The 136,900-nt window shown below is 36.7% G+C and overlaps 4 protein-coding genes and 2 long non-coding RNA genes across 9 annotated transcripts; 2 read left to right on the top strand and 4 right to left on the bottom strand.

Moving 5' to 3' along the window:
• Window positions 1-8,817: 8,817 nt before the first annotated feature.
• LOC110463731 (asparagine synthetase [glutamine-hydrolyzing]-like) lies at window positions 8,818-24,334 on the bottom strand. The gene is made up of 9 exons (XM_021518552.1): window positions 24,082-24,334; window positions 23,251-23,488; window positions 18,987-19,145; window positions 14,454-14,546; window positions 13,655-13,782; window positions 12,133-12,259; window positions 10,882-11,089; window positions 10,366-10,603; window positions 8,818-9,176 (listed from the first exon to the last, which is right to left on the bottom strand). The coding sequence occupies exons 1-9, from the start codon at window positions 24,328-24,330 to the stop codon at window positions 8,979-8,981; spliced, it is 1,638 nt and encodes a 545-aa protein (XP_021374227.1). The 5' UTR covers window positions 24,331-24,334; the 3' UTR covers window positions 8,818-8,978.
• A 13,511-nt stretch (window positions 24,335-37,845) lies between these two features.
• On the top strand, window positions 37,846-40,602 carry LOC110463677. Its single transcript, XM_021518475.1, has 4 exons — window positions 37,846-37,939; window positions 38,588-38,704; window positions 38,933-39,523; window positions 40,271-40,602. Exons 1-4 carry the CDS (start codon window positions 37,846-37,848, stop codon window positions 40,600-40,602), a joined length of 1,134 nt encoding a protein of 377 aa, XP_021374150.1.
• A 14,192-nt stretch (window positions 40,603-54,794) lies between these two features.
• Window positions 54,795-65,679, bottom strand: LOC110463724 (asparagine synthetase [glutamine-hydrolyzing]-like). Of its 2 annotated transcripts, none has more exons than XM_021518545.1 (10): window positions 65,523-65,679; window positions 62,148-62,413; window positions 61,188-61,425; window positions 60,466-60,636; window positions 59,545-59,637; window positions 58,178-58,305; window positions 57,267-57,393; window positions 56,652-56,859; window positions 55,825-56,062; window positions 54,795-55,014 (listed from the first exon to the last, which is right to left on the bottom strand). In XM_021518545.1, exons 2-10 carry the CDS (start codon window positions 62,394-62,396, stop codon window positions 54,817-54,819), a joined length of 1,650 nt encoding a protein of 549 aa, XP_021374220.1. In that variant the 5' UTR covers window positions 62,397-62,413; window positions 65,523-65,679; the 3' UTR covers window positions 54,795-54,816. The 2 variants fall into 2 exon arrangements, with proteins under 2 accessions (XP_021374220.1, XP_021374219.1); XM_021518544.1 differs by having other exon boundaries at window positions 62,148-62,415; window positions 65,529-65,678.
• Window positions 65,680-71,115: 5,436 nt separating this feature from the next.
• LOC110463700 (lysosomal acid phosphatase-like) lies at window positions 71,116-101,057 on the top strand. 2 transcript variants are annotated; one of them, XM_021518505.1, is made up of 11 exons: window positions 71,116-71,296; window positions 74,269-74,364; window positions 76,373-76,459; window positions 84,887-85,039; window positions 86,750-86,845; window positions 87,677-87,766; window positions 89,510-89,651; window positions 90,509-90,591; window positions 90,991-91,180; window positions 99,167-99,295; window positions 100,002-101,057. In XM_021518505.1, exons 1-11 carry the CDS (start codon window positions 71,198-71,200, stop codon window positions 100,124-100,126), a joined length of 1,290 nt encoding a protein of 429 aa, XP_021374180.1. In that variant the 5' UTR covers window positions 71,116-71,197; the 3' UTR covers window positions 100,127-101,057. The 2 variants fall into 2 exon arrangements, with proteins under 2 accessions (XP_021374180.1, XP_021374179.1); XM_021518504.1 differs by lacking the exon at window positions 71,116-71,296 and adding an exon at window positions 71,612-71,717.
• Window positions 101,058-108,907: 7,850 nt separating this feature from the next.
• On the bottom strand, window positions 108,908-128,102 carry LOC110463706. Its single transcript, XR_002464416.1, has 9 exons — window positions 128,058-128,102; window positions 125,239-125,259; window positions 119,859-119,879; window positions 119,515-119,535; window positions 117,414-117,434; window positions 115,068-115,088; window positions 113,389-113,409; window positions 112,425-112,460; window positions 108,908-111,374 (listed from the first exon to the last, which is right to left on the bottom strand). It is a non-coding gene; the product is annotated as an uncharacterized LOC110463706 (long non-coding RNA).
• A 657-nt stretch (window positions 128,103-128,759) lies between these two features.
• LOC110463707 lies at window positions 128,760-136,240 on the bottom strand. Of its 2 annotated transcripts, none has more exons than XR_002464417.1 (7): window positions 136,199-136,240; window positions 134,780-134,800; window positions 132,560-132,580; window positions 131,631-131,651; window positions 131,334-131,357; window positions 130,170-130,190; window positions 128,760-128,781 (listed from the first exon to the last, which is right to left on the bottom strand). It is a non-coding gene; the product is annotated as an uncharacterized LOC110463707 (long non-coding RNA). The 2 variants fall into 2 exon arrangements; XR_002464418.1 differs by lacking the exon at window positions 136,199-136,240 and adding an exon at window positions 135,898-136,163.
• Between the last annotated feature and the right edge of the window lie 660 nt (window positions 136,241-136,900).

Here is a 136,900-nt window from a genome sequence, read left to right as displayed (position 1 = left end):
GCACATTAATACTAAATATATCTTAACAACCAATCTGTTCAACTTTGTTTCAATTCAAACAAGCATGTGCCTGTAATACCTTCTTGTTGCTTAGAATACATTGTAGTAATTTAAAATCAATACTCATTGTGCAGGAACATCAAAGTAAGGTCAGGTAAAACATAGACCAGGTGATAATTGACCATAGACCTGACTTTATTTGAAATAAGCGCATTCAATCATGAAATGTTTGATTGTAAATGGCTGATGTCATGGATGACAACAAGGCATAGAATGTTACTATATGTATATGTGACGTAGATACGGCATATGCGCAGTCGGGAGAGGACAACTTCCTCTCTGTTATCATGTTAAGTACATACAGGAAATTACCCTCTATGATAAAATTTAAGTTTGCATTAATTATGTAATATATACGTGAATATTAATATTCTTTGTACCAATTTCAACATTTTAGTTTCTTTCTGCGTGAAGTCTTCTTTTAGTTTTCTTTTGAGTTTTTAGGACAAAAATGATCATTACGGATCAACAAACGAATCCTGACCGAGAGGTGACTGACGTAAACACGCGAGAAAATTCTGAGAGAGGATTGAAAATGAAAAATGTGTTCCTATTAAGTACGACTGTGATGTGTTTTTGCAGATAGCCGGGAGATTGAGAAATAAGTATCTTTTACAATCCTATAATTATTACTCTATAACAAGAACGATACATCAGAGAACAAAATATTTAAAAAGGTATAACACTGAATCGAAATGAGATTGTGTTTTACCAATATTTTGAAGTAACTGAAAGATCGGATTGTTCATAGCGAGCGCTTTTTGTATCGTACGCGTGGTATATATATAGTTCAAGCAAAAAGCTGTATATAGTAACAAAAACGAAACTACAATACTATGCGATCTTTTTTCTTTACATCGTCCAGAACGGACTTTAAAAATTGCGACGCTATGATTGGTTATTAATAGATCAGAAGCTGAACAATCGCCGTTTAACATCTCTGTGGGAATAAACAAATATGTTTCAAATCGTATTTACGTGAACTTTGCAAACGTATTCGTTATGGTTTCTATCTTAAAACGGGTTTAAAAATTAAAGTTGTCGACGTTTTTGACAAATCAGGTCTCACAATAAAAATATTTGCGGTTTGAAAATGGCGGGCTCCAAAATTTGCCACATTCTGATTGGTTAATAAAAAACGGAACAGAAAAGCTTCACCGGGAAGCCTGCAATACCTAACGCAAGAGTATATATCCGATATCAAATGATCAACAACAGTTTGGAGTAACTTTTACCAGTTTTGACCACATCACAGACAAGTTTCATGTTTGACTCAAAGGTCAACCAATTTCAATATGTGTTTGTCACTCTTTCAACAAGAACACAACCGTCGGCTTCACGAAAGCTAGGCTTGTGCAAGTCTAATCACTTCAGTGCAAAGAATGTTCATCAACGACAATGCCGATGAGCCACCTAATATACATGTATGTACGCGCATGTGTGGGTTAAAAGCATAGGAGTCTGGCGTTCAATCAATATAACTATAATATTCGATATATAAAAAAATATCCCGTATACTATAAAATAACTTCAGGAATGAAATGAGTCGCGGGCACAAAATGTAACCACCTTCGATAACAAAAACTGCAAACATCGTTCCGAGCTATGTCTCATTATCTCCAATCGCTTATCAAACAATGATAACCTAATCTTCACATTTATCAACACAAACCTGCCGAAATCTGCATCCAACTATTTATATCCCTCGCGTACTTTTGAAGAACTCGGTTTTCGCGGCCAAGTTTGTATTCTTCCTGAAGCCATGGCGTGACGTCACATGTTTGACAGTTCCGCACAGAAAGTGAAAGTATTTAATATTTATTTAATAAAGGAGAAAAAATACGAAGTAATGAGAAATGGATTGTATTCATTATATGTAAAACAACTGCATAACACATGCATAGTTTAATGAGTTACAATAAATAGTGTGGTAGTAATAGAAGAGACTTGTACACAAAGAGGAGGTAACTCTACCTGTTATCGTTGCGGGAAATTCAAATTTTAAGAAAAAACGCAATGAGAAAAAAAATGACTTCATCATGTCGCACTTCTCCGAAACTGCAGTTTAATAAGCAGTCTTTTGATGAGAAACATAACATATAGTTATATTTTACATATATGATTATCTATTTATAAGGCAAACGTTCAGGATTTTTTTAAATCTGGAAAGCCTTTACTGATTAAGGCTGTTTTGTCTGTAGCAGGATATCAGTGCTTTTTTAAGGAAGTACTATTAAGATCTAGCTCAGCATTTGTTTCAAATATTTATATTTAACAGTAGGGATACAAGTTTTATATTAATATTTAATTGCTGGAGCGATAAATAGAGATTAAAATAAAATCATAACAATTTTTTGGTCATGGCAGGTTATGGATAGGGAATTCAATTTTAGACTAAAATCTGTCATTTTAAAATGACTTATCAGAAAATTCTAAATAGGTAGGGGGTTGGTATTTGGCTACTGGCTGAAAGATATTTAGATTGTCTGACTTGACCTCAGTTCATTACATATTAGGGTTTTTAAGAGATACAACCTTCAAAGAGGTTATTAAAGTGCAAACATCTAGAGAAACACAGATAAATAAATCGCCAATCACAGTCCATGCCACACAGAAAAAAACATGTGATTGACTGTGATAACTGAAGCAGCAGATAAAGGAAGCCATCTGGATACGCCACAGTGGGCCAGTTCTAAATCGAGACGAGGGGGCTCAAAGACTCTCGCACATCTATGACCAAGTGTTAACAAAGCGTAGCTGAATTGAGTCATTTCGGTACATACAGTTGTGTGACCGCACAACGCACCAAAAATACCGTGCGCACACGGTGCATACATCGTTTACACACCGTCAGCACATCATTCACACATGGTGCGCACAACTGTGCGATTCAACAATCGTTCGCCCCGTTGTGCGCTTTTCTCTGCACAACTGTGCGGTTTAGTACAATTTGTTGATCAATATTACAGAATGTAAAAAATACGAAGACTCCTATGCAATAATGTACACTATATATATATATACTGTAATTTCTCTTCACAACAATTAAGATTATGTACAATTTTACAATGCGTGTTACACAGTGTTACAGTGACCGTTAGACTGTCAAGAATGGGTTTAATTCCTAGGTAATAGAACAGGTAAATAACAATTTGATGCGTGACCGGAGTTATACCTGGCCTGTGCCTGACACAAAGAGCTGATATGTGATACCGTATGACCGTTATGAAAACATAACTGGACGTTACATATTTGTTATTTGCATTCGATTTGGTCTATAGCTCCCTTTCACCTGGTTTGCACACCTTGGCGAGTTACATAAGTACCGATAACTACGGTCCAGGTACAGGTACAAAGTGGCTATGTTTACCTGTATCGTCGAGACTGTGTTGTAATTTACATGTGTCGATTTAGATTGAATTAAGATAAGCTTATAGATGTAGCTTGGATATAGAAACATGCTAAATAATCAAGTGTATATGTTTAAACACATGCACGAAACCGTATATATTGTCAATTCTCAATTTACACCAACCAAGATTGTAAACGCACAACGTTCGTCCATCGTCGCATAAATGTGCGCAATCAATGATTGTCTAATTTTTTTATCGTTCGCACTTCGTGCACACACCGTGCATACATCGTGCGCACACCACACACCGAGTAATGTTGTGTGATCCCACAACTGTATATAACAACTATTGTACAAACGTTTCCAGCTTAGCCGAAATCGACATTGATTTTATGGACAACTCGTACACATTTTCACACCTCTGTGTGTATACGCTTTATTGGTTATTTGTCTGACAAAGGTGACAGTGTACATATCGTACTAGTCATCGAGGCGTCACATAGAAAATGTTATTGGTGGTGTAAAAAGAACTTCTCATTATCCATACTTACCAACCTGAACAAAAATGTTTAGAAATATCTCGTGAAACACACTTAGTCAGTACATATGGATATATATATGGATAATACTCTTTATCCAAGTCAGTAATGCATATATCACACTACCGGTATTAAGTTTTTAAAAAGTATAGTGTGTTTACATACATTTAAATGTTCAACAGGGTCCAATAAATATTCCTTTCCTTAAATCCATAATTAGAAATAAAGAATTTCGTGTCAAATACATAAATAATGAGTTTTTCCTCGTTCGAAGTGAAGCAGACAACATTTGCCATGCTTTTCCGGTTAATACAAAAATGGATTATATCTAATGTTCTACAAGCGAAATACAAACAAACTGAAACACATTTCGTTCCGTCGAAAATCTCTCTGCTATTTTGTATCAACCCAGGAAGCCATGACAGAGAAGTGCTACAAAAACATGGACATGTATTTTGGGTGTTATATTCCGTAATATACTATATATTTGTGTCTGTGGCATACATTTGAGATCTATATTATATGAACCGTGAGTAGACATCGTTGTCATGAACTGTTAACCACTTAAGTGAGTTTTTCTTTATAAGCAGCCAGCCTCTTGGAGTACAGCGTGGGATTCTGCAGGAGAAAGTCAATGATGAGCTCCTTCTCATTTTCCGAAAAGTTGGTGACGACCCGTGTGGCTGCCCTATGGTATTGTGTAGCATGGTTATACAGTATGTAATAGGGTATATATTGTGTATTGTAATGAATAATTACTTAATTATTACTTACATATATATATTGTAGATATAAGTTTTGTTATACATGATTTGTATCTGCATATATTGTCTAATGTGAAAGATGGTGTAAGGACCTTTAATTAATCTTCCTGTGTATGTGACATATACTTACCTCTGTGTGAAAATGAGTGAGTGAGTGAGTGAGTGAGTTGTTATGACACCTGACTAAGGACGGGACATATGATTGGTCAGAACGGATGCCTCAGTTTACTTGTATAAAGGTTTTGGCCAACTTGGGCATTCCTCTTCTGATCAGCTGACATGAACCAAGTTTTTACTATATTTGTTTAATAGTTTTTTGTACATCTAATATAACAGAAAATGAAGGGAATACACCATTTTTGGTATTTCAATTGTGGCTTTTTAATTTAATCTTTTTTCTATCTAAAAGTAATTGACAGTTGATCATTGAACAATTTCAAGGTCAAAAGGAAATTGAGAATGTAAAAATATTCCCTTTGTTATTAAATTTTCTATGAATTGTCATTAAATTCATAATGGTCAAATTTGAATTTATATTATTTTAAGGTAAAGCTCCTGGTTGGACTTCAAATTGTACTTGTCATTGGAAGAAATCGATTGGTTTGGTTTAGTATTGTTTAACGTTCTACCAACAGCTATGGTCATTTAAGGACGGCCTCCCATGTGTGCAATATGCATGCGTGTAGTGTATGCGTGTGTGTTTTGGGAGGCTGCGATATGTTCGTGTGTCTCCTTGTAATAGCGCGAAACTGATATCGACTTGATAGTGCTAACTCACTGAAACATACTGCAGAAGACACCCAGCAAGACACCCCATCCGGTCACATTATACTGGCAACGGGCGAACCAGTCGTCCCACTCCTAAATTACTGAGCGTTAAGCAGGAGTAGAAACTATCGTTTTTGCAGACTCTTGTTTGTCTCGGCCAGGGGCAGAACCCAAAGCCTTCCTCACAGGGGCGAACGTTCAACTAAAGACCAAAAGTAAGGCCTTGTCAAGGGAGACATCAGGAAGAAGAAAGTTGTTTAGAAAGAAAAGATGAGATCCAAAATTGACTATTCTCTGTATGTAATTATAGATAATAACCCAGCACAGGCCGCACAATCTCTCAACACTGATCTTACAAACATAGGTGAATGGGCAACAACATGGGACATTAAATTCAATCCAAGTAAAACAAAATCACTCATATCTTCCAGAAAACAAGACACCCATCACATCCCACTATTTTTCTAAAAGAGCCAAATCATAGACACATCATCACATCAACACTTAGGACTTACACTTCAAGATGATGCAACATGGAAATAGCACATACAGAATATATACAAAAAACTTACAATAGACTTAATATTCTTCGCCATGTCAAAACTAAAGTCAATAGAAAATCATTAATTAAAATATCTTTGGGATTTATTCGGCCAATTTCGGAATATGCAGATATTATTTGGGATAATTGTACACATCAGGCAAAAGATGTTCTTGAATCTGTACAATTAGAAGCAGCTAGGATAATTACAGGTCTTCGTTCTGGGGTATCACATGACAAACTATACAATGAGCTAGGTTGGGAAACACTATCTTTAAGACGAAATAACCACAAACATGTAATGATGTACAAAATTATGCATTGGCAGACACCTCAATACTTCCAAAATGTTTTAAATCCCTTTATTAATAATCAAAATGATAACCCCTCCCCTCTCAGACAAACTAGGCTTTTCAACCCACCGTTATGTAGAACTAATAACTATTTCGACAGTTTTTTTCCTCAAGTGTTCCGCACAATTAACACTGCAAATTCTAATCTTCTTAATTCTCCCTCTCCTGCAGCATTAAAAAAATATTTGAATAAAGATATTATTTCTGATAGTGAATCTGTTTCAATTTTCAAAACAGAAGGTAACCGAAGAGCAAGTATTATTCTATGTCGACTACAAAACTCTTGCAGTAATTTAAATTATGATTTACACCATGACCATCTTACTTATAGTCCTGCTTGTACCTGCTCTGCTGAACATGAAATAGTATCTCATTACTTTTTGGAATGTCCTATTTTTAATAATCAAAGAACAACTTTGTTCACTTCTCTTAATAGTTATGGAAACCACAACCACATTGATAAAAACATTCTTCTTCAGGGCTGTCCTGATTGTGATGGGCTTACAACTAAAAGAATACTTGATGATGTGCAAATTGTTATTGGAAAATCCCGTCGTTTTAATATTTATGTGACTTAAAGCCATGATGTTAAACAAAAATATACTATATATTCTATATTACATCCAGGAGATTCTAGTTGAGCATGACTACTATCTCTTACGTGTACTTATCTTGACATTGTAAATGATTACACTCTATATGTATTAAATGAATTTATTATTTTTAATTGTTACAGTTGTTGGTAGCAGTGACCTGTGCAATATATGCACATGGACTTTTGGTCTAAGCCTGCCAATATCTGTCTATGATAGTGTATATATAAGCTGAAATAAATGTATTTGTACATGTACTTGTATGTGTGTGTAAGTGTGTATGAGGTGTGTGAGATGTTTCCTTCATGAGTTACCCCTTAGCCTTGTGTTAATATGAATTATTTTGTGTTATTTTTTTCATTTGGAACATGTCTAAAATATTATGTCTCCTTGTTTATTCCACTTTGGCCATTTGATGGAGAGAATTTATATAGGCTTTGCCTGTTATTCAATCCAATTGATTAAGACATCTTGTCAATAAAATTTGATGAAATGAAAAATGAAATGATCCAAAATTAAGTTGCCTCCTACGATCATGCAATAGGGCCAGTAGGAACAATAGTTACGCCCTACCTGCAGGGACGGTGAGGAATTGAGGGAAACCTCCGCACCATAGCTGTGGGGCAAGTGTTCAGAAGGTCTAGAATGTTTTAATGTGTATGTTATTATATTTTTATCTATAGAATTACCTGGAAATTTTAAAAGTGTGTATGAGTAATTTGCAATAGTAAAAGTATAGGATTGATAATAATGATATTCATGTAATTACATGTATGTAAAGAATGAATTAATAACCTTTTGGAAAAGATAACTGAATACATTAATTCAAGTTGAAGATTTACAAATGAGTATATTAATAAATATCATTGTATATGTACAATAATTGTACATTTGATAGGGTAAAAAGGATATGTTATATAAAAGCATTTGTCGATAGAGTTGATTCCCTTTTACTATGTTATGTATGCAAGTATGTTGCGTGTAACATTTATATGTTGTATTTGTTTTGTCAACAGTGTTTTTATAAGGGATTAATAAATGCATCCAAAGGTTAAACCGGATCTGATTTGTGATTGTGAACCCCAGCCACGGTGTTTATCGAACATACTGTTATACTGGACAACCCCCTCATGCCCGATGGCTATCGATATTGCTTACTAGGGAAAGCCTGAGGAACCCTTTATTCTTAATGAAGAAGATTTTGAACACTTATCCCTATGTTCCACCTAATATGTCACACGCCTCTGTTGTGTTGTGTTGTTTTACGACTAATCAACAATTGAGGTCATACAGAGCCAAAAAACAATTTTAACCTTACTTTCTTTTGATATGTGTGATGGCATTTTGATTTTCTTTTTGACATTTTAGACCTAAAATGGCCATTTCGGAATAAACATTCTAATTGCACGAACAGTATTATAAATAATATAGCATATGTGAATCGTATTTTATATTTTCAAATCCTGACAAAGAGGTGACTGACGTAAATATGTGAGAAAAATCTGATAGGGGCATAAACATTAAATACATGTCCTAATAAGAACGTCTGTGATGTATTTTTGCAGGTAGCATGGAGAGTGAGACACAATCATAGGAATACAATTCTATCATTATCATTATTAACCTATAACAAGAACAATGCATGAGAGAACAAAATAAAAAAGGCTAATAGTTGAATCGAAAATGAGATCGTTTTTCACCCATATTTTGAACTGATATGAAAGTCCATATATTACTAAGGAATTGGTTACTCCATATGTTTCAAATTCAAATAACCATTCTTTTACTGAAAAGAAATCTAAAGTGATATAGGAGTTTAACGCATGTACAAAATAATATTGCGATTACTTGGACAGTGAGTTGCCAATAGTCAAAATTATAGCAAAGAGCTAAATGTTGTACTCACAAAAAAAACACCAAATTATTCAATCGGAAAAAACGACTTTGCACTTTATGCTTAATATATATATATGTATATTTTATATAATCAAGACAGTGGTTGATGACGTCACTGTTTGTAGTGTTTGAGTGTCCTGGCGGAGGGATCTGAAGATGTTGACCACTTGGGCATCCAGTAGTACGGTAATAAATGACCCTGTCCTGTATAGAACTTCTCAAATACTCGTCTGTAGTATAGAGCTTCCTTACTGCGTGGAAGGTTGTGTGGAAAACGGTGACTACTCTCCTCCAATTCAGTGTCGTCTATCTGCCAAATGTGAGGAAAACATATTTTGTTTATCAATAGGATGTAATAGATTGTTACAGCCAAATCATTGCAGTATGGATGTTTCTTTATAACTTTAAGGAATGACCGTTGTTTCACCTAGGTATTTGCATTTACACACTCATCATTGTTGCTTATAGATTGTCATTCTGTGTTGTCACGGTTTGTCGTGAGAACACTTTTCTGATTGCGAACACGGGAATAAGATCGAAAGGTCACCGCAGAGTCGCAGGTGGACTCGCGATATTATCCATGTACGAGCGATAAGAAAATTGTTCGAGCCACAAAGCCTGAAAACATTGTTTGATAAACTGTTTATCACCTTTGTACTACCTTATATAATTCTCCATTCATAGAGGTCACAAAATCATGGGATTGTCCACATGCCGTTTAGTTGTAAGCTCAATGATCGATCCTCGGTCTGTGACAAACGTAAACAAACAGAAGATGTGCGCGGAAGAATACCATGCTCATTGAAAACTATTTTGAAAACCATCCATTGTTTTGTAACGTTATATTGATTTGTTTATTACAGAGTATGTTCTCACGCGGATCATTTTCATGCGGATATTATTTCCGGTTCAGGACGTCACCAGTCGCGAGAAAATGTTCCTTTTTTGAATTCATTACGCTACGCACCATTAATGTGAAATCATTAATAGACTGATTCTATAGAGGAGAAATAATTCGCGGCCCTCATTTGAGAATAAGACAATGGTTGCAACAAATAACCTTACACAATTCAATTAAAATATTAAATAAAAAACGATTGATCTAAATTAATGTCGCTCATCAAGAATGTGATGCATTCATCATTTAACATGAAAGTCAGTGTTTCTGCTGTTAATCAAATTCGTACAAATCATAGTATCAACTTATAATGTTAAAATACTGAAAGAGGAAACCAAGATAATACATTTACCGAACGTTTTGCTTAAACGTTTTGTTTGAAAAAACACTGACCCATACAAAAAGTGTCAGCAAAACCATTGGTCCAAAATGTTCAGGGTTCCACATCTGTCATTTCCTTTGGTCATACCATATCAAATCAGGACACTTTGTTTTTCATGCACGTGAATCATGAAATACTAATACATATTTCCGAAATATAACAAGCTTGAGTGATCCGTCTTCTATTGAATTATATATACTGATTCAGTAAAACGCTTACTTGCTCATCAACAAAGTCTTGTATATACTCGTACCACGACCTTGTCTGAGAGGACAAGCCGTCACTAAAGTTCTCCTTTGGCCGCCATAGAATCTCTGCCGGAAGTAACCCCGTTTTGTCAAAAGCAGACCGCAGCAAATGTTTCTCTATGCCGTACTTGGGCGCCTTCATTTCAGGTTCTAATGAGAGGTAGTAACTGCTGAATTGATGATCAAGAAAGGGAACTCGTATCTCAAGTCTGTAACATTAATTTTGAAACTTATTGCCAGACTTTTTTAATAAACATATTCATACTCTTCATGTAGCATCGAATCTCAGAAATGTATCTAGACCTGAAAATCACGTCCAGAACGCATTTCTTGTGTAAATTTACCTTGACTCCAAATTTTATAAAAGAAGTGCCTTTGCTGACCCCCCCCCCCCCCCCTCTCCCTCCCCACAATCTTTTTCCATCTAATTATCATCTTATCTTGATGGGAAGTTATTTATTGCTTATTTATGAATGTAATTCCTTACCCCCAAGCCGACGTGGACCTGTCACCTCTGAGTACGTCATACATATATAGGTCTTTACAGAGTCGGCTGCTCTCCTCATTCCCGTCCACAACAGAGGGCGCGTTGTGAAAGTATATGTAGCCTTGTGCGATCTCGTCTGCTCCCTCTCCAGACAAAATGATTGTTGTATCCGTCTTCTGCTTGATGTATTTACTTACTAGGTATAACCCTGTGTACAACAATATACAACATTTGTCGACGATATTTATAGATTATTTAAATCGCACGTACAGGTATAAGCTCGACTCCACCTGCGGTGGCCTCTTGATTTTATCCAATGAGAAAATTGTATTCACGACAAACCCTCAAAATACCGTTTGATAAAATGTTATTCATCTATATACTAGTATACATGTACTACCTTTTATATTTCTCCTTTTGAAAAAGTCAACTTAGCACCTCGTTTTTTCAAATGACTTCTAAGCTTAATGGTCAATGATCGCAAATCCTCGGTCTGTGACAAACGTCAATAAATAGAAGATTTGCGCGGAGAAATATAATGAACCTTAAAACTGTGTAGAAAATATGTTTAAAACAACCATTTTCGCCATTAGCTTTTCTATATGCACATTTAAGCTCGAAACGGTATAATTATCCTCACAATATTTGTTAATGACTTTATATTTATTTGTTTATTTTCTTTCGCGAATCACTTTTGTGTGGTTATCACTTCAGGTTTAGGACGTCACCTGGCGCGAGCAGACGTTTGTTTTTGAGAAAATACGTTCCCAAATGCCAGGAAATAGGAAAATCCGTTTTCAAGTTCTTCGGAAGTCATTTTCAACTTCTTGAGTAATGTCATACTAACAACTAATGATTATGGATTTATCATGCTACCGGTGGGTGGTATAAAGTAGTATATAGATGAAAGTTCATTCTGCACTACTGAACCTCTTTTTTAAACTTTTGCGAATATGCCCTATTAGTATGGCTAATCACCGTATAACTTTAATATTCCTACAATTAACCGTTACAAAAAGAAGTTATTTGATGAAATTAAATAGAACCCCGTTTATATAGCCACCACAACAGCGACTGCACAACTGCTTAGCCTGTTTGTAAAATAAAATAATGTCTCTTGTAGTCATTCTATTGACCAACAAACGAACTGTTTCCATTTAGAACACAGATACTGAAGTATCGCGGATTCACCGGCACTTTGCGTGTGCTACGTTCATCATTTTTGGAGGAACCTCACAAAGAAATACCCACCGACAGATGACCTAACGGTGGTGATGTCATAACTCTCCAGGTGGTATATGACACTTTCAATGGCGGCGATCCCTTCCTCAGGTTTAAAAACTATCTCGTGGTGCTCCGTTTCCAGGTGTTTAGCAACCTAATGGGAAAGAAAAAAGAAAAATAAGAGCATGGATGTAAGAACGAAAATCGTGCTTTTTTCCAATGAACAATTGCGGTTACAGTATCGTAATTGCTTGCGTATTACCGGCACCGTTATATTGTTCGCAAAACCTCAAATTATGATGTTTTGTAAACAAAGTCTGTAGAGTGCCTTCTGGTTTACCTAAAAAAACTATTATAAACCAGGTACACTTCCAAAGTCAGTTACATGTAGTTCTCATGTACTTTACTGGATATGCAACAATGTTAGTAATGATGTTTTCTTTTAATTACATATCTTATAGTTTGTTTTGCTTTATGTTTTTGATACACCAAAAGCACCATTCATTATACTGATGTCAACAGCAACGGCGACCCCTCGCTCTTCACTAAGTACTCGATAGAGGCGATGCTTAATAGTTTCGTTAATATAAATTTCAAAAATTAGTTTTGATTTTTTAATGATTGAAGAATTTTTCGAAGTTATGGATCTCGAAAATATCGCATTTCCCGCATTTTTAAAAGTTTTCTTAAAAAAAAAGTAAAATTGCCCTGTTCATCAGATAGCCTGCAGAGTACATTTAAGAATAATGTATTGCCTGCAGTCAATACACGGGAAGTTACGGTATGAAATTCATTATAAACACAAAGCACTTTAATATGCCTATTAAAATAAGTTTGGTAATAATGTTTACCAACATGAACAAAATGGTGAATCACATCTGATCAAATATGTCCGAATTAAGATTTCGAGACAGATGGATATAGTTTACAATTGGCCGGATATTTATTTATTTATTTCATTTGCTTTGACCTGAAAAAATGATACAGAAAACTAGAAACCATGTAAATTTGTGATCATTCTGACAGGCGATAAGGTGGAACTATTAACTATGGTAATGTGAGAAAAAATAAATGTATTCATGATTAATCAACATGGCACAGTAGAGTCGATATTTTATGAATAACTTGTCATACCTCGGAAACCAGGCAACACAAATGTGTGAAATTATAAGAATACATAAAATTTAGAATATATTTGGAGACTCCACAAATACTTTTGGCGTGATGCTGTATCTGGTCTCTTTGCCGTCTGTATTATTTACAGTTCTCTTTGTTAATGTTATCTTTCATGGTTGGCCTGAAAGTGACAGTTACATCCATGACGGGATATCCCGCATTTTTTTAAATACCGCAAATCTATATTTTCACGTTATCTTATAAAGAGGATTTATCGTGATTCAAAGTATATCGCGAATATTTAATAAGACAGATCTGATCTATTAACATAGTAGTACTACTGCTACGTATCGCAAATCAAAACTTCACAGTTCTCAGAAAGTAAGTTTTCACGAATATTACAGTGATCTACCGTAGAATTATGGGCTTGTACCTTTCTGGCCGCCACCAGATCGGGACTGTCCTTCATTCCGATAGAAAACGTCTGTACAGGGTATGGTAGGTTCTGTTCTTTAGCTAATTTCACCAACGTGGCCGCAGTCAAACTCGAGTCAAGACCACCTGTAACGTAAAATATATGTTTTGAAAATAGGAGTTTAGAATACTAGTCGGGTAAACAATCAAATTTGGAGCTGGAATTTATCTCCATGTTAATACTATCACAGAAGTGTTTTTTCTGTTTGTGATCCAAGTTGTCTTTTTTTTTTTAGTGATTTCATCATAATATATACTATATACGTAACCATACCCTTTGGTAAATTATTTGCTTTTGCTTTTTTATTTATCACACCATGCCTGTTACATGTTTTTTTTAATAATGTCTCTATGATTTTGAGTCTGAGTGAATGTATATTTCAAAATGGTTTAAACATCATAAAACACAAATAATTGAACTTAAACAACATATACTGCTATCTTATGAACTGTCAATGTATCGGAGAATGATGAAACTTGAATGGAAATTAAATATCAGCCGATCTATTGGATTAAACATACAAATGTTTCTACTGCTTTTCCAAACAGCTGTTGCACTAAATATAACAAATCATTGCTTTTAACGTTTAACGTATTCGAATCGCTACATTTTGATAGCCACTGAAATATTTACTATATAAAAGAGGAATCGATTGCCAATTTATTATTTTAATTTTAATATCACGTAAATATTGACAAACAATGACAAAAAAATAGGAATTAATTTATACAAAACATTCATTGTATACGAAACTTACCTGACAGTAGACATCCAATACGACGATCTGCCATCATTCTCTTCTTTACAGCAGCCTCAAACAGGGTCCTGATGCTGGATTTAATATTTTTATCTGTGATTAAATAAATAGTCGTTAACGTGTCGTATTATTAAAACAGATCAATGCAAGAGTACGAAATGATTTTTCGATATTGCATTTCTTATTATGATACTTAACATTTATAAAATTCATGAGATTAGATTTTAAATAATATTGGGAAAGGACACAGGAATCGGCAATCATAATTTTGTAGTTTTCTTTTTCTTTGTATTTTAAATGAAAACATAGAAACTAGTATAATTATTCAAAGGGCCGGTTTCCAAAACGGCCCCTTCTCTGATTCAAATTTCCTGTTGATGGTGCATTGCCCATGCCGTTGTGGTCACAAATCTATAAAGTATAAAGATTTAGGTCACTTAGTTTGTTTTTTTATGGCTCCTCAAAGTTGTACCTTTCAGAAGCTGTCTAAGTGTTGATAAAATGTGCATATTATGTAAAATATTAATGAAAATCTAATCAAATGATAGTCATCGTAAAGAATACATTCATGGCATGATTGTGACAAAAAATCATGTTTCCATCGCGCCATTTGGCTGTTTTATGGAAGAAACAATCTCAAAAATGCCATTTTTGATGATAACATTTTAGACACAAAAACTGTGTTTTTTAGAGAATACACCCTTTTATGGGCGTTGGATGCAAACCAATTTTTATCCTATTAAACAGTACGTAATATGCTATTGATGAGAGGAAAAATCATCAAAATGTAAGTGGTGGAACATTTTCAAATGTTGGGTTGAATTAGCCTATGGTTGAATTGCCGATTTTCGACTTTCTTTAGATAATTAACAAAAAAACGAGAGTATTTGCTCGGTATGTTGAGAATATGTACACAGATATGAAAAAAAGTGAGAGAAACACTTTTTCATAAAAAAAATCCAAGATGGCTACTTCACAAGTCCCCGTGGTTGAAGACATTGGCTGACAAATAGACAGAACAACAAACAAAACGTGTTCCTTATGATTTTGGTTGGTTTTCGCATTTACGGGAGTGTTCATAGCTACGGGCGATTGTATAATACCTATATTTATAAGTTTGGTTAGTCACATGGTAACGGGGATCTTTCATATCGAGCCCCAAACATACTTTCGACATATGCACTCCGTTGCCGCATGGAAAACTATTTCAAGTTTTGTCGGAATTTCTTTACCTGTGGTTGTAATGGTCGAGGGTTTTCCAGCGTCCTGTAATACCCAAGGTAGTACAAGATACTGGAGATGTGCGCACACATTCCCATCGTTCTCTCTCCAACTGGGCACTGGCAGTAGTAGTCCTTTATTGGGGCCTCAACATCGGGTGAAACGGTGAACCGTATCCAAACGTTATATTTCGTTTGGCTTTTGTGTCGAGAATGTATTTGACATCGGAGAAGGTCTGGGGAGTGCTGGTAAAGCCACACCTCATAGTCTCCGTCATCACTTAAATGTTCGGCGATGTAACCAGGAGCCAGAGATATCTGATACGTTCCACACGTAATGGTTCTCAAGTAATCAAGATCGAGACGGGGAAACAGTACGGAAGATGCATCCATCTTGACAAACTCGGACCTTGCCCGTCTAGATAGATCCGGATCTGTCTTGACTCTCTGAGCTAAACCATTCGGTGTTGTCAAACGGTCCTTCATACGTTCAGCCATTAGCCTATCTTTGGCATCTCTCTCTGGAGATCTCTGGTAGATCGGTCCTCTAATACCATTCAGACAGGCTGTGACGGTTCGAAGCAAAGCCTCGATGACATTGATAAAGCTGTTAGACACCAATTGCGTTCGGAAGAACGTCCAGTGTTTCAGACGACCATGATAGGATTCCACAATCCACCTCGATTTGGTGATAGTTCTGTCAAGATTTGCTTGGACGTCAGAATGTTGACTTTGACCGGGTTTCAGGTATGACGGCATGCTAGCATTGAGGCCAGAGGCTTCGAGAACTGGTAGGACATCTCTAAAACCTCGGTCAACGACAACGTTGTCGTCTGGTTGTAGCCAAGTAACTAGCTTGTCCATGACTTTTTTTGTAATTGTAGCATCATTTTCGCTGCCAGTGAATGGTCCTACTGTGTCCAGAATGTAGCCATCTGGTAAGGCGATGCTCATGAATTTGAGATAGTTTCTCTTCTTCTGGCCACAGTAGGACATTCTCTGGAGCTTGTGGTCGGAGCTTTTCTGGATATAAATATAGGTGCCATCTAATATGGCAGTGGCTTTATCTCCAAAAAATGCTTCTGAAAAGACAGTATTGTGCCCGAGCAACTGTTCTCTTGTCAAGTGATCCGGACCTAGAAATTGTGGGACTATCGATGTGTCTAATGCCTGTACTATGGAGTGGAAAGTTTTGGACACACTTGACTTGGAAATTCCAAAAAGAGAAGAACACTGACTCCAGGAAATGTCGGTTTTCAGTTTTACCCAGAACAGTAATAGAGCATCGTGTGTAGTCTTGGTATATATACCAGATGAAAGATATGGGGAACAGTGCGAGTGGATTTCGAGGAACTGATCTTTGGACCAACCTGTCCAGGCCATGCATGCCGAGTCATCAAGAGAAGAAAAGCTTATTGTAAACGCAGACTGGTTCTGTGAAAGGACGTGCGACACCTCTAGGAGGTCATTAATGATTTCGGACGATTTTGATGGTAACTGAGATTCCAAGGAACCTCTACCATCAAGGACAACCTCTGTAGACGGATCTAAGTCGTTACCAATAAGGTGAATGGAGCAGACGCGGGATGAGGTGGGACACCACAGTTTGTGTGAATAGATCAGGTGATGTCTTGCACGTTTTGGTAAGACTGATGATTTTGTTCCATTTCTTGCAAAGGTAACAAGACAGAGACAGCATTTTTTGTGTGAAGATGATCCATTCAAAAGATCATGAAGGGTCAGCAACGGCAGGATATGGGACGGGGAGTCGTCTTCTTCCTCTATTTCCTGGTTCTGCTCGGGTTCAGGTTCAGGCTGATTTTTGTTCCGAAGATACTTCATGTAGCACTTCTGGCAAATAAGTGCTTGTTCCTTTGCTGACATCAATCCTTGTTGCACCAGCGTATCTAGGAGCCATTTATATTGTGGACTATTTACATTGCGTGCACTTCTGTTCTTATTGCCACTACGTTTCTTGAAGTATACTTGACACCCTTCTCCAACACATTTACCCTCCATCTTGAAACAATAACGATTGGTTTATGAAGCGTCGATAAAGTAACAAAATAGCAAGCCACCGATGATTGCTGTAAACAGCTAATACTTAGTAGTTTGGTACAATTATGCGAAAATGTGTGATAAATAACGAACAACTAATTACACAAAATAACAAGACAATATAATAAATCACATTCAATACCTCCAAGAAGCGCAGAATTGATTGATTACTTAGAACAAAATAAAGTATTTCATATGGATAATCTATCTATTCGATGTGGCGTGGTCGGCAGGCACAAAGAAAGTGAGACAAGTCAGGGTCCCAACCCTGACAGAGCCACAACGCTTTGGAGATGGGACAATAAAACAAGGAAAGTGAGACAAGAATAGCTAGCGTCGAGTCAATGATTCCGTAAACGTATAGACAAAGACAAGAAGATACGGATAAATGTACAAGGCCACACGATCAGAAAATTCAGAAGAGGACAACTTGAGATAGAACAGTATTCATGTATCAGGGTGTCCTCAGTGTAAATCTTTATATCGATACTGTTTATTTAGTCGTTACACATCATAAAACTGTCATGAAAATATCCGCTCTGATATTCAATATAAAAGTTTGTATATAATAAGCTATATAATAGGGTTTCAGACAAGGTTGTTACTCATTTCCCCTTTTCTTTCAATTTACAACCACATTCAGGCGGCGATATGAGAACGTTCCACCACATGGAATTAGCTGATTTTTGGTACACATATGAAACAAGTAAAGCTCTATCCGATTTTCTGATGGAAATTTGCATCCAAAACTATATAACGGGAGAAAATTGCAATTTTATGGCATTTTTCTTCATAATTGTGTCTCTGCAAGTGCATTTTCATCCGAGAATATTTTTTTTTATGTTTTATGAATAAACACGATGTTTTGGAAATATTTATCAAAAGAAATTTATACTATGTTGCGAATTACAATTTCGAGATAACCTTCTTTTATTTACGAACTTATGTCTTTGATGCTGAAATTGACAACTTTATAAAAATACATTTTCACTGAAATTATGAAATCTGGGTGTCGGAAAGGTGTAAAATTATTCTTCGGAAAAGAAAAAAACAGTAGTTGAGCTAGATAAGAAATTATACGGGGGCAGGTTCCTATGGAGAATTAACATTACTGGAAACAGGCCCTTTCAAAAGTCTATGATCAATCATATCAATAATACTGAACCATATACTATAAATTATACAAAATACAAGAGTGATTTTCTTCCGACAATGTGAGCTAAGTAATAGGTTAATGACATGTAATTAGTCCTACCTGTAGGGTTTACCACTGTTTTGTATGCCGGGGCGTCCCCTATTTTATGGAACCTTGTCCGCTCAACAAATGTAGCTCGTCCTATGGAGTCGAGATTATACGTCTCTACGTGTCCGGGTAGGAATTGTTCGACGGTTGCAGTTGGGTTATCTCCCAACCCTAGAATTACAATGATTTTGAGAGCTTCTTTTCACTATTCAATACAAAATAACAAACATAAATCATCATGATATATATCAGTTGCATTTATAACCAATTCGTGCCATCAACAATGCAAAAACAGCTTTAAAATGATCTACGTTATACTTCTACCTTTCAATTTCTTTTCAAGCTGGCTTTAATGAATATAAGATAAGATTGTCTGTTTCATTTGTGTTAGGATGTGCCTCATGTTTGTTGTGTGTGCGTGCTTGCATGTGTGTGCGCAGGAGTGGGAGTATGTCGGTGTATTTGTTTCCTTATAATAGCGCAGATCTGATGACGACTTTATAGTTCTATCGCGCTGAAATACCATGCCGAAGACACCGAGCACAGCATTCTGCCAGGTCACATTATACTGACGACGGGTGAACCAGTTGTTTCCATTACCCTAAAAGCAGGTACATTGTAACAACAACTACTATGTTTAAGGACTTTGGTATGTCCCGACCTGGGGACAGAAACACATTGCCTTCCTCACCTGGGCGAACGCTCAACATTAAAGCCAGCCAAAAATGAGGTGTTTCAAAGCAAGGCGCTAGGAAATATAAGGAAGAAGAAGAAAGAAATATAAATATTCAAAATATTGCAATGGTTGAGCAGATTTATTTTTGTATATATATAGTGAGCTGATGCCATACCGCAGCGTCCCTCATCCGTCCGTCAACTCTTCCTTTAAAACGCTACTAGTCCTGAAAAGCTCAGTAGATTTTGACTAAATTTGGCCTGAAACATCTTTAGGCTAAGAGTTCTCAATTTTTTTATAAATGGTGGGTGTGGCACCTTCTTTTACCATAGGGACGGAGGGATTTTATTCTAATTTAGTCTTGAGCATCATTTGGCCAAAGGGACTCCATTTGGTGTAAATGGTGGGTGTGGCGCCCCTTCGGTCAGGAGCATCCTTAGGCCAAGGAGACTCAATTTTGTGTCAATGATGGATGTGGCCCCCCTTGGGGCAGAAGAGTGGGCCCAATAAAGGAAATAGAGGATTCTTTTTTTAAATCCATCTCTTACCGTAGGGTTAAGGGATTTTATCCAAATTTTGCCCGGATCTTTGGCCAAGGGGACTTAATTTTGTATAAATGGTGGATGTGGTCCCTTTAGGTGGGGAGGATGAGGGATCAAAAGGAGATTTGCAGATTTAAATCTTCAAACCCTTCTTCTTCTGTAACATTGGTAAAATTTTATCCAAACTTATCTTATCTATGGACGGGTATTTCAAAGAACGGGGAAAGCATGCATCGTATATATATGAGCTTCAAGATTATGTTCTCAGCTTTCCATTGGTATACGATATGCGCATCTGCGATACCGATGTAGTGTTTTGCATTGATTGAAATTTGAACACAAATCGCCTCACAGAACAAACAGTTTCCAGATCGTCTCATGTCACATGAATTGATGACGTCATGGACATGGCCGAGCGTGACATCAAAGTTCGTTAAAAGCGGATTGGCCTAGGAATCAGATCGGCCCATATCATCCATGTGGCAGTCTAAGGGTTAATAGAAATATTATGTAGAAACTAGAATTATGTCAGTCTGACATTAAAGCCGCTCACCACTTTAAATTTAATTGCTTCAGTAACACGTTGAGCATCAATATCTACTATAATACCTCAGATATGTGTTATGTATTCTGCTAATTGAAAATCAGGTCATGTAATGATGTTGCCTTTGGAATTTCCAAAATAAATCACCTCTTAAATGATGCATTAAAACATTTCTCCCTCTCCTCTTTTTCCCCCCTCTTTTGTGACGCATTGTTACAATAGTCATTAATTAGCATCCTCCAATGATGTGACATGAGCATGTACGTGCAAAATGGCAATCGGTGAATGGGTAATAAAGAATAGGTGCATTTTGTGCTTGTGAAATGAAGGATACTTAACAGTAGTGGGAAAACATGCATGGAGAAAAGAGACATTGTACTCCTTTTATTTTTATTTATTTTTTATTCATAATAATAATTATTATTAATAAATGTAGTGACTTTATTTACTGTCATTGAATATACAATTCATCACAAAATCTCACAAATGTTCTTGGAATATATTTGTATTATATTTCTCAATGCGACTTTACCAACGTAAGAGTTATTTCCCTTACACAGGATTGGATAATATTTTGACACAGCGCGAATTATTGTCACACAGCCATTTCATAAACAAATACACCAGAAATAGCATGCTGTGTAACAGAAATGTTTGATAAGCATACAAAGTTCACATATCGTCTCGTCTCAGAGCCACGTCCGTGGTAGCAACGATGGTTTATTACCGTTATCAACCTAAGCACGATATGTCATATTACGTTATACTTCATCACTCATACGGTTTATATGTATTTACTTCTTCCTTGAACTTACAAAATATAAAAAGCTAGACCATACAGACAGCGTTAATGCTTGACAGTCTTCATCTGGGCTACATTCGCGTATCCCGGTTGAAACGGTACGTGTGACGCAAGAAATTTTCGACGATAAACGAACGCACTTGGACCGTTCTATAAGCAGAGCTAAAAATGCACCGCTTCGGAGAATGAAAAACAGTGTTTCAAGAACATTAAGTGTGAACTTCTTTCATCCGTCCACTGAATTACATAACGTATCTTAAAAACTACATGTGACTTGACATTGTTTTAGAAAGAAATAACGCAAACTGGCAATAGTCAGCAATTTAGTTTCGGCCAGGTACGTCTGGACCCTAAATCAACACGTGCCAAATTTTCCTGAGGTCAGCCTCGGTCCAGATCTGTGACTGTCGGTTTCTTTACAGGTTCAACCGGTTCAACCGTTTCAACCGGATACGCTAATGTACTCATGTGCTCTCTCGAATCAGAGTCACGAAAACACTTGAATCCTTACGCGTGTGAAACAAACACTCCTCAGACCTCAATCCGAGTTGCTAAAACGCTCAAACCCAGACCGTTTTTGTTTAAACGGTCAAACCGGTCGGACCAAAGTTGTTTATTTATTAAATAAGGTCGGACCTAGTAATCTGATACTGCTTTCAGGCGAGCCATGACAAAGCCATGCAAGGCCTGCAAATACATTTGCAGGTCCGCCAGGATTTATACCCGAAATTCTTACATTTATAAATTGTCAAACCGGTTGTTCCGCATAAACGAACAGGCCCCCAGTGCACAAATCTCACCACCACAGCACAGGTCAAAATTAACATTCTTTTTTACAGGTGTGTGAGATGACATTCTTCAGAATGAGGGCAAGTGAACTAGTGTGGATAACCCCATTTAACTAGGACAGTGGTAAACGTTAACACTATCGTCTATGGAAAATCATTCGGTTCTGCGGTCCCTGAAAGCGCTAGGGAGGTACTAAGAAACTCTTGTCATTTGTTTATATATAAATTTACTAAAAAATGTCCTGAAAATGTTAATCGTAACGAATTATTTTCATCTGTAACACATGGTTAATTAGCATGCTCTCTTAGCACTTATCCACTTATTGTAACTAATAAGTACCTAAGAACCCCGTTTATTGATGTTAATCTTTATAATACGACATTAATTGCAAGATAAGCAGAATGTTCATAGAAATAAGCATTTATTTAAACATAGAGTGATTTCAGTATATTACATGTATCTGGTTAAAGCGAACATTAACATGTATTTGTACGAAAATGAATAAAGTTACAATATTACATGTATTTTAAACCAATGTTGCATTCCAAATTCATAAAATCATGGAGGTAGGAAAATAACACACTAGGAGCTGTACAGTGTTCGGGAGATGATTACTCTCAACGAAGTTATCGGGGAATTCAAATCACAGCCATTAAGGTAAAAACATACTCAATTGGTAATGGAGTATGGACAGACATCAAATATGACGAAACCAGCCCTATTGCAATAGCGTTCGTGTTATCCGAAACCCATGGAATTCTCAAGTCAATAAACATATTCATGTGAATAACATATGTTAACGATCACTAAATCGAAATTATCGTTCCCCCTTGTGTCCTGGTGAATACTTACTAAAATAGGATAATTAAATCTTAATTACGTAACCGATTAATTATCGTATCTATGCAGGTATAGTTACACACCTTTGACTTCAGAGCACGCTGATAAAAAGCCGTCCTCCTTCAGAATACGAAATAGCGGTTTGACCCCGAATGTGTCCCGGCCGAGGTACACTTTTCTGTTGGCCGTGTCAAGGAGGCAGAAAGCGAACACTCCGTCCAAATGTTTGGCCGCGAACTCTATCCCGCCCTGGGCGTAGAGGTGAATAATGGACTCTCCGTCACATTTAGTGGCGTAATGGAAATTAAACTCCTGCTGTAGCTGTGTAAAGAAGATTTAAAGAAAGAAATGAAACTATAGACCTAAACTGTTCAATCCATAACATATTGCCCAAAGCATCACCGATGAGTCAAATAAGAACGAAATAGCTCTATTGGTGTATTCATGTCGATCATTGAACTGCTTTTAGTTGGCATTCATATGGCATATGAGTGCCAACTAACAGCAGTTCGTTCTTTTCAGGTATATTCACCATTTTCGGAATAGGTTTATGTAATAGAAACATCATTTATTGTTATTCAGAAGTAAGTTCTTATAATGTACTTATCGTATAAACTTGTTAAAACAATACGACAGCCATTAGTCCAGGAGGATCAGGTGTATCCAACGTAACCATTATGACGTCAACAATCATCTTGTGGTTTTCATAGACTAAATGAGTGCTATATAATGGTAGGATTATATAATGCCAATGCAATACGATGGTAAATATCAGACATCAACAGTATACTTGTCTTTCGTTCATCTTTAACATGATTGCCCAAAACATTTTTTGAAACAACGCTTGTATATGCATGGAAAATAAGATTTAATTATACAGTATAAATACTCATTTAGTCGACAATTAAACTTACATTTGCGTGATTATAAATCTCTCCGTTGTAGATAAGCCAAACGTGAGGATACTGAGGCACTCGCATTGGCTGCATCCCATGTTGAGCGTCAAGTATAGCAAGACGATGAAATCCAAGGCAACATGACGGGAATTGGTAAATGCTTTCTAATCGAAAGGCATCGGGTCCACGATGAGCTATTTTGAATGCCGCCTTGCAATGTGTGAAAATATCACCACTGCTACCAAATACTGCCCATATACCACACATGTTTGCTTGAAAGTCAGCTGGAACAAGAATGGCCCATTAACATTTGATCGGTATAATTTGGAGTTCGCGCACTGATATCACTCACATCGACCTGGATAGTACGTGGTGGTATGGCAGGATTAGCTGGTTATCACTGAATATCCATGATACACCACTTATAATGTATTTCACGTAGCTCGCAATGTTAGGGTGAGGTAACTGTCCGTTCCAGTGAGAAGATTTATGTCTGCTTTATAGTACGTTACACATGAAGGACTTTGAACTGCAATCAAAGATATCACACGATGTATTAAAGGACGTAAGTAAACATTTCGCGCTCAGGAAATGACATGAAACCTATTTTCTGTCATCATAATATTGAATTTTGTTAGAGGTTATATATCACCGGTTTTAAATAGAAACTAGTTGATCTAATCAGTACATACAGTCGGTAATCATGTTGTATTGACTGTCGCATCAATTTGGAGCTCCTGGAAGACGATGTACTCTCGATTAAAGAGACATGTCGTTAAAAACAACATTTCCTTTAATCAATCGTTTGTGCCCGTTCTGTTTTCTTGCTATCCCCATATTTATAGCCAAATCCGAATGTCAAGTGTGACCAGTTGATTGTTACGGGAAGCTCAAATTAAATATAGATCCGATAACGCCAGGTGACGATTTCAAAACGATGCAGTTTCATTTATAAACACAACAATGTGGCAAAGGGGGGCCAAGAGAGGGGAGGAATTCGAACAATCTCTAAGTACTTGTTGCAACTGATAAAATAACCTTAGCTATACTTATTCATGTTCAAATGTACAGGACTAGGAAATATGTATTACCGAAATGAGACCAGGTCAAATCGACATTATTTTTTAATTCTATTACACGACCACAGAACAAACTTTCTTTTCAAAAGACATATTTATGGGATTGAACACTTTTTCTTATGTTTTATAAAGAGCATGCATGCAGAGATAAGTTGTTATTAAGACAAAATTATTAAATTTATTATTAAAATCTATTACTTGCTTTTTTATGTTTATTCAAGACCACGCAGTTAATGTCCCTGGATACTAACCCTTTCTACCTTTTCCAAACGTTTCTCACACTAAGTAAGTCAAGGTTAGTCATCACACACAATAAACATTTCTGGCAAATGCAATACATGTACAGGTAGCCCAATCATAGATGATATAGAGTACGTATGCATACGATGTTAACTCTAATTTACTAGGAGATGTAAGCATATTTGTAAACAAACTTTTTTATGATAACATATTTTTGCAAGTATCTATTCTCTTATTACAAAACTGTAAGCATGGGACATATTTTTTCATGGCGAAAGAGCATGCACACTTTTGTTTTAGTAATTTACCGGACATATTCCGGTAATAAATAATGCCTTGTCCCAAGTCTCTGAAATTTGTATGAATAAAAGTATTTCCATAATCGTGTTGTCCTAAAGAGAAGACATACATGTATAACCTCGCCTGCTCGCGCAATGTTTACAACGCGAATAAATGACCTTTTCAGTTTTCACTTTGTCCATAATGTCCATAAACTATGTTTACAAAACAATATACATGTAACCTCATTCGTGTTCCAAATACAAACATACTAGTAGCGTAAATGCTTTTCGATACTTATTTATATGTTCATTTACAAAAAATAAATATCACTTCATTTGTGTTCCAAAAACAAACAAACTTGTCACGTAAATGCTTTTAAATACCTATTCATAGCATTGACAACACTGCGCTTGATTTCACGTCAGCTTTATTCTCTTTCCTACTGGCCCTTGTACCAGGTAGAGTACGTGCAGCGTTCTTACTACTCCGGGTACTTTATAATACTTTCGACCTTATATAATGCTTCCCTAACGTAGTTCTGACAGTATATTTGGACCATTTGGCAACTCTAACCATGGCAAGCCATTCTCGTTCACAACGAAAAGGGGGGTAATCAGAATGACTCAAACCGTCATTTTCCATGATGAGAGACAATTGATATATTTATGTAGTATTTGAAATAAAAGGTATTAAGAATAACCTCACCGTCACTTTTTGTGTTGACATTCATCATCTGAGTGTATATGTATACACAGATATACGCCTAAATGATTTTGAAACAAATTCATAATATTACACAAAATAGTACATTATTACTAAATATATCTGTACAACCAATCTATTCAACTTTGTTTCAATTCAAAGCATGTGCCCGTTATACCATCTTGTTGCTTAAAATACATTGTAGTAATCTAAAATCAAAACTTTAGTTACAAGAATACATTTCATATTTAAGAAAGAACAGAACACATTGCGCAGGAACACTCAGGTAAGATCGGGTAAAACATAGTCAAGGTGACACTTGACCATAGACAAGATGGGCACTATCTGTAATGTTTAGGGTTGTTAAATAATGTAGTGGTGTTAAGAAAAACCGGTTTAAAGGCGTACACATGTAAAAAACAAACAACAACAGAGAACGAATTGATTGCAAAAAATATCATTTTTTATTATAATGATTGATGGAGCGTAAGTAATCATTGCTGATTGCACAGAAACGGTATCAAATAACTTTTCATATACGGTACATTATAGAATCCTGTCATTTTTTTAAATTTGAAATTAGGGCATTCAATCATAAAATGTTTAACTGTAAATGGCTGATCACATAGATGACAACAAGGCATAAAATGTAACTACATGTATGTGTGACGTAGGAACGGCCTATGCGCAGTCGGGAGAGGACAACTTCCTCTCTGTTATCATGTTTAGTAAATACAGGAAATTACCCTCTATGATAAAATTTTAAGTTTGCATTAATTATGTAATATATACATGAGTATTAATATTCTTTGTACCAATTTTAACATTTTAGTTTCTTTCTGCGTGAAGTCTTTTTTTAGTTTTCTTTTGAAATTTTAGGACAAAAAGGATCATTACGGATTAACAAACGAATAACTATTTGAACGAACAGTATGATATATGTAAAAATAAAACACCATATTTACGAACACGCGAGAAAATTCTGAGAGAGGATTGAAAATGGAAAATGTGTCCCTAATACGTACGACTGTGATGTGTTGTTGCAGATAGCCGGGAGAGTGAGAAATTAATATCTTTTACAATCCTATAATTATTACTCTATAGGGACCGCGGAACCAAATGATTTTCCATAGACGATAGTGTTAACGTTTACCACTGTCCTGGTTAAATGGGGTTATCCACACTGGTTTACCTGACCTCATTTTGAAGAATGGCATCTCACACAACTGTAAAAAAAATATTTCAAAATTCTGCCAATTTGAACTTTTTTTATATGGGGGCTGCCATCTTGTATTAAATTCGGCACCAAAAATCGAACAAAATTTATAATAAATTACACACTTAATAAACTCACCCAGACAAAACCAGACTTGATTTTTTTAATTTATTTTTTATACATATTACATCTATATATATTTCTCAACCCACACATAAAACTTTGAAACTTCTGCCACCTTAGTATCCAACCAGCAGGCCCCGAGGCATTCACCTTTCTATTAAATCTTCAGCCCAAAAGGGAAAAACCCACAATCTATTTTTGATTTGGTTCCGTGGTCCCTATAACAAGAACGATGCATCAGAGAACAAAATATTTAAAAAGTATAAAATTGAATCGAAATGAGATTGTGTTTTACCAATATGTTGAACTAACTGAAAGATCGGATTGTTCATAGCGTTTTTTATATCGTACGCGTGGTATATATATAGTTCAAGTAAAAAGCTATATATAGTAACAAAAACGAAACTACAATACTATGCGATCTTTTTTCTTTACATCGTCCAGAACGCACTTTAAAATTTGCGACGCTCTGATTGGTTATTATTGATAAGAAGCTGAACAATCGCCGTTTTAAACATCTCTTCGGGAATAAACAAATATGTTTCAAATCGTATCTTATTTACGTGAACTTTGCAAACGTATTCTTTATGGTTTGAAGTGTTTTTATCTTAAAACGGGTTTCTATCTTAAAATTCTGATTGGTTGAAAAAGACCGGAACAGAAAAACGTCACCGGTAAGCCTGCAATACCAAACGCAAGAGGATGTATCCGATATCAAATGACCAACAAGAGTTTGGATTAAATTTTACCAGTTTTGACCTTTTTTTTATTGGTTTTGTGCATCCAATAAAGTGTGTTATAGTCATATGATTACATATCTTCTGATGTCGATAACGTTTTAGATTAATTTAAGATATAGTTTGAAGACGCTTCATGATCTGTAGATTTCTTTACACACGTGTGCCACGCCACCAGTCGTAAAAATTCAATTTATCATAACTCGGTCAATTTTTAAAATATCTAGCAGAAGTTAGGTACATAGTTGTATCATATTCATATGAATAACACATAGGGGCTCGGTTTTCGGATACATTCAGTTAGTCCTAAACCTATACACACCAGTAAATAAAAGCAACACTTTTTATCTGGTGTTTATGCACACTCTAAAACCTTATGAAAACTGAGGGAGGGTACCGAGCTTTTTTATACCCTCAATATTTTTTATAAGGTTTTAGAATGTGTATAAACACCGGATTCGATAAAAAGTGTTGCTTTTATTTACTGGTGTGTTTAGGTTTATTATTAATCGAAAGTATCCTGAAACCGAGCCCCTGTGGAATAACATTTTCTGATGTCGCCTACTACAGGTTCATTTTAGAGGTAATATCTGAAGACGCTTCACGAACTCTTCGAGTTCTACTCTCACACGTGTGCCACGCCGACGATCGTAAAACTTCGATTCGTCAGAACTCGGTCATTTTTCTATGCTATATCATCTGGAGTAACTAGATTTAGTGAACAAGGATATCTTTCTTTTACCTCATGCAAATATCTAAAGTGAGAAAGCAGTTAAAAGCGTGTATATAAATACAAAATAAAATTGCGATAACATGGACAGTGTGTTTCTAAAAGTCTATATTATAGCAAAGAGCTAAATGTTGAATTCACCAAAAGAAATATAGTATATTATATTATCAGAACGGTCATAGATGACGTCACTGTTTGTAATGTTTGAGTGTCCTGGCGGAGGGATCTAAAGAGTACGTTATCAAATGACCCTGTCCTGTATAGAAATTCTCAAATACTCGTCTGTAGTATAGAGCTTCCTTACTGCGTGGAGGGTTGTGTGAAAAATGGTGACTCCTCTCCTCCAATTCAGTGTCGTCAATCTCGCAAAAGTTAAAAACAAGTGATTGAATTGAAGATTATAAAGGATTGTTACAACCAAACCATTGCAGTATATGTTTCCTTATTAATTAAAAGAATGGCTGTTGTTTCACCTAGGTATTTGTGTCTACGAACACATCATCGTTGTATGATATCGTGCGTCTTTTATGATAAGTATAAAGTTCACACTGTGTTTTCAAGGTTTGTCGTGAGAACATTTGTCTCATTGCAAGCACGGGAATAAAATCGAGAAACTACCGCAGGTGGACACGAGATATTAACCATGTGCGAGCGATGAGAAAATCGTTCGAGCGACAAAGCGTGAAAACATTGTGTGATCAACTGTTTACTATCTATGTACTACTACATGTACCTTATGTATTTCTCCATTTATAAAAAGTCAACAAAACATGGAAATTTCCAAATGACTTTTAACTATAGACTCAATGATCGTTCCTCGGTCTGTGACAAACGTAAACAAATAGAAGATTTGCACGAAGAATACCATGATCCTTAAAACTATGTAGAAAACAATCTTTTAAAACAAGTCTATCGTCATTGGCTTCTCTACATGCCCATTTACGCTTGGTGTAGATTTCATCGCAATATTGTTTTGTAACTTTATATTGAATTGTTGATGACAGAGTATGTTCTTACGCAGATCACTTTCATGTGGATACTATTTCCGGTTCAGGACGTCACCAGGCGCGAGAAGATGTTCTTTTTGTAATTCATTACGCTTCGTTTCATTAATGTGAAAGCACGCAAAAAGGAACTGATTATATAGAGGAGAAATAATCCGCGGCCCTCATTGGAGAAAAGCACGATGGTTGCGGCATATAACCTTACACATTCATCAAGGTGAATAGTCAAAATTAAATTACATTAGTAATTAAACAACGATTGATCGGAATGTATGTCCCTTATCAAGAAATACTAAGAGTGAATAATTCATCATTTAACATATGATACTCGTACAAATCATAATGTAAAGCATCAACATACAATATTAAAATCGATATCCATATGCTAAAAGACGAATCAAGATAATACATTTACCAAATACGATAAAAAAAACGTTATCAAATCAGCACACTTGTTTCCATTCACATGACACATGAAATACTAACACATACATGTATTTTCGAAACATAAACAGCTTGAGAAATCAGTCTTTTTATATTAACTTAGTAAAACGTCTACCTTCTCATCAAAACGTCTTGTAGGACCTCGTACCACGACCTGGTTCGAGAGGACACGCCGTCACTGAAGCCCTCCTTTAGCCGCCATATAATATTAGCCGGAAGTAACTCCGTTTTGTCAATGTAGTAAATGTTCCTCTATGCCGTTATTGGGCGCTTTCATTTTATGTTCCAATGCGAGGTAGTAACTGCAGAATTGATGGTCAAGGAAGGGTACTCGTATATCAAGTCTGTAACATTAATTTTGTATATTATTGCCAGACTTTTTAAATATTCATACTTCTCAAGTAGCATTGAATCTCAGGAATGTATCTAGAGCTGGTACATTGTATTTACGTTTATATTTTAAAGAGTAATAAGACCTTAAATAATGGTCTCTTGTGTAAATGTAAATTAACCTTGACTCCAAAATGTTTGAAGGAAGTGCCTCAGCTGTAAAAAAAACCCCACTTCATTCCCATTTAATTCTAATCTTATAATGAAAATTATTTATCGATTATTGAGGAATTGAATTCCTTACCCTCAAGCCGACGTGGACATGTCTCCTCTGAGTACGTCATACATAATACAGGTCTTTACAGAGTCGTCTGCTCTCCTCGTGCCTGTTCTCGACAGAGGGCGCTTTGTTGAAGTATATGCATCCTTGTGCGATCTCGTCTGCTCCCTCTCGAGACAATATGACTGTTGTATCAGTCTTTTATTTGATATATTTACTTACAAGGTACATCCCTGTGTAATAGGAGAAGACGACAACATTTAATGCAACATTGTCTACGATGTCAAACAATTCAAAACAAATTTCAAAAAATTATTAAAGTGCTTAAGTTTCATAGCTTCTTACTGGAGAACTGTAAGATTGCCTGATAAATCTTAATACAAAGCCTTCATGATGAAATTCAATAAATCCCTGTTATTCTAGCAACCACAACCTCGGCTGCCCAACTGCAAAGCCTGTTTGTTTTAGAGCGGTAGTCATTCTGTTGACCAAAAAACGAACTTCTTCTGGTTAGAACAAGGATGCTGGATTATTGTGGATTCACCGAAATTGTACGTGTGCTACGTTCATCTTTCTTAGTGGAAATACTTCAAAATACAGAGAAATACCCAGCAACAGATGACCTAACGGTGGTGATGTCATAACTCTCCAAGTGGTAAATGACACCTTCAATAGCGGCGATTCCTTCCTCAGGTTAACAAACTATCTCATGGTGTTCTGTGCCAAGTTGTTAAGCCACCTTATGAGAAAGAAGATAAATAGGGGAAGGGATGTAAGAACTAAAATCGTGTTTATTCCATTGAACAATTGCAGATACAGTATCGTAATATTTCCTGCGTATTGCCGACTCCGTTATATTGCTCAACCAATCTCAAAATATTATGTGTTGTTAACAAAGCCTGCAGATTGCCCGCGGGCTACATAAAAACTTGTAAAAGCAATGCATTTGGTACTCTTCCAAAGTCAGTTACATGTAGTTCTCGCGTGTACCTTTCTGGATTTGCAACAATGTTAGTAATGATGTTTTTTGGAAGTATATTTCTTATAGAATGTTTTGTTCTATATATTTTTGATACACAAAAAGCCTAATTAATAATGCTGATGTCAACAGCAATTACGGCTCCTTGCTCTATACTAGGTATTCAACAGAGGCGATGCTATACAGGTTTTAAGAATATAAATATAAATTAAGTTTTTATGAACTTTTAGGATCTGAAAGATATCACATTGCACAAACGTTGTTTTTTTTAGTTTTCGGGGAAAATATCGTTAAATTGCCCGCTTCGTCATATAGCCCGCAAAGGACATTCAAAAATAATAGCCTGCAGAAAATACACAAAAAGTTACGATATGTAGTTCATTATCAACTAAAAGCACTTTAATATGCCTATATAAATATTTTTGGTAATAAGAATTTTCCCAACATACAAAACATTTGTGCATCACATCTCACATCAAGTATGCATGAATTAAGATTTCGAGACGCATGGATATTGTTTACAACTGGCCGGATATTTATTTATTTATTTCATTTGCTTTGATATGGAAAAAAGATACAGAAAACTATAAACCAGGTAAATTTGTGACCATTCTGACAGAAGATTAAGTAGAACTATTAACTATTTATGGTGTTGTGCAAAACAAAAGCTATTGAAATTACGAGTATCCTCCCGTTGCACAATGAACACGAATAGTTTTTATGGTGCAAATTAATAAAATGTGAATTTTATGGATTGTCATACCTCGAAAATCATGCAACACAAATGTATGAAATTATTCGAAGAGTCCCTTCAGGTAGGGCGTAAGAATTGTATCTGCTGCCCATATTGCATGATCGTAAGAGGCAACTAAATTTGGCATCTTATGTTTTCTCTTCTTTCTAAACAACTTTCTTCTTCCTAATGTCTCCCTCGACACTGCCTCACTTTTGGCCTTTAGTTCAGCGTTCGCCCCTGTGAGGAAGGCTTTGAATTCTGTTCCCTGGCCAAGACATACAAAAGTCTGTAAAAATGGTAGTTGCTACTCCTGCTTAACGACCAGCAATTTAGGAGTAGGACGACTGAACCAGTGTAATGTGACCGGGTTGGGTGTCCTGCTGGGTGTCTTCGGCAGTATGTTTCAGTTAGGTAGCACTATAACGTCGGTATCAGTTCCGCGCTATCACAAGGAACCAAACACGAATATTTCGCAGCCTCCCAAAACACACATACATACACTACACGCACGCACCTTGCACACGGGGGAGGCCATCCTTAAATGACTTTAGCTGTTGATAGGACGTTAAACAGGCTAAAACCCGAACCAAACCAATTATTCGAAGATTATTATATAAAAACATATTTTTTGTATGTTCATTTTTTTCCAAAGTATTGAAATACGCCCAAGAAAAATTCATTTAGTTTTCACGAATATTTTAGTGAAATACAGTAGAATTATGGTATTGTACCTTTCTGGCCGCCACCAGATCGGGACTGCCCTCCATCCGGATAGATTTGATTTTTCGATATTGCATTTTTTATTTTGATACTTAACATTTATGTACAGTGATGGGAACTATTTTCAAATTTAAAACAAAGGGCCTTGTTGATCCAAATTATTGACAACAACCCTAGAAGTACAATAATTTTAATAAAATGTACAATATAACGACCGAAAAACACAGTGTCAGTGAACCCGCTTGCACACATAACACTTTCTTGTCGCGTTTAATGTAATGCAAGTGAATATTTTTACAAACCACACCGCAAGTAAGAATTATAAATATCAGAACTAAAACTCGTATGAGATATTTCTGTTCACAGCTGGATATGAATAAAAAGGAAGAGGTTGAATTAGAGTATAAACACACTGAGAGTGTATACCGCAGCGAGAATTTCAAACCGCACTATGAACGATATCATAAGGTTTCAACGTAAAATTCCGCACATTTAAACGATGATTGAGATGTTGATTTGTAGATGCTATTGATATAGAATAAATGCGCCTGTACTTGTAGTCTAAAGAAGTCAGGTGAATAGGTCGAGATTTAACCTTCTTTCTTCTGCTTGACAGATATTTTTGTTAGCTGAAAGTTCATCGACAGCTGCTGCTAAGACGTAGGGTTGTAGGTGCGTACACATACGTGTATATGTGACTATTTCTGAGCAAGTTTGGTACGAGCTTAAAATGGACACGTCTCAGCTCCAGACGCCTTCCCAAAAACGAAAGTCGCCAGAAGACACAACACCAAGTCCTAGCGTCCCTACTCAACCAAGGCACAGGAGAAGAAATTCGTTTAGTGACCTGACTCTAGAACCGACGCCATCTTTGAAAATGGACGTCGGCAAAAGTAAAGTGATTGACTTTAATTCACTCATCCATGCCACCGTATCTAAACCTACCTTTGCCTCTACGGTTGCACCAGTATGGGTAGATGCTTTGCTCCCACATTTCAAAAGCATGATGAAAACAGTTGTGTCGGAAATGATGGAAGAAATTATAAAAACCCTCAACAAGCCGATCGTATAAATGACCAGTGTATCCAAATTAACAATCTCACAAAGAGCAACACCAGTCTTACCAATACCCGCCATACTCTACAGGAAAAAGTTGAGTCCCTAGAGACCGGTCTAGAAGAACGAGAACAATACGGTAGGATAGTATATATAATTATTCTTTTGTTTGTAAAAGTAAATTGTTGACACTATTTCAATCTTCTGGTTGTACTTTCGAACGTGTCCCGCCAGCATTGCAAAAGAACATGGCAGTGGATGCGAAAACATATAACATCATAAAAACACAACGCGAAGTACAATACCACTATACATGGAAGCACCACCCATTCGCTAGGCCTACCTTCCTGCTACATTTTTGTGCCGTGACCAAGATGCCGGTTGTGTAGTCACTTGGAAAGGAAAACAACAAATACCTAGTAGTAAAATCCCTTTATTCAAGTTTGTCTAGTGAGGGCACAATTCTAATTATGTCTCTTTTGTTTTTCTTGTTTTAGAAACCTAGAATTGCTCTCAAACCTGTTCCGAGTTGCCATACTAAGGTATATATAGTGCAAACATGAGTTATAACTTTTCTGAGTCAGAGTCAGAATTTGAGGGTGAGGTGGATATAAAGTAGGTCTGGTTTGATACTAGATCATGACACTATCGATTTGGACTTCGATAGGGATTTACTGGGCCCAGAAAGTAGGGGTAATCTGCATATTCTTACAGGGAGTCCGAGTAGGGTTCCAGAAACACCTTTATGGGATATGGGGGATTCTGGTATTGGGCAGTCCTTCGTGATCAGAGGCAGTGCAGGAATGCGGCCGAGCGTACATGATACACTGTACACTGAAGGTAATTTTACTTGACTTGCCTCATGTAGACTTTGATCTGGTTAGGGGGTGGCTAGTGATCTGGATGGTATCTCTGTATCCTGCGAGGGAAACAGGGGCTCGCTACAGGGATTATGGACAATGGGGGCTACTTATCAGGGGTCCGTAGGTTTGGGGCGGGACAGTGGTAGTCATTCGGCGTGTATAGGGGGTAGGACGGGTAGGAAAGCTCATTTGTCATATGGGAATGTCTTGAAAGGAGGGGAAAAGGTAGTGTGTCAGTCACGAATCTGTCAGTCGAAGGGGAGGTATGTTTGGGACCAGTCGTCTACCTGCTCATATACATACGGGACGGGAGGAGTATATCAAGAGGTTTGATCCTGCAAAGAGGGCGGGACGCCGACCTGTCTTAGGGCACCTGGATTCCGACACCGAGGGCAATGCTGTACCACAGTGGATAAAGGTACCTAGGGGGACCAGACAGCGGAATGGATACGATTTCGACCTGGATGAATGGTGCGACAGGCATAGTACACCACGCCCAGATTTTGATAAGCAATGGGGACCATATGAAACAGGGTTGATGAGGCCATATTTGTCAAGCTTCATCCCGTTACATTCCCCGCAACATAGTTTTAGCAGGTAGTACTTGGAGAAACACCCATCGACAGTCTAACCTGAGACCAATGGAAACCAATGGATCCGCCTCGCAGGACGCCTGCCATGTTTAATGCTGCTAACCCACAACTGCCTAGAAGAGTATCAATAACTAGACGTGAGAAGAACCTGACAATTATGATAGGAAGTCCACAGACTGGAATGGTTGGGGCCAGGATGAAAAGGTTGCACAGCTGGTCATGAGTCTGAGAGGACAAGCACAAGAACTACTAGGGACACTTACGTTGAAGCAGACGACCGACTATGGGGCATTGAAGGCCGCCATTGAACAACGCTTCAACCCAAAAGAGTTGGAGGTAGCTCACCGGTGCGAGTACCGTAATAGGCGTAGGGCAAAAGATGAGAGCGTATCCGACAGGAGATTGGATCAGAATACCCATTAACCCCGCTCAATAGCTTTGAAGCTCAAGTAGTGGACCAGTACATTGACGGGTTAAACAACATGGAAATAAGGAAATATGTAGCCCTCAACATGCCAACTAGCCTGGATAGGGCCATTGCTCTAGCTACTGAATACGTTGCCATAGATAAAGCAGAATGCGGGTCTAGAAAGCCTAAACAAGATAGCAATGTGTATGCAGTACAGAGGGGGAAAGGCAGAGCTATTGGTCGCCAGGAGGACAACCAACAGGAGATAGACGATCAATTCCAGCTCTGGATTGCTGAAAATGGCCTCTCAGAGGGAGATTTACCACGTGTCTGGGGGTATGTTGTCAGGTTCAACGAAGGTGTTTCCTTTTTGTTAGTCAACAGCATAGACAACTAGCATGTCCGAAGCGCCAAGATAAGGTTCAATCTGAAGGTAAAGAAAAACAGGTGTTAAACTAGAGTGGGCTGGGAACGAGGCCACGTACTCAGCCGGTAGGGGTGACACTGAGAGAGAAGTCATGTCACATAAGGCCAAACAAAATAAAATAAACGGCACCTACGCCTATGATGAAAGCGGATCTGATTTGGTAACTACCAAATCTAAGTTACTTTCTGAGGTAGAAGGGTTGTATACAGAGAATGGCCAGGAACCACCAGGCAGTAGTAAGGGAGGCAGGGGCATTGGTGACAGGGCACACGAGGAGATACACTAGAACAGTGCATATATGCCAAAGCAAAGATCGATGGAGCAGATTATCTACTGCTGGTTGACTCGGATTCCTCCGTCTCAATAATTTCTCACAGGCTATTTGAACGGTTAGGCCTAGACGATAAAAGTTTAACAAGAACAAGACTCGTCCTACTGGCAGCAAACAGGAAAAATCTGGGAATCAAGGGAGAAGTGAAATTGGATTTCACACTCAACACTAAACAGTTTCACTATAGGTTTGTGGTAGCTGACATCAGGGGGAATTACAGGGTTTGTTAGGAACAGATTTCCTCTAGCATTACAGTGGTATACTACATGTAGCAATAAAAAGTTACAGACCAGTATGAGACAGATGCCATTAATGAAATTTAATGATGTCAAGGGGTGTGCATGTATTAGAGTAAAAGAAACTGTTAGGATACCCCCATAATCAGAGATAGTCATAGAAGCCAGGTTAAAAGGGGAAACTGACAGCGTACTGGCATGCATTTTACCTGGGAAATTCAGTAAGGAACACCAACTATTGGTGGCCCATAGCCTGTTAGTCAATATGGGAAAAGAATTTGTGCGGATTCCACAGCATACTCAGACGGGTAGGGTGGAGGCGGTACAGCAGGTTCATGAACAAGAAATAGCAGACCAAGGTACGGCAGAGCTACCCAAGCAATTGGAACCACTAGTCGAGAGATCATCAGTTGGACTGAATCAAGAACAGACTGAGATATGAACTAAGTTGATAGTTAAATTCCAGGACATATTTGTTGATTCATCCGGGAAGGTAGGACAAACAAATCGCACAGCTTACCGTATCGACACCGAAGGAGCAAAGCCAATTAAAATCCAACCTAGACGAGTACCTTTAACAAAAAAAATAGGTCATTGAGGCAGAAATTGAGAAAATGCTGTGAGCTGGGGTAATATAACCAAGTGATAGTCCTTGGTCAGCGCATATATGCCTGGTGACAAAGAAAGACGGGTCGTGCAGGTTTTGTATAGACTTTAGAGGGATCAATTCAGTCACTAGGAAGGCGCCTATCCTCTCCCGAGAATAGATGACACATTAGACACTTTGGCAGGTGCAAAATTGTTTTGTACTCTTGACATGGCAAGTGGATATTGGCAAATCAAGATGGACGAAACAGACAAGCATAAAACAGCTTTCGCCACACATCTAGGCTTATTTGAATTTAATGTCATGCCGTTTGGATTGGCGAATGCGGCGGCAACATTAGAAAGGCTTATGGAGATGGTACTGAAAGGTTTGAATTGGAAAAAATGGCTGTGTTATTTAGACGACGTAGTGGTATTCGGCCCAGATTTCGAGACCACTCTGCGAAATTTGGAGCTTGTATTCCCACAATTCAGTCAGGCCAACCTGAAGTTGAAACCAAAGAAGTGCGAGCTTTTTCGTAAAGAAATAGTTTATCTGGGGCATATCGTTTCAAAAGAAGGCATCAGTTGTGATCCCGCTTAAACCTCTGCAGTCAGGGAATGGAACAGACCGCACAATTTGTCCGAGGTACGAAGCTTTTTGGGCTTAGTAGGTGACTACTGAAATTTGAAGATAATTTTGAACAGATCCCAAATCCACTTGTGAAGCTGCTTAAGAAGGGCAACACATTTCGTTGGGACTCCAGTTGTGAGGAAGCATTCATCAAGATTAAGAAGAGCTCCAGTACTGGCTTTTCCTACCAAGAATAACAGGTTCATCCTAGATACAGATGCAAGCGCATCAGGGATTGGGGCTGTATTGTCACAACTCCAAGATGGCGAAGAAAGAGTGATCTGCTATGCAACTAAAACCCTCAACGGAGCACAGCGGAATTACTGTACGACGAGGAGAGAATTGGTTACCTTCGTCCGGCAATACCTGACTGGGAGAAAAATTACCATCAGGACAGACCATGCCCCTTTTGTCTGGCTCAAGAATTTCAATGAACCCGAAGGCATACTAGCACGCTGGATCAGTATACTGGAAACCTTTTATTTTGAGATCACTTACAGAGCTGGTACCCAGCATATCAACATCGATGCAATGTCGAGGCAGGTTGTCAGAAAATGTAAAAGAGTGGATTGCCCAGACTGCTATGGTAAAGAAGAAATATCAAAACCGGAAGTAGAATCCAAACCGGAAGTGGTACCAAAACTGGAAGCAACACCTGAGCAAGGGTTAGCACAAAAGGTTGGAGTGATACAAACAACAGGGCAAGTATTGGAGCAGGGAACAAGTAAACCGGAAGTGGGATGTGAACCGAAATTACCTGTTAAACAACCAGTATACATCCAGTTTTGACACATTAACAAGGAAACCTGCTAGAGGAAGATACAGGTGCAAACTGGTTGGGAACCTGGACTAAAACTCAGTTAACTTGCATGCAAGAACAAGATACTTCTATATCCAAAGTTAGAGAGATCCTCAGTAGCAACTCAGCAAAGAGTAACGCAAAAACTAGTAAATTAAGCAATGAGGTTAAGACCTTGCGAGATTCACTGGAAGTAATAGACGGTTTGTTGCACAGAAAAAAAAGCAGTAGCCTCAAAATCACCGAATAAACAGCTAATAGCTCCTCTGGAGATACGCAAACATATCTTCCAATAATTACACATAAAAAGAACCGCCGGACACTGCGGAAGAGATAGGTCATTAGCAGCCATAAGGAAAATATTTTACTGGGTAGGGATGTCGGAGGATATTGCCAGAAGGTGTAAACAATGCGACTTATGCGCAAAAGGTAAACCAGGACCTACATCAGACAATTCAGCCCTTAAACAGTTTCGTCCCACTAGACCTATGCAGTATGCGGCTGTAGACATTCTTGGTGGTCTACCAGTATCCAACAGTGGAAATGCATAAATCATAGTGGTTGGGGATTACTTCCCCAAATGGAAGGAAGCCTTCGATGTGCCGAACCATACTGCACTCACTGTGGCTGATAAGTTGGTGACTGAGATGTTCTGTCGATTCGGTTGTCCAGAATTCATATACTCGGAACAAGGAGCAGAATTTGAGTCAGAACTGTTTCAGGCGGTTTGTAGGAAACTGGAAGTAAACAAAACTAGAACATCTCCTTACAACCCACAATCAGACGGTTTAGTGGAGAGATTCAACAGGACTATGAAGAGAATGATGGCAACATTTGCCCATGAAAAAAAGGAGGACTGGGACGACCATCTACCTTACCTCATGCTAGCCTATAGGTCAGCAGTACATAGCAGCACAGGATATTCCCCCCTGTTGTGTAAAGTACGCCTAGTGCGATTAGAGTTGCCTCCCTTCTTTAATGATGTTGCACATGCGCACTTATAATAAATGAAGCTTGACCGGCAGCCATGTTCTTGTTGTCACTGAGCCTAACATGGTGTCAGACTAAATCGGGATAATGGACAAGTTACCGCCGCCACCGCCCCTGAATCTCTCCGGCAATTTAGCGGAAAACTGGCGTAGATTCAAGCAGCAATATGAAATCTACGAGGCAGCGTCGGGGGTGGACCAGAAAGAGGGAAAAGTCAGGGCGATGACCCTACTCCACGTGGTCGGAGCTTAGTGCCTGGAAATTTACAACACGTTTACCTGGGCGAATGATGAAGATAAATACAAAATCGTTGAAATCTATCAACAGTTTGCAAATTACTGCAATCCTAGGAAAAATATAACGTATGAAAGGCGTAATCAGCGAGAGGGAGAGAAATTTGAGAAATTTGTAACTGATTTGAGAAACAAGGCTTCGACATGTGAGTTTGATACACTAAAAGAAGGCCTTATTCGTGACAGAATAGTTTGTGGGGTTAGAAGCGATGCTGTTCGTTCTAGGCTGTTACGAGAGAAGGACTTGACATTACAGAAATGTATTGACATTTGTCGAGCAGCGGAAGCAAGTGAGGTTCAGCTTAAAGAGTTGAATGATGAAAAAGTCGTCCATGCAGTTAAGCCTAATAAGCGTGATAAGCATAAGTCTCAGCTGGCTACTCAGAGTAGACCGCAGAAGTTCAGCAACACACCGAGGAAGCCACCGCCTTTTAAACAATCTAACGCTCGTAATAACTGTAGATTTTGCGGTAAATCACATCCTAGAGGTCCAAAATACTGTCGGGCTTACGGAAAACAGTGTGACAAGTGTAAAAAGTGCGTCGGATTCGTTTTTCATCGGTACGGTACATGATCGCAGTACAAAGGCTACAGATACTACGGATGAGTGGTTCGTCAACACCAAGATCAACAGAACGCGTGTACGGTTCAAAATCGACAGCGGTGCACAGTGTAATGTGCTGCCTAAACACCTTTGTGAAAGGCCGGGGTTACTCATGTGNTTCAAAATCGACAGCGGTGCACAGTGTAATGTGCTGCCTAAACACCGGGGGTACTCATGTGCATAAATCGAGGGCTAACCTGGTATCGTACACAGGACACCGTATCAAGACCATAGGTAAAGCTGACATTGTCTTAGATTACCATGGAACGTACTACATGATTGAGGTACAAGTTGTTGATGATAATGCCGTCCCAGTTCTCGGACTTAACAGTTGTGTTCAAATAGGGTTAATTAAGCGTGTATGTACAGCTGACCGGAAACTTACACTTGATGAGATCAAGGCCAAGCATAGCAAATTATTCAAGGGTATTGGATGCATACCTGGCGAGCACAAGATTGAGATCGATAACAGCGTGCCCCCCGTCGTGCAACCTCCGAGAAAGATTCCTCATTCGCTCCGTGACAAAGTTAAGGCTCAACTTAAGAAAATGGAGGAAGCTAAAATCATCACCAAGGTTCAGCAACCTACGAAATGGGTCAATCCTATTGTAATAGTACGGAAACCCAACGGGAACGTCAGGATATGTCTAGATCCACGTAACTTAAATAAAGCCATAAAGCGGGAGCACTATCCCTTGAAAACAGCTGAAGATGTTGCTGCAAATCTCAAAATATTTACAAAACTTGATGCTTCATCCAGATTTCACCAGATTAAGCTTGCTGAAGAAAGCACATGGCTTACAACTTTTAATACGCCATTCGGAAGATACAAGTATGAAAGACTTCCTTTCGGTATCACATCGGCTCCGGAAGTGTTCTAGAGAACTCTTACCCAAATATTTGAGAATGTGGAAGGTTGTGAGGTCATTATGGATGATATTCTGGTGTGGGGCTCAGACATGGATGAGCACAATAGAAGAGTAGAAATTGTACTCAACAAATGTGAAGAGGTTGATCTACGTTTGAATTCTGACAAGTGCAAGTTTGGAAAAACTGAGGTAGAATATGTTGGTCATATTTTTGGAGACCAGGGTCTCAAACCAAGTGACAATGGATTTCCAGTGAAGAGACATTCTTAACATTTCATACCTATATGAGAACTGTGCTAAAATAGTTTGAATTAAGTTCAATTTTACATTTCATTGCAATTAATTGATATCTGGTAAAAACATCTAATTTGCAATTGCATTTGAAATAATTATATTTCTAATTGTTTTATCATCATTGAATGATATACATGTATTTCATTTCATATATATAATTCAAAGCTAAAAGGGGAGATGTTGTGTAAAGTACGCCTAGTGCGATTAGAGTTGCCTCCCTTCTTTAATGTTGCACATGTTGCACATGTTGCACATGCGCACTTATAATAAATGAAGCTTGACCGGCAGCCATGTTCTTGTTGTCACTGAGCCTAACACCCCCAACCTACTGATGCTGGGGAGAGAAGTGATGCTGCCTATAGATCTCATAGTGGGATTGCCGCCTGGTGATGAGGGGAACCCCTGTGCAGTGAAATACGTTGATGGATGCAGCATGCCATGAACACAGCATTTGAGACCGCAAATAAAAATTGAGGCATATCTGCTAAAAGACAAAAGAAATATTATGACATAGGCACAAAAGACAAACAACTTGAAATAGGGGCTTGGGTATGGAGGTGGTATCCTCCAGCAGCGGGACAAAAACTAGAATTAGGTTGGACAGGACCTTACTTAGTGATAGCTAGGTTGTCAGATGTAACATACACCGTCCAGAGGGATCCAAGGGCTAAGCTAATAAATATCCATATAGATCAGCTGAAACCATACTTAGGTAGTAATCCTCCACAAAATTGGGTCAAAGGGGAGGCAGTCAATAACATTTTGGTTGGAAGACTCAGCACATGGGTCTCAAGGTGCAAGGGATGGCCATCAAACAGTTAGGTTACCAGTTGATAGTAATGGGCAGGGCAGTCAGCGGGGGCGAGAAAATAGTCAGACCGAACAAAGAAGGACAAGGGGCGGTAGGGCAGTGAAACCACCTCAAGTTTATTCACCATAATCAGGGGTACACGGTCTTGTGACGCTGGTGTTATGAATACAAATCAGGAACATAATACATCTAGGTTGGTGACCTACCTGTGGTCGCAATAGTTTTTCTCTGCCCTGGATAATGTATATTAGTACGGGCAAATAGTAAAAACATCTTTCAGTAAATGATGCAAGCATATGATTTGGTACATGCAGTCTTTAAACACTACTTAACTCAAAAAGCACGTTAGCCATTTGAAATTCCAAAATGGCGGCCACCTTTTTCAAGATGGCCGCCATAATGGAGTTTTTTGATAAAATCTCCTTACCTTTTTTGGTAAAGAAACGAAACTAACCGTACTGATTCATCTCAAAGTAATTTTTAAATCTCATGACATTTAACAATAAAACAAAAAGAAAAGATCATATAAGATTTTATTAAGCCTTCCTTTTGCAAAATTAAAATCATAATATCTACAAATAAAGCGAAAGAAAATAAACAAAAATATTTACACATTTTTTGTCTTACTCATTTTTAATTGTGAGCTCCTGTCACTAATCTAATATAAACAAAGTATCTAAGTGTCATAGCTGCAACACAGCTGTATATCTATGTTTCACAGTTACAACTACACAATGCCGTGCAATGAAGAGTTAATCTGTAACATTTGCATCGACAACAACATTCCGTCTTGCATCCACATTTTGTCAGTTGTTGACAACTCTGGGCAATTGGAGCAAGTTTTGTCCACACGATTTGCCAAATATCCCCTTTTTATTCCAGCCCATTCCCCAGGACATTTAGTTTCCATGTTGGATATGATAGACTGACCCCAGATGCAACTTGCTTGGTAGGCAGCTCGCCTAGTATGCTCGATTGGAGCTCCACGTGTTGGAGGGATTGACTCATAGGATCTTTGCTTTCGAGCAAAGATATCAAGTCTTGCATTGTTGATATGTGCAGTAGGGCTTGATTTGTCATACATAGCAATGACATACATTTCCAAAATATTTTGATCTAAATCACTAATTACAGGGGGATACTTACTGAGTTATGCAAAGACAGACGTAACTTCAGGACACACATTCCAAATTTGCCATGCAGTCTTCTTCCCTTTACCCCGAAAAGCTGATACAATATCACAACCGGTAAAGGCATGGGAAAACGATGTTCCCTCAGATTTACCATAGCCAATCGAGCTACTGATATCAAGGATAAGAATCCATCTTTGATTTTTGCCTTGACCAAAATCAATCCAAAGTGTCTGTAGGCCTTACTTTTGAAAAGATGACAACAAACGGACACTTATAACAAGAATATCCGTGTCATTTGCCTTTATCATTGTAGATCGAGATCCCTCTGCAACAGCATGTTTGGCTATTGCACACAACACCTTCCAGCCTTGTAACTATGACATTATTAGTGCTAAAAAGTTCGACAATCTTGTCTGCAAGAAAGCTGAAGAGCTCAGTTTTGTTTGTATTGTCCTGCAGGAAGCTCTGCTAGTTTTGTGGGATCATTTCTTTGTCAGTTACCCTTCTTCTTGCTCCAAACCCCCGTCGTGATCTTGTCTCAGGTTTTAAACTACCTGTTCTGTAAACATCGAACACAATATCCGTCATCTGGTACTTTGAACTGAAAGACTCGACTTTTGGTATTATCTCCAGCGTTGCATACAAAAGCGAGCCGTCAACTATAATGGCTTCAACATTAGGCTCAGTGTCTGGAAGTGGTACCTGATATTCTAGAATCGAAGCGAGCTGAGACTTCTGACAGGAATACAAGTTGCCACTTGCCACTGAGTGCAGCTGGAAAGGACTGATTTTCATGCTGAAAGAATTCCTGCAGATCACATTTTCGGGACTGACACGAGATGAATAGTTTGGAAAACAAAAGACAATCATCTTTTATGTCTTTTATGTCTTTTATGCTTCAAGTCTTTTGATGACGCTTCTGGTTGTTGCCGGAAAAGGTCCGTTTTGTTCTTCTTGATTGGCTCGTAAAATCTGCCTTTTTCTCCATTTTTAAAACTTTCGAAGCTGTTTTTCCCTTCTCGTGATGCTGGGCAACCATCTCATCCGAAGTAGGATGAGCAACATTCTTTGTGTCCAGTGTCACAAGTTCTTTACTTTCATCCATGAATGGATTTCCAATTTCCAACATTACTGAATGGAGCTTATTTACTCTATCCAAAAATGTTTTCTGGAATCGTCTTGTCTGCTCGTGGTGCTGTTTTGGTTCGTTAGCATCTTGTACCTCAGACAATGCTTCGTATTGATCCTTTAGATGGCTAACTTCCGGACCTGCAACCATCCATCTTCTCAGTGCAGATGGATCTTCGGTTATACCGATAGCACCACCATCGCCTTTGATGATTGCATTAGTTTGTTCGTGGGCTTGGTCAATGGCCAAGGCAGGAAACTTGCGAACTGATTTATGAACGACAAACTTGCCATTTTGAAATTCTGTTGCAATTGCTGGGTGCTTCTGCTCAAGAAACAACATATCTTTGAGGTGAATTGGGAGCCATCTTGCGTAGTTGACATTGTTATTGGCAAAAAAAGTAAGGAAGTAACTATTGAAGAGCTTGACAGTATAAGCGAAGATTTGCCTCTCGGAAGGAACGTATTAATGAAAATATTGTAAGTTCCATGCGTAGATTAGGTTCCAGATCTGAAATTTGATTAGCCCCTGACACATTATTATAATTTTAAACATAACGTTATATGAGTACGGATTTCGGAAAGACCAATCTTTCAATAAATTTTTGACTGATTTTAATTTTTCATTGTAATTTTCTTCAAATATATTTGTTTTTTGAAAATTGTATTTTTGTCTTTAAAAGAGTTTAAAAATTCCCTGGTGATTCCATAATAAATTTCTTTCTGGTAGAAAATCCAACCCACAACCCCGTCTCGCCCCAATCCATACTGCTTGTGTTTTTTCAATATTTATTTTGAGACCTGATGCTTTCGCAAAATTATCGAAATGTCTAAAGTTGCTGCAAGGAAAACTGGATCATCAGATAATGTGAAAGATGTGTCATCCGCAAATTGGTTATTTAAATATTCTGATTTATTGATAGTAATGCCATTTATATTTGGGTTAAATTTTAGAGCTGAAGTAAGTAGTTCTTCACATAAAATGAATATATAGGGACTTACAGGGTCCCCCTGTCGTACTCCACGTTGTACATCAAAAAAATCAGAATAGTGTCTATTATTCATAATACAACATAAACTATTTTTGATCGCACTGGACTTAATTGTCACTGGATGAACGATCGGACTAGGTGTAGGATAGTATTATAGTTCGAACCTAGTTGTATCCCATACTACAAAGTGCTTTTTGACAATTTAAGATGGTAAAAGGATAACCCTCGGCCTTAAATTTTGTCGGTTATATTAATCAGACAGTAATTTGCTAAGTTAACAGCAACAACTTTGGAGACTGACTGGAATAGATGTTGTCTCTGTCAAACAGAGAAAGATGAGGAATTGAAATGTCCACCATCTCGCTACGACAGAAACAAGAATGGCGAAGGGTATGCTATGATAGCTAGAAATGTCCCTTTCTTTAAAACCATCAATCACATGCAATCATTATGGACCCTGCTAGATTGGATCATGGCGAGGGCATATAGGAAACACTCAGAGAAAACAAAGCAAAATACCATCAAAGTTGCAGGCTTTTGTTTAATAACAGTAAACTTGAGAGAGCGAGGAAAAGATCTGCCAATTCAAAGGATTTAAACGAGGGTCCAGTACCAGCTAAAAGTAGACGAACAAGCCTTTAGAATCGTGTGTGTTTCCTTTGCGAACAAGAGGCACCACAATCTGAGCTAAGGAATGCCTTGTCATTGGATCTTGATAAAAGATTAAACGAATGTGCTAGAAACCTGAATGACGGGAAACTATTAGCAATACTAAGTGGCGGTGATATTGTTGCACAAGAACTGAAGTATCACCGCTCTTGCTTGACGACACTTTACAATAGAGAGAGGGCATACTTGGCAAGTACAGAAAACCAGGACTTTCATTCTCCAAAAGAAAGAGAATTCAACCCAAAAGTGTTTTCTGAGCTTCTTGTATACGTAGTCGAGACAAAAACAAATGCTGATTGGGCTGTAGTATTCCGACTTGCAGATATTGTCGGTCTTTACAACCAACGACTACAACAATAAGGAGTAGAAACACCAAATGTTAATTCTACAAGATTAAAGGACAAATTCCTGATTTGGGTGCCACAAGAAGGGAAGAGATATTCTGTTGGCATTTAAGCAGGATATTGGTGAAGCCCTGTCACAGGCAATTGACTATTCGGAGGCTCTCATGGTTACCAAAAGAGCTGAAATATTACGAAGGCATATTATGATCAAGCACGACGCTGCATTCAATGGAACGTTCCATGATAATTGCATAGAAGATGCCGTACCATCTATTCTTCTTCAGTTTGTTTGCTCCAGTACCATTGCTATGCAATATACAAGGAGTGTGCTAAAACCTTCAGACATTCCAAAGATCGAGAAATCCCATTTCCAGTCTTCATTGGCATGTCCACATATACAAAAAACGGGATTCGAACCCTGGACTTCAGATTGTCATACTATTGCTCTAACCGATTGAGCAATCTGGTCAACGGAGGTGACTTGACCAAACTCAGTTATACCGAATCGGAAGTTAAGGGAAGGTTACTGTATATACTGAAAACCACAGTGTTGTGGGACAGGCATCCCTTAACTTATTTTATTTGCAAAATACGAATGGGAATATACACAATTAAGATAACTTAAAATCCGTCTTCTCCCTTATGTAAGTTATGATGATGTATGCATTTGGCTGGAAAGTAGGGATAATAATGACTGTAAAAACAATTCAAATTAGATAGAAGTTACAGAATGTTTTAACAATCTGTATATAACCTAGCATACGTCGTTACATTACTCTAGGATATTAAACAAAATATATTTTCAAACAACTGAAACTGGTATAAATGATTCATTTATTATAGTCACTTCAATAATAATGAACTTCAAAATCAACCTACGTGCGTCAACAAAGTAGCAATTTGATAACGCTGCAGACCGTATCACGATATCTTCACATCAGTGTAATTTCTATATTCATGTAACGCACCGAGCCATAATGTCTGCTTTCAACAAGAATAAATTACGCGCACCCTTGGCTTCCTTATGAATTCCGAGCTGAAAAGTCTCCCTGCTATTCCGGATGCGATCCACTGCGTGCAGGTGAAATATTTACTTTGGTTTTAATATATTTTAAACGAAATCGTTTTGAAAAGTTAATATATTCTTGTACTGATATGAATAGAAAACAATTTACATTATCAGTAAACTTGTGTGAACCATACAAAAGGAAATTATTGGCTATAATATATAAATTCATAATCCCTAAAAGCTTTCTCCTGAGTATATTGCAGGCTTCTACATACAATGGACATTCTAAAACAATAATGCTCATTTTTATTATGTCATTGTGCGGCGTCCGTCGTCCGTCAACTTTTCCTTTAAACAACTTCTTCTGAAGAACGGACAGGCCTAGAATCATGATATTTGACTGAAAGCTTTGTTGGTAGGAGCCCGACAAAGTTAGAAAACGAAAATGACCTTGACCTTCTTTCAAGGTCACAGTGGTCAAATATGTCAAAAACTTCAAACGACTTCTTCTGAAGAACTAAAAGGTATAAAATCTTCATATTTGGCTGATGGATTCCTGGAATGGAACTCAACAAAGTTTGAGAATGAAAATGACCTTGACCTACTTTCAAGGTCACAGGGGTCAAATGTGTCAAATGCTTCAAACGACTCCTTCTGAAGAACTGAACAGTATAGCCTTTTTATATTTGAGTGATGGCTTTCTGGGATAAAGCTTGGCAAAGATTGAGAATGAAAATGACCTTGACCTTCTTTCAAGGTCACAGGGGTCAAATATGTCAAAAACTTCAAACGACTTCTTCTGAAGAACTAAAAGGTATAAAATCTTCATATTTGGCTGATGGATTCCTGGGATGGAACTCAACAAAGTTTGAGAATGAAAATGACCTTGACCTACTTGCAAGGTCACAGGGGGCAAATGTGTCAAATGCTTCAAACGACTTCTTCTGAAGAACTGAACAGTATAGCCTTTTTATATTTGAGTGATGGCTTTCTGGGATTAGAGCTTGGCAAAGTTTGAGGATGAAAACGACCTTGACCTTCTTTCAAGGTCACAGGGGTCAAATGTGTCAAACACTTCAAACGACTTCTTCTGAAGAACTGAAAGGTATAGAATCTTTATATTTAGCTATTGGCTTCCTGGGATAGAGCCCGACAAAGTTTGAAAACGAAAATGACCTTGACCTACTTTCAAGGTCACAGGAGTCAGATATGTCTAACGCTTAGAACAACTTCTTCTGAAGAACTGGAAGGTATAGAACCTTGATATTTGGCTGGTTATGTACTTGGAAAGAGCCAAACAAAGTTTGCGAATGCAAATGACCTTGACTTACTTTCAAGTTCACGGCGTTCCAATATATCAAACGGTTCAAACTACTTTTTCTGAAGAATTAAAATTATAATATTTGGCTGGTGACTTACTGGGATAGAGCTTACCAGAGTTTGCGAATGAAAATGACCTCAACCTACTTTAGAGGTCACAGAAGTCAACAACATTTTAAAGGATTTGTTCTCAAGAACTAAAAGGAATGGATTCTTAAGATTTGGCTGGTAGCATTTTGGAATAGAGCTAACCAATTTGAGAAGGAAAATGACATTGACCTACTTACAAGGTCACAGGGAAAAATATGTCAAGCAACTTCTGAAGAAGAATCAAAAAGCATAGAATCTTATAATAGTATTTTGCTGGTAGTTTCAACAGATGGAGCCAACAAAGTTTGCGAGGGAAATATGTTTAGTGCAATATAATATTTAATGAGAATATTTTGCTATGTTCAGGTGAGCGATACAGGCCCTCTTGTGCCTCTTGTTTTGTATAAGATGAGAACATCTGCATTCGGGAGACTGAATCACATATAACATAAATCTAATATAAAAAGCCGGATTGCACTATTCAACAAACTTGCTTGTAATTGTAATTGTAATATTCCTAATCTGAATCTTCCAATACATTTTGGTTTACTCCAAGGAAAATCACGTCACGCAGCAAGATATTAATAGGTCAATTTAGCCCGCTAATAAGTTGTATGTTAATTAAATATTTAAACATAAGTCCGACACAAAACTTGCTGTTTACAATAACTGGTTTCTGTGTTCAGACTACTATCATTATGTTATTCATAATTTCGCATTGTACTGGGTTTAAGATTACATGTACACCCTGGTTTTGATTAAACTATTTGTTAAGGTCGATAAAGCGTGCACAATGAAACACTTATGGATGGTGCTGACGTACTTAAGTAGTCTGTCTCATGGCACATTTTTGTGTGAGTATTGTTATTAACGAACAGGTCCTGCATATGTTAAAACGTCTCTATCAAAATACAAAATAGACCGGATACAAGTGTGCAGTCAATCGACATGTCGTATTATAAGTAGGGTTATCAAACCGGACGAATTTCAGTAACCAATTACTCGAAAAATCTTCCGACCGAATAACCGGTTAGTCGGTCTATTTTGTAATAATCAAACAACAAAAATAAAATACGTTATACGTTTAGCATAGTTTACCATTTGCCAACTATGCATTCTGGCTTCCTTTAAAAAAACTGTTCGGCATCTCTTTGTCAATCCATACTATTAAATACAAAAATAACACACTAACGTATGTGCCTGAGCGTTGTTTTTTATTGCCAAAAAATGCGTTTTCGTTCTCATCAAAAGAGAATATATAGGTATAAGCTAGGTGTACAGGGAGTTCCCCATAGGGCTAAATAAATGTCCGACTATTTGGTTATTGATCTTGGTAAACGGTTCGCGGTCTTCCGACCGAGAAACCGTTCAACCGTTGACAACTCTAATTATAAGACATAAAATGTGAATGTTACATGGGTTTTGATACGTGTTATGAGTATATACATCAGTTCTGAGCTGCAAGAGCATGTAAAATGATTTTTCATTTTTAGACCCACAGTGAAAATTGGCAGATTCAGAGGGAAACGGAAAAGACGTATAAGCCTTAGCATGACGTAAACATAGTTTATTGGTGCCGTCCTGTCTTTGGAAGCAAACATATATAACGCTGACAAAGTATCTCAAGATGTGTTGATGTTCTAGCCAAACGGGTGGAATATAGAGTCCTTCATGGTTTCCTAAAACGTTTGTATTTTTGTATAGGTATTAACGTCTTTTACTCAGACACTATGAAGACGGATGTTTCAGCAGGAACATTTTAGAAACTGAGGAAAGACTAGAGGCAAAAGTGTTTAGCTGATTTACTTAGGTCACTATTGGTGGTCGGGTGGCGCAGTTGATAACGAACTCGCCTTTCACCCCATTTACATGTTTTAACAAAATAAGATATTATACAATTTAAAGACTCGATTTTTTCTCCGCGGGATATAATTATAAATGAGTCCATTATAAACATGTCTTACTGGGAATAAACATTAAAAATGGATTAGCGAGGACTTCGATATCTGATTGCCAAGAATACAACTATTTCAGTTTGGAGTAATCGGTTTCTGTATTTAGTCCCCTGTCAATGAGTTGTTCACAATTTCGCGGTTCGTTGGGTTCCAGATTACATCGTAATTTAAGTTAAACTATATTATTTTGGTCGGTTGAGCTGGCACAATTACAAAAACATGTTTTGTGGGGATGATATTTGGTAAGAGGTATAAGAGTACTTATACACATTACTTTTCACAGTTTGTAACAAGCTAAGCTGATCATTTTGGTTTGTATTATTACCTTTACAGTGATAACTTTTGCTTTGAAAAGCTATAAATAAATGAAATTAAAAAAAGGATATGATTGAGCTTTTACCTGAACGGGTACTACAATGTACATGGTACGCTTAATGCATTCAATACTTATTGATTTTATGACTTTTTGGGTATCCATAAATATTTTGTTACATTTTGTCATACATTAAATCTTTGAGTTATATATACTTTTGTAGAAAAAGATGGAAGAAAAACTATATGTGATGTGGGCAAATTGCAGTTGAGCAATTAATTTAAAAATCTATATTTGCATAATGTAAAGAGAATAAACCTTTGATAGCAAAAGGTAGTGACTTCGTTATATATTTCATTTAGAGATAATGAATATAAACCTTGTTACCGAGGGAATCGGTAAAAGAATACACCTGCTGTTACCCACTGCATGTTTCTTATGAGGCGACTAATGTTGGAACCTCTGCAGAATTTGGGATTTGCTTTGGTGTCTTCTATTTGGGGACACAAAAGCGACCAAAATAAATCTGCTGTACCCATTGCAATATTTGGAATCTTTATCTTTCTTTGTACTTCTAACTACCTTTTATTTCCTAGCTCCTTGCTTGGAAACACCTCACTTTTGGCTTGAAATTTGAGCATTCGCCCAGGTGAGAAAGGCAATGGGTTCTGTTCCGAGGCCGGGACATACCAAAATCCTTAAAAATGGTAGTTGTTATTCTCTGCTTAACGTTCAGCATTAAGGGGAATGGCAAAAACTGGTTCATCCGTTGTTAGTATAATGTGACCGGGCGGAATGCTGTGCTGGGTGCCTTCAGCATGGTATTTCAGTGAGATAGCACCATAAAGTCGGCATCAGATCCGCTTTATCACAAGGAGGCAAGCACACTAACATAACCGGTCTCCTGCATACACACACGCAAGTACGCATACACTACACACATGGAGGCACGTCCTTAAATAAATGTTAATAAGACGTTAAACAAAATAGTAAACCAAACTAAAAAGCATTTAAACTATATATATATACACAAGGAAAATGAATATGCAAATGTAGCCTGTTGCCTGATTCCCATTACACTGATTGAATTTTTTTTTAATGAAATGAATGTATTATATTTTGAGGAAATCTGGATAGTTTAAACTTTTGTTAGAAATTGAATAACAAGATGAACTTTTCTCAACAAGACATGATAAATTATATTGTTTGTGTAATTGCAGCGGTTTCAAGAGCCACATACATACATCTCTGGAAGTAATAGAAAAACAGACAAATAAAGTCATGGGTTGCCTTTAGTCATTCAATGATACATTTATCATACTGAAGATTAATGCCTTTTATTTAAATTCATTAATCGAAAAATAAGCAAGTGAAAATATGAACAAAGTGTTTTAAAAGGACTGGTTTTGAAATGCATTACATACAGATGAACATCCGTTAGCAAATTGGACTACGAAATGTATTTACAAACAACTCAAAACAATAAATCAATGTATTTTAATCTTTTTAATAAGTTTCAACAACATAAGAAATATAATGATATTTCAAATATATCATCCCAGGATGTAACTCTATTATTTTAAATAACTCGCATTTTGAAGTGGTTTTGTTTTGCACTTATAAACGAAGGAAGTCGATCTCTTATTAAATATCTAGGTATTACATTTTGAAATATTGAAAATAAATTTATTCTACTTTAAAATGCAGACGAAGAAGCTATTGGATTAAAACATAATCGCTGCAATATACATTCGAGAAAGTAAATGTGAAATGTGCAAAATGAGTCCCTTCATAAGTAAGTTATTTTGCCGATAACCAGAATGATACTTTTCTATCATAATCGAAAATACCTACGACTAATCAGAAAATAAAATATGAATATGTTCAAAATTGAATCAATAAAATGAATGCGTTTTGCTAATAGATATAATACTGAAAAGTTCATTTATTGCTGTGGTTTGTGTACACCCTGAAATTATAAAACTGAGATTCGTATTAAAATTATAACGATTCTACATCGTGAAAAAGTCTCTAGACTCACTGTAATTAAAAATATGCACTTACACAAAATTTCCACGATAATCTGGAAGGTTTGTTTCCAAAGTGTATACAAATATTTCTCGATGCTTCATTTGTCAAGAAGAACGTTTTCCATATTATCGGAAAAGCGAGTTTGCCATATATCTTAAATATGTATGGTTTAACTAAAGTAAACCTCTGAACGATGGTAAGACATACAAACTTTTGAGTCTGCTCTACTGGCTATACATTGATCACCGGCTCCAATTTTCATTATGCGACAAGGAAATTGAAAAAAAATGACATAATCGATATTAAAGATTATTACAATTTTCCTTTTCCTGAAAATCACATTTATGTTGATTCTAGGCAATTATTGATGACGTCACTGTTTGTAGTGTTTGAGTGTCCTGGCTGAGGGATCTGAAGATGTTGACCACTTGGGCATCCAGTAGTACGGTATTAAATGACCTTGTCCTGTATAGGACTTCTCAAATACTCGTCTGTAGTATAGAGCCTCCTTACTGCGGGGAGGGTTGTGTGGATAACGATGACTACTCTCTTCCAGTTCTGTGTCGTTTATCTGTCAAAATTAAGAACAGATTATATTGAATTACAGATTATAAAGGATTGTTCCAACAAACACTGCAGTATACTGTAAACAAACATTTTTAGCGATATAATAATGTCAGTGGTTTTCTTGCTTTAAGCATTTCGCTAATTTATGATTGCCATAATTAAAGATTCTGTTTAATGTTTTCTATTGGATATACATGTATACTGTGAACACTCATATTTATCAATTGGCAAGCCTGCTAAAATTCGATAATTCGCTAGAATTTGGATCCACCAATATAAGGGTTTTTACAGAATGTATTTTTCTATTGTGTAATAGAATGGTTGTTTCAGTAAGATTTTTACATGTACATCCCAGCACTTGTTGTATTGTTTCACTTTTGATATATTACAAAGGCCGCAACCTCAGGAATATGACAAAAGGGACAAACAAGCGGAAGAAACAAATGAAATACAGAAAATAATGAAATACAGAAAATAAGTGATCTGAAACCACGGGGTCAACAAACAACACCAAGTATCATAAATGACTACATTAAGTACCACGGACACACCACAAACAGCTGTAAAGGACAATGAACCGAAGAAAAAAACGAAAACATATCACGAATCCTTTTTTTGAAATTTAAGCATTTGCCGTACAATTTGTGGCATCTGACAAGATGTCTTTAATATAGATATCATATCAAGACACTTTTCCCCATTCAAATAAATCATGAAGTTATAATTAATATATTTATTAAATGATATATATCAATGATAATCATGATATGTCTACACAATATTGATATTAATAATAACTCAGTAAAACGCTTACCTGTTCATCAACAAAGTCTTGTAGGACCTCGTACCATGACCTTGTCTGAGAGGACACGCCGTCGCTAAAGGCCTCTTTGGGCCGCCAAAGAATCTCTGCCGGAAGTAAACCTGTTTTTTCAAAGGCAGACCGCAGCAAATGCTTTTCTATTCCATTCTTGGGCGCCTTCATTGTAGGTTCTAAAGAGAGGTAGTAACTGCTGAATCGGTGATCAAGGAAGGGTACTCGTATCTCAAGTCTGAAACAAGAATTTTGGTGTTTCATTACAAGAAATGTTATATAATTATATTTTTCGTTCAAATTGTAATATTGACATTGCGTATTCACCTAGCATGCACTTCGGCTCAGAAATATATATCTGGAACTGATATTTACGTCGAGGAACGCATGTTACAGCGAAACAAATATATATTTATATATACAACAGTAAAACATTACATAATGGCAACATAAAGGATCGAAAGAAATTAATAATACATGTAAGTTATTACATTTCAACCTAATGATGGTTTATGTGAAACACGTAGAGATGTACCATATATATATTATCATTCAATTGATCTGTACAAAAAGATATGATGTCGTGTTTTACAACCAGTTTGTTTGCTGTTTTTATTTACATAGTTTTAAATACTTCCGACTTTTCATGTATTCTTTTTACAACCGTCTATTTTTCAGTTTTGTTTGGACACTGAAAAGTTAGCAACAATAAACAAACGCCGACATTTTGCTCCCAAATGTTTTTATAGAGAAACTTATTTCTGAAATTCAATTCGATCTACTTATCTCATCTTTATAGAAATATTATTGGGAACTTAATCCCTTACCCCCAAGCCGATGTCGTCCTGTCTCCTCTGAGTACATCATACATATACAGGTCTTTACAGAGCCGTCTGCTCTCCTCGTCCCCGTCCTCGGCAGAGGGCGCTTTATGAAAGTATATGTAGCCTTGTGCAATCTCGTCTGCTCCCTCTCCAGACAAAATGACTGTTGTATCCGTCTTCTGTTTAATGTATTTACTTACCAGGTACATCCCTGTATAGTATAAAGACAATATTTAAGACATACTTTCACTTTGTTATTCTAGCCTCCCCATATTTGGCTGACACGCTGCTAATCCAGTTTTTTAAATCTAGAACATGCTAGTTTTTCTCCAATCTTTCCTGCTGGTTCAGGGAAAGAAAAGACCTGCTGTATCTAACTGCATATCGTAAAAAGCGACTAATGTGCCATCCCCCACTGCGGAATCGGAGGGTTTCTTCAGTGTCCTCTGCTACAGGGACATATAAGGAACCAAAATTGATTTGCAGAATCACATGCATGGACCTTACCTGTTCATAGAACGTTGAACCCTATCAAACAAAACGTTTTCCAATAGCTGAATTAACGAGTTTTCACTGTAGTTAGATTCTCATATGTGGATTATACAGAGAAACACTCACCGACAGATGCCCTTACGGTTGTGATGTCATAACTCTCTAGGTGATAAATAACGTCTTTAATTGCGGCGATCCCTTCCTCAGGTGTGAAAACTATTTCGTGGTGTTCGGTTTCCAGGTGTTTGGCCACCTTGTACGAAAGAACATCATATTTAAAAAAACAAAAATAAAACGACATTAAAGTTTTGTGTTGGCTTAGTGTGTGTGATTACATTAAATAAATTTGTAATGATCTCTAAAAAGGGGTTATTTAATAACAACAGTTTCGCAATGTAAAACAAATATTCGTGAAACACATTAATTTACCGGACTAAGTATTTAAGATATATGTTCATATATTTTTAACTGTGCAAAGCTTATGCTGAGCGAAAATGCACTAAATATAAATCGCCTTATTTATGGAAGTTGTGATGAAAAAGCTGTTGTTTACGGTGTTACAGGAATTTTCCCCATTAATTTATTGTAGTATCAAATACATGGAATGTGTACCCCATTTATATAAGCATTATAAATATGACTTAGTTAATGCTCTCAAATATTAAATCATTTGGTAATCATTTGCTTGAGAAACATACATTATGCCAATACATACATACAAGTATGTTTTTGGAACATACACAAAGTACTTGTTAATACTTTTAAGAATCCTTACATAGTAGTTTTTTTTGTAAAGAAGCTCTTTATTTTTATTTTGTTATTGGTGTAAATATATTTATTGATGTTGACTTTTATTCGCATATAACTGTAAATCTTTATTTTCGCATTAATTTGAAATAGAAGTATACCGTGAAACCAAACAACTAAACAATTGACAGAGTATTTTGACTGTTAATTCTTCGAGATTTCCACACGAACAACATGTTGGCAGGCAATAGATATACGCAAACATAATGTTTTGAATTACGGTCAGTTACCTTCCTTGCTGCTAACAGATCGGGACTGCCCTCCATCCCTATAGAGAACGTCTGTACAGGGTATTTTATATCTCGTTCTTTAGCTAATTTTACTAACGTTGCTGCCACCAAACTCGAGTCTAGTCCACCTGTAACGTGAAAGTAAAAAATATATATATGAAACTGAGAGTTAAGAGCATCTTGAGGTTACACAATAGATTGTTTACTGGAGTTTATGTGAGGTAAACAATAGATGTAGAAATTGGGGTTTTGACATTTTTTTTGTTCATATTAAATAAGTTATTTATCTTTTCAATAGTTTTTATAATTAGTTATGAAGGCTTCTTCCTATATCAAATCCTTTATTTAGTTGTGACGTATAATTCTATTATTGTTTTACGTATAATTCATCCAACATTATTTATCCAAATTAATGTTTCGCTTCAGTATTTTTTTATATTAGTGAGTTTTGAAATCATGATTTTAGAATGGATACAAATATTCCTTAACACTAGAAAAATAACTACGTATATTACTACGAACGTGACCGATATGGCCCATGGGCCTCATGGTTGTTTATTTCATCTGTATTATTTTTCATTTTTCCCCGGAAGTTATGCTGCTCTTTTCAGCGACCTAAAGCAGGTGTAGCTTACTAACCGCCATTGCTGCTTGGATTAGAGGAGAATCGAATAAGGTGATTCAAATATCAGCCGATCTACCAGCTCGATACTTCAGGGGTTATGCTAACTTGCGCCGCCCTCTGCACCCATGGAATATGTTATAACAAAATTGAAGGCACGCGGATAGCTATTTGATTGGTCTCAGGTGGAAAAAAACAGACCGATCGCTGGACTGATACCTGTCCATTGAAGATTACAGAGGAGCGACACACATTAGACTTTCAAGCCAGTCAATTTTACCGTTGGGTAACCGCGAGATTTGTTTTCACATCAAAGGATCGAACTTGTCTTCAGGTTTCATCCACAAGGTGGCGCACACTGAGCATTCGTTTTTTCTATGGCATAGTCCAGGGGTGCAGAGAACGTAAGTAAGCAAATCCCATTGGAATATTCCGAGGATGTCGATCTACTAGGTTCAACATAGTGCTACTATTCGAGAAAAACAGTGTTAAAATACAAAGATAAATTGGAAGTGAATATGGTTACTTTCGTATATGTACTGTTTAAAACCTAGCAGTTATAATATTTTGAAGCTTTCTGCGCTTACTTTAAAGAAATACATTATGACAACCACTTAAAATAAAATCACCATACTAGCATAGGACCGTAGTTAGCTGACTCAGTATCTTTATGTTTTCATAACAACATGGCGTTGATACTGTTCATTTAATGAAAAACAACTCGTTAAACGATTTACAAACTAACCTGATAGTAGACATCCAATACGACGATCTGCCATCATCCTCTTCTTTACAGCGCCCTCAAACAGGGTCCTGATGCTGGACTTTACATCGTTATCTATTATAATAAAAAAATAGTCTAACACTTATTGTTACATCAAATTAAGTATGAATTACTATACAGCATTGATAATGGTACATGACATTTATAAAGAGTGATAAGAACCACGTTTAAATACCAGATATGACATGATGTTTTGTTCATTCATGCACGCTTGAAAAACAGTAGGATAATGATAGTGGTTTGACAGTGTAGTAATTGTTTACCTAATCCTAGCATTTTCTTTGTATTTAATGGGGGGTCATGTAGGTTTTAGCATTGTAATTTTAAGTGATTTTGATTAATTATCATATAAAAAATGCTAAAAAACAAATTGTAAATTGAATAACTAAGGAACAGTTTATTATGTTATAACTACTTTTAAAAAGCATCACAATTCGTCATTGTGAGCGAATACCTTCGGCCTTAGTGAGCAACATAACAGTTCTATGATTTCTGGTGAATCCTATACAAAGGATTGGCTACTGACGGGTTTACGATTTCTGATAAGTCCTACCTATAGGGTTGGCTACTGACGGGTTTATGATTTCTGATAAGTCCTACCTATAGGATTGGCTACTGACCGGTTTATGATTTCTGATATGTCCTACCTATAAGGTTGGCTACTGACGGGTTTATGATTTCTGATATGTCCTACTTATAGGGTTGACTACTGACGGGTTTATGATTTCTGATATGTCCTACCTATAAGGTTGACTACTGACGGGTTTATGATTTCTGATGAGTCCTACCGATAGGGTTGACTACTGACCGGTTTATGATTTCTGATATGTCCTACCTATAGGGTTGGCTACTGACGGGTTTATGATTTCTGATGAGTCCTACCTATAGGGTTTGCCACTGTTTTGTATGCCGGGGCGTCCCCTATTTTATGGAACTTCGTCCGTTCTACAAACGTGGCTCGTCCTATAGAGTCGAGATCGTACGTTTCCACGTGTCCGGGTAGGAATGATTCTAGAGAGGCAGTGGATTTATCTCCCATCATTGACATCAATCCTAAAACAACAATGATTTTAATAGAATTTACAAACATTAACCTTAATAATGCATAATTCACATTTACTTTTCATTATTATCATTATCAACATCACGTTTTTAATAGACAGAGTAGTCGTTCTTATACTTATATAATGAAGTGTAGTCTAGATAAATTGATTTCTGTGAGTACTACAGCCCACAGTCAATAATAGTCAAGCAAAACAGACGTGTGATAGGCCGACCTTTTCAACTCTAATAAAGACTACTGAAAATGCATATCAAACTGGAGATTAACGAGTTAACGACTGCACACTCGGGCTCATCAAATAGACACAATCAATGAACTATACTCAGCTGAATGCGTTTAAAATACACACCATAGCATCAATACACAAAGACAAGAGCTTCGCTCATCTGGAAAAAGAAATCGGCATAAACCAGGGTAACACCAAAACAAAAATAAATTAACCGTCTAAAATTGACTTTGGCGATTCCGATAAAACCTTGATATTTTGCCACTTGATCCAACGTAAGTTTGACGCTTATCAAAGTAGTTTGTATTCCTTTACCTTTTGCCTCGGAGCATACGGCGAGAAAGCCACTTTCGGTAGTCAGTCGGAAAGAGGGCCTGACCCCGAATGTATCCCTGCCCAGGTAAACCTTCCTGTTGGCCGTGTCTAGGAGACAGAAGGCGAACACTCCGTCCAAATGTTTAGCAGCGTACTCTATCCCGCCCTGGGCGTAAAGGTGGATGATGGACTCTCCGTCACATTTAGTGGCGTAGTGGAAATCAAATTCCTCCTGTAGCTGTTTTCGAATATAAGTGTTACATATTAATTAAAGCGCTTTGTGTTACCGCCACAAACAATGGTAAACATGCAAATAGAGACCACAAAATGAAACAACAGTAACAAAATATTAACAAAAAACTGGAAATTGTAACAACTGATTATTTGAACAACGGTCAAAAGCAGACCACAAATTCTCACGAATTGTGACAATTTGTAGGGAAAAGTTTCATATCCCAAGAGATAAGCAACATGATGTGCCATAAACTTTAACCAATTAATGATTTTCTTGGTAACAATAAATTACTTCTGTTTGTTAATATTGAGTTTTCTCCAAAAGCAACAAAACTAGCCTTAAGCAGTTCCACATGAAAAAGAGCATAAGTTCGCTTCAGATACATTAACAGATATACCAGCTGTTACGAAAAAATATAACCGTCGCTGAATATAAATGTTGTTTTTCAGCACTTGAGTATCCAGTCCACGGTGGCCAATTGGTTAAGGCGTGTGACATTCTACTACCAGTGGCCCTCCACATCTTGGTCGCGGGTTCGAGACTGCTACGTCGGGTAGACGCCAGGTACTGGCCGTAGGTCGGTATTTTTTCCTCCGGGAACTCCAGCTTTCCTCCACCACCAAATCCTTGCACGTCCTTAAATTACCATAGCTGTTTAATAGGGTGTAAAACACAAACACACCAAAAGGATCCAGTCAACGTTACAGAACAAAAGTAAAACTTACCAATTTGTGGTTGTAGATTTCTCCGTTGTAGATAAGCCATATATGGGGATATTTGAACACACGCATGGGCTGCATTCCTTGTAAATCATCTACAATGGCGAGTCGATGGAATCCGAGACAACACGATGGAAAATGGTTGATACTTTCTATTCGGAAGGCATCTGGACCTCTGTGGCCAATTTTGTGTGCAGCATTGCATTGATCTGCAATGTCGTCATCACTTCCGAATACTGCCCATATACCACACATATTGATGACGTTGATATCTGAAAGTAAATGTAGTAAGCGACTGAAGTTGTGTATTCGTTGTTCAACTTGACACTTTTTCCAACTTGTTTCATTTCAGTCTGGTAACAGTTGAGTTTAAGGTCAAAAGTATCTATTTGTGAAAGCTGAATTCGTCAAGGGATTTTCTAAGATGCAAACAAAAAACACTGTTTTTATGATATTTTGTTATTATATCATATAAGTTCTTGTAGTGTCGAAAATGGATGCAGTTTGGAGGGCTCCCATCCCAATGGACGTTCGTTGTAGTGTCATTGACATTTACATAGAGCCTTGTATCGCAAAGATCTTGATTTCACACATCACCGCAATATTCTCCAGGTTTTTGATGGCAAGCCAGCTTATCATCAAACATATACCAAAAGAGGGGTTACAAGAATATTAAAGATATCTTTAAATTAAATAGAGGAGTTTTAAGTATAAAAGAGGCATATTTCTATGAATAAAACGAATTAAATATATAGTTAAAACACAGTATCTGTTATATATAGCCGCAAGTAGTTTAATTCGCGATTTTGCGAGACTGACGGTGTTTCCAGCTACTGCATCACAGCATCGACCCAATGATAACGTGTCATTAATGGGTTCTCACTGTTAATATATGGCTTAAATAATGCCACAGGGATACCGTGCGTCATAGTTGTTCGTCAAATACATTTTCATTATATACTATATAGCTACTTTTTGATAGAGTGTTACTTTAGTACTCCGTTTCTGTATCTGTATTTGTACTGGAAATTAACTCACTAGTGAGCAAAGTCTATCCGGGGTGAGTGAGTGCGCTATATCAATCTTAGTCACTTTTGGTCGCAATAGTGGCCTTAAACTGTTCAGTAGTTTTACAGTTGATTATGCGCGATGGTAGTGCATTCCAGTCTTTTATGGTAGCTGGTACAAATGATTTGTTATACATGTCGGTGTTACAACTAAGCACGTTGATGGATTTACTGTGCTGTGTTCCAGATGGTCTGGTATTAAACTGGAATAGCGAGTCAACGGGTATGGCCACGAGGCCGTGCACTATTTTGTAAAGTAACACTAAACGCTGGTCTCGTCTGCGTTCGGATAGCGGTTGCCATTTAAGTTCCTCCGTCATGTTGGATACGCTACGTATACTGTAATCATTGCACTCAAAGCGAGCGGCACGTCGCTTTATCCCTTCTAGTCGGTCTATGTCCTTTTTCTGTTACGAATTCCCGAAGTCGTCGTACGCATGGATATTCAGAGAAAGTATTTTTCTCCTACCCACACAACTCGCACAACTCCAACAACCCAGGTGGAGTATACCGTAAATTGGTCTGGGTGGATGTTGCGGTTTCTGTGTTGTAGCATTCAATTAGTTGAATTAATTGTATATATGTACTGTAAAGTGCTATAGAGTGGCTTATGCTAGCTGGATAGGACGCTATATCAAATGTTGTATATTATTATTGCTAATTATCATCTTAATGGGGATATTGAAAGCTACCGTTACGCTTTCATTTCTTAATGAAAATGTCAAGGGTGACATTCATGACCTAGATCGACCTACGGTTATGTATGATACACTATCGTATAACTTCTCATAATCCATACCTACCAACCTGAAGAACATGTTTAGAAACTATATCGTATAACACGGATCAGTAACCGACACGCGTTAGTGATTATCCCTGCTTCTCTGCTCTACAGCGGAAACTGGTCCGGCTCTCGTGAATGTGATTCTCTGATCATGAAATATTCTAAAATTCAATAGATTCTATTTATGTTAAACCCCAGGTATAATCACGTATATCTTACTTTTTTGTTTACAATCATGATTGAATCACTGTTCGGGATATTAACATTCGTACAAATAAGCACAGAATGGCCCATTCATGTACATTGTACAGTATCACATACGTTCTAGCCGCCATTACGTCTAACTCATTGATGTCTCATGTGGATCTCAAGTTTGTTGACTCTTGTGGGACTCGTTGTTCAACAATGTCTGGTCTTACATAACGTACTTTAGTTACTTTACAAAGTGACCATGTCTGGAGTGATCAAACAGAACTGTCTGTGGATCATGCAGTGTGAAATTTGATCTCTGCCCCCGGCTACATGTATCGGCTGCCAGCTTATATCGGCATCTTCCCCGTCAAACTTAATATGGGAACAATAAGATTGGGCTATTTTCTCTTGTTGCTAATTAAATGGAAATCGACCGGGATATTATTAATGATTGCATATCTATATCTACACCTGCTACGAATTCCTATTCGTATATGTATGTGTGCACATTGAAAAGGTGCGTCTCAAGTAACGTATAGTTACAACTTCTGATCATTGATATGGTTTCGAAATGAAATCAGACAGATCGATAAATAGATAAAATGGGTTTATACTGTAAGGGTAGTTCTTATACGTGTAGAAAGGAAATTATTCGATGTTTAAAAAACTCGGTATATATATATATAAATAGCTTTACGTACGTACATCTATACACATCCGCTAGAAATATGTTAATGAATCTACAGGAACACGGCATTAATTTTCTGTCACTCTAACTCCGACTTAGATTATTTATTTCCGTTATTTTCACACTGACACAGAGATCTATATGAGCACACATAACGCTCACAGCTTGGGGATCATTGGGGAAAGTAAAATCTGCATTGGCTTTGTGTTGGTATTGTATTATATATGAAGTTCATCGAACCAGCGAACCCAATTAATTAAAGTCAACGTGCTTTAAGGTCAGTATACGCCTATACGGGGCTACCTGTCGCTGCATTTATACATTATTTATATATAAATAAATCTGGTTAGTTTATTTCCAGTATTTAATACCGTGTCCAACTTTCTATTACTATACACGTACAGAACAATAGATGTATTTTAACATTGTTAAAACTGCATAAGTGCAAACGGTACAGTTATTGGAAACATGTATGTTTCATGATATATTGTGCATGTAGCTACACAAATGTTCGTACAAAATTACACATCAATAAAAAGGCAGGACATGTATGTATTACGAATTTATATATCTGATCAGTAAATTAGAGATTTTCAATACTGCGAGACCCTTATGTATTTAATGTATATGTATAATGAAGACTGACTTACCTTAATTTACTCTTCGGAAAATGCGAGCTCTGTACACGTTTCTGAAACGAAGTTGTTTCTTTCCCCTCTCGATCAGCTGGTCACCGTCAAACTGATGATGAAATTTTAGCCGGGCTTTTATACCCCCTGTTTGCGTACTAGTACATGTGTACGTAGCCGGTGATGCAACCGCAGGTCGTATGGAGATCGAGGATATGAAAAGCTGATGCAATACATAACGGAAAAAACGCATTGTCAGCTTGATGTGAAGGAACATGTTTAATACAAACTATCATACCTTTATCTCGTAAATATATTGATTAATTTCATTTTTAGACATGCTTACTTACAATGGTTTTAAATTTGGAACACATATTATGTAGCTTCCGAGGGGAGAAGGAAAATAACCGTTTGTTAAAATTATCAACTTTTTACCAAGCCGACTATGCTTTCTGTTTTTGGTATAACTATATACAAAACACCAACACCAGTATATACTAGTCTTCGTGTTTTGTTTTATTTATATTTTTACCGTTACATGGACATTAAACACTATTTATTGCTATATGTATATATATATATATGGGGCAAAGAAGTAATTCCAACAGTTTGTGTGTATATATATATAGTACACTTAGTGTTTTGTGAGCCATTCATAAGAAGACGGTGGGGATTTTATACACACGCCCTGGACACGTGAAAAGGGAATGGGTCGTTATTTGAATTAGCATAAACATGTGTATCGGACACAAATGTGTGTTAAGCGGTGATTCATTGCTCCGCTTCACTGAGCTTTGTGGAAAATCGTCATATTGTTAACATATAGAGAAGGGCTTAAAGAGTCCTTTATTTTTCATACGTACTACTTACTCGCTACTCACAGAGTTAGCAGGAAATATTAGCAAAATTCAGCAAAGGTAACCCAGACGGAAATGAGCCTTTTTGTTTTTTGTTTCATATATGTTATATTTAGAATCTGGGAGGCAAACAGATCATTACTCTCAGAAAAGTATGTGTATGTTATAAATAGCACTCCGTGTATGACTATGTAAGCTACCTTGTACCCGCATACCCTACGCAATCGTATCACGAGGAGGCGAGAATTTGTTACGGCTAAATTTGGACCTAAACTAAGGTGTTCAGAGTAATTTTACACGTTAAAGGGGTTTAGATCAACCTTCGGTACTACATATGCATTTTGCAGTTTTGAATAATTTCAGATGGTTACACCCATATTGCATGGTACTTCGTCTTTTAAACAACCGTGAATAATATGGTCCTTTAAACATGAAACAAAACTGCAGTGGTCGAGCGTGGGGCGCTAGTATTTCTGTGGTTTAGAATTCTAGTTAATAGTGTTAAGCATTAAACTGCTTTCAGATGACACCCAACGCCAATATGAACGTCAGCTGGAAATACTGAATCGCCGCTAGTTCCCGGACAGAAGTTTTGCATAGGTTATGAATGAACATGTACTTACATATGTACTTATGGAAATAAATCCATTTCCCTCATTATGCAGCAGTCGTATGATATATAAGAAATACTAGTTTTCTAACACGTCGTATATGTATACATAAACATTTATTGGAAAAAGCATACACTATTTCGTTTTAAGTTTCAAAGTATCGTTTGCTATCTTTCTTTGCCGAAAGAGAAAAAAGTTCTTAATAGAATAAATACAGTACTGTAATTGCTGCTTCATGAATAATAAGGTCAAAATCATGCCTCCAGTGATGGTCGAGGATTTATAATAAATGGCCTATACTATTTTTAACTTACTAGCTGTTCGTCTTCACTAAACGGTGAAATGAAGTAGATTCTATAGCATATACGACAAAGTTCAGTGCAGCAGTTCTTTCGCGATATTTCCTAAACAAACAGGTGACCATAAAGTCAATCATGATATTTGCTTAATGGTATATACTAGTATTATCTGTCATCATTGGGTGACAATTTGTAGGTCACCTGACACAAAGTCTCAAGTGACCTATTGCGATCGCCTTTTGTTCGGTGTCGTTCGTCCATAAACAGTTTACATTTTCGACTTCTTCTCCAAAACCCTGAACCAATTTCAATGAAATTTTGTAGAAACCTTCCATGGCCAAATGTCAACCAATATTGTGAATTATATGGTCCCAGGAGCTTGAGGGGCGGCGCCAAAAAGGGTCAAAATGACTAAAATTTCAAAAATCTTCTTCTCAAGATCCAGATATGGTAGAATCAAATACTCTTCATTGATGGAAAGGTCTTAAGGTGCTTTACCAAAATGGTGAATTTCATGACCCTGGGGTCTCACGTTTCCCCCTGGTGAGGGGGTAAACTTTACTATAGTTTATATAGGGAAACCTCATTTTGGACCAGCATTTGTTTAATTTCAATTGGAATTAATTCAAACTTGGTTAGCAAAATCAGTATTTGATAGCAGTTTGATGATATGCACAAATCAGCCCTGACTGACCCCCGGGGGCTGATGGGTGGGGACAAAAAGGGTTGAATTGACTGAAATATCAAAAATATTCTTCTCAAAACCCAGATATGGTAGAATCAAATACTCTTCATACAAATGCAGATGGAAGGGTCTTAAGGTGCTTTACCAAAATTCAGCTGACTGACAGAACCACTATTTGTACATAGTACATTACTACCCAGATCTTTCACACTACTTTTGCATTACATAAATTTCAAGTTACCTTTGTTACAAAATGATTTCTTTTTCATTTGGCAACATCGATATCAGTTTTTACATAACTCAGGTGACCGTTAAGACCCATGGGCCTCTTGTTAATATCTTGATTTAAACCCGCATGATAATCCCTTAATATCATTATAGGTCCCAATAAACACGGGGTCGCGGTGGCCGAGTTGTTAAGGTGTCTGGTATCTATGTTCCCTAACCCTGAATAAAATAATCTAGGTCTTAGTGATGGTTGGTTAAATCCATGTATTTCTCAGCAAAATTTGTTATAACCATTGATAAAAACAAAGAATATTTTAACAAGGCACACAATCCCTAATGGCCTCAGTGGAAACCTCTCCAAAATGTTTATTGCATAATTATATTTTTACCTCACAAGAATATATACCAAAGAAATGTCGCATTTGTTTAACTTGAATCCGTACATCTACACATTCTTTGGCTGTAGAAGTTGGAAGGTATAGAGGATATTAAATGGTGTGTTCAGTAATACCAAATATATTTCACGATATTGGCTAATATTTTGATATTTTTCACGAGTGCGCAGCTACACTCGTGAAATATATTTGGTATTACTGAAGACACCATAAAATTTTCTATTTATTACATTTCTAAAGCATAAAACAAGAAAAATTCCGACGTTTTCTGCTATTTTCTAGTATGATATTAATAATTGTATATTTATGTAAATACTCAAGTGTGTGCACCAAACATTTACCATAGCAACCACTCATTCTACCGTCGCTTCATTTGAATCTGAACAAAAAAATCGTTGCCTTTGAATGCAGCGAATAGAAGATACCGTTATGATTGGTCAATACCGAAAAGTGATATTTTCACACTGTGAAAATATCACTTTTGATATTTGTCATAGTGTGAAAGATATCAGTGTTATAAAATTGATAGATACAGAATCATGCATGGCATTTTCCATATCACACCAAGTATCAACCCGGAACTCCAATATAAGCCCGAGGGTTGATATTGAGTTTTGAGATAGGGCTGAAACGGGTTTAGGGGTGTGATACGGCGAGGGCTGATATGGGTAAAAGCGATTGTGTCGTATCGCATATACAAAAACACCTTATATTTTAGTCAGTATGTAACAGAATCGGTTATTTCACTTTTTCACTTCGTCTTTTTATAACCTCAGGAATGAAAGGCAGCTGGAGCTACAAAGAGTAAGAACAATCGGGTATGGACTGAAGTCTTTTCGCTACGAGGCCGCCCGGGTGTGGAACAGTCTGCCAAACCATTTGAGGAAGGTGGATAGTTATCCAGAGTTTGCCAGACTGCTGCACTCCTGGGATGGCCCCGTTTGCTCATGTCTTATCTGTACCTGTGTCTAGAGTTTAAATGTTTTTTCAGTGCTTTAGTCTTTATTACTAGTTACCTGCTTTATTTATCTATTATTTACTTACCTACCTGTTTAGCTTAACTTTTGCTTTGCATGGCGCTTTTATATACCAATAACTGGCAACATAAGTTCTAACCCTCTCTTTTAATCATCATTATAGCTCAATATCTTTTACTTACAAGACCTTGTCGTTCTAATTTAATTTACACTATATTAGTGTATATTACATGTATGTCAATTTTTACTCTTTTGCTATATTAGCATGTATGTACATTACACTTGAAGTGTTTTAACCCTCCTTTCATAGCAACACCTGTGTGATATGCAGGTGTTTCCCTATTACCACTTTACATCATTTTTAGTATAGTACTTTAAATTTAGTGCCTGTGATATCTATTTATATGCTGCTATGTTATTGTATGTTTTACTCGCTGATTATGTGCTAGCTTTCTGTGATAGTGTATAGCTTGATTTGTTGTTTTCTGTTTGCTTTTTATCATGTTTGTCGCAAAAATAGCGCTACAGCGCTAATGTTTCTATGTTTGATATATGCGACGTTAAATAAAGTTTCTTGTATCTTGTATTGTAAACAGTGTAACTCCCCATCTGAAGTAGAGGACGAATTTCATTTTTTATTGGTCCGTTCTGAATTCGAAAATTTCAGATCCCGTTTTATCAAAAGCAATTATTGGGAAAAAGCATCTATGTTTAAAGTCGTCCAGTTATTGAGTGTCCGTAATATTAAAAAAAAATGTGTCTACTAGAAAAATTCATCTATGATGCAAACAAATTAAGGGTATTATAATGGAATATGGTTGTCTTCATTCTCTGTACATTGTCCATGTTATGTTTATAATATGTATTGTATACTGATGGGCCAATGGCCTAAAGTTCGAATGAAACTTTGAAAGTTTGAAACCCTCCGCCATTGGGTTATGGGTTGAATACCTATGTAGGGCAGTCGCCAGGCACTGACCACAGGTCGATGGTTTTTCTCCTTCAACAAAGCCTGGCACTTCCTGAAAATGAACAGAACTGTTAGTAGGCCGCCAAACACAACCAAACAAATAAAAGAATGGATGGTAAGTATGCTTCGGGATTTATATATATGGTCTTTAGAAGTCAATCGAAGATTTCGACACATCGTCTGTGATCTTTAGAACAACCTAAGCAAGAAAATAAAAATCCGTATCTGATGTTTCTTGTGGTTGAAGTAGTAGTATTTTTTGTTTTAATTAAACATTTCGCATTTCCCTTGATGGTTTGATTACAGATGTTAAAAATGCGACCGTAAAACGAGGGTAACTTCAATAATTTAACAAAATTTATAGCGTAAAAAATATGTGCAAGCTTTACTATATGTCAAATATGTTTCTAGGGCAAATATTTATTTAGAAGAGAGAGTGTTTACTATGACTATATTTGCCAAATGATATTAAACGTTTAGCCGAGCTAACATTTAGTCTTCTTTAGGGTCACTTGATTAGAAAGATTAGACTGCACACATCGAACGCACCGCTTCGTTTTACATCGGTAATCGAACGCACCACTGAGGAAACATCACATGACTGTGTATGTGACCAGTAATCACAAACTCAGTGCTCAGCCTCATAGGTTACACGCTTAAAATTCCCCACGGCGATGGGTGGAGGATGGCTCGTAGGCGGGTGGATCTTAATGGTGGTCATGGTCAAACAGTGTCAGAGTGATTACACGTCAAATCTGAAACTTGTTAATCTGGTAAGAAACTGTCAAAATGTTATCATTTAAGTTAGTCATATACTGTAGGGTAATAGGTTTCCGCGCGTTATATATTTCAGCGCAGCCATTATATAAAGCTATCTCTCGTTACTAAGTCCCCTACTGGACCCTACACAATGATGTTTTAGACGTTTGACCATCGTCTGTAAACTGACCCATAATTACCTGAGGTTTGTCCTGAAAACATAAGAATGTATCACTGATTGAGGGAAAAGTCACATGACTGTCTATGTGATCGGTAATCACAAACTCATCAGTGCTCAGCCTCATAGGTTATACACTTAAATATTTCTCTATGGCAATGCACGGAGGATGGCTCGTAGGCGGGTGGATCTTAATGGTGGTCATTGTCAAACAGTGTCGGAGTGATTACACGTCAAATCTAAAACTTGTGAATCTGGTAAGGAACTGTCAAAATGTTTTGAAATTTCCATGGGGAAGATTCTGCATGCTCAAAGTTAAAACATAAATAAAATGTGTGTATACACCCTCTAGAGACAAAATAACTCTTTAAAATGACATATTTTGAGTTGTTCTTTCTGGTGAACTCATTAGATCTTAGAATATAGGAACAGTTCAGCAAGTTCACTTGTTGAAAATACTTGGTTTAAGGGTCCAAAATCGGAGTCTCCCTCCTAAAAAGGGAGGGATGGCAAGTATGAGTTTTGGACATGTTACAATTTAAGGTCTGAAAATTATGGTAAGGTTATACACTAACAATAGGAGTTGAATCGCTTGACTGCATGCATAAAACTGCCATGCCGGCTACAACACAGAGAACTGTAGCTCAAATTCAAATTCTTTATTTCATCTTGAGCATATACATCTCATCAATTCAAAGGAAAATTTCATAATGTACATTCCAAATCAGCACAGGCTGTAAGATATTTAGGCTTATGTTAGCTAGATAGGGCGCTATATCAAATGTTGTTTATTTATTTTAATTTTATTTAAGATACAATCAGCATATGGAATTTATAATTTAAATACAGGTGTTTTTTATGAACTAAGAGCTTGCAAATCAAACTAGTTAGAAGCCAACAGAGTAGAACGTAGTAAACATGCATGATATATGAACTGTAACCCAGGTAAGTTAATTCTTTGATATTACCGGTTGATAATAATTTAATTATTTATAGACAGATCGAGGGATTAGCACGATAATATAATTTAATATATATACTTCGTAGTTCGCTGAGGGAGGGGCATTTTAGAATGAAGTGGAATTTGTCTTCTATATGATTTTTACAGAAAGGACAAAGTCTTAATTAGTTATGAGGATTTTTTTTATGCCTTCCAGTTTCTGTTAAAAGATTGTGTGAAGACAGTCGTATTTTGACAATTGCTTTTTTGTACTTTACAGGAATAGGTTTACTTAGTAAGGTTGAAGGCAGGCATGATCAGTAATATGTGTTGATACACCCTTGACTAAGACGAGTTAGAGAAAAAAAGTCTCACAGTCTTGTTTTAAAATATCTAACAATCTCTGTTTTGCTAAAACCAAAACATTATGTGTATTGAAGCTACCCTGTGTTTGCCAGTACTCCGACATACCAGTAGAACAGATTTCTTGTTTAACAGAAGCCACCCAAATTTTACAATGTGGGTTCGATTCACACTAGATGCTTCCTGTCAATTCAGCTATAAGGATAATTTCTCTTTAGCTCAATTGATAGAATGTCTGACAGTCTTAGATTCTATCCTCAGCTGATTGAGAGGCATTGAAATTTATAATTGCTTTTTCAACACGAGATTCTTATTATCTCAAGATCAGCGGTTTGAGCCCTATAATGGACACTAAATATCAGGATAACCGTGATTTTTGCTTTTTATTGCCTCTGCTACTGATCAAACTTGGAAGTTTAGCTTGATAGTCGGAGCTCTTAAGATTGAGCTAGGAATTCAAAGAGGCCAGTAATTTATCAGGGTACCTGAGTAAAGGTTTGTTTTTACCCAAATTGGTATGAAACATCCCTGAGCCAAGGGAATTCATCATACTGTGTATATATATGGGAAATTTTGACCACAGTTTGATTTGTTTCCTTTTTTTCCGCCTTACACAATATGGGCAAATTAATCATTACTGTGAACATTATTAACAATATGTAAACATAGGACGCTTTCGTTTATCGCGATCCAAACTGTTGTACTAGTTGGACCAGAGTTGTTCGTGTATGAAATAAGGTCGGACCTGCTAGTAATTTGATGCTGCTTTCAGGTGAGCCTTGATATAAGCCTTTGTAGCTAGGTCTGCATAAACATGTACAGGTCCGCCAGGAGTTATCTATATACCTGAAAATGTTACATTCAAAAACAGACAAACTGGTTGTTCAGCATCAACGAACAGGCCCATAGCATGGAATTAGATTCGATTGCTATCTAAGTCCGTGCCAATAGCAATCAAATGTGAAAGGTGAAATTAACATTGGGCAAATATGGGTTTTACCACATAGCCTCATAGGGCAAACGTATGACTTAGGGGAAAGTTTCCCTGTGTAGAGCTCGGTATAATTTGATAATCTATGACAGTAAGGTTGAAACGTTCATCTATAAAAGACTATTGCTAGAACCTCTTGGAAAACTGAATTCAGTGTTGTTATTAAATGACAGTTGTAAATCTTTTTTCAGGGGTGGCCCGGGCTTGAAAACAAAGAAATAAGACCTTAGATCAAATCGATAACACTATCAAATAAACAAATTCAAGTAAGACTTTGTGCAAATGTCTATCTCTTAACTCTTGTCATTTGTCAGAATAAGTTGGTAAGAAATACAGGCTTCTTCGACCTTTTCTTGTAATACATCAAACATTTCTATTTCACTCTTTTAATTATCAATTTGCATTGCATGGTTTCAGAATAATTAGTATAGTTATTCCAATAACGACGTCCTCAGACTGTTTACTGATGAAATTGCTGTTCATTAACATAGTACTATTTTTATGTTTTTATCAGGTGTATCGACATGGCGACCGGTCCCCGATTGATGTGTACAAAGGAGACCCGAATGGTAAAGACAATTGGCCTGATGGAATGGGATGGCTCTCCAAGGTCAGTAAACGAGGTCAAGGTTATCCGTGAATAGCTGAAATTGGACGAAAGTTTAGTATTATTCTAATAGCTGTCTATTGTAATACATTTTAGTCCACAATTGTAAGGCATTTTTTGGACATATTTGGAAGGTATTTGAGGTTGTCACTTCATCAATATACAATCACTGTCATACTGCTGCTTGTGACTTGCTGTTTATCCAAAATTGCTTTTTTCATCTTTCTGTATTAAGAAGAGAAAATCACATTAAATTGGTGGACATAATGACTGTGTCTCTAGAGTGTTTCAATGACTGTGTCTCTAGAGTGTTTCAATGCGTGTTTCTCTAGAGTGTTTCAATGTCTGTGTCTCTAGAGTGTTTCAATGTCTGTGTCTCTAGAGTGTTTCAATGACTGTGTCTCTAGAGGGTTTCAATGACTGTGTCTCTAGAGGGTTTCAATGCGTGTTTCTCTAGAGTGTTTCAATGTCTGTGTCTCTAGAGCGGTTCAATGACCGTGTCTCTAGAGTGTTTCAATGACTGTGTCTCTAGAGAGTTTCAATGACTGTGTCTCTAGAGTGTTTCAATGAGTGTGTCTGTAGAGTGTTTCAATGACTGTGTCTCTAGAGTGTTTCAATGACTGTGACCTTATTATACCTACATGTATTGTAATTATACTGTGAAAATTGTAGAGGTGTAACGATTCACTGATGAATTGATAAAAAAATAAAATAAATATACAGCATTTGATATACATGTAGCACCCTATCGAGCTAACATAAGCCACTCTTATTAGCGCTATACAGTACTGTACATAGATATATAATTAATACAATTAACATTAATCAATACAATTTTGAGGAATTCACAGGAGCTGCCATATCAGGTGCTAACTACTAGTCCTATGCCACCTGGCTAATATCTCCCTATGTCTGTATGCCTGCATGTGTGCTGGAGATGTTATGTGTTCTGTTTGTAGTGGGACCGTGCTTCCAATGGCATCATTTATAATGCCACCTCACTTGAATGCTACATCACAGATACCACAACATCCACCCTAGACCAATTTATACTCCACCTGGGTTGTTGGAGTTATGTGGGCAGGAGAAAAACACTTTCTCTGAATATCCATGTGTACAACGACTTCGGGAATTGAACCCCTGCCGCCTGTGTTAACCACTTGACCAATCCGCCCATTGAATATGAATCATATCATATCTTGATATATGAGTGTCGATGCATCGTGTCATTCGTCAATAGTATTGCGATACTTATTAAGAAAAGTTATATACTACCAGTCACCGCTCTTTTAGATTAGTCAGGTCGTTTCGTCCTAATTTCTGTTCGTCCTGGGGCATTTTCCCCCTAAAAATATTTTTATAGTCAAATGTTATAGTCCTGTTTAGTTGTGTATGGCAAAGACAGTCTAATCTCAAGCTTTTCTAGGTCTCCTTTAGACATTTTTGTCATTATAGACTTGTTAGATTTGCAGGGGTCTGTACAATATAGCTACATACACACCTCGTGAAATTCTTCCGACAACACAATTGTTTGTATTCATTAAATAAAGAGCTTTTTTAATCATTTCAATCATTTCGACGGATATTTCTCACTTTAAATATATATATATATTTATATTAGGGCAAAACAACCTTGGGCAATCTGGATACACACCTCTAGAAAATTGTCATAAAGTCACTACCGAGATGGAACATTTTCCTCAGTAATACATGTACATGTATACCTAGATAGGGACAGATCCGTGAATTTGTGTTGGAAGCTAGAGGCATTAAAGTAACCCAGTTCTTTTGTATAAATGCAGCTTTTGAAGTGGCTGCGGGAACCATAGCTCACTTATACATACAGGTCTAATCCAGTTTTTTTTCAAAGCTTTTTGTTATAAGATTTAGAAAAAAAATGATCAGACCTTGGAGCTGCTGTTCATGTGTCTACCTTTGAAGGTGACATCATTAGTCGTCTGATTATATATTACTATACATAAAAGGTATTTGACTAAGATTTTCTTTACAGATTGGGATGAACCAGCACTATAGACTTGGTCAGTGGTTAAGGGACAGATACAATGGCTTCCTGAGCAGTGATTACATTCATACAGAGGTATGCCAGGATGTCTTCAATGAAGAGAAACATTGATTGTTAACTCTACATGCTACAATGTAGCTTACCTATTATTAATAAATGGTATTTATTAAGGATTCTATCATACACATTTATACCAGGTCCTGTGATTTGTGTAAGGCTTATCTCCCTTGATAATATATTGTAATACCAATTATTTCTTTTAAAAGTTGCCTCCCTTGATGGCATACATATATGTACTGTTCACATTTTTCTTGTGTTTTGTCTTAGACTTATTTTCCTTGAATTGATATTGTTTTCAACCATACACAAGTGTTATGAATATCTGCATTCTTGTGTAGCTTACAAATATTGGAGATACATTTCAATTTTCTTTGGTCTCTTTACTCGTTGCTTTTAAATTAATTAGTATAAAACTTGCCTATGAAATATACTTAAAATTTTCTGATAAACTGCTAAGTCTAAAATTAGAACTGATAAACTTGATGAAGGCAATTATTTGAGACAATGAAATGTTTGATTGGTATCAGAATGACAAAAATACAATTTAAACTGCATCAGTGTCTAGACTATTATTTAGTATAGGTTATTTTAATACATGTATAATGCTTTAATATTAATAGTATGGAATTATTTAAATATGGACTATGAGTATATATATATGTGCTGTTGTTTGAGTACAGGGTATTTGAGTATGTGTTGTTGTTTAAGTACAGGGTATTATTTGAATATATGTACTGTTGTTTGAGTATTATTTGAGTATGTGCTGTTTGAGTACAGGGTGTTATTTGAGTATGTGTTGTTGTTTAAGTACAGGATATTATTTGAGTTTGTGCTGTTGTTTGAGTACATGGTGTTACGTGAGTATGTGCTGTTGTTTGAGTACAGGGTATTATTTGAGTATGTGTTGTGTGAGTACAGGGTATATTTGAGTATGTGCTGTTGTTTGAGTATTATTTGAGTATGTGTTGTGTGAGTACAGGATATATTTGAGTATGTGCTGTTGTTTGAGTACAGCGTATTATTTGAGTATGTGCTGTTGTTTGAGTACAGGGTATTATTTGAGTCTGTGCTGTTGTTTGAGTACAGGGTATTATTTGAGTTTGTGCTGTTTGAGTACAGGGTATTTTTGAGTTGGTATGTGCTGTTGTTTGAGTACAGCGTATTATTTGAGTATGTGCTGTTGTTTGAGTACAGCGTAGTATTTGAGTATGTGCTGTTGTTTGATTACAGGGTATTATTTGAGTCTGTGCTGTTTTTTGAGTACAGGGTATTATTTGAGTTTCTGCTGTTGTTTAAGTACAGGGTATTATTTAAGTATGTGCTGTTGTTTGAGTACAGGGTATTGTTTGAGTATGTGCTATTGTTTGAGTACATGGTATTATTTGAATATGTGCTGTTGTTTGAGTATTATTTGAGTATGTGTTGTGTGAGTACAGGGTATATTTGAGTATGTGCTGTTGTTTGAGTACAGGGTATTATTTGAATATGTGCTGTTGTTTGAGTATTATTTGAGTATGTGTTGTGTGAGTATAGGGTATATTTGAGTCTGTGCTGTTGTTTGAGTACAGCATATTATTTGAGTATGTGCTGTTGTTTGAGTACAGGGTATTATATGAGTCTGTGCTGTTGTTTGAGTACAGGGTATTTTTGAGTTGGTATGTGCTGTTGTTTGAGTACAGGGTATAATTTGAGTATGTACTGTTGTTTGAGTACAGGGTATTATTTGAGTTTGTGGTGTTTGAGTACAGGGTATTATTTGAGTATGTGTTGTGTGAGTACAGGGTATTATTTGAGTTTGTGCTGTTGTTTAAGTACAGGGTATTATTTAAGTATGTGCTGTTGTTTGAGTACATGGTATTATTTGAGTATGTGCTGTTGTTAGAGTACAGGGTAATATTTGAGTTTTTGCTGTTGTTTGAGTACAGGGTATTATTTGAAAATGTGCTGTTGTTTGAGTACAGGGTATTATTTGAGTATGTGTTGTTTGAGTACAGGGTATTTTTGAGTATGTGTTGTTGTTTGAGTACTGGGTATTATTTGAGTATGTGTTGTGTGAGTACAGGGTATTATTTGAGTATGTGCTGTTGTTTGAGTACATGGTCGTCCGTCCGTCATTCGCGTCAATATTTTACTTTAAACAACTTCTTCTTAATAACCTAAAGGCCTAGGGTGTCGAAATTTGGCCAGAAGCAAACTTGGATGAAGGGCTACAAAGTTTGTTAAAATTAATGACCTTCACCTATTTTCAAGGTCACAGGAGTCAAATATATCAAAAACTTTAAACATCTTCTCAATAACCAAAATGCCCAGGGAGTTGATATTTGGCCAGTAGCATGCTTGGGTGAAGGGCTACCAAGTTTGTTCAAATGAATGACCTTCAATTATATTCAAGGTCACAAGGGTCAATTGTATGAAAAGACCTTTAAACAACTTCTTCTGAATAACCAAAATGCTCAAGGTGATGATATTTGGCCAGTAACATGCTGAGATGAAGGGCTACAAAGTTTGTTCAAATGAATGACCTTAACCCTTATTCAAGGTCACAGGGGTCAAATATGTTAAAAACTTCAAACAACTTCTTCTGAATAACCAAAATGCACAGGGTGATGATATTTGGCCAGTAGCAAGCTTAGATGAAGGTCTACAAAGTTTGTTCAAATGAATGACCTTCACCTTTATTCAGGGTCACAGGGGTCAAATATGTTTAAAAACTTTAAACAACTTCTTCTGAATAACCAAAATGCCCAGGGTGATGATATTTGGCCAGTAGCTAGCTGAGATAAAGGGCTACAAAGTTTGTTCAAATGATTAACCTTCACCCATGTTCAAGGTCACAGGGGTCAAATATGTTTAAAACTTCAAACAACTTCTTCTCAATAACCAAGATGCACAGGGTGATGATATTTGGCCAGTAGCAAGCTTAGATGAAGGTCTACAAAGTTTGTTCAAATGAATGACCTTCACCTATATTCAGGGTCACAGGGGTCAAATATGTTTAAAAACTTTAAACAACTTCTTATGAATAACCAAAATGCCCAGGGTGATGCTATTTGGCCTGTTGCTAGCTGAAATTAAGGGCTACAAAGTTTGTTCAAATGAATGACCTTCACCCATATTCAAGGTCACAAGGGTCAAATATGTTAAAAACTTTAAACAACTTCTTCTGAATAACCAAAATGCCCAGGGTGATGATATTTGGCCAGTAGCTAGCTGAGATAAAGGGCTACAAAGTTTGTTCAAATAAATGACCTTCATTTATATTCAAGGTCCCAGGGTTCAAATATGTTTAAAAACTTTAAAGAACTTCTTCTGAATAACCAAAATGCACAGGGTGATGATATTTGGCCAGTAGCATGCTGAGATGAAGGGCTACAGTGTTTGTTAAAATGCATGACCTTTACCCATATTCAAGGTCACAAGGGTCAAATATGTTAATAACTTTAAACAACTTCTTCTGAATAACCAAAATGCCCAGGGTGATGATATTTGGCCAGTAGCATGCTGAGATGAAGGGCTACAGTGTTTGTTAAAATGCATGACCTTTTCCCATATTCAAGGTCACAAGGGTCAGATATGTTAATAACTTTAAACAACTTCTTCTGAATAACCAAAATGCCAAGGGTAATGATATTTGGCCAGTAGCATGCTGAGATGACCGGCTACAAAGTTTGTTCAAATGAATGACCTTTACCCATATTCAAGGTCACAGGGGTCAAATATGTTTAAAACTTTAAACAACTTCTTCTGAATAACCAAAATGCACAGGGTGATGATATTTGGCCAGTAGCTAGCTGAGATGACGGGCTACAAATTAAAGTTTGTTCAAACGGATGACCTTCACCCATGGGTATTATTTGAAAATGTGCTGTTGTTTGAGTACAGGGTATTATTTGAGTATGTGCTGTTGTTAGAGTGCAGGGTATTATTTGAGTATGTGCTGTTGTTGGAGTACATGGTATTATTTGAGTATGTGTTGTGTGAGTACCGGTTATTATTTGAGTATGTGCTGTTGTTTGAGTACATGGTATTATTTGAGTATTTCTGTTACTAGAGTACAGGGTATTATTTGAGTATGTGCTGTTGTTAGAGTGCAGGGTATTATTTGAGTTTGTGTTGTGTGAAATGAATGACCTTTACCCATATTCAAGGTCACAGGGGTCAAATATGTTTAAAAACTTTAAACAACTTCTTCTGAATAACCAAAATGCACAGGGTGATGATATTTGGCCAGTAGCTAGCTGAGATGACGGGCTACAAATTAAAGTTTGTTCAAACGGATGACCTTCACCCATATTCAAGGTCACAGGGGTCAAATATGTTTAAAACTTTAAACAACTTCTTCTGAATAACCAAAATGCACAGGGTGATGATATTTGGCCAGTAGCATGCTGAGATGAAGGGCTACAAAGTTTGTTCAAATGAATGACCTTTATCCATATTCAAGGTCACAGGGGTCAAATATGTGAAAAACATTCAACAACTTCTTTTGAATAACCAAAATGCCCAGGGTGATGATATTTGGCCAGTAGCTAGCTGAGATGACGGGCTACAAATTAAAGTTTGTTCAAACGGATGACCTTCACCCATATTCAAGGTCACAGGGGTCAAATATGTTTAAAAACTTTAAACAACTTCTTCTGAATAACCAAAATGCACAGGGTGATGATATTTGGCCAGTAGCTAGCTGAGATGAAGGGCTACAAAGTTTGTTCAAATGAATGACCTTAACCCTTATTCAAGGTCACAGGGGTCAAATATGTTAAAAACTTGAAACAACTTCTTCTCAATAACCAAACTGCCCAGGGTGATGATATTTGGCCAGTAGCATGCTGAGATGACCGGCTACTAGGCTTGTTAAAGTGAATGACTTTGACTTATATTCAAGGTCACAGGGGTCAAATTTGTTTAAAATCATTAAACAACCTCTGATGAATAACCATGGGTCCCAGGATGTTTATACTTTGCAAGTTGCATCCTGAGATGAAAGGCTATACAAAGTGTTCAACATAATGACTTTGTTCGACTTTCAATCACAGAGGTGATTAAATGTTCCAAAAAAAAATTAACAAGGTCTTTTGAACGAATTTTAATCATAAATACCGATATTTTGCCTGTAGCTTTATTTTAGATCACTTCTAAGGTAACAAGTATGAGTTTTATACCAGGTGAGTGATGCAGGCCCATTGGGCCTCTTGTTTGAGTATGTGCTGTTGTTGAAGTACAGGGTATTATTTGAGTATGTGTTGTTGTTTGAGTACAGGGTATTATAAGAGTATGTGTTGTGTGAGTACAGGGTACTATTTGAGTATGTGCTGTTGTTAGAGTACAGGGTACTATTTGAGTATGTGCTGTTGTTATAGTGCAGGGTATTATTTGAGTTTGTGTTGTGTGAGTACCGGGTATTATTTGAGTATGTGCTGTTGTTTGAGTACATGGTATTATTTGAGTATTTCTGTTACTAGAGTACAGGGTATTATTTGAGTATGTGCTGTTGTTTGAGTACAGGGTATTTTTTGAGTATGTGCTGTTGTTAGAGTGCAGGGTATTATTTGAGTATGTGCTGTTGTTGGAGTACATGGTATTATTTGAGTATGTGTTGTGTGAGTACCGGTTATTATTTGAGTATGTGCTGTTGTTTGAGTACAGGGTATTATTTGAGTATTTCTGTTACTAGAGTACAGGGTATAATTTGAGTATGTGTTGTGTGAGTACAGGGTATTATTTGAGTATGTGCTGTTGTTTGAGTACTGGGTATTATTTGAGTATGTGCTGTTGTTAGAGTACAGGGTATTATTTGAGTATATGCTTTTGTTTGAGTACAGCGTATTATTTGAGTAAGTTATATTGTTTAAGTACAGGGTATTATTTGAGTATGTTATATTGTTTGAGTACAGAGTATTTTTGAGTAGGTATGTGCTGTTGTTTGAGTACAGGGTATTTTTGAGTAGGTATGTGCTGTTGTTTGAGTACAGGGTATTTTTGAGTAGGTATGTGCTGTTGTTTGAGTACAGGGTATTATTTGAGTATGTGCTATTGTTTGAGTACAGGGTATTATTTGAGTATGTGCTACTGCGCTATTTGTCTTAGTGAAGCTCTATAGTAAACATTTATATAATGGGTTATTCGGGAAATAGCAGATTTATAGTCCCCCGTGGGTGCAAAAACTATTTCCAGAGGCGGCAAAACTGCCACTGGAAATAGTTTTTCAGCTTAGGTGACCATAAATTTGCTATTTCCCTAGCTACCTATTCTATAACTGTTTTATTAAATCGAAACAAATTAAGGCAATTTAAAAAATGAATTTATTGATTCTATCTTGAAACAAATTCAAAGAAAGAAAAAAAATTGGAAGTGCTGTATGCATCGTCGTTGTTGATACATGTATCTTCATTTCTAGCATTCTAGAAGTGTTTTTGTAGACATCTTCACTTATCCAATGGTCACCATTGATTTCCTAGCATATTTAGCCCCATCCACTTTTTTTAAGTTCTGCATAAAACTTGCGTGAACACACATTCACCTCCTCTGTGCTTGCCCTGCCCTAATCGTTGAAACCTCCGGTATGGTGTTCAGTTAAATAAGTTTGAAGTAAATTCACTGAAGTCTTAAGAACAGCTTTTGTATTTAAGCTATACTTTTAGCATCCAAAATATGCTATTATTCATCATCAGCAAGATGATCTAAACGGCCTACATCGGTGGCTATTTTCGCTGTTATTATTTGGTTCTGAATTGTGACGTCACCTGCGTCACGGAGATGGCCAAAGGTTTTCATTGGTTGACATTTTATAAGCTCCACATACAAATATCCATGAAGGAGTAGTCCTCTTTCTGTCTGGGAGTAGTCCTTTCTTGCAGGGAGTGGTCCTATTTTAGGAAGGGAGTAGCCATCAGATGGAGAGATTTAAGTGATTCTAGAGAAATAGGACATTTTTTCGTATTGTTTTTATATAGGGAAAACTCAGAAGAGGTATAATAATATACCCCCGAATGGTGACCAGGTAATTCGAGAAATAGCAAATTTATGGTCACCCTTGGTGTAAAACTATTCCCCTCGACGGCTTTGCTGCCTCGGGAAATAGTTTTTCACCTCGGGGGAACATAAATGTGATTTTTCCCTCATACCCATTCTATAACTGCTTTATTATAACGAAACAAATTATCAAAGGCAATTTTACAAATGAATTTATTTATTCATTTCCTTTCACAATTTCAAAGACTAAAAGAGAAAAAAATACAATTGGAAGTATATGCATCATTGTTGATGATATCTTCATTTCTAGCATTTAAGAACTTTAGTGTTTTTATAGACTGTATCTCAGTCACCATTGTTTCCCTACCATATCTAGATCTAGTCCCGTCCACTTTTTTTAAAAGAGCTTGCTTGACCCTACTCTTCGACGCTTCCGGCATTCCGTTCTGTTAAATAAGTTTGAAGTGAATTCACTGCAGTCTTTATAACAGCTTTTGTATTTAAGGTAATAGGATTGTGTCACCATTTCTCAGTAGAATTTCTTCAAATTTTGTAGTTATATTGCTTTGAAGTAAAGAATTTTCTGCCACAAAAATAATATAGGTTGTCAGAATTTAAAGGATTTTAAATGGAAATTTATGTAAAAAGGAGTGAATTTTGAAAATAAAATGAAAGACACAATTTTAGGCAAAATAATTTCAATAAAAATGACACTGACATAGATTAGTATTGCATTAATGTATATCAATTTAATAAATGCTGAAATTGTGTAAAATTAATTATTTGTATAAACGATTAAAAATTGACATTTTATAATAAAACCCTGTACACATAGTAATTGCATGTAAAGAGTTATCTTTCTTGAAAAACTTCACAATTGTGAAATAGGTAGCCGGTTTCCTGAAGTACAGAAATATGGACACATGTGACTCATTGATAAAAAACAACTGAATTAATGCTTGGATTGCTTTGAAATTTTATTGAGAGAACACATTGTTCTGTCAATAAGAAACATACAATATTTATCAGTTTAATATTAAACATTAGAATATGCGGAAATTGTGATACTGGTTCCCTGCATTGGATTTTCAACTAGGGATGTACTTCCTATTTCCGTTTATCAATACACTCCTATGACCTTAAGGTACGTTTAGCGTCCAACATCTGCTGGAACTCCTCTTTACAACAACAAAACAGCCTTCATCGTCGGCCATTTTCACTGTTGTCATTTGGTTCTGAAAATATGACGTCATGAGCATCATGTAGAAGGCCCCGCCTACAAATGTTGTCATTGGTTTAAATCTGATAAGCGCCACCTACAAATATTCATGAGGGAGTAGTCCTAATTTGGGGAGGGAGTAGCTCTCAGATGGAGAGAATTAAGTGATTTAAGGGAAATAGCAGATTTTATTGTATTGTTTTTATATAGGGAAAACTCGGTAGAGGTATAATAATTTGGTATGTACACAGATAGTTGTGACAAGCTCTGACGAGGACAGGTGTCTGATGAGTGCTGCGAGTAACCTGGCCGGACTGTACCCCCCGACTGGTGACCAGGTGTGGAATTCTAACATCACCTGGCAGCCCATCCCCATTCACACAAAACCTAAGTATGAGGATAACGTAAGTACATGAAATTTAGTCTCTTCAATTCACATCATACTACAGTATCAGGATTTAGTAAATAGAGCCTTTGGCATATCTACATTAAACTAAAATATAAAGATAGTGGAAGTACACTAACCAGTGATTTTTGAGATCTATATATTTGAGTCCTGGATTCATGTTTTTCCTGAGGGACTAGCAAAATTTTCTTGGGACCCACTAGAATATAATTCTTAGCACCTTAAACACAGGCTCATATCCAATAATAAGCCCACCCCCTTATATTGACATGTTTTCATGCACAGGCCCCCTGGGCTTATCAATTGGTAAAATGCAGTAATAGGACTCCTCACAATTTTGAAAAAGATTTTTAGGACTCGCCAGCGAAAAATGCTACAAAAATCATTGATAAACAGTGATAAGGCCTTACCACTGTACTCCATACACTGCCTTAATTTCCTTTGGTTTTGTTTACATTTGTTTCTATATATAATTACCCCTATGTTATTTCAACAGTTCTCTTCTGATACTTTTCTGGGTGGTAATGGCATCGCCTCACCTGGCCCTATGATAACAAAATCATTGAACCACAATTGCACAGGTTTATTGGATATGATACTTTGAGCTGCCAACTCTCTCGATTTAGGCGTAATTTTTCAGCTAATCCATACAATTTTCATACATTCCATCTTGATTAATGATTCAAACATTCTTTAGCATTTAATATATCAATTAAGGACTTTTATTTTCGTCTCGGTCAATATGACTTTCTCAGGTCTATATAATCACATATTCACCTCAGTCCATAATTGATAAATATTACTTAAGGAGGCTCCACCCTTACGCATTTAGCCATCAGAATTCAATGAAAGTTTTACATGATGGTTATGTCACTATGTAGAGATGATTTTATGAAAATCTAAGCATTTCGATAAACTGGGGATTTATTTGTAAAAAATACTGAAAAATTGATTTTTTGTCAAATTCAACACTTTTACATTTTTTGAGCGTGTGGCATTGTTCAAAACTATTACAACAATAAAATAATGAAAAGAAACATTGCTAATCAACCCTACAAATATTTTATTTATCATAAAATATCTACAACATGTTACAAAAAGCGTTTTTTATTGAAACTATATGGATAAAAGTTACTAAATACAAGCCAAAATCAAACAGGACACATAGTTACATACAAAAAGAGTGAAAAATTGAACCAAATACACACAAAGTCTTTATAATTAATTTATTTTACATTTTACAATTATTTTGATCCTGATGAGAGTTGTCTACCTTGAAATAAATCGGAACTTTTTGCAGAGGGATAGAATTTATACAATGACACTTAATTTATTTAATATGCCAAAAACGACGGAAATAAATTAAATTACTATATTTATTTGTCAATTTACTGTTCTTTTATGGAACAAAATTACTCTCAATCATATACGACCTTCTTGAAGTCGTCTGATCATATGTCAGTGTTTTCCCGTGAGTTAATTAATGTCCGATTTCCAAGTTAAGTCTAGATATCGGGTGTTGACATATCACGTCACGCACACGTGTACTATTGCTTACCCGGTGTTACTATAATTTACACTACGGTATTGGATTGCCCGATACGCAATACGGAAATGATGACACAAAAATACGACAAGAAAAACATGTGTATTACGAAGGGTGGAAACTCCTTAAGTAATTATATTAAATTTCTTATTTATCTGGCAGCGTATCAACATGGGAGAAACTTGTCCATCTTACACCGAGCAGTATGACAAAGACATGAGGTCGCCTTCTATTGCTGCTATTGACAAGGCCAACAAGGCATGTATCATATTGACTATTAACATTGATGTGTCCATGATCTACAAACAAAGCAGTGTTTAGAAGCCCCCATCCACTGTTTCTCTGGTCTGACAGATCCTCTGTTTGCATCTTCTACACTACAGTCAAACTTCGATGTTTCCAAATGTGCGGGACCATTGGGGTAAAATTTGAAACTTTGAGACTACGACTCACGAAAAATTGAACTTCGAACATCTTTACAATCATGCTAAGTTAATATTGAAATGTATTTTCCCCTATCATTACTTTAAAACTAGATTTAACCCGGTACATTATAAATTCTGAACCTATTATTGAATCTGCATATTATATGGGATATATGATGAGATTGTTCAGTGACAAGAACACAAAGCAAAAAAACCCAATTTGAAATCTAAAAATATTGGATTAAATGTAATTAGAAAATATGTTTGATGTTTTTGTGTTCTCTAATTTGCATGTTTACATGTATAAGTTCCAATATTTTCGTACAGGGATTTTGTTTTACTTTGATTAATTTGTTGTAAGTTTAAATGTTTTCCTCACAATTGAGCCGTGATTGTAGCTGTTAGAATTTTGGCTTATAGAAGTTCATTTCATAAAAAATAAGGACTTTGTCGTAAGTTCAACACAACAAGAAATTTGAATCTTTGAAGTTTGATTTATGGAAGTTTGACTGTATTTCCCAAAATCTGATATATTGTTAATATCTTGAAATTACTGTTCAATTAAATTATAACTAGTAGAGTGTAGCCATAGAAGTTAGTAACCTTGCATTGTTATTACTGTTTTAATATTTCTTTAAATCATTGTGATGCATTTCATCTTCAGGAATTTTACCAGTTTCTGTCCAACAAGACCGGATGGGGACCGCTGAACATCACAAGCATATGGAAAATTTCAGACCTGTTCGTCTGCGAGGTAATTTATAGTTACTTTGTCCTCTCTGTGTATACACTCTTTAAGAATCACCGTGGCCATTTCTGTCATCCATGGTTGCCTTTAAGGCTTGATACATTAATACTTACGTTTCCACTTACACCACAGACCCTATACTTCTGCCAGCCATGATGTCTTTTGGACATTTTAAGGAAGGTCTGTAAATGTCAGTTTTCTTTTATATGATCCTGGTAAAACCTATTTTGAAAATAAAAACAATTCTTAGCCGATGTTCCTTATTTCATCACCCCTTGTCCTGGGGTCACACACAGACAACTTAACTAGTCTGAGTTTTTACCTTATAAAAATCAATTTACGGCAGAAAAAATATTTTAGCAGACAGGTCCCACGTTTGACCATATGATAGTAAATATAATTTTATACTTAGTTTATATAGAGATTTTTTTTTTATAGTACATAGACAAAACATTGTAATAAGCAGGTTATCATTATAAGTTAGTTCCACTCTATTCGATTTTTAGGACTAATAGGGTGTAAATTAAAGAGTGTGTTTTTAATAATTCCTGGGTCTCACACATAAGTTACAGATATAGACATAGGGAAAAAATGTCTTTCATTTTGATTCATTTTTTAATTTTCATATATGTATTTGGAAAAGTAAGACTAAAGGCATACAGTCTCAATGATAAAGAATTATATTGTTTGTATACATTTAGAATTGAGCAATTTTATGAAATGAGATCAGAAGAGATTTTAAAGTGGGACTGAGGTTTAAAATACAAATACAGGGACTGTCCGAAATAAAACCAAAGACCAGCAGGAGGTCATCACCATTCTTTTCTCTCCTTTGTTTCTTTAAGGATCCATATACCCCTGCAAAAACTTAATCTATGCACAATAAACTGTTTTTATGGCATTACTTTATAGCTTGATGAATTAGTTCTGAAAGGAGTAACTCAACCTGGCTAGACAAAAATATTATGAAGATGAAATAAACAAAACGTAATCAACAACAATGTTCTTTGAAAAAAATCAACTTGGCTTTACTAGGATTCAAACCCAAATTTGGTCAATAGTAGCACCTGGGCCCATGCAATTACTCTTCAGTTATATCCAAAGAAAATTAAATGGAGATTATATGAATTATATTCCTTTTAAGGGGGTTTTCATCGTCATGGATCTTTATTCCATGGCCATGAATTTAAAGGTAATATATTCATGGGATAACCATGGGTAAAAAAAACCATGAAATGACACTGGTTCCATGGCCATGAATAATGCCATGAATTGTTTTCATGGACAAGTTCAAGGCATTTTGAATCTTATCTTATAAAATCCATGGTCATGAATTATGATCCTTTTCAGGGTGTTTTCATGGCACATTTTCATGGATAATTTTCATGGGTAGTTGTTCATGGTAAATTCATGGGCTGGCATACAGTAGTGTTACTGTACATTCAAAAAAAACCACAAAAGAATTCTCAAGTATTTTGCTAGTCCAAATTATTCTGGCATTTCATTGACTTTTTTTTATATTGGTCTGGCTTCAGAACTTCAGCCCTCTATAACATGCGGGAAATAAGGGACCCGCGCCAGTGTCGCTCTTCAAACTGATATTTTAGAAACAAATCATCATTTTCACACACATGTCGCACATGGATCGAAAGATAAAACGTCAGAATAATTCGGACTAGTATTTTGCCTGCAGTGGAACAGGTATCCTTAAATGAACTATAGCTGCCATTTCTTTTTCTTGTACATCAGAAAGCCCATGGGATGAATTGGACAACTTGGGCCAATGAAACCTGGAAGAATGAGAAGATTACAGTGTATGAAAAGCTGCGTTATCTGGACGACATTGCATTTAGATTACTTTTTAGTGGACCGAAGAGCAGATTAAAGGGAGGTAAGACACTTCTCACATCGTTTTGGTGAGGTATAATTAACAACTTATTTTCATCATACATCAGTTTGTGTTAAATGCTTGCTTGACCAGGAACCATAATTGTTTAAAAGTTGGAAGTATGTTTACCAGTGGTAGACAAAGGAAATTGTATCATTAGATCTTTATGACTTAAGTGCAGGTAGGTGCCTCCATAAGGAAAAATCAAACACTCCCTTGTAAAAGAATTCAAGTCCTGTGTGGGAATTCTATCCCTGTGTGGAGTTTGGCGTAGGACCAGAGCACTGTTTAGGTACCTGACTTATATCCTTTCTAAACCGGAGGATGGAGTTTCATTATCTCTTCAACATATTGGAATACACAGTTAAAGGCTTCCTAGTAAAAACAACAATGCTCTGGTCAATAATATTTTTGACCTTTCTAACATGGATACTGTTTAAAGAATGTAGCGGAACTTGACTGGTAGAGCGTCCGACTAGAGTTTGGAAGGTCCAGGGTTTCGGTGCCAAATGTAACGGGAACGGAAACATGCATAGCCAGACCGAGGTTCGAAACCAAGACCCTCCGAATTCTAGAGGAATGTTAACGCTCTACCAGTTGAGCTACCTGATCGCCAACGATGGGCCCATCCAGTCTAGTTCTACTTCAAGGGCAATTATGTTTTGTTTACAGAATAATATTGTATAGGAAACTGGGTAATTATGAATTGACTGAAAAAAATAATTTGTACAGGATAATTATAAGCATCACACCTGCCAACTTAACACTATGAAAAACGTTTTCATGATATACATGTTGAGTGTATAAACAATGTTTATTTCTACAGATATCAAGTTAGATTTTTTTTTCTTTTCCATTAGGTCCTCTACTTAAAGAAATTATTGAGAATATGTGGCATCGTTTGAAAGGAGAGACACAGCCAAAGTTGTATATGCATTCAGGGGTATGTTATATAAGGCATAGCATATGAAAATCCAGACATTTATTAGCATGATTCCTGGCAATGCGAAACCCAGCAATCATTTTTACTGTGATTTAAAAGAGAACTATTGGTAGTTGAATTGTACTGAATGTGTAACACAATATCAGGCAGATATATTGTAAATCTAACTTTTGAAGTTACTCTTCAAATACATCCATCTTTTTTTATACAGCTCAATACAAATTGCAATTAACTTTTTAAAGACTAAATTCAATAATATACCTGGTTTAATGCATCTAGATGAATACTTCAGACAATTGATTTAGAACATTGCTGATTGATCATCTAAAACACTTAAATGACAAAATGTTGACATATCAGGTTGTGAAATAACGTCCCAGCTTTGATTTGTTTCCACAGCATGATACCACAGTAGCAGCCCTGCTAACAGCCCTGGGACTCTATGATCACGGCAAAAGTCCACCCTATGCTGCAATGGTAGCTGTGGAACTGAGGGAAAATACAACAGCTCAGCCTCATAACTACTTTGTCAATGTCTGGTACAAAAACACTACAGAAACAGATACAGCCTACAAACTGACTATACCAGGTAAGGGGCAGTAGATACAGCCTATAAACTGACTATACAAGGTAAGGGGCAGTAGATACAGCCTAAACACTGACTATACCAGGTAAGGGGCAGCAGATACAGCCTACACACTGACTATACCAGGTAAGGGGCAACAGATACAGCCTACACACTGACTATACCAGGTAAGGGGCATTAGATACAGCCTATAAACTGACTATACCAGGTAAGGGGCAGTAGATACAGCCTACACACTGACTATACCAGGTAAGGGGCAGCAGACACTTCCTACAAACTGACTATACCGGGTAAGGGGCAGTAGATACAGCCTACAAACTGTCTATACCAGGTAAGGGGCAGCAGATAGAGCCTACAAACTGTCTATACCAGGTAAGGGGCAGCAGATACAGCCTACAAACTGTCTATACCAGGTAAGGGGCAGCAGATACAGCCTACAAACTGTCTATACCAGGTAAGGGGCAGCAGATACAGCCTACACACTGACTATACCAGGTAAGGGGCAGCAGATACAGCCTACAAACTGTCTATACCAGGTAAGGGGCAGCAGATACAGCCTACAAACTGACTATACCAGGTAAGGGGCAGCAGATACAGCCTACAAACTGACTATACCAGGTAAGGGGCAGCAGATACAGCCTACAAACTGACTATACCAGGTAAGGGGCAGCAGATACAGCCTACAAACTGACTATACCAGGTAAGGGGCAGCAGATACAGCCTACAAACTGACTATACCAGGTAAGGGGCAGCAGATACAGCCTACAAACTGACTATACCAGGTAAGGGGCAGCAGATACAGCCTACAAACTGACTATACCAGGTAAGGGGCAGCAGATACAGCCTACAAACTGACTATACCAGGTAAGGGGCAGCAGATACAGCCTACAAACTGACTATACCAGGTAAGGGGCAGCAGATACAGCCTACAAACTGACTATACCAGGTAAGGGGCAGCAGATACAGCCTACAAACTGTCTATACCAGGTAAGGGGCAGCAGATACAGCCTACAAACTGACTATACCAGGTAAGGGGCAGCAGATACAGCCTACAAACTGACTATACCAGGTAAGGGGCAGCAGATACAGCCTACAAACTGACTATACCAGGTAAGGGGCAGCAGATACAGCCTACAAACTGACTATACCAGGTAAGGGGCAGCAGATACAGCCTACAAACTGACTATACCAGGTAAGGGGCAGCAGATACAGCCTACAAACTGACTATACCAGGTAAGGGGCAGCAGATACAGCCTACAAACTGACTATACCAGGTAAGGGGCAGCAGATACAGCCTACAAACTGACTATACCAGGTAAGGGGCAGCAGATACAGCCTACAAACTGACTATACCAGGTAAGGGGCAGCAGATACAGCCTACAAACTGTCTATACCAGGTAAGGGGCAGCAGATACAGCCTACAAACTGACTATACCAGGTAAGGGGCAGCAGATACAGCCTACAAACTGACTATACCAGGTAAGGGGCAGCAGATACAGCCTACAAACTGACTATACCAGGTAAGGGGCAGCAGATACAGCCTACAAACTGACTATACCAGGTAAGGGGCAGCAGATACAGCCTACAAACTGACTATACCAGGTAAGGGGCAGCAGATACAGCCTACAAACTGACTATACCAGGTAAGGGGCAGCAGATACAGCCTACAAACTGACTATACCAGGTAAGGGGCAGCAGATACAGCCTACAAACTGACTATACCAGGTAAGGGGCAGCAGATACAGCCTACAAACTGACTATACCAGGTAAGGGGCAGCAGATACAGCCTACAAACTGACTATACCAGGTAAGGGGCAGCAGATACAGCCTACAAACTGACTATACCAGGTAAGGGGCAGCAGATACAGCCTACAAACTGACTATACCAGGTAAGGGGCAGCAGATACAGCCTACAAACTGACTATACCAGGTAAGGGGCAGCAGATACAGCCTACAAACTGACTATACCAGGTAAGGGGCAGCAGATACAGCCTACAAACTGACTATACCAGGTAAGGGGCAGCAGATACAGCCTACAAACTGACTATACCAGGTAAGGGGCAGCAGATACAGCCTACAAACTGACTATACCAGGTAAGGGGCAGCAGATACAGCCTACAAACTGACTATACCAGGTAAGGGGCAGCAGATACAGCCTACAAACTGACTATACCAGGTAAGGGGCAGCAGATACAGCCTACAAACTGACTATACCAGGTAAGGGGCAGCAGATACAGCCTACAAACTGACTATACCAGGTAAGGGGCAGCAGATACAGCCTACAAACTGACTATACCAGGTAAGGGGCAGCAGATACAGCCTACAAACTGACTATACCAGGTAAGGGGCAGCAGATACAGCCTACAAACTGACTATACCAGGTAAGGGGCAGCAGATACAGCCTACAAACTGACTATACCAGGTAAGGGGCAGCAGATACAGCCTACAAACTGACTATACCAGGTAAGGGGCAGCAGATACAGCCTACAAACTGACTATACCAGGTAAGGGGCAGCAGATACAGCCTACAAACTGACTATACCAGGTAAGGGGCAGCAGATACAGCCTACAAACTGACTATACCAGGTAAGGGGCAGCAGATACAGCCTACAAACTGACTATACCAGGTAAGGGGCAGCAGATACAGCCTACAAACTGACTATACCAGGTAAGGGGCAGCAGATACAGCCTACAAACTGACTATACCAGGTAAGGGGCAGCAGATACAGCCTACAAACTGACTATACCAGGTAAGGGGCAGCAGATACAGCCTACAAACTGACTATACCAGGTAAGGGGCAGCAGATACAGCCTACAAACTGACTATACCAGGTAAGGGGCAGCAGATACAGCCTACAAACTGACTATACCAGGTAAGGGGCAGCAGATACAGCCTACAAACTGACTATACCAGGTAAGGGGCAGCAGATACAGCCTACAAACTGACTATACCAGGTAAGGGGCAGCAGATACAGCCTACAAACTGACTATACCAGGTAAGGGGCAGCAGATACAGCCTACAAACTGACTATACCAGGTAAGGGGCAGCAGATACAGCCTACAAACTGACTATACCAGGTAAGGGGCAGCAGATACAGCCTACAAACTGACTATACCAGGTAAGGGGCAGCAGATACAGCCTACAAACTGACTATACCAGGTAAGGGGCAGCAGATACAGCCTACAAACTGACTATACCAGGTAAGGGGCAGCAGATACAGCCTACAAACTGACTATACCAGGTAAGGGGCAGCAGATACAGCCTACAAACTGACTATACCAGGTAAGGGGCAGCAGATACAGCCTACAAACTGACTATACCAGGTAAGGGGCAGCAGATACAGCCTACAAACTGACTATACCAGGTAAGGGGCAGCAGATACAGCCTACAAACTGACTATACCAGGTAAGGGGCAGCAGATACAGCCTACAAACTGACTATACCAGGTAAGGGGCAGCAGATACAGCCTACAAACTGACTATACCAGGTAAGGGGCAGCAGATACAGCCTACAAACTGACTATACCAGGTAAGGGGCAGCAGATACAGCCTACAAACTGACTATACCAGGTAAGGGGCAGCAGATACAGCCTACAAACTGACTATACCAGGTAAGGGGCAGCAGATACAGCCTACAAACTGACTATACCAGGTAAGGGGCAGCAGATACAGCCTACAAACTGACTATACCAGGTAAGGGGCAGCAGATACAGCCTACAAACTGACTATACCAGGTAAGGGGCAGCAGATACAGCCTACAAACTGACTATACCAGGTAAGGGGCAGCAGATACAGCCTACAAACTGACTATACCAGGTAAGGGGCAGCAGATACAGCCTACAAACTGACTATACCAGGTAAGGGGCAGCAGATACAGCCTACAAACTGACTATACCAGGTAAGGGGCAGCAGATACAGCCTACAAACTGACTATACCAGGTAAGGGGCAGCAGATACAGCCTACAAACTGACTATACCAGGTAAGGGGCAGCAGATACAGCCTACAAACTGACTATACCAGGTAAGGGGCAGCAGATACAGCCTACAAACTGACTATACCAGGTAAGGGGCAGCAGATACAGCCTACAAACTGACTATACCAGGTAAGGGGCAGCAGATACAGCCTACAAACTGACTATACCAGGTAAGGGGCAGCAGATACAGCCTACAAACTGACTATACCAGGTAAGGGGCAGCAGATACAGCCTACAAACTGACTATACCAGGTAAGGGGCAGCAGATACAGCCTACAAACTGACTATACCAGGTAAGGGGCAGCAGATACAGCCTACAAACTGACTATACCAGGTAAGGGGCAGCAGATACAGCCTACAAACTGACTATACCAGGTAAGGGGCAGCAGATACAGCCTACAAACTGACTATACCAGGTAAGGGGCAGCAGATACAGCCTACAAACTGACTATACCAGGTAAGGGGCAGCAGATACAGCCTACAAACTGACTATACCAGGTAAGGGGCAGCAGATACAGCCTACAAACTGACTATACCAGGTAAGGGGCAGCAGATACAGCCTACAAACTGACTATACCAGGTAAGGGGCAGCAGATACAGCCTACAAACTGACTATACCAGGTAAGGGGCAGCAGATACAGCCTACAAACTGACTATACCAGGTAAGGGGCAGCAGATACAGCCTACAAACTGACTATACCAGGTAAGGGGCAGCAGATACAGCCTACAAACTGACTATACCAGGTAAGGGGCAGCAGATACAGCCTACAAACTGACTATACCAGGTAAGGGGCAGCAGATACAGCCTACAAACTGACTATACCAGGTAAGGGGCAGCAGATACAGCCTACAAACTGACTATACCAGGTAAGGGGCAGCAGATACAGCCTACAAACTGACTATACCAGGTAAGGGGCAGCAGATACAGCCTACAAACTGACTATACCAGGTAAGGGGCAGCAGATACAGCCTACAAACTGACTATACCAGGTAAGGGGCAGCAGATACAGCCTACAAACTGACTATACCAGGTAAGGGGCAGCAGATACAGCCTACAAACTGACTATACCAGGTAAGGGGCAGCAGATACAGCCTACAAACTGACTATACCAGGTAAGGGGCAGCAGATACAGCCTACAAACTGACTATACCAGGTAAGGGGCAGCAGATACAGCCTACAAACTGACTATACCAGGTAAGGGGCAGCAGATACAGCCTACAAACTGACTATACCAGGTAAGGGGCAGCAGATACAGCCTACAAACTGACTATACCAGGTAAGGGGCAGCAGATACAGCCTACAAACTGACTATACCAGGTAAGGGGCAGCAGATACAGCCTACAAACTGTCTATACCAGGTAAGGGGCAGCAGATACAGCCTACAAACTGACTATACCAGGTAAGGGGCAGTAGATACAGCCTATAAACTGTCTATACCAGGTAAGGGGCAGCAGATACAGCCTACAAACTGTCTATACCAGGTAAAGGGCAGCACATACAGTTTACAAACTGTCTATACCAGGTAAGGGGCAGCAAATACAGTCTACAAACTGACCATACCAGGTAAGGAACAGCCATTTAAGTTTTTAACTTCTTTTCAAAAATAGATTAGGAGATTGAATGAAAATTAGCTAGCACAAGTGTGTTTTTCTGTGTTAGTTGTCTTTCGAACGATTTTTTTTCTCTGCTTATATAATAATATTATGATATGGGAATGACCACATATTACAGCTAGTGTTTGACGCCAAATCAGCAGTCATCACCACAGATTACCGATTTTAATCATTTAAGAGAAGGTAAAAATTGTGTCGCCAAAGAATTTCACTATTTGTTGTCTTTTAATCTTCATTCTTATCATATATATGACCGACGACTCCAAATAAAACTATTTGAAGGGAGGTTATCCAATATGGCGGACCAGAAACTTGAGAACGATAACCCAAGAATGGCTTGTTCCTGCGTATAGTGCGCACCCCCTTTTTGACATGACAATATTTACAGTTGTGGGATCGCACAACGTTACACGATGTGCGGTGTGCGCACGATGTGTGCACGGTTTGTGAACGATATGTGCACGAAGTGCGAACGATAAAAAATTGGACAATCATTGCTTGCGCACATTTGTGCGGACGATGAGCGAATGTTGTGCGATAACAATCGTGGTTGGTGTAAATTGAGGAATGCCTTAACAATAAATACTGTTTCGTGCATGTGTTTAAACACATGAACTTGATTATTTAATATGTGTCTATAATTATTCTAGCTGCATCTATAAGCTTATCTTTCTCTCTATGCTTTCTTAAATTTAGAAACGATGTTTTCGGTGTTTTTTAAATAACCTAAATCGACACATGTAAAATTACAACACAGTCTCGGCAATACAGGTAAACATAGCCACTTTGTACCTGTACCTAGACCGTAGTTATCCCCCGCCCGGGGCACTTACGTAACTCGCCAAGGTGTGAAAACCAGGTGAAGGGGAGCTATAGACCAAAACGAATGCAAATAACAAATACTTAACATCCAGTTGTGTTTTCATAACGGTCATACAGCATATATCACTTATCAGCTCTATGTGTCAGGCACAGGCCAGGTAAAACTCTGGTCACTCATCAAATTGTTATTTACCTGTTTTGTTACCTAGAAACTAAACCCATTCTTGACAGTCTTACGGTCACTGTAACACGCATTGTAAAATTGTACATAATCTTAGTTATTGTGATGAGAAATTATAGTAATATATACAGTTTACATTATTGCATACGAGCCTTTCGTATTCTTTTCATTCCGTAATATTGATCAACAAATTGTACCAAATCACACAGATGTGCGAATAAAAGCGCACAACAGGGCGAACGATTGTTAAATCGCACAGTTGTGCGGACGGTGTGTGAACGATGTATGCACGGTGTGCGCACGGTATTTTTGATGCGTCTTGCGGTCACACAACTGTACCTAAAAACACTTTACGTGCACATTTACGGTACTGGTATATTTGATCAATATAACAGCTCTGAGGCTTCCGCAGACAATAGTTCCCTTATTCTGACCATCTCAGAAAAACAGACAAAATACCACAACTGTGGTCTGAGTGACTGAAGCAGAGGACAACAATCGGGTATCAACCTGATCATCTTTACTATGGTGTTATTGTTTTATATCGCATAATAAATGTATATATTATGAGTTATCTCTGGGTAAGGAGGGGTCTACGGGCTCATAGACCCAATCTGGTCTTTATAGACCCATAGCTGAAGGTGAAGAGTCTATAAAGACCAAAGGGGTCTATCAGCCTGAAGACCCCTCCTAACCCAGAGATAACGAATTTGTCACCCTGACAATCTTTTATTACTTTTCTGCAAAATTATAAGTCACTTTGTGAGTTTGAGTTGTACCTGACTGCTACCAAAATAGCCCCTACCGGACACCTTTTCGGCAATATTTCGGACAATACACAATCATCTTTGTTATAATCACCCCAGCGGCCCCTTCATTGCCTGTTTTGCTGAATTTGCTGTCGTTTTCGATTGCTTGTCGGCTATTTCATCATGTGAATGATTGGCAAACCTCTAATGCTTGAGTGTGTCGGACACCATCTTTGTTGTTACCCAGAGAGTTTCTAGTGTGAGATTTATCTCCCCTTGCATCTGCTTTCATAGAGCGCGGCAGAGCGGGGTCTATAGAAATATAAACCCTGTCAAGATATCTTATCAGAAAAAGTGTTACAAATTAGAAGAGTGACAAATATTAATATTTGAGTGTTGCTACATTTTACCTTGTGGTCATAAAGCAGTATCTATAATATTACATCTGAATAGCTGATCACTGACTTCATCGTACAATTGAGGTCATTCTTTCAAAAGTTTTCAACTTAAAAGAAGCCAGGATTTACCATGTTAAAACTTACACATGTATGTGCTTGCTTCAGAGATACAGAAACCCAGCTACAGAATCATGATGTATTGAAGGTGAATACTATAAAAATGTAGATGTTTATTTTGTGATGTGTTTCAGGCTGCACTACTGACTGTCCATACGACACATTTCTCAATTTGACCAAAGACAAAATCCCGACAGACTGGAATAAGGAATGTGGATTGGCAGATAATTCTGGAAAAGCAAAGAAAAACATCCTTAACATGCGTAAGTTGTGTAATGGCTCCCTATATGGAGACGGGTAGGGCAACCTATATTGTTACAGATGTCATTTCAAAGATAACTACATCGTACAGCCCCACATCTGAGATGCGGATGCCCTATAGTAATCACAGTGTCTGTCTGTCTGTCTGTTTGTCTGTCCATCCTCACTTTCGTTTCTGGAGATCTTTCTGAAATTAGATATGGTGATACACTGTGTAATGAAGATGAGCAATGAGGGTTTAACAATTTTCTAAGGTCTTAAAGGTTATGGTCTTATCTTGATATCGAAATGTCAAAATGTTTTGAATTTGACATGGTAATACATTGTAATATGTTTTTGCTGTCAAGGTCAAGGTTACTGTTACTAAAAATAAATTGGGGTTGTCAGTAAGGCACATGGCCGGTCATCGCTGACCTGTCAATTATCTAGTTGCATCTCTAATAGTGCCCATGTTCATCTTTCACATTCACTCTTATTGACTATACAAAATGTTGTCTTCGAAAGGTTCCGTTTTCAATAAACATACGTTCTCTACATCTTTGAAATATGTAATGACAAAATCAAAGGCCATGTATACACCACCATTTAGATGATACAAGTTAATCATTGTCTATCCAAGTTACATTGTGATATTGATTCATTTCTGTCCACTGTCGTCATTGTGACAGATACAGTTTATTAGCTTTTCTGTCGTTTATACTTTCACAGCGACCATTGTGTCCATCGTCCTTGGCAGCCTCCTCCTCGTCTCCCTCATTGCCTTGGTGGTCACATGTGTACGGGCGCGGAAAGGAAACGGAGGATTCCGAAAGTTTGAAGATTTCAACACCTGATTCTCTGTAACATTATTGTTAGTCTTACAACATCAAAGGATTCTGTCTGAAACTTTACTATAATCATGCTGTTTATTGTTAATCCATTGCCTTTATTTTAGTTGCATGGCAATACATTCTAGGGCAAATATTGATGCTTTAACTCATCAATTTTTTTACAATGAAAAACATGTTATTTAAATGAGTAAATTGTTTGTTATGTAAGAACAAAGTGGCACTTATTCTTTTTCAATATGCGATATATGTTTTCTTTTAAAAGTGTTACCAATATATATATATATATTTTTGACTTAACTATGATACGATACTGTAAAAAAGAGAAAAATGCTGTGTGGAAATGCTCATGTTTTTCCTGACGAGTAAAAAGTTTGGGGCAAAAATTTAAAGTTGAACCTTGTTATATTGCCACCATTTTATCTAGAGTAATTTTGGCATTATAGATGGCTTTGGCAATAAATTGAGGGGATTGTATAAAGAAATTCTTAAGAAAACAAGAAAATGGGGCATTGGCAGCATACAATGTGGCAATAAAATGAGTGGCATTATACAGAGGTGTTACTCTGCACACATGAATATATATATATACACGTGGTAGATCATATAGAATCATTTCCACATGTAAGAAATTCCACTTTCACCGTACAATGGGAATTTCTTGCCGTAGTTTAACTTTTGCCATTTTTGTCTTCCATACTGCGGAAAAATGTGTTGTGATAGCAAACATTACTATAAAGCATATGATTTGTAGTAAAGTAATTGTACAATGTATATATGCTCGGGCAAAAAGAACATGGGAAAATATGTATTGTACAAGTGAAGGGCCAATTTTTTTATCGAACAACATTTTTGTTCTAAGCAGTATATATTTTTCTAAATATAGAACTTCAATTTTTGTAAGAAAAAATGAAGTTTAAGTCAAAGCAATCCTATGTTTTATATCAAACTATTTTAATTGTGTTTTCTTGATAAAGGAATGGAAAAAAATCACTCATACAAAGGTTATTCTTTATATATATAGGGTTTCTACAGGCCTTGAAAATGCCCTAAAAAACAAGGGTTGCCTTTAAAAGCCTGAAAAATCGAAAAGGCCCTTAAAGCCCCTAAATTACACAAAAAAACGTCTTTTAACTTGAATTTGAGTGAGTAATCATTAAAATATGGCTGTACAAATGTATATGAATTAAACGTTTCTAATAAGTTTATTTCAAGATTTTTCGGACGCCAACCAGTTTTAGATTTTAGTGTTGCTAAGTGTCTGTATGATGAATCTAGAGGAATCACGGTTACACATTTGGGTCTAAATATTCTGAGCATTTCCAAACGGGAGCAGATTTTAAGTCTTATATTTACTAAAAAAGGGCAGTTCAAAAGGGCCAAAGAAGCCTTGAATTTCATAGTTAAACGTCTGTGCGAAACACTGTATATAGCTTTAGGTCACAACCTACGTACGAAATATTGAACTGTGATATGTTTTTCAAATATATATCTGTTTATATGTATACTGTATATAAACAATAAAGCAGGCAGTGGGTGAATTGTATAGGTGAGATATTCAATGATAGTTTGAGTGAAGTTAGCGTCCCCGGTATATACATGTATGTAATGTGTTAATATAAATATGAAATTCATGGCAAGTGGTATAAGGTTGAAGTGATAAATTGAAGGATTTTATAAAAGATCAAATTGTTGGATGGTAATTTTGTTTTGTTTTTATATTTAAACTTGTTGAAATGTTTTTGTCTCAAATCTGCCAACAGTTGGAATTGCAAAAACAAAATCAAAAGACTTATTACATCAACTGTTTTGATTCAAATAAAGTGATGGCGTAAGTTTTCTACTTGCTCCATCAGTTGTGTTTACTGTTGTGAAGCAAAAACATTTCTGATGAAATATTCACTGACTTCATCAGCTTTGTTAACTTGTAAAGAAGAAAAACATTGCTGATGTAAATATTCCACTCACTCCACATTAGCTGTGATAACCTTTAGAAAGCAAAATAAATTGCTGATGTAAGGTTTACTCATTCCATCAGCTGTTTTAACTCACTGCTGTAAATATTATGCTATTTATAGAATGTAGTGCATGTATCTACAGCTACAAACATTATTATGATGTCCACTTGACCAGGACCAATGTGTTTGGGTGGTATGTGTCAGTTGAAAAGATCAGACATTTAATTGGATTTTTTTTATAAATTCAATATGATCTCATTATAAGTTCATAAATGTGGATTAATGTAATATATGTGCTCATTATAGGTAGAATATTGTTATTGAGGGAAGTTTAAGATTAAGATGAAATCATTCCATGTAAAAAAGTTCTTCAAATCTCAAGTTTCAAATGCAATTCATTGTCGTTTGATGCAGGTTAATTTGGTAAATTAGATCAAATTTTGTTTTTTAATTCTGATATATATCAAGAACAAATTCATGAATTTTATTCTAATTTGATGGTGTTCTTTAGGGGAGGGAAGGGCAAGAATCTGTAAAATATGGGTTCCTGAAAGAGCTGGGTTGGGTTGGTAGCTAAAAGGGGCCAACAAATAATAAATTTGCATATTTTTAAATAATCTCTCTTTTATTATCTAGGAATATTAAAATGAAATAGTGTGTTATGGGGGTTGGGTTGATGGGTAAGAGGGCCACCACATAATAAATTTGCATATTTGTAAACAATCTCGTTTTTTTTTTAGGTCACCTGAGACAAAGTCTCAAGTGACCTATTGCGATCGCTTTTTGTCCGTCTGTGTGCATCCGTAAACAATTTACTTTTTCAACTTCTTCTCCAAAACCCCTGAACCAATGTCAATGAAATTTTGTAAAAACCTTCCATGGCCAAAGGTCAACAAAAATAGCGGCTGATTTGGTCCTCAGCCCACAGGGGCCTGAGGGGTGGGGCCAAAAAGGGTCAAATTGACTAAAATTTCAAAAATCTTCTTCTCAAGACCCAGATATGGCAGAATCAAATACTCTTCATAGATGATAGGGTCTTAAGGTGCTTTACCAAAATTGTGAATTTCTTGACCCTGGGGTCTCACGTTTACCCCTGGGGAGGGGGTAAACTTTACTATAGTTTACATAGGGAAATCTCAATTTTTGACTAACATTTTTTCAATTTCCATTGGAAGTCATTCAATTTAGGTTAGCATTATCCGTATTGGATAGCAGTTTGATGGTATGCACATATCAGCCCTGACTGACCTCCCGGGGCTGATGGGTGGGGCCAAAAACGGTTGAATTGACTGAAATTTCAAAAATCTTCTTCTCAAAGACCCAGATAAGGTAGAATCAAACACTCTTCAAAGATGGAAGGGTCTTGCTGTGCTTAACCAAAATTATGAATTTCATGACCCTGGGGTCTCACGTTTACCCCTGGGGAGGGGGTAAACATTACTATAGTTTATATAGGGAAATCACATTTTGGATCAACATTTGTTTAATTTCCATTAGAAGTAATTCAATTTGGGTTAGCATTATCAGTATTGGATAGCAGTTTGATGGTATGCACATATCAGCCCTGACTGACCCCCTTGGACTGATGGGTGTGGCCAAAAACGGTTGAATTGACTGAAATTTCAAAAATCTTCTTCTCAAGACCCAGATATGGTAGAATCAAACACTCTTCACTAGATAGAAGGGTCATAACTCATTCACCCCTGAACTTTCATAATGAACTATTCAAACCTTAAAATTGGAAGAGTTCAAATGTGTCTTCAGGGGTGAATGAGTCAAGGTGCTTAACCAAAATATGAATTTCATGACCCTGGGGTCTCACGTTTACCCCTGGGGAGGGGGTAAACTTTACTATAGTTTATATAGGGAAATCACATTTTGGCCAAACATTTGTTTAGTTTCCATTTGAAGTAATTCAATTTGGGTTAGCATTATCAGTATTAGATAGCAGTTTGATGGTATGTACATATCAGCACTGACTGACCCCCCCGGGCTGATGGGTGGGACCAAAAAGGGTCGAATTGACTGAAATTTCAAAAATCTTCTTCTCAAGACCCAGATATTGTAGAATCAAACACTCTTCATAGATGGAAGGGTCTTAAGGTTTATGACCCTAGGGTTTCACGTTTACCCCCTGGGGAAGGAGGGGAGGGGGCAAAATTTATTATGGTTTATAATGACACTTGGAATATTACATGTTAATAATTCGACTGGAATTATAACCCTGAGTTGACAGTTTGATACTTTGAACATTTTGAGCCAGCCTTACCCCCAAGGGCTGTTGGGTGGGGTCAAAGGAGTCAGTGTGCTAAAATTTATTCATTTTCCTTGTTTAGAATCAGAGGTGCTAGTTTCAAATACTTTTCAGTCTTAAATATGTATGCTAGATATTGAAAAAGGTTGTTTAATTGTTTTTTTTTCACTTTGAATAATATTTCTGTTAATGTTAAAAACAAAATCAACTCTCTGTATAAATATATCAGATGACCGATAAGGCCCATGGGCCTCTTGTTTTTTCTATGAATCTTAAAATCAAATGGTGTTGTATGCTAAAAACTCTTCAGATGATAATATCATATCTTGGTGAAGTATGTCAACTAAAAGATTAGGGCACAAATATATCTCGTTCATCTTAATCACAACTATCAACTCGTTCATGTGAAGAACTTGGTAGCTGTGAGGGCCAATTACCCCTTATTAAATAGGTGATCAAACGTTCACCATATTAGTTAAGCCCAGCACTACAAGAAAAATAACATTCAAGAGTTTGTCATTTTTGTCTCGCCGCCACAAAGTAGCCGAAGCGAGACTAAGGTGTTCCTTTTACGGTGACGATGGCGGCATCAACATTAAGTTATTTCATTTAACTTAGTTTCACTGAACGTATAAGTGCTAGACCAACCAAACTTGGACCATCGATGCATGTTAGGTAGTACATTTCAACCTATGCATCAAATGCTGGATGCGGCCTACTTTTCATGATCCATTGACTTTGTCAGTATCTCCATCAAGATAAAGTTTTTGCGTTTAAGTTAGTTTCTCTGTAATGTGCATTGATGGTTAAAGAGGGGCACAGGCGAGTCATATCAATCCAAATGTCTTGTGTTATGATTGTTGATAAATTAGTCATGTTGATATCACTATGATAGAAACATTTTGTCTATTATTAGAAATTTATATTGTTAAGGTAATTATACGAAGAAAAAAAATCAATGCCGGAAAATCTGGATAACAAGTAGTGGCTTATTTCATTTTCAGTACAGAATCCTAGGCTTATTTTTGAAGCAGGCTTATTTTAAAGACAGTCTTATTGTCAAAAATATTTCGACATGAAGCAATCTATAGGTTATTTTCAAATAATTCTTTTCATATGGAGAAATTAATATTATACACTCAGGTTGTTTAATGATTTTTTTGTTAAATTGTTGCAATAATAAATCTTATGCAGTGAGATAAATATCTTTAAAATATGTTTCGGCCGACAGAGAGAATGTGCTCTTAACTGAAAGCAAATGCATATTTTCAAGTCGGGCCTATTTTCAAAGACGGTTTATTTTTTCGAGATGTTTTTGACTGCAATGAATCCAAGGCCTCTATTCAAGCTTATTATCATGATTTTAGGGTATATCTTTAAATCACATATTGCATATTCACTTTATTCCTGGTTGTTAATGATCAGGTACTAATTGTGATGGACATGTCAATTCTCAGGTTATTGTTGTATTGCTACTGCAATGATATGTGAATATGTGGAAAATATAATAATGCATTGGTTGTAAATATAGATACACTGTGTATGAAATGTGTATACTGTACTACGAGAAATTTTCGCTACCGTTATATCAAATAAATTTCAACACTGACCGATTATTTGTGCAATTACATATGTAGGCAACTTTTAAAATAACATAAAGGGAAATTTATCCTAGAGTAAATTTGTTTGAACTCATTCACCCCTGAAGACACATTTGAACTCTTCCAATTCAAAGGTTTGACTAGTCCATCATTTCAGGGTTGAAAGAGTTCAAAACATCAAGTGCAAAGTTTTGCATTTTGCAGTATATCACTTGTGTTTCCTACTCTAAACCAAAATTATAGTATTCCAGTGATCATGCCCTCAAAATGATTAGGAAATATTGTTATGGTCCTATAACACACATTATTAATGTCAAACTTAATTAAGTCTGGCAGCAATAGAAATGTGTGACAAATAGGACCATAACAATATTTGCTAAATTATTCATTATTTATATTTACATTTGGATTGAGTAGTTTTACACTTTATTTAGTTATTTCGAACAGTTAATTCTTTGAACAGCAAATCAAGTGTTGTCAAAATGAAATTCATGATGTCACAATAGAGATTGATGACGTTACAATAGCAAATGATGTTATAGTCTCACAACAACATTTGCCTTCTCAATGCATTGCAATGGAAGGATGCAGAGCAAATGTAAATATCTGATGATGGGGGACTGTTCAAATTGCCCTTGGTCCATCTCTCCGTTTAACCTTACCCAATTCTTGATTATGCTATATCTCAGGAAGTACAGGAGGGATATTTTTCATATTTCACAAGAAAATTCCCTATTGTCCATAGTTATGCTTGACAAATTTTGGGTGAGATTGGAAAAACTTATTCAGATGGCATCATGGGTGACAGGCAGCCATTTTGAATTTCGAGAGTTATAAGTTTGTTAGTGCTATTTCTCAGAAAGAACTGGCAAAATCTTTCTCAAATGTTTATTCAAAGTCCCCGTGCATGGTCCCTAGTTTGGTAGTTATTCATATACAATTTTGGATCTGATCAGAAAACGAAAACTACCGATGAGTGGCCATCTTGAATTTAACGGGTTACAGTGCTTGAGCATCCATTCTCAAAGAAAGTGTTTGAGGGATCTTTCTCGAATTTTTACACGATTATTCGCTATTGTCCCTAAATACGCGTATCAAATTTTTAGTATGATTGGAAAACCAAGTTTTACCAACAGGCAATACCTCAAATCTTGTCAGATTGATGAACCATCTTGTCACCAGTTACTGAGTTGTCTAGGGGTAATTTTCCCTTCGGCTCAATTGGTAGAATATTCTACTTTGAATCATTAGTCCTTTGTCCGAGTCCTTGAAGTTGTGGTCTTTGTCATACTGGTCACAATTAGGTTTGACCACAAGAAATGGTAATAATTTACCCTATGTTTGTAGTGGCCATCATCATCTACCCACAATATGTCACTTTACACTAAAAGTTTATCAAGTGTTTCTACTTTCTCTTAACTATGGAAAAGTGTTATGACTTACTGAATATACCTGTGCTACAATATTCTTTTTTGTTCATGTGATTTGTTTCTTACGACTGATTAACCATTGTCGTCTGTTGATTTTCTACATTACAAATAAACATATAAATTTTGTGAATTTCTTTTTCTGTTTTGAGCCTATTTTGATATAATTAGATACCAATGTTATATCTATATACAGTGCAACGTTTGTACAACAAACATTCTAACAAACTTTGGTGGAAAAATCTTTTAGAAAGGTGTGTCATTTGCTTGTCTGGATGTAATTGGGTTCTTGAATAGTGTCACTAACTTAGTCCGTTGTCACAGGGTCCTTGAATGTCATTACTGTCAATTATAAAGGGGTCCTAAGGAGTGTCATCGACTTTGTCTAGTTTAATGTGGTCCACATGTACCTTTCATTTTTTTAAGTGAAATCGGTCCTTGAGTGAAATTGACTCTTTCTGGTGTAATCGGTCAATGAGAAATGAAATTTCTTTAAATCTGTTTGGGTCGTTAAAGAATGTCATTAATTTTGTATCCCCCGCTTTCACCGAAACGGGGGATATTAATTTGGCTTTGTCCGTCTGTCTGTCTGTCATGCTATGTTTCTGTGCAATAACTGCAACAAATGTTAACCGATTTTCTTCAAACTTGGTAACAGGGTTAAATGCTTTAAGGGCTCGACCAAGTGCGATGATCACTTTCAGCGGACTTGATTTGGCGGTGTTATGGCCCCTTGAATAACGAAAAACGTCATTATCTAACGTTTCCGTGCAATAACTGTAACAAATGTTTACCAAATTTTCTTCAAACTTGGTTACCAGGATTAAATGCCTTAAGGGCTCGACCATGTTTGATGACCACTTTAATCGGACTTCATTTGGCAGAGTTGATTAAAGAAAAACATCATTATCTGCAGTTTCTGCTTAATAACTCTAGCAAATATTAGCCAAATTCCTTCAAACTTGATAACAATGTTTGTGTTCCTCTGTCTTTCCACCCGTTTCGGGAACTCTTTGGTTTTCGTGTGATAATTGCTGTAGATATTGTGCAGATATTTCAACCAAATTTAAATCTAACCTCAATAATGTTTACCTACAATATGTCATGCAAGTGGGTGATATAAATTCCACAAATTTTCTTGTTGTCCAGTGTAATTGGGTCAAACAATGTGTATCAAAGAAATAATTGTTAAACTTTTATGCACAAAATGAGTTCAAACACATTCTGATCAATCACAGCTTTAGTGACAAAATATTGTCATGAAGATTACATGAATTGTGGAGTCTGTTGTTACATGTAGTACATTTCCTTTAATTTGGTTTGTTAGTGTTTTACGTCCTATTAATAGCTATGGTCATTTAAGGACGTGCCAGGTTTTGGTGGTGGAGGAAAGCAGGAGTTCCGAGAGAAAATCCATAGACCTGCAGTCAGTACCTTGCAACTGCCCCACATAGGTCTTGAACCAGCGACCCAGTGGTGGAAGGCTAGGGGTACAGTAGCATTTCCTTTAAACTTGAATTTGAAGAATTAAACAGTGAAGACTAAAATCTGCTTGAACTACATACTTTATATTCAAAAAGGAAAAATGGTTATTACAAAAATATATGCATAAACCGAATACATTCGATTATAAAAGGTTATATAATTGTTACAAACAACACTTATTCATTATCTATATCATGATTAAGGATCCCTGTTCCACTACATTGTTTTTTTCACAAAAGTGATTATCTCCCCTTAACATCCGCTTGGATATAACTGTAGCATTGTTTGGCCTGGTCATTTCTGTTGACAAGGTAGGTAAATTGGTTCCAGCGACAGTATAACAATCGGAAGTCCAGGGTTCGAATCATGGCCTAGCCCTCTTAAATTCTACACTCAGAACACTGTTGTTAAATATCTTTTTGTTCATTTCATCTCTATTATTTCTCATAAATGTCCTGCAATGTAAAGTTTTCTTTTCTGAAATGATTTATCAAAGCTATAGTAATGATTGAAAAACGGTTTCCAAAACGTAGTTACAGTTTTTGGCAGTGGGTCAGGGATCCTTAAATAGAGGCGTTATTATAACAATAGAACATTTACAGTAATCTAGTTTTTCTATTAAACAAATAATCAAAACACACTGATTCAAGTAATAACAGCAAAGTAAATGTAAAGGGTACCAACAAGTTGAACTATACAATTACCATTTTCACTATTGTGACATATTTGTTGAGTCCTTTTCAAAGGAAGTGTTCCATAAAAATAACATGTTGCGACGCCTTTTATAATTTTTGGAAAGAAAAAAGAATGAAAAACTGCAGAGTAAAAGTCGATCCTTATATTGAATATCTGATGATTTACATATGGTGCGGGATAGGATTTATGAATGTACAGTATCAATAATCATACCTTTAAAATTTCAAGATTATCGGTTCCTGTGCTCAAAAAATAAAATAAAACATAATAAAATGTTTGTAAAATCCCCTGATGAAAACATAACACTTCAAAATGGCACACTTTCAGTTGTTCTGTTAAAAATCTGAGAATATACGAATAGTTTATACTAAATTTCACTGTTTTAAAATGTACGTTAGTTTGAGGATCCAAAACTGGGAGTCATCCTATAAAATAGGGAAAGTTGGCAAGTATAAATAGTGAATGTCCAATTTAGGGTCGACAAAACAATGAACATTGAAAGATAGCTAACCTGACAGGGGAAGTTACTCTTAGCCAGAAAAAAATTCCTTTTGGATGCTTCATCTTCTTAAAACAAAAGAAGAATGCACGAATGAATAACTCTCTTACGTTGCGGTTACATGTATAGTTAATACTTTGGTACCCTTTACGTTAAATGATTACAGCTAAAATTGGAATGTTTGTCCTGTTTGAACATATTTTATATTTTTAAATTGTTGGGGAACATGCACTACAGTCAAAAAATAGATTTTCATTCAATGGTGTTAATTAAATGATATTTCAATGATAATCATAATATCAACCATAACCAAAAAATATTTAAAAATGTTAACAAAAGTTAAGGATTTACCATATCTTTTCAGTGAGTTATGGAACATTGTTTTGTATTGTATTCTAACCAAATTTTTTGTATCAAGAAAACCCCTTTATCCAATTTTAGCAATGGACAATTTGATTGATACAGATAGCCTATTTTAGCAATAAACATTTTGATTGATGTGAGTAGGAAAATAATGAAATTATATATAAATAAGTATCAAAATTGATCCTAGCAATGTTAACAAACAAAAGCAGCTAATGGTATAAAGTAAGCCATTTCAGAGTGATCTAGGTGGAGTGCAACAAAACCACCCCAAACCCAGGACTATATTTATTGGTTTAGCGGAAGTCGTATAATCCAAAAAGATACAAAGTTTTGATGTTGTCCTTGAGTAGATAGTATTTTGTTTTCTTGCAACATAATATTCGATATTAATTTTGCAAATAACAATGATTATTTTGATTTTCTTTTATTCTTATGCACCAATCTTCACTTAATATGGAGAATGTGAAGTTTCATGCCATGGTATTTTATTGTCGTTGATATTGTCTATCTAGGGGAGGTAAATCTTTATCCAACCAAATTAGGGTCAGCAGCTTCTTATTATTCTGAATAAATACCTTCATTGGTATTTTATGTTGCTTTAAACAAAATATGAGAAACTACTCTGATGGAAAAAATGGCCCTGTGATAAATCTTGTTTAAAATCCAAATTTCTAAAAAAAAGTCTTTCATAAAATCACTCTTAATCTGGTCAGAAAGTTCATATTTGCAAACGTATGAATAAAATACAACTTAAAAAAGCAGTCAAAGTCTACAAAAATATAAAACAAACACAGAAAATGTTTCTGACACTTCCAAATTCACCGGCGCTGTTCTCTGTCAAAATTCTTTTGTGCTTCGTATAGCCAAGTAAAGCCTCGGGATACTTGTTCAAATGTCAATAAATCTCATCCATTTGCCATTTTGATCGAGATGAGCATGGCACCGGTTTGTCCACCCCTTCCGTCCATCTGTAAAGAAAATCAGTGTGTTGATAAGTATTTGAGATTTTAAACAAGGTATTGATATCTCCCTATACAAATATTCTAGCCCATGGATTTTAGCAACCTTTTTGAGAACTGCAAAAGCATCTCAAATCATTAAATATGCTGATAGCAAAATCAACTAAAGAAGTCCTGTTTATCTAGCTGAGTATATAAATTACATGTACAAGACATATTCATCCCATTCGTAAACACAATTTTATAGATAAAAGTAGTTATATAGCAAACATAAAAGGGAAGCAGCAGATTTTTTACCTTATCTTGGTTGGAGCAGAACAAAGGTTTGTGAATAAAACTGAGTGTCTAAAACTTCAAGTGACTTTCTGAAGAGCTGAAAGGTCCAGAGTTATATTTGGCTGGTAGCTTTTCGGGGTGGGGATTAATTATTTTGCAAAACAATTTTACATTTATATGATTTAAAATGACATCTTCTGAAGAACCCAAAACGTTAGGACATTTTGCTGAAAGATTCGTAAGAGAAAGCATAACAAAAATTGTGAACAACATATCATTGACTTACTTTCAATGTCACGGAGGTCAAATATGTCAAAAACTTTGAATGACTTCTTTTGAAGAACTAAAAGGCAAAGAGTCAGTATATTTAGCTGGTAGCTTTCTGATGTGGAGCCTTCCATAATTTTAGAATAGGAATAACATTGACCTAATTTCAAAGTCGCAAACGTCAAATATCTAAAAATGGCATCGTCTAAAGAACCAAAAACGTCTAGAGTCATGATATTTGCCTGGTAGCGTTCTGGGGTGGAGCTTAACTAATTCTGCAAACAAAAATAACTTTGTAGTATTTTTGAGGTCAGAGGGGGTCAAATATTAGAAAAATGTAAAACAAATCCTGAAGAATCCCTACACTTGATAAACGTGTAGGGTATTCGACAGGTTTTGAATTGAAATAATAAAAAAAAACAGGTGAGCTATCAAGGCCCATGGACCTCTTGTTTTCATTTATGAAAACACTACTAAGAGCTCTTTAGATTAATAATTATCATGTACACATATTACCTAAGAACCACCATTGTTGTTATTCAGCAGCATTTTCTACAAAAGAAAAAACTATCTAATACATTCAATTTCATTCATTGAAAAATTGATTTTGTAAGAAGTATGTGTATATATATATATAAAAAACATTACTAATTATACACGAGATATTAACTAAATATTACACCTTTTCATACACTGTGTCTATGTACAACTATGAAACAAGTTTATCAACTTATATTAATCACTCCTGTTGGCCTGAAGGTAAGCATGCGGGGATGTTAATGTGGCAGGAAACCAGAGTAACCGAAGAAAGCCCACATGGTCGGAGAGATGACCCCATATCTTTTCACCTCTGTTTGGGGATCGAATCCCGGCCGTTTTGGTGAAAGGCGATTGCGCTTTTCACTGCGCCACTCGAACATTTATTGTCATACAACTGAGATGCGGATTTAAATTGTCTTCAGAAACATATATTCAAAACATTAAAGTTGTAAAGAATATAAATGTATGAATTAAAAATGCATGCATGTTATTATTATTATCTTTATTTCCTCCAAATGAAGATTACAATACATTTCATATTAATAAAGACAAAATAATACAATAGCAAAATCAGAACAATGGATAATTACATACATGTCACAACAAGAAACCGCTAATGGCAATATGGCCGGATTGTTAGAGTAAATTTTCATGTTAAGCATCACATGTGATAAGCATCCTTTAAGATATACATGCAAGTGTAGTTGATGTAGGGTAAGTAGTTACTTGGTAATTGACCTAAACCAATCTTCTTTACCATAGTGCAGATGGGACCTGACCTGAACCAAACTTCTTAACCTGGTCACTGAAAGCGGAAAATGTAGGTCAGAACCACCATCAAATGCATCGCATGTGATAAGCATCCTTAGATACATAAGCCATGCACGTTTAGTTGATGTACAACAAGTAGTTACTTGGTAATTGACCTAAAACATCTTACCTCAAGTCTCTCCATCCGAGCCTGTTGAAAAAAGAATAATTTATCATTAATACTTATACGAAAGGTTTAATCAGGCTTTATTACTGATGCATTAACAATACACTGTTCTCTGTAGATGTTTCCTTTGCCATCAAACTGAACAAATCGAAATTGTTGTGAAACTAAAAGTTAACGCAGCTTTATTTCATATTCCCATAACACTTGCCTTTTATGAAGTCCTTTTGCATTTATAACAATGTGAGAGTGCATTGATTTCTTTTGGAGATAACATTCCTTGCAATGCCATTTACTTAAACTTTAGCACAGTAGTAACTGGTGCGGGTGTGTGTTAAAAAAATACGGGGAAAATCCGAAAACAAAATGGAAAATTTAATGGATTACATGCAAGAGTGATTATTGTCACAACGCGTTACAGCGCACGAGCTTTCAAACACAATAACATGCAATGGGAGGCAACGTCATACATACAAAGTCCGTGTGCTTCCCGCTTACGTCTAATGAGGTATGACAATGGTCAGTAATTACCAGAAATACAAAGAACGAAGCACCGTCAAAGGTTTAGTTTCTTGATGCAGAAAACCAAATAAAACAAATACTCGCAACAATACAATCTGCCCTATTCGTCCTTTTTGCATCAATCGGTGGTATTAGAAGGTGATAATGTGCGTTTTGTTATATTCTCTAACATGTAGCTAAATAAACGTGTTTTTATTTTATGAAGTTTTTTTTTTTTAGAAAGGTGACACATTTTATTTAACAAGTTAGTAGATTGGAGCAGCAAATATTCTGTAAGTTTTAAAATTGGGGTTTCATTAAAAAATATCTGTTTTTCTGATCATTCAATCGTTGCTTGAGTACGGAGTAAAAAAGCATTTGTTTTTAAATTTACTGAATCGATGTAGAAATCCAAAAAAATATTAATATTTATTCCATTATATGACGACATGGTCGTTTAGAACTCGATGGACCTATTACAGCGCAAATGAATGAAAAAAATCCGTGTCTTAATTGTTCCAAAACACATACACAAATAAAATGAAGGGAATGTGCCTACACAATGTTGCAAAGTTTGATTTTTTTTTACCAGAAATTATTTTTCGACTAGAACTTAATGTTAATGGTACAATTTTGATCACTTGCTTTTGAATTGTTTTTTGTTTGTGGCTAAATACAAAGTATGGCTATCTTTCATAATTGTACTGTTTTGAAAAGTTGGTATAAGCATATGTAAACTTTGTAAGAAAATAGATGGTGCAAAGGTGATTTTTTTATGATTAACCAAATAGACTACAGCTGAATATCGGTAGAAATATCCTTAGATAGAGAACAATCCGTTTTCATACGATAAAAATGTTTTGCACCAGGGGTTTCATTTTCCATACAATTTTACTAATCAAAATTGTGAAACTGTGTAGCATATACCCAACTATATTTGGATTCCTATGGCCCTTGTTTTTGATGAAGTTACCTGATGTATATTTCATTTATAGATGGGGACAGAAATAAGGCGCTTCCAGACACGTTTACAATGAAGTGGCAGCGCCATATATAGTGACAATAGCCAATAACTACTAGAAATACAAAGAACGAAGCATGTTTTTTTTTGTACGGCTATCTTTCATAATTGAATTGTTTTGAAAAATTGATAGATTCATACTGAGTTTTAAACTATTGCTTACCTTTTGTTTCTCCTGTTCTTTCTGTAAAAAATAGATGTTGCAAAGGTGAATTTTTGAAGGATTTACCTAAACAGACTAACACTGAATATCGGTAGTAATACAAGAGGCCTAGAGGGCCTGTATCGCTCCGCTGGAAATGAGATCCAAGGGAATATGCCAAACCCCAAGGCAAGTCCTTGTAGCATATCTGTATTAGATTTGTCATGCCCAGCAATGTTACATATGGTTATGGGGTGGGGATCTCAACTGTTTCCAAGCTGTGACTCAGAAACTAGACCCCTAGGGTTTTGGCTAGACCCTAGGATCAATTCTAATATCATGACTGCATTTGTCTCTTTTTGACCAGCATTTGTATATATAGTTTTGGGGTAGGGATCTCAACCCTTTCAAAGTTATGACCCAGGGGTTAAGTCTGCAAGGGTGGGGCAGACCCTGGGGTCAATTCTAATATCATGACTGCATTCGTCTCTTTGTGCCATGCAACAATTGTATATATAGTTTTGGGGTGGGGATCTTAACCATTTCGAAGTTATGACCCAGGGGTTAAGTATTCAAGGGTGTGGTAGTCCCCAAGGCCATTCTGGAAGCATATGTGCATTCATCTCTTTATACTCAGCAATCGTATATATGGTTATAGGGTGGTGATCTCAACTGTTTCCAAGCTGTGACTAAGAAACTAGGTCCCTAGGGGTTCGGTTAGACCCCAGGATCTATTCTTATATCATGACTGCATTCGTCTCTTTATCCCAAGCATTTGTATATTTAGTTTTGTGGTGAGGATCGCAACCGTTTTAAAGTTATGGCCCAGGGACTATGTCTCCAAGGGTGGGGCCAGACCCTAGAGCCATCCTGGAAGCAAATGTGCATTTTTCTCTTTATACTCAGCAATTGTATATATGGTTATATGGTGGGGATCTCAACCATTTCCAAGTAAACTTATTTTGGCCCCGCCCTTTAGGCCGGGGGGTCAGCCCCGCTATTTGTACAATATTTAATCCCTGCCTCCCATGAATGCTTCCGACCAAATATGATCGATATCCATGGCATATAGTTCTATAGAAGAAGTCGTTTATAGCAATATAGCCAAATTGCCCCGTTTTGGCCCCGCCATCAGCCCCCTGGGGGGTCAGCCCCACCACTTGTACAATTTTGAATCTCCACCACCTAGGGATGCTTCCAGTCAAATATGGTTGATATCCATCTCTTAATTCCAGAGAAGATGTCGCTTATAGCAATAAAGCCAAATAACCTTTTTTGGCCCCGCCCCTCAGCCCCACCATTTGTACAATTTTGAATCCCTGCCTCCCATGAATGCTTCTGATTAAATATGATTGATATCCAATACATAGTTCTACAAAGAAGTCGTTTGTAGCAATATAGCCAAATTGTCCCCACCTTTCAGCCCCCTGGGGGGTCAGCCCCACCATTTGTACAATTTTGAATCCCCCCCATCTAGGGATGCTTCCAGTCAAATATGGTTGATATCCATCTCTTAGTTCCAGAGAAGAAGTCGCTTAAAGCAATATTGCCAAATTGTCCCCACCTTTCAGCCCCCTGGGGGGTCAGCCCCACCATTTGTACAATTTTGAATCCCCACTACCTAATGATGCTTCCAGTCAAGTTAGTTAAATTTCAATCGGTGGTTAAGAAGAATAAGTCGTTTAAAGAAATTGTTGATGGACGAACGACGAACGCCACGGTAATGCATAAGCTCACGTTGGTCCTTCGGACCAGGTGAGCTAACAATACATGGATAAAGAACAATCAGTTTTCATATGATACAATTGTCTTGCAGGAGGGGCTTTCACTTTCTATACAATTTCACAAATCGTTTGTGGCTAAATACAAAGTATGGCTATCTTTCATAATTGTACTGTTTTGAAAAGTTGGTATAAGCATATGTAAACTTCGGTGTGTGATGCATACAGAGTTAACTATTGCCTACCTTTTGTTTCCCAGTTCTTTTTGTAAGAAAATAGATGTTGCAAAGGTAATATTTTTATGATTAACCAAATAGACTACAGCTGAATATCGGTAGAAATATCCTTAGATAAAGAACAATCCGTTTTCATACGATAAAAATGTTTTGCACCAGGGCTTTCATTTTCCATACAATTTTACTAATCGAAATTGTGAAACTGTGTGGCAGCGCCATATATAGTAACAATGGTCAATAACTACTAGAAATACAAAGAACGAAGCATGTTTTTTTCCCAAAGCACATGTATCATGTGCTGTATCATTTATTACTATTTTTGTGACAAAATACAATGTACGGCTATCTTTCATAATTGAATTGTTTTGAAAAGTTGATAGATTCATACTGAGTTTTAAACTATTGCTTACCTTTTGTTTCTCCTGTTCTTTCTGTAAAAAATAGATGTTGCAAAGGTGATTTTTTGAAGGATTTACCTAAACAGACTAAAGCTGAATATATCAGTAGTAATACAAGAGGCCCACAGGGCCTGTATCGCTCCCCTGGATATCTAAGCAATCATGGCAAAATATTCTCCAAATGAGATCCAAGGGAATATGCCAAACCCCAAGGCCAATCCTTGTAGCATATCTGTATTAGATTTTTCATGCCCAGCACTTTTACGTATGGCTTTGGGGTGGGGATCTCAACTGTTTCCAAGCTGCGACTCAGAAACTAGGTCCCAAGGGTTTTGCCTAATATCTAATATCATGACTGCATTTGTCTCTTTTTGACCAGCATTTGTATATATAGTTTTGGGGTGGGGATCTCAACCCTTTCAAAGTTATGACCCAGGGGTTAAGTCTGCAAGGGTGGGGCAGACCCTGGGGTCAATTCTAATATCATGACTGCATTCGTCTCTTTATGCCATGCAACAATTGTATATATAGTTTTGGGGTTGGGATCTTAACCATTTCGAAGTTATGACCCAGGGGTTAAGTATCCAAGGGTGGGGTAGTCCCCAAGGCCATCCTGGAAGCATATGTGCATTCATCTCTTTATACTCAGCAATTGTATATATGGTTATAGGGTGGTGATCTCAACTGTTTCCAAGCTGTGACTAAGAAACTAGGTCCCTAGGTGTTCGTCAGACCCTAGGGTCTATTCTAATATCATGACTGCATTCGTCTCTATATGCCCAGTATTTGTATATATAGTTTTGGGGTGGAGAGCTCAACCGTTTTAAAGTTATGGCCCAGGGACGGGTGGGGCCAGACCCTAGAGCCATCCTGGAAGCAAATGTGCATTCTTCTCTTTATACTCAGCAATTGTATATATGGTTATATGGTGAGGATCTCAACCATTTCCAAGTAAAAAACTTATTTTGGCCTCACCCCTTAGCCCGGGGGGTCAGCCCCGCTATTTGTACAATTTTGAATCCCTGCCTCCCATTAATGCTTCCGACCAAATATGATCGATATCCATGGCTTAGTTCCAGAGAAGATGTCGCTTAAAGCAATATAGCCAAATAACCATTTTTGGCCCAGCTCCTCAGCCCCCTGGGGGGTCAGCACTACCATTTGTACAATTTTGAATCCCTGCCTCCCATGAATGCTTTTGATTAAATATGATTGATATCCAGTGCGTAGTTCTACAGAATAAGTCGTTTGTAGCAATATAGCCAAATTGCCCCCTTTTGGCTCCGACATCAGCCCCCTGGGGGGTCAGCCCCACCATTTGTACAATTTTGAATCCCAACCACCTAGGGATGCTTCCAGTCAAATCTGGTTGATATCCAACTCTTAGTTCCAGAGAAGAAGTCGCTTAAAGCAATAAAGCCAAATTGCCCCCTTTTAGCCCCGCCCTTCAGCCCCCCGGGGGGCAGCCCTACCATTTGTACAATTTTGAATCCCCACCACCTAGTGATGCTTCCACTCAGATATGGTTGATATCCATCTATTAGTTCCAGAGAAGAAGTGGCTTAAAGCAATAAAGCCAAATTGCCCCCTTTTAGCCCCGCCTCTCAGCCCCCCGGGGGGTCAGCCCAACCATTTGTACAATTGTAAATCCCCACTACCTAGGGATGCTTCCAGTCAAATTTAGTTAAATTCCAATCAGTGGTTAAGAAGAAGAAGTCATTTAAAGAAATTGTTGACGGACGGACAACGGACGCCACGGTATGGCATAAGCTCACCTTGGTCCTTTGGACCTTTGGACCAGGTGAGCTAACAAAACATGGATAATGAACAATCAGTTTTCATATGATACAATTGTCTTGCAGGAGGGGCTTTCATTTTCTATACAATTTTACTAATCGAAATTGTGAAACTGTGTGGCAGCGCCATATATAGTGACAATGGTCAATAACTACTAGAAATACAAAGAATGAAGCACCGTTTAAAACTATAGTTTGTCGATTCAGAAAACGCAACAAAATAAATATCTGCTATTTACAGTCTAGCCTAGGCGTACATGTATGACTCATCGGCGGTATTAACTTGTGATAATTTACAACTCATTATAATGTCTTACCTTCAGCTCAGCGTTTACATTCTATAAAAAGATAAAACAGAAATGGTTAAAGAAATATTTGTAAGAAAAGAATAGATTATAATTACTTATTCTATTGATATTTGGTTTGAGTTAAATAGTTATTATTATTATAAGCGCTAATTAGTACAGGTCAAATGAAATAAATAAAAAAGCATGTTGTTTTTGTTCCGAACCACATGTATCATGTGCTGTGTCATTTATTCCTATTTTTGGAACAAAATGCAAAGTATGGCTATCATTATTTATAATACTGTGTTGAAAATAATTTAATATAAATCTTAACGTTGATGCGAGAGACATAATCGAGGTATACTATTACTTACCTCCAGGTTATCCATTCTCCGCTGTAAGGAAAATAGACATCATATTAAAATGGTGATTTTTTTAAGAGTTAACATTCAGTTTTCATATAAGCAATGCACTGTTTGTAGGTGGGCGTTCGATTACCTCCAATTGCACAAATCGTTTATATTTTGAAAATGTGTCGCATATACACAACCCAACGAATTACCCTTGTGTTATTGAAGTTATCTAGGTTGAGGGTACCCAAAATGGAAAGGAACACTTTTAATATATACACAGATACACAGATTTATTCTGACTGTAGGAAATTGTACAATTTCCTCTGCTGTCAGCTCAATTATAAAAGTAAAAATAGTACATATAGTTGGTTAAACATATTAATAACATGATTTCTGAGTCCATTACAGATAGCTGCACAGTTCCATAGAGACCAGATGTTCAATGATAAGTAATTATATTATATTATATATTATATTGTATTAAAGTTCAATCAATGACCATTAGTATGTGTGACTTCGATGGCTTCCATATGGTTATACACAAGTGGTTGGTTCTTCCAATGACGGTCAAGGCTATGTTCAAATGCTCGGACTGTTCGTGACATTACGACCTCCGATGGCAGACCATTCCATATATCTACGGTTCGGTGAAGGAATGAATGTTTCCGGATATTCAGGCAGGTTCTTTGTTTGAATAATTTGAGTTCGTGTCCTCTGGTGGTGGAAATATATATGATGCAGCATTTTCATTTCGCAATAAATGAATTGATATGTATTCTCGAAAAGATTTATATCGTTTATTGTGTTTAGAGCCAATTTTATCTACCAACCTCTTACACATTACTTAAAGGGACATCACGTGAAGAGCCATATTTTTTTAATGAATGTATGTATTGTATGCACTTTTTCCAAGTCTGTATTCAAACTTATTGAACAATAATTATTCATCATCAGAAGTTAATTGCACACTTGCCAATATTTAGAATTTAAATTTATTTAGCTTTAAACATATATTTGTTGCCAATAAATTTGAACAAGGGATGGGGCACAAGTTTTTACAATTTATCACAGCCTTCTCCCGTCATACATTTACAATTAAATGCCAACAATGATAATAGGCATAAACATAAAGTAGATATATATAAATATATATTGAATTTATTACCGGAATGTGACCGGTACAGATGGCACGGGGCTAAACACCCTCTCTCAACCATTGGACAAACCTTTCTGTAAAAAGGAATATTGACGAGACGAATATCCCTTTTCAAATGTTTACATTAAATGCATATATGCAATGACAAACTACACGCGTATAAAAAAGAGAAACGTTTGTGAATTTATTCATTACATTGTACAACTCAATGTCTTTGGCCATTTTTTTTTTCTATACCATGCATATAAATGTATGTATACTTTCACTGTCTCCATACTCTAACACTTAGTAAGTCATATTAGCCATCACACACAATGAACTGTATGGCAAAACCACTACGTGTACATGTACAATATGTGTCAGATATGGAAAGTGTTGAGATACTTGATAAATATTTTTTTATCAATACTTTACAGAGATTAAAGCATACTTGTAAATGGACCTTTTTTTATGTTGAGACAACTTTTCTTTAATCAGTTCCTTTCGTCCGAAACAGAAGCCGTAGTTATCGGCAGCACGCGCCATTTTTACAACGTAATAAAATATTTTTCCCCCTGTTTTTCAATTCGTATTCCGATTCTACCTGAAGTCGAAAATTAATTCTTTATAGAGAAAAGGTTGTTACATGATCATACATTCTAAGTCAAAATCATATGAAAACAAGAACTGTTGAAAAATTACGATTTAAAAACAAATATTATGCGATCCTATTTACTAGAAGTAGGTTCTCCTTCCTCAGTTATTCATCCTGGTCCGTCATTTTGACATTTTTAATCTAGCTTTCTGACGAAGAGCGATTTTTTTTTTATATATTGTGTCGTCGCGCCAGAGGAGGCCGGGTATTCATATTAGTACTAATTTAAATCTTGCATGTCAAAAAAAAAAAAAAAAGTTTAATTCAGCAATATAATTAATCATACCATTTTACTGATCCCGGTAATCTTATAAATTATGTAAATCTAATAGCGCACGTATCCCATTTGACCCCGAGTACCGACAGAGGACAGAACAGAATACGCCGTGGCCATCACAACAATTGTCCCTTGGAGGGCCTCATGGCAAAATCAAACTAACCAGTCACTTATCCCTTAATTCCTTTCGCATAAACCACTGTATAATTATAGAAACACAAAGTAAACTCTCTCCGATACATGCCCATTAACATATTACAACTAAGTTCATCTGTGTTCAAACTCACACAATGATACTACTACTAGCGAGGTTAATAGTTTTAGATATTTATTCATAACATAAACAGCGCTAGCATTTCTGTCGATTTCATTTCAGCTTTACCGGCAATCCGGAAGAATACATGCACCGTACTAACTGCTAGGGCAGTTATTTTCTGCTTTGAATACTTCCCACTGGCAATAATGATTCCGTAACGTACCCCTTGCGCTATCTTTTGACCATTTGGCAACTTTTCGCTTCGTAGCTGACACGGTACAACACTTTTCTTTCGCTTACTTCACACGGCCAGTCATTTTGTTTACAAAGAAATGGTGTGCTATGCGCATGCGCTAGTAGAGGGAAATCCCTGAACAAAACGTTGGTCAGACAGGTAGAAATACCGATGATTATCTTAGATTTTATCATTTTTATGAATCTATTTCAGCCAAGCCCGATCGTTATTTTCCATAAGGAGTCTCACTTGATATGTTTATGTAGTATTTGAAATAAAAGACAAAAAAAAAAGTTACTTCAGTGTGATGCCCCTTTAATCATTAACTCAATTAAAATATTTAAATATGTACATGTAATGAAAAAAATCCTGATAAACGGAATGGTGGGGCAACATAAATATCGTATCATATTTCTAAACATGCAAAAAACTATATGTTCAAATAAAGATTTAAGGGAATGCATTACTAAAATTTGTCATAAATTGTATTATTAAATTATAATTTATTTTCATAAACCGACTTGTATGATGAAATGTTCAACTTCAGGTACTTGATCAGCTTTAAATTACAAATGAATCTGACTCGCGATAATGAGCTCTATAAATAGATACACGTGCTATTGTTACCCAAGAAATACATAAAACAAAGGCTTAATGCATGTATTGTTTCATTTCAGGAAAAAAAAATGGTGTTTCAGAAACTTGGAAAGGAAATATTAATATTTTTCTTTACAAGGTGTTCCATTTTGGGTACGCTCACCCTATGCCTCTTGTGTTAATAGACCGGAATGCAGCAACAAAAGAGCTTCCAAGTGGCCACTTTTCGAAGTGGCAGCCTCATATATAGAAATTATAGTCAATAAATACTAGAAATATATACAACGAAGCAACGTTTAAAATTTAAGTTTGTCAAAGCTGGAGAACCAAACAAAGTAAATATTTGTTATTGTACAATCTCGAGTATCCTTCCATTTATGACTCATCTACATTTATTTATATTCTGTTAGGTTCATCTTGATGTTTACATTCTATAAAGAGATAAATAAAAATACGTTTAAAAAGTATTAACAAGAGGCCCAGGGGGCTTAATAGCTCACCTGGTATATTATTTTTCAATTTGAAACCTGCTGGGTACCATACAGGTTTATCAAAGGAGTACAATAAACAAAGTTGCAAGAAGAACTACATATATATCTGTTTTGGTGAGAAAGACACCAAGAAAATGAGTTTCCATGTTATGTCCCAGCTTTCCTCTATTTCCCCTATTGGGCCTTACATGCATCTTTTTATACAAATTAAACAAATTGAGTTTTTCCCCCTAAGCATGCTTCAGACCACTTTTGGTTTAAATCCCTTCATTTGTACAGAAGGAAGGGGGTGGGGGTGCACATCTTCCATTTATAAATATTAAATTCCCTTTGCCAGAAGATTCTCTAGAACAAGTTTGATTAAAATCCCTTAAACGGTTTATACAAAATTGATTCTTTTGTCCCTAAGCATGCTTCAGACTGCATTTGGTTAAAATCCCTTCACTTGTATAGTAGGAGGAAAAAAAGGCCACACCCTCTAATTATACAAACTTGAGGCTCCTTTGTCCAAAGATGCTCTAGAAAAAATGAAGTCAAAATCCTAGCTTCTATTGGTTGAGAAGATTTTTAAAGATTTACCTATTTGGCCCCACCCCTCTGCCTCTGGGGGGCCATACCCTCTGTTTATACAAAACTGAGAACCCTTTGGCCAATGATATTCCAGACCAAATTTGGTCAAAATCCCTTCATTGGTACAAAAGGAGAAGGATATTTAATGTTTTCCTATATTTCCCCGAATGGGCCTCACCATTCGCCTTAAAGAAGGGGACCCACACACCTCAGTTTATAGAAAATCGATTATTTTGTTCCTAAGCATGCCTCAGACTGCATTTGGTTTAAATCCCTTCACTTGTTTAGTAGGAGAAAAAAATCCTCTATTTCCCCTATTGGGCCCCGCCCTTCCGTCCCCCAGAGGGGCCACACCCTCCATTTATACAAACTTGAGGCTCCTTTGTCCAAAGATGCTCTAGAACAAATTTGGTCAAACTCTTTTTGTTGGTTGAGAAGAAGTAGATTTTTAAAGATTTACCTATTTTCCCCCTATTTGGCCCCGCCCCCCTGCCCCAGGGGGACCATACCCTCCGTTTATACAAAACTCATTGGCCAATGATGCTCCAAATCAAATTTGGTCAAAATCCGAAGCGATTAAGGACTAGAAGCGTTTTAAAGGAAAAAGTTGACGGACGCTGGACGCTGCGACATGGCATAAGCTAACTTGGTCCTTCGGGCCAGGTGAGCTAAAAAGTAGTTATTTAAAACAGTATAATTCTATTGAATTTGAAATTAGGTTTGAGTTATAGAGATGTTATTCCGGATCATCATCGCCATACATAAATGTTAGTATATTTGGTTTTGGAAATATAAGGTTCACTTCAAACAATGAATATGTCACTTGATTTACAAAATAATTTGGGGGTTGAAATACGGAGAAAGGAAGCGTTTGTATCAAATTTACTGAGTCGATGCAGATGGATGAAAAATCATTGTCTTTAATTTTCCGAAACAACATACACACATACAACAAAAGGGAAAGAACTGATCAATTGTTAAAACAAATAATTTTGTTCTAACAAAAAAGATTTTTAGACTGGAACTTGATGTTCATGTTGCTTTACTGATCACATGTTTTTCACATTTATTCCCTTTTTGAGAGAAAATTCAAAGAACAGTAGTTCTCTTTCATGATTATTCTAAAAAAAAAAGTTATAAAAGTAAATGCAGTGTCCGATACATACTAAGTTAAGTAATGCTTACCTTTTGTATCTCCTGTTCTTTCTGTAAGAAAATAGATGTTGCAAAGGTGAATTACATATTGAAGTTTAACCGAAGCAGTCTAAAGCTGCATATCAGTAGAAACAAGCATACTGATTATTGCTAAAGCAATAAATGTTCCTTACCAACCCCCGCTAGCTATTACACTGTAATGATTTATAACAAGAGGCCCAGAGGGCCTGTATCGCTCACCTGAATGTGTTTAAAATAATTGGTATGAAGTAAAGATATAGCACTCAATGGTAGTTGCTGTAAGTACATATGAAATTTCAGAAAGATCCATCCACTACTTGAGATATAGCGAGAACAAACTTCAAACAGAGCCCCATCCCTATGCCCCTAGGGGGTCATACCCACTGTTTATACAAAATTAAGTCCCCTTGGTCCAAGGATGCTCCAGACTAAATAAGGATAAAATCCCTTAATCCCGATGATCGAAGAAGAATTTTAAAGGTTTTACCTCTATTACTCCTATTGGGCTCCGCCCTTCTACCCCCTGGGAGACCACACTCACTGCTTATACAAAATTGAGTTCCCTTGGCCCAATGATGCTCCAGACTAAATTAGGATAAAATCCCTTAATCCCTATGGCAGAAGAAGGATTTTAAAGGGTTTACCTCTGATTCCCCTATTTGGCCCCGCCTCTCTGCCTCCAGGGGGGTTAGACACACCGTTTATACAAAATTGGTTCCCCTTCACCCAAGGATGCTTCATACCAAATTTGGACAAAATCCTGTCATTCGTAGAGAAGAAGGTATTTGCATAATTTGCTATGTTTCCCCTATTGGGCCCTGCCCCTCAGGCCCCTGGGGGGACCAGACCCACGGTGTATTAAAGATTGCTTCCCCTTCCCCCAAGGATGCTTCAGACCAAATATGGAACAAATCCTTTCATTCCTACAGAAGAAGAAGGATTTTAAAGAATTCTATATATTTCCCCTATTGGGCCCCGCCCCTCTTGCTTCCAAATTTGGACAAATCCTGTCATTCGTACAGAAGAAGAAGGTATTTGAATAATTTGCTATGTTTCCCCTATTGGGCCACTCGCTTCTGCCCCTAGGGGGACCACACTCGCTGTTTATACAAAATTTAGTCCCTTTTGCCCAAGGATACTTCAGACTAAATTAAGACAGGAGGCCCAGGGATCTTTATAGCTCACCTGGTATTTTAGTTTTTAATTTAAAACCTGCTGAGTACCATACAGGTTTATCAAAGGAGTACAAGAAACAAAGTTGCAAGAGGAACTATATATAAATCTGTTTTGGTGGGAAAGACACCAAGAAAATGAGTTTCCATGTTATGTCTGCACATCTGCCATTTATAAATATCAAATTCTCTTTGCCCAAAAATTCTCTAGAACAAGTTTGGTTAAAATCCCTTCAACGGTACAGAAGGAGAAGGATCTTCTGGGGGCCAGACCCACGGTTTATATAAAATTAGTTCCACTTCACCCAAGGATGCTTCAGACCAAGAATGTTTTCCTCTATTTCCCCTAATAGGACACCCATCTGCCCCAAAGAAGGGTCCACTCACCTCAGTTTATACAAAATTGATTCATTTGCCCCTAAGCATGCTTCAGACTGCATTTGGTTTTAATCCCTTCACTTGTATATTGGGCCCCGCCCCTATACCCCCATAGGGGCTACAACCTCTGTTCATACAAAATTGAGGCTCCTTTGTCCAAAGATGCTCTAGAACTAATTCTGTCAAAATCCTTCTATTGGTTGAGAAGAAGATTTTTGAAAGATTTACCTATTTTCCCCCTATTTGGCCCCGCATCTCTGCCTCCAGGGGGACCATACCCTCCGTTCATACAAAACCGAGAACCCTTCGTCCAATGATGCTCCAGACAAAATTTGGTCAAAATCCTCTGAGCTGTTAAGGCCACTAGTAGCGTTATAAAGGAAAAAGTTGACGGACGCTGCACCGTGGCATAAGCTCACTTGGCCCTTCGGGCCAGGTGAGCTAATAAAGTCCCTTAATCCTCCCTATGGTAGAAGAAGGATTTTAAAGGTTTTACCTCTATTTCCCCTATTGGGCCCTGTCCCTCTGCCCCCTGACGGGTCAGACACACGGTTTATACAAAATTAGTTCCCCTTCACCCAAGGATGCTTCAGACCAAATATGGAATACATCCTTTTATTCCTACAAAAGAAGAAGGATTTTAAAGAATTTGCTATATTTCCTCTATTGGGCCCCGGCCCCCAGCCCCCAGGGGGGCCAGACCCTTCATTGATACAAAATTAGGATAAAATCCCTTAATCCCTACGGTAGAAGAAGGATTTTAAAGGTTTAATCTCTATTTCCCCTATTGATCCCCGCCCCTCTGCCCCCAGGGAGGCCACACCCACCGTTTTTACAAAATTGAGCCCCCTTGGCCTAAGGATGCTCCAGACCAAGTATCGTCAAAATCTACTTGGCCGTTTAGGACTAGTAGCATTTTAAAGAAAGACGGACGACGGACGCTGCGGTATGGCATAATCTCACCATGGTCCCTCGGACCAGGTGAGCTAAAAATCTTCGACTCAAATGATCCGAACCACATACAAAAATACAGGTATTTTATACACTATAAATTGTTGTAAGGTTTAAACTTTGTTCTAACAGAAACAATTTCTTTATAGGAAATTGATGTAAATGCTACCTAATTGAGAATGTGTATTTGACATTAATTTTAACTTTTGCAAAGATATTCAATGTAAGGTAGTTCTCTTTCATAATCATTTTCTTACAAGACGTTGAAAGGAAAGTAAATCTTTGTAACGTCGGTGTGAGAGGCATACTGATTAAACTATTGCTTACCTTTTGTTCCTCTCTTTCCTTCTGTAAGAAAATAGATGTTGCATTTTTAAGGATTTACTTAAACAGTCGAAAGCTGAATATCTGAATAAATGACCATTTAAAATTGCTGCCTTTACTTGTCTTTAATAAAGTAACGTTATTCCAGTTGTTTTTTTAAATTATTCTGGATCGTCATAAACATACATATATACATATAGTTTAGTATCATTTGGAACTCATACTAATAGGTTTACCATCAAATCATGAATATGTCATTTGAATTACAAAATAAGACTCCGCTTGAAGTATGGAGAAAGGAAGAATTTGTTACAAAACATTTACTAAGTTGAAGCAGAAAGTCAAAACTTGTCAAAATTTACTCCATCATATGACAACATTGTCGTTTAGAACTCGATGGAGCTATTTAAGGGCAAAAGAATAAAAAATCTGTCTTAATTGTTCCAAACCACAAACACAATTACAACTTAAAGGAAAGTATTTATGAAATGTTGCAAAGTTTTTATTTTGTTTCAACAGAAATGATTTTTAGACAGGAACTAATTGTAAATGCTACTTTATTGATAATGTCCTTTTGGTATTTATTTCTATTTTTGTGTTAAAATTTAAAATATATTTCTCTTTCTTAGTCATTCTTTAAAAAAATGTTAATATAAAAGTTAAAGTCGGTGTTAGAGACATACTGAAGTCTAAAAGTATTGCTTACCTTTTGTTCTTCCTCTCTTTTCTGTAAGAAAATAGATGTTGGACAGGTGAAGTTTTTAGAGGGATTTATCAAAATAGAGTTAAGCTGAATATCAGCATTTAATACATTCCATAGTTAACCAACAATCTGTTTTCTTAAGGACTCATCGGTGGTATGAAAGGGTGATAATATACAATTCATCATACGTGTATTATATCAGCTTGATATCAGTGTGTCTTTCTATGAAATGATCAATAAAAACTGGTAGATAAATATAGTATAAATGAGTAGAAAAGAACAACATATTTGGTTGATTTTGAAATTTGGTTTGATTTAAATAGATATTATTCTGACCATATATAAATAAACATATAGTTTAGCATGTTTGGAACTGGTTACAATAAATTTACCTTTAAACCATGAATATGCCATTTGATTTACGAAAGTAATCGCCGAATGAAATAGGAGAGAGAAAAGTCATTTGTTTGAAAAGTTATTGAAAAGATGCATAAAGCCAATGTATGCTAACATATACTCCATCATATTGACAACATCGTTCATTTAAACTCAATGGAACTTTTAAAGGGCAAGCAAATGAAAAAAATCTGTGACTTAAATGATCCGAACCACATACAAAAGTACAAGTATTGGGAATGTGCCTATAAATTGTTGTAAAGTTTAGCAAAACAGTCGAAAGCTGAATATCAGTAGAAATGACGCTCAATATTTGAAGAAAATTCCTTTGTCATATTAGCATTTCATTGTTTGCAGTAGGGTGCATATTTTCCGTACAATTTCACAAATTGTTACTGTTCTGAAACTGTTTAACATATACACAACTGTATTTGCCGTTACCCTTTACCCTTGTCATTTTTTAAGTTACCATATTCCTTTATCAAGCTACAATTTAAAATTGCTGCCTTTACCCTTGTCTGTAATGAAGTAACGTTATTCCAGTTTTTTGTTTTAGTTATTCTGGATCGTCATAATCATACATATATTTTAGTATTATTTGAAACTCGTACTACCGTAATAGGTTTTCCTCCAAACCATGAATATGTCATTACAAAATAAGACTTCGCTGGAAGTATGGAGAAAGGAATAATTTGTTACAAAACATTTACTGAGTTGATGCAGAAAGTCATTTTTTTTTAAATTGACTCCATCATATAACAACACTGTCGTTTATAACTCCATGGAGCTATCTAAGGGCAAACAAATACAAAATCTGTGTCTTAATTCTTCCAAACCAAATACACAAATACAACTAAAAGGAAGGTACAACAGAATCATGTCCTTTTGGTATTTATCAAATTTTTGTGACAAAATCTGAATATGTTTCTCCTCTTAGTTTTTCTTTAAAAAATATATTGATATAAAAGTAAACGTCGATGTGAGAAACATACTGAAGTTCTAAAAGTATTGCTTACCTTTTTTTCTTCCTCTAGTTTCTGTAAGAAAATAGATGTTGCATAGGTGAACTTTTTAGAGGGATTTATCGAAACAGCTAGACTGAAGCTGAATATCAGTATTTAATAAATTCCATAGTTAACCAACAATCTTTTTAAGGACTCATCGGTGGTATGAAAGGGTGATAATATACCATTCATTATATGTGTATCATATCAGCTTGATATCAGTGTTTTCATTCTATAAAATGATCAATAAAAACTGGTAGATAAATATAGCATAAATGAGTAGATTAGAACAACTCATTTAAATGATTTTGAAATTTGGTTTGATTTAAACAGATATTATTCTGACCATATATAAACATACATATAGTTTAATATACCCTCAAACCACAAATACGAAAGTAATCGCCAGATGAAATAGGAGAAAGGAAACATTTGTTTGAAAATTGATTGAGACGATGCATAAAGCCAATTACTGTTAACATATACTCTATCATATTGACAACATCATTTTGAGCTCAATGGAGCGATTAAAGTGCCTAAACTATTTGTTTTTTAAAATTGTATATTGTCGATGCAGAGAAACCAAACAATGTAAATATAAGTAACTTTTCAGTCTGGCCTTTTCGTCCATTAAGGACTCAACGGTGGTACTTAATGGCGCTTAATTCCTCATATTCTATTAGATTCATATCAGTCTTTTTCTATCAATATAGAGATAAATAAAATTGATTAACTTATGTTTTTAAGAAAGAATGTGAAGGTTAGTATTGTAACTATCCTATGGATTTTGTATTTTGGTTTGAGATAAGTATCATTCTAGATCATCACAAATAAATATAAAGTTAAGTATATTTGGAACTGGTAAAAATAGGTTTTCCATCAAACCATGAATGCGCTATTCCATTTTCAAAACTAATCGCCGCCTGAAATACGGATTAATGAAGTACTTGTTTAAAATTTAGGCGAATCAATGTAGAAATAGAAATGTTGTTTATATTTTCTCCACTGTATCCATTTTTTTCTACAACAATGTAAAAAAAAATAGTACTCAATATATATGCTACTTGATTGGTATTGTGTTTTTGACAATATCTACTAATTAAGCGACGAAATACAAAGTACACGTATAACTAAACTTTAAAGTGAGAGAAATATTTGTGGTATACTAATACTTACTTCCAGTAGATCCTTTATCATGCACTGTAACGAAAATATACTTTATATTACAATGGGTATTGTGTAAAGTTAACAATAAGTTTTCATATAAGCTATGTACTGTTTGTAGTAGTGCAATCGATAACCATCAATTGCATAAATCGTAATTGTTGTGAAACACGTGCCTTTGGGATAAATTTCTATTTTTGTGACAAAATTCAAAGTACAGTAGTTCTCTTTCATAATTATTCTCTTAAGAAAAGTTGTTACAAAAGGAAACGTCGGTGTGAGAGGCATACTGAGTAAACTATTGCTTACCTTTAGTTCCTCCTTTTCGTTCTGTAAGAAAACAGATGTTGCATAGGTAAATTTTGAAGACTAAAGATGAACATCAGTTCCAGTTTTCATATGAGCAATGCATTGTTTGCAGCAAGGTTTTCATTTTACATACAATTTCATAAATCGTAATTTGTATGAAACTGATCAGCATATACACAACTGTATTTGCGATCCCTTTACTCTTGTCTTTTATAAAGTTGCATAACTCCTTTTAAAACTTTACCATTTGAAAATTGTGGTTTGTCGATGCAGAAATTTACAGTCTGGCCTATTCGCCCATTAAGGACTCATCGGTGATATTTAATGGCGCTAATATAAAATTCTTTATATTCTATTTGCTTTATATCACTGGTTTTCTTTCAATGAAGAAATAAATAAAACTTGTAAACAAACATTTAAAAAAACATGTGAAGATAAAAGTTGTAACCATCCTATGGATTTTGTATTTTGGTTGGAGATAAATAACTACTCTTCTGGATCTTCCTAAACATACGTATAGTAAAGTATATTTAGAACTGGTAATAATAGTTTTCCATTAAACCATGAATGTGCCATTAACTTGCAAAATTAATCACCGCCTGAAATGAAGAGTAAAGAAGTACTTGTGTGAAAAATTAAGCAAAGCGATGTAGAAATAGAAATAATGTTTATATTTTCTACAACGTATCCATCTTTTTTTTCTTAGAAAATGTAACGTTTTATTATTTTTTCTACAACAAAGATTTATTAAAATAGTACTCCATCTACATGTACATGGTACTTAATTGATTTTGTGTGTTTGAAAATAATCACTAATTTAGTGACGAAATATAAAGTATAGCTCTTTTCCATAATGATGCTGTTTTGAGAATTCGATATAAAGCTATACTTTCATGTGGAAGATATATTTGTGGTATTCAATTACTTACCTCCAGTTCATCTATTCTCCGCTGTAAGGAAAATAGACTTCATGTTACAATGGTGATTGTTTAAAAGGTAACATTCAGTTTTCAATGCACTATTTGTAGTAGGGCGTTGGATTACCATCAAAATGCACAAATCGTAATTATTGTAAAACATGTGATTTAGAGATAAATTTCTAATTTGTGTCATAATTCAAAGTATAGTAGTTTTCTTTTATAATTATTCTCTTAAGAAAGGTTGTTCTAACAAGAGGCCCAATGGGCCTGCATCTCTCACCTGGTCTAAATCTCACACTTGTAACCTTAAACGTGATCTAAAATAACGCTACAGGCAAAATATCAGTATTTATGACTATAAGTCATTCAAAAGAACCTGTTAAAACCATTTCACTCCTGTGACCTTAAAAGTCCAATAAGGTGATTACGTTGAACAGAATTTATAGCACTTCATCTCAGGATGCAACTTGCAAAATATCACCACCCTATCCTTTTGTTTATTAAGATAAGGTCATTTAAATGTTTACACATATTTGACCAAATGTCACCTTGAAAGTGGGTCAAGGTTATTCAAATTAAAAAGCATGATAGTCCTTCATCCAAGCATGCTACTTGCTGAATATTAACATCCTGCACCTTTTGGTTATTCAGAAGAAGTTGTTTAAAGTTTTTTTTAGACATTTGGCCCCTGTGACCTTAACAAACTTGGTAGCCCTTCATTCTAGCATGTTACTGGCTAAACATCTACACCCTGTGTCTTTTAGTTATTCAGAAGATGTCATTTAAAGATTTTAAACATATTTGACCCCTGTGACCTTGAATATAATTCAAAGTCATTCATTTGAACAAACTTGGAAGCCCTTTCCACAGCATGCTACTGGCCAAATATCAACATCCTGTGCTTTTTGGTTTTTCAGAAGAAGTTGTTTAAAGGTTTTGAACATATTCGATCCCTTTGACTTTCAATATAAGTCAAGGTCATTCATCTAAACAAAGTGAATAGCCCTTTATCCCAGCATGCTACTGACCAAATATCAACATCTTGGGCATTTTGGTTATTCAGAAGAAGTTGTTTTAAAGATTTTGATCATATTCGATCCCTGTGACCTTAAATAAACGTCAAGATCATTCATTTGAACAATCTTGGTAGCCCTTCATCTCATCATGTTATTGGCCAAATATCATCATCCTGCACCTTTTGGTTATTCAGAAGAAGTTGTTTAAACATATTTGACCCCTGTGACCTTGAATATGAGTGAAGGTCATTCATTTGAACAAACTTGGTAGCGCATCATCCTAGCATGCTACTGGCAAAATATCAACATCCCAGGCTGTTTTGTTGTTCAGAAGAAGTCGGTTAAATATTTTGAACATATTTGATCCCTGTGACCTTGAATAAATGTCAAGGTCATTCATTTGAACAAACTTGGTAGCCATTCATCCCATCATGTTATGGGCCAAATATCATCATCCTGTGCTTTTTGGTTTTTCATAAGATGTTTAAAGGTTTCAAACATATTTGACCCCTGTGACTTTCAATATAAATCAAAGTCATTCATCTTAACAAAGTAAGTAACCCTTTATCACAGCATGCTACTGACCAAATATAAACATCCTGGGCATTTTGGTTATTAAGAGGAGGTCGTTTAAAGATTTTAAACATATTTGACCCCTGTGACCTTGAATATAATTCAAGGTAATTCATTTAAACAAACTTGGTAGCCCTTTATCTCATAATGTTATGGGCCAAATATCATCATCCTGCACCTTTTGGTTAATCAGAAGAAGTTGTTTAAAAGTTTGAAACATATTTGACCCCTGTGACCTTCAATATAAGTCAATGTTATTCATTTAGAAAAGCTTTGTAGCCCTTCATCCCAGTCTGCTACTGACCAAATAGCAATATCCTGGGCATTTTAGTTATTCAGAAGAAGTTGTTTAAAGGGATTTTAAGACATTTGACCCCTGTGACCTTGAATATGAGTGATGGCCATTCATTTAAACAAACTTGGTAGCCCTTTATCCCAGCATAATACTGGCCAAATATCATCACCTTGGGCCTTGCGGTATAAGAAGAAGTTGTTTGAAGTAAAATATTGACGCCTGACGCCAGACAACGGACGGACGCCGGACGCCGCACCATGGCATAAGCTCACTTGGCCCTTCGGGCCAGGTGAGCTAAAAAGGAAACGTCGGTGTGAGAGACATACTGAGTAAACTATTGCTTACCTTTTGTTCCTCTCTTTCCTTCTGTAAGAAAATAGATGTTGCATAGGTGATTTATTTAGAGGGATTTATCTCAACAGTCTAAAGCTTAATATGAGTATAGATAACACTTCATAGTTAAAGTACAATCAGTGTTCATATGAGCAATATAGTGTTTGTAGTAGGGCGTTTACTTACCAAACAATTTCACAAATCGGAAATGTTGTGACACTGTGTAGCATAAACACAACTATATTTGCCTTTAGCTTTGTCTTTTATGAAGTAACCTTATTCCTAGTGTATTTTAACATAGTAGTCACAGAATGGCATTGCTATCATAGTCCGTGTTATATATCATACACAGAACAATCACAGATTACATGAATATAATTTTCAACTATATCACCATTACATTCACCATTAAACATTCGGCAATGTTTCTCTGCCAAGCGGATATTCATATATTAGTACGTCATCTACGTAAAAGTAGAGATGGGATGCATCAGGTTTTATTGATATGACATGATATTTAATGGGGCCAATATAAACTTCCTCATATTCTATTTGCTTTATATTAGTGGTTTTCTTTCAATTAAGAGATAAATAAAACTGGTAAACAATTTATTTATTTCAAAAACCGAGAAGATAAAAATTATAACTATCCTATGGATTTTGTATTTTGTTTGGAGATAAATAACTATTGCTCTGGATCTTCATAAACATACGTATAGCAAAGTATATTTGGAACTGGTAATTATAGTTATCCATTAAACCATGAATGTGCCATTTAATTTGTAAAATAAATCACCGCCTGAAATGAAGAGTAAAGAAGTACTTGTGTGAAAAATTAAGCAAAGCGATGTTATAACAGAATTGTGTTTATATTTTCTACAACGAATCCATCTTTTTTTTTAGAAAATGTAACAATGTTTTATTATTTTTTTCTACAACAAAGATTTATTAAAATAGTACTCCATCTACATGTACATGGTACTTGATTGATTTTGTGTGTTTGAAAATAATCACTAATTTAGTGACGAAATACAAAGTATGGCTCTTTTCCGTAATGATGCTGTTTTGAGAATTTGATATAAAGCTAAACTTTCATGTGGGAGATATATCTGTGTTATTCAATTACTTACCTCCAGTTCTTTTAGTCTCCGCCGTAAGGAAAATAGACTTAATGTTACAATAGTGATTGTTTAAATGTTAACATTCAGTTTTCTTATAAACAATGCACTATTTGTAGTATAGCATTGGATTACCATCCAAAAACATAAATCGTAATTATTGTAAAACATGTGATTTGGAGATAAATTTCTAATTTTCTGACAAAATTCAAAATATAGTAGTTCTACTCTTTCATAATTATTCTCTTAAGAAGAGTTGTTATAAAAGGAAACGTCGGTGTGAGAGGCATATACTGAGTAAACTATTGCTTACCTTGTCTTTCTCTCTTTCCTTCTGTAAGAAAATAGATGTTGCATAGGTGATTTTTTAGAGGGATATATTTCAACAGTCTTAAGCTTAATATCAGTATAGATAACACTTCATAGTTAAAGTACAATCAGTGTTCATATGAGCAATATAGTGTTTGCAGTAGGGCGTTTACTTACCAAACAGTTTCACAAATCGGAAATGTTGTGACACTGTGTAGCATAAACACAACTATATTTGCCTTTGGCTTTGTCTTTTATGAAGTAACCTTATTCCTATTGTATTTTAACATAGTAGTCACAGAATGACATTGCTATCATAGTCCGTGTTATATATCATACACAGAACAATCACAGATTACATGAATATAATTTTCAACTATATCACCATTACATTCACCATTAAACATTCGGCAATGTTTCTCTGCCAAGCGGATATTCATATATTAGTACGTCATCTACGTAAAAGTAGAGATGGGATGCATCAGGTTTTCTTGATATGACATGATATTTAATGGGCTAATATAAACTTCTTCATATTCTATTTGCTTTATATTAGTGGTTTTCTTTCAATAAAGAGATAAATAAAACTTGTAAACAAACATTTAAAAACCAAGAGGCCCAGGCCTGTATCGCTCACCTGCATATGTTTAAAATAATTGGTATGAAGTAAAGATATAGCACTCCATGGTAGGTGCTGTAAGTACAT

Source organism: Mizuhopecten yessoensis, unplaced genomic scaffold (assembly GCF_002113885.1).
Source record: "Mizuhopecten yessoensis strain PY_sf001 unplaced genomic scaffold, ASM211388v2 scaffold10921, whole genome shotgun sequence".
In the NCBI taxonomy this organism is placed as follows: Eukaryota; Metazoa; Mollusca; class Bivalvia; order Pectinida; family Pectinidae; genus Mizuhopecten; species Mizuhopecten yessoensis.
This window is presented reverse-complemented; position numbering and strand designations above follow the sequence as displayed.

What these genes read in the sequence shown, in the direction of transcription:
- LOC110463731 (XM_021518552.1), bottom strand. Translation starts at nt 24,330, where the DNA reads ATGTGTGGTATATGGGCAGTATTTGGTAGCAGTGGTGATATTTTCACA. An exon ending in TATTGGATGTCTACTGTCAG is followed by an intron (nt 13,783 to 14,453) that starts GTAAGTTTCGTA and finishes TTTACGTTACAG; the next exon opens with GTGGTCTTGACTCGAGTTTG. An exon ending in AGGTCCACGTCGGCTTGGGG is followed by an intron (nt 10,604 to 10,881) that starts GTAAGGAATTAC and finishes TTAATGTTACAG; the next exon opens with ACTTGAGATACGAGTTCCCT.
- LOC110463677 (XM_021518475.1), top strand. Translation starts at nt 37,846, where the DNA reads ATGGGAAAAGAATTTGTGCGGATTCCACAGCATACTCAGACGGGTAGG. An exon ending in AAAGAAGTGCGAGCTTTTTC is followed by an intron (nt 38,705 to 38,932) that starts GTAAAGAAATAG and finishes TTGGGACTCCAG; the next exon opens with TTGTGAGGAAGCATTCATCA. An exon ending in AGTATTGGAGCAGGGAACAA is followed by an intron (nt 39,524 to 40,270) that starts GTAAACCGGAAG and finishes TCGGTTGTCCAG; the next exon opens with AATTCATATACTCGGAACAA.
- LOC110463724 (XM_021518545.1), bottom strand. Translation starts at nt 62,396, where the DNA reads ATGTGTGGTATATGGGCAGTATTCGGAAGTGATGACGACATTGCAGAT. An exon ending in TATTGGATGTCTACTATCAG is followed by an intron (nt 58,306 to 59,544) that starts GTTAGTTTGTAA and finishes TTCACGTTACAG; the next exon opens with GTGGACTAGACTCGAGTTTG. An exon ending in AGGACGACATCGGCTTGGGG is followed by an intron (nt 56,063 to 56,651) that starts GTAAGGGATTAA and finishes TTCTTGTTTCAG; the next exon opens with ACTTGAGATACGAGTACCCT.
- LOC110463700 (XM_021518504.1), top strand. Translation starts at nt 71,613, where the DNA reads ATGGCAATGCACGGAGGATGGCTCGTAGGCGGGTGGATCTTAATGGTG. An exon ending in GAAGAGCAGATTAAAGGGAG is followed by an intron (nt 89,652 to 90,508) that starts GTAAGACACTTC and finishes CTTTTCCATTAG; the next exon opens with GTCCTCTACTTAAAGAAATT. An exon ending in CTACAAACTGACTATACCAG is followed by an intron (nt 91,181 to 99,166) that starts GTAAGGGGCAGT and finishes GATGTGTTTCAG; the next exon opens with GCTGCACTACTGACTGTCCA.